At 45.1% G+C, this 144,179-nt stretch overlaps 5 protein-coding genes across 23 annotated transcripts in view; 3 read left to right on the forward strand and 2 right to left on the reverse strand.

Moving 5' to 3' along the window:
• nwd1 (NACHT and WD repeat domain containing 1) overlaps positions 1-2,698 on the forward strand; it is a 16,683-nt gene extending 13,985 nt beyond the window's left edge. The window contains exons 13-19 of the mRNA XM_082524266.1: positions 1-7; positions 425-515; positions 587-735; positions 883-1,156; positions 1,262-1,818; positions 1,923-2,028; positions 2,283-2,698. The exon at positions 1-7 is cut by the window's left edge and continues 260 nt beyond it. Of these exons, the coding sequence (XP_082380392.1) occupies positions 1-7; positions 425-515; positions 587-735; positions 883-1,156; positions 1,262-1,818; positions 1,923-2,028; positions 2,283-2,593 (1,495 nt within the window). The 3' untranslated portion in view covers positions 2,594-2,698. The remainder of the gene's footprint in view (positions 8-424; positions 516-586; positions 736-882; positions 1,157-1,261; positions 1,819-1,922; positions 2,029-2,282) is intronic.
• Positions 2,699-3,638: 940 nt separating this feature from the next.
• pdzk1ip1 (PDZK1 interacting protein 1) lies at positions 3,639-6,409 on the forward strand. Of its 2 annotated transcripts, none has more exons than XM_082523038.1 (5): positions 3,639-3,796; positions 4,859-4,985; positions 5,072-5,149; positions 5,268-5,327; positions 5,832-6,409. In XM_082523038.1, exons 1-5 carry the CDS (start codon positions 3,730-3,732, stop codon positions 5,899-5,901), a joined length of 402 nt encoding a protein of 133 aa, XP_082379164.1. In that variant the 5' UTR covers positions 3,639-3,729; the 3' UTR covers positions 5,902-6,409. The 2 variants fall into 2 exon arrangements, with proteins under 2 accessions (XP_082379164.1, XP_082379165.1); XM_082523039.1 differs by having other exon boundaries at positions 3,640-3,796; positions 5,075-5,149.
• Positions 6,410-10,083: 3,674 nt separating this feature from the next.
• On the reverse strand, positions 10,084-111,966 carry patj (PATJ crumbs cell polarity complex component). 13 transcript variants are annotated; one of them, XM_082524228.1, is made up of 48 exons: positions 97,141-97,223; positions 96,720-96,788; positions 94,894-94,957; positions 94,629-94,807; positions 90,502-90,705; positions 90,211-90,350; positions 89,537-89,717; positions 82,672-82,800; positions 82,157-82,417; positions 81,940-82,042; positions 81,602-81,690; positions 80,453-80,582; positions 78,489-78,614; positions 76,178-76,233; positions 75,900-76,091; positions 75,564-75,764; positions 75,347-75,415; positions 74,350-74,541; positions 68,850-69,059; positions 67,164-67,220; positions 62,154-62,423; positions 61,535-61,619; positions 61,248-61,311; positions 60,656-60,733; positions 60,367-60,438; positions 60,070-60,247; positions 59,670-59,780; positions 59,395-59,454; positions 58,101-58,200; positions 31,619-31,815; positions 31,037-31,128; positions 20,895-20,979; positions 19,923-20,015; positions 19,758-19,844; positions 18,525-18,581; positions 18,272-18,329; positions 18,077-18,183; positions 15,954-16,037; positions 15,469-15,662; positions 15,111-15,258; positions 14,325-14,411; positions 13,625-13,766; positions 13,502-13,539; positions 13,093-13,215; positions 12,726-12,830; positions 11,828-11,931; positions 11,623-11,746; positions 10,084-11,540 (listed from the first exon to the last, which is right to left on the reverse strand). In XM_082524228.1, the coding sequence occupies exons 3-48, from the start codon at positions 94,913-94,915 to the stop codon at positions 11,394-11,396; spliced, it is 5,631 nt and encodes a 1,876-aa protein (XP_082380354.1). In that variant the 5' UTR covers positions 94,916-94,957; positions 96,720-96,788; positions 97,141-97,223; the 3' UTR covers positions 10,084-11,393. The 13 variants fall into 13 exon arrangements, with proteins under 13 accessions (XP_082380354.1, XP_082380355.1, XP_082380347.1 ...); XM_082524229.1 differs by lacking the exon at positions 97,141-97,223 and adding an exon at positions 96,988-97,119; XM_082524221.1 differs by lacking the exons at positions 96,720-96,788; positions 97,141-97,223 and adding an exon at positions 111,845-111,966.
• On the forward strand, positions 97,159-104,458 carry tm2d1 (TM2 domain containing 1). Its single transcript, XM_082524263.1, has 7 exons — positions 97,159-97,342; positions 98,622-98,695; positions 99,032-99,140; positions 99,250-99,341; positions 101,366-101,439; positions 103,886-104,015; positions 104,226-104,458. The coding sequence occupies exons 1-6, from the start codon at positions 97,173-97,175 to the stop codon at positions 103,994-103,996; spliced, it is 630 nt and encodes a 209-aa protein (XP_082380389.1). The 5' UTR covers positions 97,159-97,172; the 3' UTR covers positions 103,997-104,015; positions 104,226-104,458.
• Positions 111,967-131,587: 19,621 nt separating the features above from the next.
• nfia (nuclear factor I/A) overlaps positions 131,588-144,179 on the reverse strand; it is a 150,448-nt gene continuing 137,856 nt past the window's right edge. For all 6 annotated transcript variants that reach the window (XM_082524243.1, XM_082524240.1, XM_082524242.1 and 3 more), the window contains 2 exons: positions 143,789-143,877; positions 131,588-136,575 (listed from right to left, as the gene is read on the reverse strand). In XM_082524243.1, coding sequence (XP_082380369.1) covers positions 136,561-136,575; positions 143,789-143,877 — 104 coding nt within the window. In that variant the 3' untranslated portion in view covers positions 131,588-136,560. The remainder of the gene's footprint in view (positions 136,576-143,788; positions 143,878-144,179) is intronic.

Consider the following 144,179-nt stretch of genomic DNA (forward strand, 5'->3'; position numbering starts at 1 on the left):
CCACCAGGTGTGTGTCTCTCTCTCTCTCTCTCACACACACACACACCTGAAATAATTATAATAGTATGAAATTAAAACATTAAAAATCAAGATTAATGATCAAAAATTATACAATTTTAAGGTTTTTAAAGGTTTAAAAATGTACGCCTATAAATATGTGACTATATTAATACATTTCTGAAAATGCAATTAAACAAGCCACAATAATTATAGTTATCCAATAAAATACATAATATAAAAAGGAAATGTAAATTTAATATATCACAATTAAAAAGGTTGTGTTTGTACAGGTTAGGTAAATGTGGTGTAAGAATTTAAAATATTTTGAGTGGCGCTCTCAGGTCTGCAGCTGAATTCACTCTAAAAAGCTTTTTTTTCCTTTTACTTTCCACAATGACGACGATGATGCCGTTTTATCGTGCAGATTTCCAGGACAGGCAAACAGACTGTTGGCGAGTTTCCTCTGCTTCCTTCCTTCTTCTCAGTCACTGAAGATGAAAAAACCCTGTTAGCAGGTAGGCCTGAGCGCTGAGCGCTGTGCTTCGGACCTGCACAGAAGCATCCTGATTCTTTGTGTCGTCCGCAGCCAGCGAGTGCACTCTGAGCCTCTTCAGCATCCTCGGCGACTCTCTGGACCGATTCCTTGACCTCCAGCACGACGATGACATTTTATCCGCCTGTGTCTCCTCAGACGGCAGGCGGCTCGTGTCTGGAGCTGCAGACCAACTTGTACGAGTAAGAAACCAGCAGGAAGCACGATCCGATTCACTCAGTTCAAAACACTGAAGACATTGGGCATTTTATAAAGATGACTGAAGCCACAGAGTGTCTCTCTGTAATTACAGCTCATTTTATTCTGAAAAGACTGTTATTCTCTCACAGGTGTGGTCGGTGACCACGGGGGCGCTGTTGGACTCTCTGTGTGGGGCGGACGCCCCTGTCACCTGTGTGCTTCTCTTTAATGACTTTGTGGTTTCGGCCTCGACGGCCACCTCTTCCATCCTGCTGTGGAACCTGAAGTACGACGCCAGCACCAAACCTACCATCCGCATTCCTGCAGACTCCGCCCACATTGCCCTCACCAAAGACGGCAATCAGGTTTTCTATGTCCACCAGCAGAGCCATACCGAGGTCATGAGCTGGAACAGCCACACAGGTCAGAGGTGAAAGGTGGCGGCTACTTACAGAACATTAGAAAACATTAGAATAAACATTAGAATGATGTCACGCCCCCTGAGGTCTATGCTGGTTCCCCCTGCAGGTTCTGTGTGCGAGCATTTGCCCGTCTCCTCCGAGGTGTCCTGTCTGGAGTTGGCTCAGAACAAACGTCTCCTCCTCTGCGGCCTGACGAGTGGCACCGTCCTCATCTACCCATTAGCCCTGCCTCAGGAGACGCTTTGCATCCCCCCCCCGGAGAGCCTCTGCAGGGTCCTCTGCCTCACCGCCGGCACCAAGGAGAAGCACCTGGCGGTGGCCTACGAGGACTCGGTGTGCCTGTTCGAGATCACTTCCAGGGACAACTTTCCCACGGTGGAGGGGCCTCTGAAGAAGTTTGCACTGCCCCTTCTCCACGCCCCGCTGTCCGCCATGGCCCTGCTTCCCGACCGCAGGCTGCTGTACGGCACGAGCTGTGGGGAGGTGACGCTGTGGGACTTTGGCAGGGGTGGCGACGTCTCCGACTTGGAGCCTCACCGCAGCGGAGTGACCTGTGTGACGGTCAGTAACCGGGGGGCTCATGCTCTGGTGGGCTCCGAGGACACTGTGCAGAGGCTGTGGGCCCTGAACCCGCTGGCCCTGGACCACACCATGGAGTACAAGGTGAGAGGTCAAAGGAACGCTCTGCGAGTATGAGCATGGATGACTTGTGTCGATGTCACTGTCGGGCCTTTGGTCCGTCTCTTCTTCTGTCATCTCATTTTTAGGGCTTTCTCTTTGAGGGCGTCCTCTCTGCTGCGTTCTCTGAAACCGACCGCTTCATCTTCACCGGGTCTCAGGACCGAACCATCAAAGTCTGGGACGTTGCATCAGGTATGCATGTTTGTGTTCGGCTGCAGAGTTAGATTTTAGGGCTAAAAAAGGCAAAAATCTGGGATACAGACAAGCACTGAAGCGTGCACCAGCAGTTTTGCACCTGGACCACTCCCAGGTCTGAGCCGTCCTGGTTGCAACTCTCTAGAGTTCAGTCAGCTGCAAACAAAAGATTCTCCAACAGTTTGGCCTTTGGGATTTTATAAACAGTTCTATCATTCCAGCCACTGAGCTTTATTCATTTCTCCCGTCAGGAAACCTGCTCTTCGTTCAGTACGTCTACTCCCCCGTTGTCCGAATGGTGACCTTCAGGGACGGCTTTGTGGCCATAACCCGGCAGGGCGCCATCATCAGAGAGCTGTTTCGGTGTCCAGACCACATCGGGCCCGACTACAACCCTGTGAGGAGTTTCAGGGCCCAGTACCGGGTCACCTCTAGGGAGAAGGACCGGGAAGGACCGCAGACCTCCGTATCCAACCTGCAGGACTTTAACCCCACCCAGTTAAACCTGAACCTCGTGGGCATGTTCAAAGCCAAACCCTCCTCTGCATGTGTCATGCTGTAGGACAGCAGGGCCCAAGTCACGGCTCCCGGACCTTCACTGGCCGTTCAAGGAGGGGAAAAAAAATGTTATTTACCAATATTTGATCATTATATTTAATAAACATGTAATCAGTACAGCACACGCTTGTTCTCCTGTGAATTACTGCAAACATTCAGTTTCTCTGAAGCTGATTATAGTGTTGAAAACACAGTGAGTGAATCCTTTCTTTACACATTGAAGATTTAAAAGCTTCATGTTTTTGTGATGCTGAGCCGTCTGCAGCAGGACTGACAGTTTCATATAAAAATTCAACTTTTCTGAAGGATTTTCATTTAAAATGTGCAAATATTGATTATTTGATAATTCAGTTTGGTTCTTTTTGTGCTTTCACTGGTTTAACTGCTTGTACAGTTTCCTCGTAAGAGACCAGAAACTTCCTGCTTCTTTCTAAAGAATCCAAATCAGACACAACCACTGTCATCATTATTATCTTGGTACACAAAGCTGTAAACTAATGCATACAGAGAAAATATCTTTACTGCTCTTTATTTTTATTCCACAGTAGAGCAGCTGTGCATGAGTCACAATTCAAAATAATCTTTGTTTATCTGATACAGGCCGCTCCCATCACTTTAGGGTCCTCCTTTCTAGAAGTCCACTTTCTACCGATTGGTTAACTTTTGGAAGCCTGCCGAGGGGCCTTGACTGGTGTGCTGTTTGTACTTTGACTGCTCAGTCAGCAGCAGGTTATGTGACTGTAAAACAATGAATATTTAGAGCAGTTTGAAGTTTCTCAAGGTGATTTTTGCTTCATGAACTTGTAATAATGTTATTATGAGCGTGCTGTTTGGAGTAAGCAGTCAATGTGTTACTGTTTTAGAGGCTGAAATATGAACGCGTGACTGTGAATGAGACACTACGCTCCCTCGGGTCAAAGTTAAACTGCTGGTTCCTGTTTATTAATCACCTATGAATGAAGGCCGTGGATTGTTCCAGCATGACGTTGAAGACAGGTGATGGGCTGTCTTCATAAAAGCTTGTCTGTGTTGAGGGTTAAACATTGACAGGCCTGCAGGGAGCTGCTGCTCCCAGATCCTTGTCCTCACTCTGTCTTTAACTCGACTGCAGCAGCTCCGGTTTTCCTCACAGACTCAGCCATGGGGACGCTCTACGCACTGACTTCCTGTTTACTGCTCGCCGTCGGAACGGTCACTGCTCAGACAGGTACGAACCTTCTCTAAAAATGTGTTGTCAGAAAACTGAAGAATTCCCATTTGCTGTTGGGAATGTCTCGTTTTCCCTGAAACACTCAGTTCATCAGTGATTCACATTAGAAGCTTTCCTGATTGGTCGCATGTTGAACAGAAACGCTGGTTTGTTGTGAACCTGCACGTCTATTTAGCTATTATCAGCTTAATTTTAGTGAGTTTAAAAGGAAATGTTGATGAAGATAAAGAAAGATAAGGATGCAGCTTTTATGGTTATAAAATGAATTCTCACACCATAAACTCAAAGGTCTGATGTTTTATTAATATCGTGTGTGTGTTTGTCGCTGTGCTTCATTCAAAGCTTTAAATTAATCTCCAATCTACCCCGATCGCAATATCATCCAACACAAAGGCGATTTTTGAATGTTCTGCTAATATCATGTTTAAAAACTGATAACAAACAAGGAAACAACCAAGGACACAAACTAGGAAACAAACAAGGACATATCAGCTGTTAATGACTGTGTAAGGGTCAAGCTATAAAAGCTTAACAGTGTTAATTATCTGACAGCTTCACCAATCACACCATTAAATAATCACTTCACGTACCCAGAGTATACAAGCTCATCGGACACTTTATTAGGTACGCCTCATTAGTAGATTCAACAAGCTGCTGGAAGCAATCCTCAGAGACTTTGGTACATGTTGATGTGACATCATCATGACATTGTTGCACAGCTGCTGCATCCATGGTAAGAATCTCCCGTTTCACCAAATCCCAAAGGTGCTCTGTTGGACTGAGATCTGTGCCTGTGGAAGAAATGACAGGTTTATTTACACTTCTGACAAATCTACTAAAAGTCTGGCTTAAATAACAACGTTTCGTGGATTAAAAAAGTGCTTTTAATTCACTCTAATGACAGTGAAGCGGAACCAGTTTGAAAAAGTGAGGATTGTAGGCGAAGGTTTAGCTCGCGCCTGGAAGTCGACACGATATTTTCTGTGCTGGAAAAGTTCAAAACCATCAGAGCTTCATCTTTTCTCTGACCTTTGACCCCTCTGTGCGTTTGCTTTGCAGAGCCCACTAACACCAACGAGCGGGCACTGCCTCAGTGGCTGACCGGCATCATTGCCGTCTGCGGCTTCCTGTTCCTCGCCTTTGTCGTCATCCTGGCGAAGAAGGCGTGGTGTGAAAACCCCAGCAGGTCAGTTGGCCAAATACCGCCGAAGGACCGTTTGAATGTTTCAGTGCAGAAACGTTACATTCTGTGATTTTTCTGTGTCTGCGCAGCAGGACAAGCATTGAAGATGTGAGAGAACGTGACATTATCAGCAGCAACCTGTATGATATGCGCCTCAGCTCCATCAGGTAGGAACAAGACAGGAAACGCTGAAGACGCTTCTGTAACACCAAAGATCCTTGAGACATAAAACTCTGATTGTGAACACGACCGTTTATTCTACTTCTCGTTTTTGTTCTGCACCAGGAGGAAGAGCACCGAGTCAGGGAACGAAAACACCTACGAGACTAATCTGGACGCCTTCAGGTAGAAACACAAAAACCTCCATCAAAACAACCTGAGGGCCGAAGCTTCTTCCCTTAAACACACTCAGTGCTCAAACACAGCCACACAGTCACAGAGCGTCAGAGTCACCATCAGCGCCCTCTGTGGTTAACTTCAACACAAAAACCAGAAACACACGCCTCCAGTACACTTCCAGCACACCTCCACTCACCCTCACTCACCCTCACTCGCCTCCAGCACACCTCCAGCTCCTGTGATTCCTTCACAGTGCTTTATACCACAGCCTGCCAAGTCCTCACTCCGTGCCGTGGTCAGAAAGATGAAAATAAAAAGTCGCATGGTGAAGGCACAAATCGTTCTTCCAAATTGAGGTACATTACTATCAAATATGAGTAACTGAGTAAAAACAATAGTTCCCAGCTCAGGTATCCTAATGCTGGAGTCCAACCACATTCACAGCTACTGCTAATAAACTCTGAGAAGCTTTAGATGCACTCTTCACTGAATCTGTCGTTTGTCCATCAGGAGCAAAGATGCACCAAACGCCTTCAACAACCTGGCAGCCGACATCAATGGCAAGACAACCTCCATGTGACTGCCCTGCAGAGAGTCTATTGGCTGTCTCAACATGGAGTCTGCAGAGACACAAAATTCTTTTTTCGTGCAAAGTGTAATTATTTGTTTTGTTGTGCGCGTGTCTGTTTTAAGGTGTGAGGAGTTCACCAGGGCGAAGGAATTTATTTACACTTACTGTATGATTGGCTTTATTTTTCCTCCTGATTGTGAATAATTGAATGTGTGGAATTAATATCAATGATCTGTACTCAGAGTAACGCATCAGCTGCTGTGTTTGTTAAAGGTTCATCGACTGTGCTGACTCTGTGCTCATTAATAAGTTATGTTTTCTAACAAACTGCTGTGTCGGGTCTCTGATTAATCATTCAACATGACAGTAAACACTGAAGAGACTAACAACAGCAGAATCCGGCTTTGGGCGGTGGGGGGTTGAATGAAATTAATAAAAGTCACATGCAGTTCCTCTAATGTCCAGCAGAGGCAGCAGTGAGTCAGTCACCATATTAAAACGTCACAGCAGAAATAAAGATTTGTACAGCCTGATGCTGAGGGTGTGGTGTTTTCTTTAATGACACTGAGGATTCCTGTAAAAATGTTGTGTATTGTGTTGTGTTCAAACAAATACTTCCATATTTCTGCTGGTAATTTCTGTGATCTAATTTAATTTTGTCACTACTTTGAACTCATGACCATAGATAAGATTATGAAGATCGATTGACTGGTAAATTGATGCTTCCCAGCTCAGCTCTCTCTTCACCACAGCAGACTGTTACCTCACTGGTAACAGACTGGTGGTCAGTCCTTAAGTGATGGGACTATGGCCCAACTGCCATGTGCCACCACATTTGGGCCTGGCCAGGTCCAATGTGGACCAGGCACCTGATCCCCAGTTACTGAAAGTGGCTTTGAAAACGAAACAATTCAAAAACCAAAAGGTAAACTGAAATGAGCAAAACCAGCCTGAAAAAACTAGCCTGAGATAAAATGAATTGTACTGAGTAGACTCAGTAACTCACTACTCCAGCGAGTAGTGCGGTGCTCTGAACGGATAATTGGAGGTGAGCTTCCCTCCCTCCAAGACATCTACAGGAAGCGGTGCCTGAGGAAAGCGGGGAGGATCATCAAGGACTCCAGTCACCCCAGCCATAAACTGTTCAGACTACTTCCATCAGGAAGGAGGTTCTGCAGCATCCGGTCCCGTACCAGCAGACTGAGAGACAGCTTCTTCCACCAGGCCATCAGACTGCTGAACACGTCATAGACACCTCACCTTCACTACCGGAACTTTAACATTATGCACTCCATACTGTACAGTAATGCCACTGTTTTGCACATGTCTCAACTCTGTATATTTTTATATATTTTATTTATAGTTTACTCTATTTAATTTGTAAAATATGTGTACACACACACACACACGTAGAAAAATATTTAGTATACACGTCCAGAAATGCATATACTATTATATATTGTACATATATTTATTTTTTCAGATGTAGCCATTCTTGTATTTTGCTTGTTTACATTATTGTATTTTGCACAACTCTGTTGCTTGTGAAGCTCGCACACAAGAATTTCACTCACATGTGCTGTACCAATGTACCTGCACATGTGATGTGACAATAAAAGTGATTTGATTTGAATGGCTAGTGAACAGCTAATGAAAAACAAGTATATTGTACATACTAGTACAAACCTCATTCGGTTTCAAACTTCTGGTTGTTCTCTGAGTCATTACCAATATTTCAGCTTCATGAAATAAATCTCGACTGCTGACCTGCCAGCAGTAAAAAACAAAAAACAACGCTTTCTTCTGATTGGCTACAGATCATTTTGAACTGAGAATCATACAGTAAAACAGTCCTTCAAAGTCAGTTTGGATCTATTATCTGTTATTTATTTGAAATCAAACAAATTTTCTCAACAACTTCTGAGAACATGATTAAGAAATGATGCAGAATAACAAGGAAGCGCTAGCAGACCAAAGCTGCAGGTTTCCACTCTGATTTCTGATATTCGGACATATTAGTGCTCATAACAACACAACAGCAACAAAAATACATTGTTAATTCTCAACAAGATCAAAAATAAATTAGATTTCATCTACTCTGGCATTTGCATATGAAGTACCAAAAAATTAAGACAATAATTATGACAAAGTAAAAGTTGAACATAAAGTATTTTGCATTTGATTGATATGTATAAAGTACAGGATGCTGCTGAGGCCGGTGCTCAGCTGCTGCTAAACACTTGAGTCAGACGAAGATGCGCAGCCACAAACAGCTACCTGCACAGTAGGAAACCATTCAAAGCAAAATGCTGACATTCAGTTGGATCGTCGTGTTCTCAGTCTAAAACAAACTGAGTTTCTTAGCACTTCAGGACAGCTGCTCATAAATACTGGGTATTTAATGAAAGGGATTAAACTGAGAGCTCTACTCATATTTGTTGAATGAGAAGATCTGGATTCTGGATGAGAATTAATATTAGAAGTTTATTGGTTGCAATTTGCAACTTGCAGATTTGCAACTTGCAGATAGCTGCAGTTATCTGCCACCAGCAGACCTGAATTTGAAGGCCTGTGGCAGCTCTGGGGAAAGCTCTTGTCCAGTTTCCACACTTTCTCAAGTTAGCTTCTGCTGTTTTACAGAGCTGGTAACACAGGACAGACTCCTCATGGAGAAGAAACCAGAAAAAAAGCTGCTCAGTGTGACTTTTATGCACACCTGAGTGAAAACAGCCGATATTCTTTGCTTATACTCAGAGGTGAGAGGGTTCAGAACGCAAGGCCTAAAGACCGGTCAGGAACGCCACGGTAACCACCGGTTGCAGGAGGTTGCTTGTGGTCGCTAGTTGACACCTCCTCATGACTGCAGAGATCAGTAGCAGATTGCAGCTATGACTGACCGCAGCAAAGAAAAGAACATGACGGAGAACGCAAGGATTTCACTGAATGTCGGCCCGATGCTTTTATTCACGTCTCCTTCAACTACAATGTGGAAGACACTGTATCTGTTGCCAGGGGCGACAGGAGTCTCCATACCCACCAAGTCCTGAGAGTCTCCATGGAGACAGACATGTTTACATGTTCTATAAAGTGTTGCATGAACTCAGTGGAAGATAGCGGGAGTTTCACATCGGTATGCTTGTGTGTGCTCTGTTCAGCAGTTAGCGTACGTGGAAACAGAGGATATATGATGGTATCAAATGATGGCACCGTTTAACATGTTTGGCTAAACAACAGAAATACAGTGGAAGCACTCTAATAAATAAAAAGGAATCAAAAATAAATATACCTCTGTTATGAAGGGATATTTTAAATGAGCTTCACGCCCACTGTTTTCATTTTCCAGATTTTGAGTGAACAGTTTGCAGGTTTTTAGGACACAACATTTTCTATTAGATGGCGATGTTGGCAAGAAACAGTTTCCTCATTTCTAGACAAACTTTGTGTTATTAGTCTCTTCCCATCTTCTACGATTTATGTGGAAACAAGTTTACAGATTTCAGCTCTTACAGGTTTATATTTTTTCATAAGGAGGTTTTTGGCCACTTTTCTTGCTCAATACTTGACAAAATAACAAAACAGTAATTAAAACCCAACGATGACTGTAATTTTCAGATCTAAACACGAACCTTTTCCACAGCAGGAACCAGGGTCTAACTGCCAGGAGACACCCCCACCCCCTTAGAGTTTCCCATCTGTCTGTTGCACACCTTTAAGCTATAAAACTAAAAGTGAAGTTCTTTAAAGATCTTATTAATGAAGCTCAAATATTTGAACTGGCCAGTCACATAACTATGTGTTGTTTATGTTGCAGTCCAAACATAGCAACATGAGTTGCAGGTTGTCGTGGATGAAACCATCAAACAGGAAGTGGAATTATTTTCAGACTTGGTGTTTACAGTTAGTTATTTTAAAATATATGTCCAGCTACAGTTTGATTAGGTTTAGGGAAACATTGTGCTTTCTGGCTCGGCTTCCTTGCATGCTGATTGGTTAAAGTCTGAAAGGACCACTGGAGCCTGCTCTTGTAAATGTTTGCTCCAGATTGTGCATTGTTTGAGTTCCTGCGGTGAAAAGGTGCTTTTAGACCCAAATGAAAGTTCTTAAAAATGAAAAAAAAGGTTTGGAGTGGAAAATCACAGGTATAGAGCCAATATGAGGATGAAACTAAAGGCTAGCAGCTGTTTCTTTCATGTTTGGCTGGTTGTGATGGCAGAAAAAAAAAAAAAAAAAAGGGAAGCTGACAGTCAGCGGCGTTACGCTCCACATCGGTCTTCACTTTTACAATAACGGCTACTACACGGCTAACAGTGGACCACAGAAGAGATGCTAGGCTAACATCAGCCACATCTTTCCCTTTTTGTTCCTCTGGTTCCATTCGTGAAAGGTTTCCCATCAGTCCGTGTCTCAGTTAGTATCAGTTAGTGCAGGCTGATTTGGCCATGCCTCCGCCAGTACGGAGCGTTGTGTCGATCAAAGGATAAATAACAGCAGAGCTTCTCAACCTGGTTCTGGGTTATGACATCAGATTTTGTAGTTGGGTTGGGTCGGTTCCACGATTACGGGACAGAATTGATGCTACAGGATATCAGCTGACTCGTTTTTATCTCTACCTGAGAACAACGTGGTGCGAGATCAGTTTATTAGCAATCAATTAATTCCTTCTCGTTCTCATTCTCTCGAACTAGGCAGGCTGACCAGGTTCAGCTACCCTTGGGCAGACTCCACTTACACATCCTTGGTGATGGTCGTCCCGGTTCTGGAAAAATGCTTTAACTGCAAAATCAGTCAATCAGCACCCAGTGAGAAACAAATGAGCCACTCGTGTTGCTGCACAGTCGAGGACAGCTTGAGCTGGGTGGTGTCAGACCGACCTGCTCGTTATTGTAGTAAAGATGAAAGGGGGGGCAGAACATTGATCTGGCGGTATTTTGGATTGAGCTGCTACGCTGCTCACAGCCATTATTCTGTGAGCAGGTTTGTGACCGCTGATTCTGCAGATGCAAAATAACTCACCAGCAGCGCTTCAAAGATGAGTTACTGCTCCCGAAGGCGCATCTGGAAGGACCACCAACTGCAGTCCAAGAGGGTGGACAAGAGCAAGGTAACTACACTTTATTATCTGTTTAGGAGCTTTGATTTGTGGTATTTTAGAAAGCGTGGGCATGCCTGTTTAAGGATTAAATATTACAGCGTGAAAACTACAGCGCGGGAAGTTTACTTTAGATCCAAACAGCGAGCACGAACACATCAGCTGAGACCCAATGTGGCGCCCTGACCCAGAGGTTGAGAAGCTCTGTTTAACATGTAAAGAAGGCCAAAACCCACCAACCCGTGCACAGGAAGTGTGCGCGCGCGCGTGTGTGTGTCTGACACCGTTTCTTTTGTCAATTTTTTGCGTGTTGGGGTTCAGAGTGACTATCAGAGTTGTTGTCCAGGAGTCTGAGCGTGTGCGTCGCAGCAGGAGCTCCGTGTGTGTGTGCAGGTGTGTGAGCAGACGTGTGTTATGACAGGACATCCAGCGTGACCGTTCCTCTCTGTTTTTTCAGGATGGCAACGGCCTGTTCGTGCGTCGCTCCCTGCAGACTCTCTCCGTTCACCGCCAGGATCTGATCGCCTCGTTTCAGACGCCCGTCCGCCGCTGCCGCGCCCTGAAATCAGCCGACACGCAGCACGTTTACATTCCCAGTGCCTCGCAGCACGTGACATCATCAGACAGAGACGGGTCCTGACCTTGCTGAAGACTGTCTTCACGTAGATCGGCAGGTCTCCGTGCGGACTGCCGAAGCCACCGACGATGCTGAAGCCGAGCCCCTCTGAACCTTTTTCTAGGCTGATGCTGCGAGGCCGTGGACCGCTGACGAGGAGGGGGAGGAGAGACTCTGGGTCAGATCAGTACTTCCTGTCATTACTCCTGAGTGTGTGTGTGTGTACTCACTCAGGCTCTGCTGTGTGTGTGTCAGTGTTGTCCGAGGGAATGGAGCTGCTGGTCAGACTTTCCACCTGTGAGACGATGGCGCTGATGTTGGTGTCCGCCACCACCTGAGAAGCGCACACACACAAACACACACACACACACCCAAAGAGAAATCAGAATAGTTCATGTGTGCTCTGAATGCAAACACGTGACAGACCTCTCTCTTTACTGAACATTTTTATCCCCCGAGTGACGAACGTGACAGTAAAAGGGCGTTTTATGAACAAATCCCAAAGCAGCACAAACACTGGGGAACGCAGGCAGTATTTACTTCATGTCATTTGGGTGCACACACACTGATTAATGATGATGCTGTCGAGAAGCTAATCATGAGCTCCGGAGGCTCTGGTGTTGTAGAGAGACTTTCCCATCGAGTGATCCAGAACGTCTCACCCGGGCTTCCATGTTCTTCCTGTGATGCTCACAAATAAAACAAACTTCTGATAACACACGGAGAGTAAAATCTCTCTGTGTGTTATCAGCTCATTGCTGCGTCTTAGGTTTGTCGGGCAAAGATCAGGCAGTGGATGAACTTCCACCCTCTGGCTTCAGGGGGCATTAACAAGCTCACTGTGGGTCACAAGTGCTCACAAGTGTTTTTGAACCAAAAGGCGTTCCACAGTGGTTCTTCTTTTTATTGTTTTACTTTCTCCTCCAATCAGAGGAAGAATGCACAGTGTGTGTAGTCCAGACTCCAGTGCAGCCCCCCAACAGTTGCAGACATTACTTGGCCTGACCCTGTTGCCCGCCTCAGTTTTCCAGTAAATCTGCTGTAATAGTGGGTCACATGCTGGAGTATTGCTCACCACCTGCATTCTCACAGTCCTCCCCGTGTACAGGTGTGCCAGGCATGTTTTACCTGCAGGCTGATGTTTCCGTAGCTGTTCTTCAGCATGGCCACAACCTCGCTGTGAGACAGGCCGTCCACAGACTGCCCGTTAACACTGACGATCCTGTCTCCCACCTGAAAACACAGAGAGACACGTTTCCATCACTTCCTGGAGACGGCCTCATCTGTCCAGCCTCCTCCTACCCTTAAACCAAGCCTTTATACTTAGAACTGATCCAACTTTTGCTTTAGGGGGGCATCGTGGCCCTGTGACGAAGTCTGCTCCCCGCCTGCACACCCACACAGCTACAGTGAGACTAAAGTTTGGTTTCAGCCTGTTTTTTTCACATGGTTGGTGGGTGCAGCTTTCAGGTGGAAAAGGCGTGGTCTCAGTCACCTTGAGCTGGTGGGTTTTAGCAGCAACTCCGCTGGCCTGAATCATGGCGATGAAGATGGGGATGTCACCCAGAGGACTGCCCTTCCCTCCTGCTACACTCACCCCAAGGGAGTCGCCGAGACCCTGAGATACACGGGTGGAAGAATAAAAGGAGAGCAGAATGACATCTAGCTTTAACCATGAAATCACAGCTACGGGTCTTTCTTATCCAGGACTCACTGTTTTTGTTTTTTCTTGTGGTTTGATGGAAATAAAAATATAAAATAAAAGGTGGACGCAGACCTTCTCACTGTGCGGTGACAGTGACATCTGGTCTGCACTATTCATGTGAGTTTTTATTTTACAGCAATCCAGGGATCAGAGGTCAGGTGACCTACAGTGTGTTTGTATGTGCATGTGAGGTCATTACCCTGGTGATCTCCACTGTTCGGATGCCTTCGTCGAGCCCTGCACACACAGCAGAGAAAACGCGATCAGTGCTCTCTCTGTAATCAACACATTTGCATCACTCTGACCAATCACATGTGTCTACCTGAGGTGGAGGAAGTGATTTCACCAGTGGGCTCGGCGTTGTTATTGAGGGGCAGGCTTGAAGTTGGGGGGTCAGATGGCTCAGGTGACTGTGTGAGGGACGGAGCTGGAACGCCTGAGCTGTTTGTGCTGGCGTGACTCATCTGAAACAGGAAGTGTCATATCAGCTCACGCTGCTCGCCATGTCAGAGAAAGAAAATCTAGTTCAGGTGCTCCCAGGTGAGGAGGCATGTCCATCATCGCTTTACAGTTTACACAGGAAGCAGGTTTATTTTGTTAAAGCTGAGATCAGGACAATCCTGGCGCTCTGTTCCAGAATGAACTCAGACCCGGGGTGGGTCATTGTGGGTGAGAGGAGCAGAAGGAAAAGCTGGTGAGCCATCCAAGCCTGCTGGTTTGAATCCCTGCTCAGGTGTCCTGACTAACATAAGCACAAACAAAAAAACAGAAAGGGCTAAACTCTGATTTAATGAACCCGTCTCTCTGTGCTCTTCTTCTCTCCTCTTTCCCTACTGACGGTCGCCCCTCCCCGAGCCTGGTTCTGCTGGAGGTTTCTTCCTGTTAAAAGGGAGTTTTTCCTTCCCACTACCACCAAGATCTTGCTCATGGCGATCTGATTGTTGGGATTTTGTATCTTTGGGCTTGTAGTATTGCTTATCTTACAGTGTTAGGGACCATCATAAATCTGAACTCTCTCACACCTGGCTCCCATGTGAGTTACGTCTGGATGTGATCCAGGAGGCAGCTTTGAGTCGGCCGAGCTCCAACAGGACAGGACCCCGAGCACACTGCAGGATGGACACACACACACAAACACACACACACGTTAAACCAGACCACCTCAGAGCTGCAGTAAAGACTTTTATGGTAAACTAGCGCTGAAGTTTGCATCAATTTGAGATCATCTCAAAAAAAGTGTGACGCTGACTTTGAGCGAAGTCGTGGAAAGCTTTAACAGCGGGAGGAATTTACTGTTGTGTTACAGGGCTGCAAATAAGTGAAACATCCACATCCATGCGGGGAAACAGGAAGTGAGGGATGCTAACGCATTCCTGCAGCTCTGTGTTAACTCTGAAATGATTTCAGCAGCAGAAGCACACAATAAAAAGTCTGCTTTCAGAGTTGGATTCAGGTAGCGTGGTAAAGACCGAGCAGCAGTGTTGGAAGAGAAAGTGCTGGAACATGTTCCCTGAATTCCTCGTGCACTCTTTGTGTCCTCGAAATTTTACTTTTTCTACGTGAAGAAACACGTTCATGCACCGCCTCTTTAGTGTTTGTGGAACAATCTGAATCCAGTAAACTGATTTTTTTTAGGTCTGTCAGTGAAACACAGAAATCTCTCACTTCTAGTGACCGACCAATGAAAATGATCTGTTAGTGCGTGAAATAAAAAGCTCCGCCTCAGCATGTGCTTCTGATTAAATGTAGTATCAGTACTTCTACAGATCAGTGTTACTGCAGTAAACGCTCACAGTACTGTTCAGCACCTTCAGGATGGCAGCCACAGCTTCCTGGGAAGCATGTCTCGCGTCATCACCATTCACTGACAGAATCTGATCTCCCTGCATCAGCCGGCCGTCCAGCTCAGCGGCGCCCCCTCTGACCACCTCTGAGATAAACACACCGCTGCCACTCCTGGGACGGACAGACAGACAGACAGACAGACGACATTTTCTCATCTGTAATCAAAAAAACGTTCCAAGACAAACTTTAAGCAGAAACAGATTTAACTCTGATGTTTTCCTGTCGTTATAATCAAAAATGAGACGTAATCCTCCTAAAATCAGATCTCATGACTTCCTTAATTTTCCTGACAGGTTTTTTTTTTTTTTTTTTAATGCGGACCTCTTCCCGACGATGCTGAGCCCCAGCCCTCTGCCGCTCTTCTTCTGCAGCTCCACCTTAAAGACGTCCAGGTTCTCCTCATCTCTGTACTGAGCCTCGTCCCTCAGGACTGTCAGACGGACCTTAGCCGGTGTCTGACGCAGGGCGGCGATCGCCTCCTCGTGGGACGCCCCGCGGAGATCCACTTCATTCACCTACACACACACACACACACACACACAGACGGTGGATGTATGAGCTGTGTTTGAGCAGGGGGAGCTGAAGCAGGTTAGTTTCTGAGCAGACAACATTAGATTCAACTTTCAAATCTAAATATCTTTTTGATCCAACTGAGTTTTTGACGACTCTGCAGAAGGTCGGACCTCCTACTGTGAGCAGTAACTACATTCGCCAGCTAACGTTATGGCTCGTATACATCCTGTTAATGATGTAATGACAGGTAGATGGGCGCCTCCTCCCGTGGGTGGTGCTGTGTCTGTGAATACCTCCAGTATCTGGTCTCCGGCCCACAGACGCCCATCTCTGGCTGCAGCTCCTTCTTCGTACACCTCGTGGATCATGATGGCATCCTAGTGGAGAAACAAGAAGAGAGGGTGAGGCCTGGCTAGAGTCTGTTCATGAACTGAAGATGAAGAAGACTGATCTTCATCATCAGAGTGGAACGCTGTCCTGGCTTCATGTTAAACAGTAAGGATGGGTATCGTCACTGATTTCTAGAATTGATTTGATTCCAATTCACAAGGTCCTGATCCGATTCGATTCAATTTTGACTCCGACATTTAGAAATATTATAATCTCTCTCTCTCTCTCTTCAAATATTTTTACAGTGAAGCACAAGTAACGATTACAAAAATGCCCCATGGGCCCTCATTGCTTAATTTTTATATTTTTATCACCAAGAAAGGGGGAAAACAACAACAACAAAAAATGAAACAGACAACCAAGACGGTAGAAAAAGCCAAACAACAACAACAACAACAACAACAAAAAAATCTCCCTCCCCACACCCTTCCCTGATCCCAGAGTGCTATCACTTTGTTATAACCTAGGGTAAAGCCCACATAGTAGTTTCTTGTTTGTCCATAGTTTCCAGATACTCAGTGAGTGACCTCCAGATTTGATCATAGTCCTCCAGTTTGTCATTTATAGAAATGTTATAATTCTGATCATTTATGACTGGTGGGTATTAACCCTAGAACACTATTGCTATAAATAAACTATAAATAAACACAATCACTAATACCGGGTGATTTTTACGTGATATAATATGACCAACAAAACGTACTTGTCATCAAAATATATCAAAATATGACAACACATGACAAATCAGAGTGGTCTGCTTTTACTTTCAACTGTGCCATGTCTAACAAAATGAAAAAAAGTGTCATGGGGTGACCCTAAAATAATGCTCCAAAATGTAAATGTATTTGCTCGGGTGAAAATCACCCAGCGATAGTGTTCTAGGGTTAACCAAGCAAATAATTCAGAAAACAGAGATTTGAGATGGGAAACTGTTCTTGAAGTACACTGACAGAGAGAGAAAGAGCTGTGCAGGAAGTGTGATTTTATCGTGGTGGAAGCAAAATAGCAAAACTAAGAGGGAATTCATGTCGATGTTTATGTGAAGCGAAATGTGAAGCGTAGTTTGGATCTTCTTTTGCTGCTGGTTCAGTCAACTTTCATTGGAGAGTGACTAAACCTGCAGCTTCAGAATCTGTGAGCTGTCGGCTTTCAGCTCCACCTGTACGTACACGTCTGGGTACGTGCCATCGGGTGAGAAAGACGACATTTCACTGATTATGATGCATCGGGTCCGCACTTTGTGTTTACGTCTTTTTGTGGAATCCTGCTCTCATTTACTGCTTTAGCTGTTTGGTGGTTGTTGAAATAATTTTGTGAGGTTTAACCTTAGATTCTGGCATTTCTGGCAAAATACATTTATATTTAAAAATTGATTTGGGATTTAATGAATCGATATGACTTTATTCAAGCCGAAATCGATTTTAATCAGAAAATCGATTATCGAAAAAGGCTGAGCATTCTCAGCACCGTCCTCGATGCTGAGGAGAGTGTGAGACTCTCACTCAAGTCTGTCTCACACCAAATACTAAACACAGATTCTACAGGTAAAGTGTGAACGTCAGGCTTTCTGTCACAGAACGGTGTGTCCAGCACTCTTTCCTGATTGCCTGTCAGTCAGCCGGTTATTTTCTGTAAAAACCTTATTTAAACGGAGAAACAATTTAGCTGCACACGGGAACATCTAGCGTGTTTGGTGCCAGTTTAGCTCAGTGGGATGAGCTGGCAACCACGTGCCATGGGCCCGGGTTGGAGTCTGACCCGTGGACCTTTGCTGTCTTCCCCTCCCTCTCTCTCCCTGCTTTCCTGTCTCTCTACACTGTTACTATCAAATAAAGGCAAAAACAATAATTAAAAATCTGACACTTTTTAAGGAGTTTCCAGCATTTGTGATCCTTAATAACTTTAAAAGGACGGACAGTAACAGCTGTTAGATCATCACTGATGCTCACAGCTGGTTACAAAAGCAGGTATAGCACTGGACTGTAAAGTTACACACGGTGTGTGTGTGTGTGTGTGTGTGTGTTACCAGCTGTGTGTCTCTTCCTCCCACTATACTGAGTCCCAGTCCAGATCGACCTTTGCAGATCTCGAGCAGTGTCTCCTGACCAGGAACCACAGCACAGCAGGTTGGGTCTGAGGAGGACGAGGATCAGTTTACTCTTAGAAACATGAAGTCTGCATGTCGATCTGATTTTTCACAGTTAAATGTCTGTGTTTGTACCTCTGTGCTGATCGGGGCTGATCAGAGGAGGAGAAGCTGCCATCCGTTTACTGTGTGACTGGACACACACACACACACACACACACACACACACACACACACACACACACACACACACAGATCAGATGTATTGATAGAGGCTTTTGTGTGACTGATAAGAACAAACTGAGCGAAGTGAAATAAGTCCATAATAACAGCAACCACATGATCTCATCTTTAACTTAAAGGATATGGGCGCTTCCTGTGAGGTTACCTGCTGCTCCAGTGTAGCCTGCAGCTCATTTTCTGGAGACTCTGTAGCTTTCAGCCTCTGCAGAGGAAACAGAGCACAGCGGGTCAAGGAGACACATTCATGTCCTCATTCAGTCACATTTCTGGGACATCTGGAACAAAACCCTGAGGACAAAGTTTGTAATATGAAATATGTCGTCTTGATGCATTCTCAATCATCCAGGTAAGTAAATCTCCAAAGGTTGATTCTGTTCATCTGGACGTAGCGTTTTCAGTGGGAGAAACGTTTCGTCACTCATCCAAGTGACCTGTCCAGGATGTGGACATCCTCATCATTGAAAGAGTGTCCACTGGCCTGTAGGTGTGAATAGATTGCAGAGTCCTGGCCTGAAGAGGTGGCTCTTCTGTGTTGTGCCATCCGCTTTGCCAGAGTTTGTTTGGTTTCCCTGATGTCCTGGCAATCCTCCTGGCACTTAACTGCGTACACTATGTTACTCTGTTTGTTTCGGGGGACCGGATCCTTGGGGTGGAACAATTTTTGGCACATCAATGATGAGGATGTACACATCCTTGACAGGGAGGAACGCTGGTTTGAGCGCGGAGTCAAGGAGGCCATTTACGTGAAAAGGGAAAGACCATCTCTGAATCGAGGAGGGGGCCTAAGGGTACATCTTTCGCCATCGTACAATGCTGTGATTGCAGCCATTCCCCAACTCTCTGTGAATGGTACTCACGGCCATGGTTGTTGGTCAATGGTTATGAGAATTTGCATAATCATGATGAAGGAACTGACCTCCCAGCCTACTGTTCCTCCAGTGGGCTGGTTTCAGTTATTATGCAAATGTACTGTTTATAAGATTTGGGAAACCTGCAGTCAGCTGAGACTGAAGAAGTCTCCCACTGAAAACGTTACATCCAGAGGAACAGAATCAACTTTTGGAGATATGAAATATGTCCCAATAAAATCACTCTTCTGGCTGTTTTCACTTTCTTGGATTTTGGAGACCTGCAGATCTAAGGGTATGTTTTACACCTTATCTCATCCGTCACTCATAATTGTTGATGAGATTCATACACAGGAAAAGTTGACGATGGTCAGGAGTAAACAGAAGACAACAGTTCCAAAATTGGAAAAGTTCACATGAAGTCTGGTCTGTTTGATCAGAGAATGTCAGTATTAAGGTTCCCAAGGGTGAACATTACCATAATAATCTGAACAATTACACCCTGGGGGCGGAGTCTGATGGCTGTGTACCTTTCTGAAAGTGTTGGCCTCTCTCAGACTCTCGGGGACGCTGTTCCTGCTCCTGCTGTTCTGCTCGGCTTCGTCGCTTGGCTCGTCCTGTTAAGCAGACCTCAGATCAGCTCACACTTACAACTCGTTCCCACGTTTCCGTTTCAGATTCAGCTTCACACTCACCGGCGCATCCGACAGCGGGTGGAGCGTCAAGCCGTCGGGGGGGCAGGGCCCGTCAGAGGGGGTGGATCCACTGAGCAGGGTGGGCGAGATACACTGACATACAAACACAAAGAATGAACTTCGGTGCTCGTCTCAAACAAGCAGACGCCACTTTCTTCTCTGTGGAGGTCAAAGCTGAACGTTGTTGTGTTCTGAGCGCGGTCACACAGCTGATGGACTTCCACATAAACAATCAATAACCGACTGTTTCGCGACCCTAAACTTTAAATATGAATAGTTTCTCTTCTTTGTGCAAACACTGAAGGCTCATCCGTCTGTGAAACACTAACATCTTCACAAAGGACAGGAAACATTACCTGAAAACTTTTACCTACACCTCCTGCAAATTCTCACAGGTGAACTTTTTCATCAAGACGACCAAATAAATCAGATCAAAACATTTTACACACAGCAGTCTGAACATTTTGAGGATTAAACCACGGTCATTAAAGAGAACTCCATCCTGCCATTACTCACACTTACATGGACGTTTGGCTAAATGATCTCACGGTGACCTTCACCTGCTTCCTCTGGTCTGTTTCAACTTTGACGACAAACCTTTTTATTCTTTTCACACTATCTGGCTGGCATCATATAGGTTTACACCACAAAATGTCAGCTGTATTGCGGCTTGATGATGACGTGAAGACGTCATGAAAGTGACCAAGCACTGACAAGGTAGCAGTGTATATATATTTTTCTCAAAAAGGCGACATTAACGAGTCTGTAATCACTCAGCCTGACACAGTGACATTACAACAGACAAAAATACTGCTTCATTCAACAAAAGGATTTTAAATGCAGCACCTGATATTTATACCAGGACAAGTGTCACTGCTCAAAACTGGAGAGCACATATCCAAAGGTATGGGGACAGAGAAGCTGTATCCCGTGTGTGTGTGTGTGTGTGTGTGTGTGTGTGTGTTCGTTTACCTCAGGGCTGGCTGGGCTGAGAGAGGGTGGTGGAGGGGGAGAGGGGAAGGGAGGGACGGCCATCTGGTTTATTGCATCGTCGTTTCTGCAGAGACACAGAGAATAACGAGTTTTTCACTTCAGTTTGAACAGACTGCTACACACACGCCCACACCTGTACTGTATTTGATCTCTCCTTTATCTGTGACACTCTGCCCTTTGTTCATGTGAAGCATTCATGTCTAATTACTGACTCTGTGGTAGAAGAATTTGTGGAATTGTTTTATAATATCGTGTAAATATAATCCCTTAGAGATAGGATAGGGTGAGAAGTTCAGCCATTCGGGAGGGGCTCAGAGTAAAGCTGCTGCTCCTCCACATCGAAAGGACCCAGTTGAGGTGGTTCAAGCATCTGACGAGGACGCCTCCTGGGCAAGGTTTTCCGGCCATGTCCCACTGGGAGGAGGCCCCGGGGCAGACCCAGGGCATGCTGGAGAGATATCTCTCAGCTGGCCTGGGAACGCCTTGGTGTTCCCCCGGATAAACTGGAGGAGGTGGCTGGGGAGAGGGAGGTCTGGGCTTCTCTGCTTGGGCTGCTGCCCCCACGACCCCGGCCCCGGATAAGCCGAAGAAATGGATGGATGGATGGATGGATGGAGGGTTTTATAATAATCTACCTGAAACTGATGATGCATGTGGCATCCTTCAATTTGCAATGTCTAAAAATTCTAGATAAAGTGGATCCTCTCAAAATCAGAAAGGCAGCACTGTAAAATCCCCGCCCTGGATCACAGAAGCTATCCGCAGCTTTAGGCAAATCTGCCGTTAAACTGAGCGCCTGTGGAAAGCCACAAAACTTGAGGTTCATAAGCTCCACTTAAAAGAGCTATTATCCACCTTTAACAACATAGTGAAAGATGTGAGAGCCACTTATTTCTCTAAACTACTTGCAGTAAGAAAAAGAAATCCTAAGGTTCTTTCGATACAGTCAATAGCATCATCTCTCCTCCAACTCCATGTATACCAGTCTTCTCAGATATGGATTGCAATGCCTTTTTAAGATTTTTCCAAGATAAGATTAGTGGCCTAAGAGGAAATATAACTCCCTTAGATAGCCCCTTCAACTGTGATCTCCCACATCCCATAATTATGGAGTCTTTTCACTCAGTTTCTTTAAAAGATCCATCGGAAATACTAAGTCAAATGAAACCCTCAACGAGTCCAGCCGATGTCTTACCTACTTCTCTGTTTTTGACACCATTGGGCCCTCTGTGGTCACATTGATAAACTTTTCCCTGCTGTCCGGCTCTGTCCCCAGGTGTTTTAAACAGGGGGTTATTCAACCTCTGCTGAAAAAGCCTAACCTGGATCCAACACTTCAGACAAGCTACAGACACATCTCAAAACTTCCTTTCATTTCTAAAATATTAGAAAAAGTCTCGATAACTTTCAGTCAGGTTTTTGAAAGTTACACTCCACAGAGACAGCTCTCTTTAAAGTCACAAATGACCTTTTGATGGCCACAGACAGAGGTGTTTGCTCAGTCCTTGTTCTACTGGACCTTAGCTCAACCTTTGATCATCAGATCTTAATCCACCACTTAAATCACATGGTAGGGATATCTGGATCTGTCCTAAAATGCATCACATCATTTCTGGCAGTTAGATCACTTTTGGTTTCAGTAGGAAACCTTTGGTCAGATATAGCTGAATTTTCATGCGGGGTTCCACAAGGATTGGTTTTAAGCCCCTTGTTATTTTCATTATATATTCTGCCTTTAGGCCTTATCATTAGCAGTTTCAAAATGATTTCCTACCATCTGTATGCAGATGATATCCAATTGTATATCTCGTTTAAACCTTGGGAATTAGACAAATTATCCATCCTAATGGACTGTCTTAAGTAAATTAATGGTTGGATGGCAAACAATTTTCTGCAGCTGAACGCAGACAAGACTGAGTGTTTAGTTCTTGCTCCAGAGAGTATCAAGCCTAAAATCAGACAACATGTCTGACAAAGGCATCTTTAAATCACATTCAAGCAGTGCAAAATGCCGCAACAAGGCTGTTAACCCACAGTCATGAATTCACTCATATCACTCCCTTGTTAAAGTCCTTGCACTGGCTTCTGGTTGGGTATAGATATCAGTTTAAAATCCTCACTCTAACTTTTATGTCTTTACGAGGAGAGGCCCCCACTTATATCATCGAGCTTCTTCACCCTTACTCTCCAAAACAGATCTATAGATCCACTGATAGTGGTCTTCTGACTATTCCACGGACCCGTTTGAAAACAAAGGATCACGCTTTCCAAACCCTAACACCAATACTCTGGAACAGTTTACACCCCCTCTACGCACCACAGACTCTGTGACTTCTTTTGAAAAACAGCTGAAAACACATCTTTAAGACAGGCATTTGGGTAACGTTCTTGTGTAATATGTTGTTTTGTCTGATATGTTTTTGTATTCCTTGTAAAGTACTTTGTAACACATTCCTGTCTTAAAAAGTGCTATACAAATACATTTTACTTACTTACATCATGCAGGATGATGTAGAGCTGTGATTGGCCTGAGGAATAACATGCAGTGTGTCACATGTGACGCGATATTACAGTGACATGATAATGGAAACAGCCTGAATCCATGTGCCTCCCCTCTGACTCAGCATTGAGCAACAAAGATGGATTTACTTGAGCAGGACAGACTGAATCTGCTCTGGAACTATGCAAAGCTTTGTGACTGTGCCATCAGATTCACCAGTCTCTCTGGCTTAAACTCATTATGTCTGTTGGTTTGGAATTTCCAGAGTGCGTCGTGGAGGTGCAGCAGAGCTGTAACAGCTGCAGAGTAGCTGCAGCTCACCTACAACTTGGACAGAGCAGTGCAGCTCTTTAAACTGCAGCATGACGGTGATGCTTCACATAGCTGAGTGTCAGGGCTCAACAACAGGCTAAAGAAATCTGTGATCCCGGGAGAATCCACAGAGGAGGACAACCGGAAACAAAGCTCCACAGTCCGAGGTCCTCCTCAGCAGCTGCAGGTTTCATCTTTTTAATCTTTTTTAAGTAAAAAAGAAATAAAAACAGACAGATGCTTCAGTTTTACTGTGAAGGCGTCTCCTTGTGTGCTCTTTCGAGTCTCACACTGCAGCATCAGCAACGGTTTCCTCTACGTTGTCATCCATCTGTCACTTTGTGCTGCTGTAGTGAACACTCCTCACTGATGACTCACTCATGTTTCCTCAGCGTAGTCTGTGCAGCTCCTGGTTTCCTCACACCTCTGGGCAATCCCCACCTGATTTCCCCCTCCAGGTGGGAGAGCCCAGTTTTGTTTTGTTTTGTTTTTTTATCCCTCCCCGGATCTTAGTTTGATCAATACATTTAGAAAAAAGGAAACACAGATTTACACAAAAATAGAAAAACACAAAACCGTGAGAACAAACTTCAGCTTCACAAACAGTAAGTTCAAACCTCATCACCCCTGCACTGCAGGGACAGCTAAGCCAGGACTTTCTCATAAAACACTGCCACCTAGTGGTGAAATCTTAAATATTGATTCATCCATTTTCTTCCACGGATCTGAAATTTGATACATTCGGATCACAGCTCTGCCACACCTGCAGAATTTGTGTGTTTATGCCTTACGCAGCAGGTATCCTCTGGCTGTCAGCATGACTGATTGTAAAATGATGTCTGATTGGATAGAAGTCAGGAAATGGGTCGCCTGCTCATTCGATCACTGAGGTCACTAAAAAGTTTGCAAAGGAGTTTCTTGTCTTGGTTGCTGGTTTCAGCTCTGATTGAATAGAACGTAGTGTTTGCTTTGGAACTGAAGGACCTGTTACAGTCAGAAAGGAGGCCAGAGAAAGCAAACGATCCAGGCCGTATTCATCTGACCCCAAAAAGGCAAAATTGTGATGATGGAAATGTTCAACTTCATGCCAGGACATCACAAACCTAAGATGATATTCAACCTTTATGTACAGTCTCGGCATACATCAACACACTGCAAAGTTCTCATGTCTCAGCTGACTCACGAATGAGAGGAACAGCAGGCTGGAACAAAGCAGAATTAAGTTTTAAACACTGACGTGTAAACAGAAAATGTAACGCTGTAATGGCAGACAGTGTGACACCATCTCTCCTCCTCCTCTTCCTCTCCTGATAGGGCCATAGCTGTAATCCAAACTTAGGCTCAGTCCACCGGGCCCGGCTGAAGCCGCATTTATTATATCTACAACTGCAGCAACAGCTTGGCGGGTAACAGAGCAGAAAACAGCAGCAACGCCCCCCCAGAGAGCCGGCAGACATGAAGGAGGGCGTAGTGCCATGTGGAACAACTCCGCCGTCACTTCAAACCCTCAGAGGAGGTGTCTGAAGCTCGTTGGATTTGAGGCATCGCCATTAAATGGAGCCATCTGCATCACGGGAGCCGCTAAGGTCCTCGTCCTGTTCTTATGTTCATTCTCAGAGCTCATTACTGCAGCACTCAGTCCGAGGATGCTGAACACGGCGAGAGCGCCAACGTCCTGCAGCTCTGACACGATTTAATCAGAGCCGCAGGAGGAAGGAAGAAAAAGAGAGAGAGAGCGTGAGAGAGAGAGAGCGAGAGAGAGGACCATCATAAGAGTCAAAACAGAACACTGATATGATCAGGGAATCATGGGAGGAGTCCCTTCATCTCTTCCAAACACACCACCTCCTCATCCTCTCCCTCCTCCGCCATACTGATTCATTCTAAAGACCACGTTTACCCTGAGAGGCGGACGTCATTCACGCTGCAGGAAGAATAAAAGTCCTGAATGCAGCACAGAGATACAAACTCAACTGCAGGAAACAGCTTCCTTCATTTATTCAGCCAAAGAAAAATATTCACAAGGAAACATTACATTTAGTATGATGATCATAAAAACATAAAAAAGTTGCTGCGTTTTAATATTTCAAATTCAAAAAACAAAGGACGTTAAGAAACAGGAGACATAACATCATGGCCAGAATATCTGCATAGTGTTCAGAGATGAGCAATAACGCGTTACAAGTAACACGGTTACTTTTTTCAAGTAACGAGTAAAGTAAGGGATTACTATTGCAAAAAAGTAATTAGATTACTGTTACTTTCCTGTAAGCACGCTGCGTTAATGCGTTACTAAACCATGATTTTGTTTGTGAGAGTGTCTCATGACACTGACGTAAGTACGTGCAACGTTCGTGGTAACAGACATGTGCAGATCAACAATGGATAATATGGATTGCGAATATGACTATACAGCGTTTAAAGCATGGAAGTACTGACCTTACTTTGAGTATAAATCCGTAAAAAGTGAAAAAAAACATCTGCATGTGCTGTACTCTCCGTGGGAAGAAAACTTATTTCTAGAGCGTAAAAAACCCTAAACTTCTGAGCAAGTACCTCGCATGCTGCCACGGGAATGTGAAATTCACAGAGAAACCCCCCACTGACAAGACTGCTGCAGCAACGGGCAAACCGCCGCCTGCTCCACTTCTGCTAAACAGGTGAAAATAGATTTAAGAGTGACAGGACATTCATGAACTATCATGAGTACATGATAGTTCAGTGTAGACCCTTCTACTTGCTGAGAGAGCTCACACCGGTCACAATAATAGCAGTTTATGTTAGAGATGGCACGATACCACTTTTTTATGTCCGATACCGATACCGATATCATAAATTTGGATATCTGCCGATACCGATATGAATCCGATATAGTGTTTTTTAATCAACAAAACTGTTTTTTAAATATCTTGCTGCATTTTGCAAGTCTGCAAGTTCATACTCAAGTTTAAAACAACAACTACACTAAAGCTATTCTGTTATACCTGTATACAAAAAAAATATTTCATAGTTCAGCAATACTGATCAATCTAATAAACTTAGACCTACACCATCCTCCCTATTCTGGTATTTTAAAGAGTACTTAGCGTAAATATTAAGCAACCTAACTAATAGGGTTCCAACTCCCAGCAACAACAAAAAGAAATAAATAAAAAATAGGGAACCACCCCTCACGCGCCACCTCATGATGCTTAATCGACGTAATCAACCTTAATTTGATGCAGTGTGAAAAAAAATGCACAGAAATCAATTATTTTTCAAGAAATATTAAATAGATTCAACATCTTTCTTCAACAAAATTGCAGACTGCACAGATGGTACCTTCCCAAAGTAAAAAGTACTACAGCTTACTAGGGTATATATTAGACTTAATAGTCACTATATACAGTAATTGACTTCTATTCATTTTACATCAAATTAAAACTTTGGGTGTCAGATAATTATTTATTAAAAGCTCGACATTTTAAATGAGAATAAGAAAGAAAAGTATGTCTTTGTGCCCCCTTTTCCCTGTTCATGCCCTATCGGCCCCCCTGGCTAAACTTTGCTAGATCCGCCCCTGCACAGTTACCAGCCGTCAGCTACATAGAAAAAGATCCTGGTGTAGAAAGAAATATTAAATAAATTCTAACAACAGCTTATCAAGCTTAAACGTTCTGCTGTTGTTCAGCCGCTGGTTTCCTCTTTCTGGTGCAAAGTGGGCCAAAAACAAAGACGGACTCGCGACAGAAAAGCCGATCAGCTGATCATTTAAGCAGTTTCACGATTGAAGTAGCAGCCGGAGAGCGAGAGGCAGTCGCTTGTTAAGCTTAACGTGGGAATGCTTTACAAACATTCAGAGATGGACTTACACACTTGCTTTACTTCTCTCGGGGATAACTTTGTCGGAGATGAAATGCCAGGTTGCTAGCGAAGCTCCACATGCTATCCAGACCACCGACAGGTCCCGCATGCCACAGCCGCTCTATCACGTGATGCATACTGCTCCGACGTGCTAACGTTCTGAGGTGAGTTACGGCGTGTTGCAAGTTTTGTGAGGTGCTTTCGTGATATTTAATGGATCGGATTACATTTTTTATTTTTCTCCGATATCCGATCCAGTAATTTAGGTCAGTATCGGACCGATACCGATACGTAATATCGGATCGGTCCATCTCTAGTAAATACTTACTTACACTATTGTGTATTTCACACGGAGAGATGCCAAACTGCCTTTCATTGTTCTTGTAACAGTGACAATAAAGAGCTATTCTATTCTATTCTATTCCTTATTGGAGAAGTAATCAGTAATTAGTTACTAATTACTTTTTTGAAGTAACTTGACCAACACTGGTAGTGTTACAGATATCTGTGAGTCAGCGCAGACCAGCATTTGTTACAGCTTCAGTCAGGTTTATCTGTTATGCTGCATTCGTCTTACACCAGCAGAAGAGAAGACTAACACTGACACAAACACTAAGTTGGAAACATCATCAGACTTCCTCTCAACAGTTTTGTGAATAATTACAAAAATAAAACAATGCAATGCTGCTAAATCAGGTGAAACGTATCAGTCAGGTTTCTGACGTCAGACGTCTCTGATGTCAGAAATCAATGATTCGATCAGGTCTCGTTAAACCTGTGAAGTCTGCGGGTTTTGATTGACCATCAGTCACACGTTTCCATCACTGTCTCAGGCCAACACTACAGCTGTCAGGAAGTGACAGACACCGGCGCCGGTGGATTGATGAGGACATCACAGACACATCAAAGTCAGCTGATTGTTGGTTGCTGCTTCCCTGGCTCAGTGAGCACTGATCTCCTGTTTTCCCTGTGATTTACTTGTTTCCATGCCAACACTGGGGTGCAGTGAACGACCAATCAGATGGGGTAAAGGAGATCTTTAGCAGTCTCACACTTCAGACTGACACCTTCATCCACCTCATATTGACCTGCTTTCTTTAATAAAAAGAAAATCAATTAAATAACTTTGAGATGCTCAGCAGTGAAATCTTAACTAAACATCAACCTGGTGGTTTGACCCCATCTAAATGATCAGTATGAGCAGCTTAATATTTCCTGTTTTTCTGCTACAGTTTCATGCAGAATTAGCCCCGTTATTAAAGTATGTTGCAGGGTGAGGCCCCATGAGACGCTTGCTTAACTCCGATGTTTGTCTTGTGAGTCTGTGTGATAAATCTGCCAATCATATAACAGTCAGGAAGTCTTAAAAGCAACATGATGTAGAAACCATGTAAACGTGATCTCATACAGAGAAAAACATCCGGAAGAGAAAATCCGCTGATCTACTGCAGCTCCCTCTCAGGAGGTCAGAGCTGCTTTGACCTGGTGGGCTGGTATGAGGCTATGGTGGTGTTGAAAGTGGGTTGGGATGAAGCTGCAGGGACACTGGGAGTGGGTTAGGATAATTCTGTGAGGATGTGAGACCAGGTTGGGATGAAGCTGTGGGGATGCTGGGAGTGGGCTGGGAAGAAGCTGTGTGGACATGGCAGTGAGCTGGGATGCTGGGAGTGGTTGGAAGGAAGCTATGGGGGATGCTGGGAGTGGGCTGAGGTGTTGCTGTGGGGACGCTGGGTGTGGGCTGGGATTAAGCTGTGGGGATGCTGGGAGTGGGCTGAGGTGTAGCTGTGGGGACGCTGGGTTTGGGGCTGGTATGAAGCAGTGGGAACAATGAGAGTGGGTTGGGATGTGAGCAGTCAATGATCTGCGACTTTTGTCGTTCTGCGAATATCAAATCAAAGAGTGCATGAGAGCCTTACTCACAGATATACCCGCTAATCAGTAACCTCCAATCAAAATCTTCAAATTTCTCTCACCAAACCTGGAGAGAGGTACGGCCTGAAGCTCAGAGAAGGATTTCAACTTAAGTGTCTCTCATTCTGCTGTTTCTCTGATGGCTGAATTTAACTGATGAGTTAAATTAGAAGAGAACAGTGAGGACTTCATTCTTCACCTCTGCCTCTGACATCCTGTCGAAATGAGGGCTGCAGACAAAAAGTTGAATCCTATTTTTCCTTTTATCAAAGCTAACGTCTGCTTTTCACACTTCAAACATGAACAATCTGTGCTGATTAAAGTCTGAGCACATTCACCTGAAACCATCTCCTCCCTTTCATCTCTCCTGTGCTGATAATTTGATCCACTTACAGCTCCGTCACGTCCCATATCAGGTGAAACTGAGTGACAATGTGGATAAACTCTCCTCAGAAAGAGGAGGATAAGCGCGATGGTCTTCATCCTGTCAGGCTGAGGGTTTAAATCTGCGTGACGGAGTGCTAACCCGGCCCCATGAGCCAGGCTTTGGACTTAAACACACCCGCTTGCTTCAAAGCTGCTAATCACAAAAGATCATTTATGGATCTGCAGAGGAAGGAGGAGGAGGAACGAGGAGTATAATCTGCCCATCTCCTCCCTGGATCGTAAATGACTCCTCAGTGAGTGTGAAGGAGGCGTTTCACCGTCCCTGCTGTGGTAAAGCCTGAGCTCTGGGATGCTTTGAGCTTCATCTCCACAGCCTGGGAGTCATCCTCCACATCAGGAAGCAGCTTTTATTTTGAAGGGAATGCAGCTGTGTTTTCCTCAGACTCAGCTGAGCATGCTCAGTATGCATCAGCTGATGATGTGCTGCAGAGAATGCAGTGACAGGAAACAGAAACAGCTTGTTCTTCATGAGTTTCCTGCACAGACCTTCTCACTGACGCACAAGGTTATATTTTTGTGGATGAACGACAGCATCAGAGAATAACTATGATATTATTCACAATCAAGACACACAGCAATAGAACACGCTATACAGGATAAAAAAGGGGGCGGAGTCAGGAAGTGTTTAGGTCAGGAAACCGGGCAAAGGGTCTGATGCAGCTCACCAGACGGCTTTGCAAAGAAGTCTTTATTAATAATAATAATTCTTTAATAATTTTTAACAACTTAATGCACAAATATTGCTTTAATTATTTTAAAATGAAATATTATTACTGATATTTATTATTACTGTTTGTTTCAGCTGCTGTGAGATCAAATATTATTTAACTTAATTATATGAAATTTTAATTTTTTGTTTTTTGTTTTTTTATTGCTGTAACAGGAGGAAGAGACCACAGCTTGCTGAATCAGACACTGAAAGGTTTATTTGTAAAATGATTTTTTTTGTTGACTGAATAAAAATGTTACTTATTAGTGTTATTAAACTAACACTGGTAGCAGCACCAGTGTTAGTTTAATAACCAAAAGGTTCCATAACGCAGCAGGCCACTGTGTATGGAACCTTTTTTAAATGCTCAGACTTTCCCACCATGCACTGCAGTCCTACCTGAGCAGGATGAGCTTCACCTTGGAGGTGGCACTCTTAATGATGGCTGAGGCGTTCTGGTGGCTCCGCCCATAAAGAATCTGGTTGTTAATCTGAAATGCAGACAGAGGGGTGGAGACGAGTTACCTGATGTCCACAGGTGCTGAAAGTGAGGGAGGGTTATTACTTCCTGAATACAAACAGACAGACAACAACAGTAGTAAATGTGTCCTCAGAGCGGCAGACCGCTGAAAGGTCCCCGAGAACTACAAGAAACAAAATGTTATATCAATACACACACACACACACACACACACACACACACACACACACCAGATCGACCTGAGAGCTGCACTCAAGTGTTTTCTCTTCAGTCTGATGCATCTGCTCGTCTGCAGGTAGAAGAGCCACCTGCATGAGGCTTTGACATAATTGACAAAAACAAATTTATAAAAAAAAAAAAAAAAAAGGATGGCCCAGATGTTGCAGATGTTGCACCAAATTCCTCACACATGATTAAAGTCATCTCTCATGAACGCCATGCTTTCACTCTCACTGTGGTTGATGTAATTTATGTAAAATGATAATCTGGACTCTTCTCACCTCCAGAAGCTCATCTCCAATCTGAATGCGCCCATCGCGGGCAGCCGGCCCCCCGGGATGGAGCCCGACCACGAAGATGCTGACGCGGGAGCGATCCCTGTTCCCCGCCAGGCTGAGGCCCAAACCCTGCCGTTCCTTCTCCAGCTCCACGCATAGCAGCTCCCCTCGCAGGTCTCCATAACGCTCACACCACCGCTCTGCAGCCCAGGGAAGAGGAGGAGAACCAGGAGAGGAGAACAACCAACATGAGAAATTATACACCTCTCACAAAAACACTTTTTAATCAGAGCACATCATCAAGTCACTTAAATTCCTGGATATTGATCTGATCAGGTAAGGATCAGAGGGGGGTGCAATAGAGGGGCAACAATGAGACAACCCCAAACCAGGAATGTTTTTAATTTTCCCCTCCTCGTCTTTTATGACTGCATTTGGCTAAGATCAGTGTCACTGCTGGTAGCATGAGGTAATACCAGGACCCTACAGAGGTTGCACAGGTAGTTCAACTCCTCCAGCGTGGAACATCAATACGTGCCACTGCCAGAAGGTTTGCTGTCTCCCAGCACAGTCTCAGGAACATGGAAGAGATTCCAGGAGAGCCGGACAGGGCCGTAGAAGGCCTTAACCCATCAGCAATACCGGAATCTGATCCTCTGTGCAAGGAGGGAGAGGACGAGCACTGGAAGGGCTACAAAAGGATCTCCAGCAGGTCGCTGGAGTGAACGTCTCTGAACAAGCAACCAGACACAGGCTTCATGAGGGTGGCCTGGGGGCCCGATGCCTTCTAGTGCGCTCACTGCACGGCACCGTGGACCTGACTGACATTTGTCATAGAATGCCCTGTGCTGTTCACAGATGAGAGCAGGTTCACCCTGAGCACATGTGATAGACGTGAAAGGGTCTGTAGAAGCTGTGGAGAACGTTATGCTGGTCTGGGGAGGCTTATCCATGGAGAGACACATAGACCTCTGCAGGTGAGGCAACAGCACCCTGACTGTCATCAGGTATGAGGATGAAATCCTTGGATGCACTCTCAGACCCTACGCTGGTGCATAATCTTTTTGAGCAGTTATATAAATGTGCCAAGTTAAAAGACAAAGAGTCCGAGCACTGATAGAGGTTTATGGCTGTATTTGTTGGGATTCCCAGGAAGCCACTTACATGTGAAAAATAATGCCTCAAATTCACTCAGTGATCAGGAGCCCGGTTTTCGGATTGGCTCATAGACAGGGAGGAGGAGATAAAATTAAAAGCATGAAGGGGGAGGTGAAGAGGAGAAAAATGTGAAAGAAAGTGAGTAAGAAATCCAAAACACAAGAGCAGAAGGGGAGGAGAGAAGAAAGAAGAACAAAGAGGAGCATTTAAGATGTGAAGGAGAAGAGTAACGAGGTGAGGAGGTAATTATGAAACAGAGAGGAGGGAGGATGAGACGAGGAGAAAAGCAGAGACAAATCTGGTGTCAAACAAAAATCAGTTTAATGATCTGTGAAAGAAACAACAAACGGCGAGGGTGAGGAAACCTGCAGCTGAGACTAAACTCCTCCACTGTCAGCAAACGTGCCTTTAATTATTGCTCTTCGTACTTACTGACCTTTCCAGAATCAGTGGCCGCTTTGAAGATGTGAAGGGTTTTGTGTTTTTGGATTTAAAGGTCACTGCAGTTATCAGAGATAAACTGAAAACCAGTAAATCACTTCAAACTGGAGAATAACTGAAACCAGACTTGATTTCCAGGAGACATTCGACAAATTTTACATTTCAAATGTCACGTTCACCGAGTCTGCTGAGACAGCAAACCATCAGCGGCTTCCTGTGACACCAAAGAAAACGTAAAACATCTGCAGTTAAAACGTGACGTTTTTCTTTAGTTTTTACATGGAAGCACAAAACTGAAGACATTAAAACTAATTGTACAAGCTGCAAAGGGAGGTGACACTGAAGGAGAGACTGTCCAGGTTCAAATCATCAGAAAAGTTCATTCTAATTAGCTTCAGCGCAAAGAAGAGGAGGGAGGTGAGGATGAGGAGCCATGAGATGATGACGATGACAGCATTAAAGAGTGCAGACCGATGCCGTCTGCTCACAGGATCATTCAAAGAACATGACCGTCAGCTGTGCTGATGATCAGGCACTTTAGCTGAACCAGAGTCTGAAGAAACTGGTACGATCATTCACAAAATGCATTTTGGGTAAACTTTCAGAACTGGTTAAAGCAGGTGAAAGGTCATGCTTTACCTCAGCATTGACCTGAGAACAGTTTAACGTGCCGGGCTGCAGCCTGCTCCTGTTATAACACACGACAGGTGAGTTTAGTTGGTGTTTTGGTTCAGCCTGCCTCAGTTTGCTGCGAGCAGCCAGAGACACTGCGTATAAAGTTTGATTCACAGCCGAGCAAACCCGGTGAGGTCACGACCGCGTTGGTACTTACCGAAGCCACGCTGCCATGCCACGAAGGCAGAGAGTGCAGTATTTGTAATTTAATACATTTAAAATGATGATGTAAATGGGCCTCTGTCAGCATCAGAACCATGATCAGTGTCAGACTCGGAGATCAGTCCTGCAGCACTTTTTGTTTCCTTTTGTTTGCTCAGGTTCAAGCACCAAAACCTGCTTGTTGAGGGGGCAGGAGGTCAGACCCGTCCTGTGTTTGTGGCTCTGGGGCCCGAGGCAGCAGAAATTCTCTGAGACATGCCTGGAAACAAGTTGAGCGCTTGTTTTTAATCATCATGTTGCTGTCAGAGCACTTTCTGAGGAAAACAAGCTGCCACAAACGCCTCCTTTCCTCTGTGGCATCGACTCAAACGACCAGGTCAGATAAGATCTGATCGGAAGAAGCTGTCACATACTCAGCTACAAACGACTTAACACAACGCCATGAAGCTAAGCACGTCGAGAATCATAGGAAATATCTGAGATGGCAAACAGCCACCCCAAAATATCGTCCACAGCTGAATTACATTCATACATGGACCCGAGAAGAGCCCGCTCTCATCACTAGCTCCTCACACGCCACCTCAGGTACCTGAGGTCACTGCAGCTCCTCTGACATCCAGCAGAGGCAACAGTGAGTCAGGCTCCACAGACCTGATGTTAAAATGTCACAGCAGAAACAAACATGTTTACAGCCTGATACACAAATTGTGTGGTTTGGTATTAGGGGCGTGGCCTTTGCGAGTGACGGGTGGATGGTGACACAGGTAACTGTAGCTGCTACCTGTCTGCTAGCTTCACCTGAACGGGACCTCTGCACTGTGTTTGTGATTTTGGAGCTTTGTGAGCACCCCATCCTCTCACACAAATATGGTCACAGCCAAAATGCTAAAGCAGAGCGTCTGAATGTCCATCTTCTATTTACAGTCTATAGTTGCACACAGACTTTCCCTGCAGCGTTTCCATAAAACACTAAATATAAAAATAACTTTGCATTTGTCTGTGTGAAGCTGGAAAACAAAAATATCTACAGAAAACACACTACCATGCTATTAAAATCTCACACATACACACGCAAACACAGTTTAATCAAAGGCTAACAGTTTTCAGACGGGAGGCAGGTGTGTGTGTGTATTTAATGAGCTATTAATAGCTTTAATGTGACAGGTAACTGCAGGTGTTAATGCCTCTCGGGGTGAGGAGAGGTGGCTGAAGGACGGAGCGCCTCCATCACCGGCTGCTGCTCTGATGATGGAGGCGTGTCAGGAAGAGGAGCAGGCGCACCTTTTATTGTGTGTTTAATGTGAATTAAATTGTTGGGAGTGCTTCTCTTTGTCAGGATGACAGGATGTCTTGTTAAGCTCTCCTTCAGGAGGCTCAATGTGTTCAGCTGCCAGAAATCTATTAAAAATACATAAGAAGCTAAACTGCTGCCCTACGCCCGCAGCACAGAAACCACCAAATTAATTAACCACTTCCACTCCGCTGCTCTGGCCACTCATTTGAAATGGTTTATCAAAGCAGCAGAATGCAGCTCAGAGTTTGGTGTTCAGACTCAGTTCATGGACTGCAGGTGCGTGGTGGTGGACGATGGGACAGCAGCTACGTGTCACAGACAGGACATTATCCAGATGATTAAATAGACTCAGAACCCTGACGGTGAGTTTGGGCTCCGCTTCATTTATGGTGGAAAGATTTTGCAGCAAAAATTGTCCAAAAGGTATAAAAGATTGAATCAAGTTCAGAAACCCAGCAGGTCAGCCTACTTAGCTGCTGCACATCTCCATTCCACTTTGCAACCCACCTTCACCCAGTGCCTCCTCTCATCACTGTCATATCTGTTATGGATGAGGCTCCACCCTCCTGCTGAGGTCACAGAAAAGTCAGTCTGCAGCTTTTAAACAACCAGCAAGAGAAAAATATCAGTTTTTAGTCTTTTCTTCATTATAAATTAAAGTAAAACAGTTTCTCACACTTCAGTGTTTTTAAAGAAGCTAGTTTTAGGCAGATGGAGTGGTTACCCAACATTTCAAAATATATCACACAGGTATTCAGATCTCCTTCTTCGGGTTTGGGAAAGAGTCGTCCATGAATAATTGGGAGGAGCAGAGGCAGAATGCGGTGCTGCCCTCACCCATGGTTATTCGCTTTGGGTAAGGAAAGAAAGAACGAGGCATGGACTACAAGAAGCTCAGCTGCTTCTTCGTACTGAGCAGAGCCAGCAGAGGTGGTGCAGCGTCTAATCATGGCACCCTTCGGGGAGGAGGACTGGGAGGAGATAGACTGCGAAGTCATTGGAGAGATTTTATATCTCATCTGGGCTGAAAGCAGCTGAGGATCCCTCAGGAGGAGGCCAAGCACACTTTCAGGAAAAATCCATGTGGAATATGACACCATTCCCACCTCAGCTTCGGATAAAAACAAGAGGATGGGCAGGTGGGTGAATGTGACCTGCCGAAGTGGTCATCATTACTTCTACTGGAAAGTGAGCAGGAAGTTTATGCAGACCCTGAACTGCAGGTCATAAAAGCTTAAATGTAGATTTAAGGGTTTGTGTGCATACACACACACACACACACTCCAAGCCAAAAAACACACTGTGACTACAGGGGGCGCTGCAAATACGGCGCACATGCATATCAATATATCAATGCAGCACACAGGCTGCCTTCAGCGTGATGGCACCAAGCACCGACTGTCACATAGGGCTGCTCGATTATGGCAAAAATGATAATCACGATTATTTTCACTGAAATTGAGATCTCGATTATTTGGCGATTTTTATTTAACAATAACAATGTATTGAATAATGACTTTAAAGATTGTCAAAAAATAATATAAAATAGTGTGCAAATACTGATAACAGTGCAAATGTTTGCAATATAAAAAAATAAATGAAAAATGTAAACATCTATGTTTAGTAAACTTTGCTACGGTGTTGCTCTGTGGTGCAGCTACAACACCGTAGCAAAGTTTACACACTATGTCTACTTGATCCACGTCTGACTCCGTGAACCATAATGTTTCCACACCACTGAAGTTTTTTTTTTTACCTCTCTTTTCAACCAACAGCAGTCACTCTCCTCTCCAAATAACTTCTGCTTAGCTTTCCGAGCTTCCCTCGGGTCCTCTTAATCAGCGGTCCCCAACCCCCGGGCCTCGGACCGGTACCGGTCCGTTAGTCGTTTGGTACCGGGCCGCGAGAGTTGAGGCTCAGGTGTGAAATGTATAGTTTTCAGGGTTTTTATCGGTTTTCAGCGTTATTTTGTTATCGTTTTTATCGTTTACTCGGTTTTCCTTGGTCTTTTCACGTGTGTTATGAATAAATTTTATTTTTTTCGGTACCGGTACTAGTTTTATTTTGTTGTATTTATCCGCGACACCTTAAAGGCCGGTCCATGAAAATATTGTCGGGCATAAACCGGTCCGTGGAGCAAAAAAGGTTGGAGACCGCTGCTCTTAATTGTTGTGACACATGTTCGAAATGCAGAGAGGTGCGCTCGATTTGCCACACGGAGCAGCGCGAGAGTAAAGCACAAGGGAGGGGCTAATAATCGGCTTAGTCATTTTTAATGATCGTTGAAAGCCCAGATCGTAATCGAGATTAAAATTCGATTAATTGAGCAGCCCTACTGTCACACACTGATGAACACTGTCGCTCTAGCCTGCAGCAGGTTCTCTCTCTCTCTCTCTCTCTCACACACAGCAGGATGGTGGCGTTCCCCTCAGTGTGGTATTCCACTTCATGAATGTTGCTCCAGTTTGTCTCTATCACTTTTCTTCAGAGCCTGCAACCTGGTTTTATTGGGTCCATGAGACCTGATTTTTGCCCCATTTTTTTAAACTTTTCATTCCGCCCTTCCTCTAACACTCTGTAGTCCTCAAGGACAGTTTAGTCCAGTTTAACGGCAGCAGTGGCTCAGGGACCGCCCCCCGATGCGTTCATCAGAGTGTGAGGGCTGCACAAGGCGTAAAAAAGCAAATACAAGCTCAACATGATCCACATTACCATTCCTCTACAGCACTGTGGTCCAGTTTGTCTGCAGTGACCCCACACACACACACACACACACACACACACACACACACACACACAGCAGTGACAACCTGTCACACAAAATCCTGCGTGACGGGGTGTCAGATTCAAAATCTGAATCTGTGTGTGCTTCTAGCAAGGTGACATGTCACAGTAAATCAGTGCACACACACATTCTGAATTTGGTATCCCTTTACTGTGTGTGTGTGTGTGTCTGCTGTTTGGTTCAAATATTTCACATCATCCGTAAAACTAAAACCCAGCAGGCACACGACAGGACCTGACGCTGCTGAACAGACACGTGAGCCGAAGTAACAGGAAGACTTTGGTGTGATGACACAAGCCAACATTCGTGATACAGAAAAAACAGGCGTGCAGCAGCTGGATGATGAGAATGGAAATGCAGATGTGTGTGTGACCTTTGACTGAAAGAACAGTGGCTACTCTCAGCGCTGGAACAGTAGGAGATAGAGCTGGGCGATATATCGAGTTTTTAAAACATATCGATATATTTTTATACGAGATATAAGATGTGACAATATCCTTTATATCGATATAGTCTATGTTACGTTATAATTATAGTTGTGGAGCCGCAAGTTTGCCTCTCTTTCGTCCACTTTTGTCTCTACGCAACGTTACTCCGCCTCGCCTTCACTGAAGACAACTCCCCCTCCTACCCCATCGCTTCACGTGCAGGCAGCGACAAGACGGACACGGCAAATCTCCGTTAACGAGTTACTGCGCATCGCCCCATGCGTGGGGCTGGACGGCGTCAACGTGCTAACGAGCTAAACATGCTAACGAGCTAACCGCGCTAACGAGCTAACAGCGCTAACCCTAAAATCCTTTCATTCTCTCAAAAGTTGATAGCGCGCCTTATGTATGAATTCTGGTTGTGCTTGGTGGCCGCGAACCGATTTTATGTGGTACACGGCGCTCAGCAATCTGTCAAAAATGTTTGAGTACGACTTTGGTAAGCTACGGAGCTGCACCGCTTGATAGATTGTCGGCGCATTACGGCTACCGAGGAGCTTCGCGGAGTGATACGTACTGTGCATCAACGTAATATTACCGTATTGTGTGTGTATAAGGACCATAAATGGCACCTGTAAGAGACGTGGTTATGAAGCGGATTTCAAACTCCAGGCTGTCAGTCACGCAGTAAAACTTGGGAACAGAGCAGCTGTGAAATCTGTCTGTCTTTGTTATTACGCTCAGCGTCTTTTAGTTTACATTTTGACTGCACAATTGTGAGCTCTTTGTTTAGCACAAAAACAACCTTGTTTTCTTTTATTTATGGAGCATTATTATTTAATGAATGCTCATAATTTAATTTTGAGTAATTTTTCATGTACATCTGTGCTGTATGTTAATAAAAGTGCCTGTGTGACATCTGGGACACAGCTTTGACTAAGAACTCTTTTTGTTCTTACTTTATGGCTTAAAAAAAATATCGAGATATATATCTTATATCGCCATCCAGCTAAAAAATATCGAGATATGAATTTTGGGTCATATCGCCCAGCCCTAGTAGGAGAACATGTTGTCATACCGGCACGAGATAAATGCCTGAAAGATTTCAGCCCTATCCTGTAATCAAAAGCGGTCATGTGACCATTTCAGTCCAGCCCAGTCTTAAAAGGAGTTTCCAACAATAAGATAAAATGCTGAGGAATATCAGGAAAAGGCAGAAGTGAGTGTGTCTGCTGCTGCATATCACACAGTAAAGGCTCATGTGGATACATTTGTAATGTGTTACCTTGGCTCGCTCAAAGGTAAGTCAGTGTGGCACTGTGCCCATGCACACCACTCTCAGCCCACACGCTTCAATCAGGGGAGAATAACAAGACATGCACAACATTTATCCATCTTTACTTTAGTGCACAAACGTGAGTCCATAATAAAACCTGCAGGGAGGACAGCAAAGTGAACAGTGAAGCTCTACCACGTCAGAAATCCACTTCCTTCGGGTATTGGTTCGTTAATATCACAGATAGAAATGTGTCCGAAAACAGATCAAATGTAAATTATGCACATCTGAAGGTGTTACTGATGTCTGCATTTCACAGTAATCATGCCCAGGTGTTACAGGCACCCAAAGGAGCCCATCAAGACCCTGAGCTCCAATCCTCACAGCATCGCAGGTCGGCCACACCTTATTCCTCTCATTAGATTACTGTAACGCTTTGTATTTGTGCCTAAATGATGCAGCATTTTCCCGCCTACAGTAACAGTGCTCACAGTCTCAGAGTCACACCAGCCTGTTGCAGCACCAACTCAGTGCTGCACCCTGAGAGCCATCACAGCTCCATCCACACCTGAAAGCCTTTTAGAGCCAACCTGTACAACATTACGTCCTGTCAGTGTGTGTGTGTCTCCGTTTTCTTCTTCACTTATTTTTATTTTTTCCTTTCCTGTCATTTTAGGTTTTTTACAACTTCTGCGATGTCGATCGCAGCTGCAGAGATCAACTTTATTTTCTGGATGTCCGCATCTCACAGCCGGCTGCGAGTCGGATCTGCACACACACTACAGTAAATGAATTAACGTGTATCTGAGGGTGGAAACACTCCTCTTCTCCTTCAACACATACAACAGGTCAGCTAAATTAGACAAAGCGTGCGGGTCATGTGGAGGAGGTGTGTGCTGTATTGTGAAACGCTGCCTTCATTATTAGAACCTTTTTACAGCTGTCGAATCACTTTTATCCTCAAAGATGTCAGCAGCTGATCCGGAAGATGAACAATTAAATCGGAATCTCGTTAACTAATAATAACGTGTTAACGTTCAGCACTTTACCCCTCGGTGTCTACAAAGAGGTACTCAGCCAATCACATCTCAGTGTTCACTCCACAACAGCTGTTTGGACACGTAACAGCATCCGACCAATAACAGACTGATAGTGGTACCTGAACCTGCACCATTGTGCAGGAACAAGGTGACAGCAAGGTGAGACACAGTTACTGAACACACACACACACACACACACACACAGACCACGTATATACACACACACAGACACACACACACAGCCACACAGACCCACATATACACACAGCACTTCTGAAATATGACTTCCTGTTTCTGGGGATTATTTTAACTGAACCCAGTGATGGGGCTGATGAAGTGTGATGTGCTGCACTCTGGTTCGGCACCCACGCCCAGATCTGGCAAAACGTCACTGGTAAGCTTCTTTAGCCTTTACGTGTTCGCCTAACCCAGTTTAATGTGCAAGAGTTTCTCAAGGCTGACAAACAGAAAATAAAGAAATTCAAATAAAGAACGAAATGAAAAACTGTGCGTTTTATTTCTGCACGTTAGAATCGTGTCTGTCTAACATATGAGCTGAAGTACAGCTTCTGTAGCTGAGCGACACTTAACACACCAATCAAACTAATGCCACCCAACCACACACACATCATTCACGTAGATTTCAGGTGAATCACCACCTGAATCCGTGAATGACACAAAGGAAATGATGTAGAGGTTTCCACCAAAGACAGAAACGTCAACATTCAGTCACATGCTCTATTTAACCTCACTGAGCTGTCTGAGTCTCTTGTGACTGCAGAGATCATAAAATCCAGCTGGGCTATAAGCAAACAAAGGACTGATAACTCTGTGCCAAACGCCATGATTAACTGGCACCACTTTAAAACGATGCACCTGAATTACCGATGCCCATCTGGTTAAAAGGCCTTTGCCTTGGCTTCATCACTTCCTCTGCTGACGTTGCAGGAAAGGACTCCATGTTAAATATGTTTCTGTGATCATTTATCATCGTTTTCTGTCCAAGCAGAAAATAAGTATCGTCTTAAACAGGGCTGTAGACTAATCTTTGCCATGGTTGTACTGGTGCGCCTAACTTAAGCACACCAGCACAAAAGTTAGGCGCACCCAAATTGTTCAACCGTATCACTTAACACCGCAGTTTTACATGTGCACTTTTTTGGGGGAAAATTGATGTCCATACAGACAATATTGATTTGTAAATGATTAACTAACAATTTTGTGCTTGTGCTTAAAATGCGTTGGCACTCTTTGGCAATATTGTAGACAATATTAAACTTAATCATCACATCGGCCTCCTCTGACGACCTGTTTGCTGCTGCCTGCCGCTGTGGGGAGAGGGGACACTTGGGCAGTGCATTTATCACGACATATAATGTGTTTTCTGGATACATTGTGCTTTTTCAGCGTTCAGTGATTGATGGCTCCGTGTCAGAGCACTGGCTATGAATTTCAAATGGATCAGGCCTTAACTTTAAAAAAAAAAAAAAAAAAAAAGAGGTTATCAATCGTTCTTATCTTTTCTCATTACCCACAGCTACATCCACTTCTGTCGGGCCTAGGCTATTCACTAGGGCTGGGTATCATCACTGATTTCTATAATCCATTTGATTCCGATTCACAAGGTCCCGATTCGATTCAACTTTGCCTCAGACAGTCAGAAATATTATAACTCTGATCATTTATCAGTACTGACACTTATGAGACTTTTTAGAAATGTGAGCATCACAGCAGATGCCTTTGTGTCAAAGTAACTGAGAATAAAACACAGAAAACATGAAGGAGATTTTGCTGGCCTGGCTTTTCATAGCAGATAACCTTAAAAATATTCTGCATTTTTGCATATTTTTAAAAATTTTGAATTTCTTCAGTATTGAACAGCAGAAATTAGGCTTTCTTGTCCGAGGTCATTTAAGTAAAAAGAAAAAAAAGAAAGACAGCGGCCGACAGCGCTGTAAACAACGGTGGACTGGTGGGTAATAAGTGAATGAATAATGCTGAAAACAGAGATTTGAGAAGGGAAACTGTTCTTGAAGTACAGAGAGAGAGAGCTGTGCATGAAGTGTGATTTTATCGTGGTGGAAGCAAAATAGCAAAAGTAAGAGGGAATTCATGACGATGTTTATCAAATGTGAAGCGTAGTATGCTGCTTCTTTTGCTACTGGCTCGGTGAATTTTGGTTGGAGACAGACGAAACCTGCAGCTCAGAATCTAGCGCAAAAAAGACGTAAAGACAGCGCGGACCCGACGCATCAGAATCAGTGAGCTGTCGGCTTTCAGCCCCGACGGTGTGTCCGTGTACGGGCCGTCGGGTGAGAAAGCCGAGAAAGAGAAAGCTGATCTGATGCGTCGGGTCCGCACTCTGTGTTTACGTCTTTGTGTGGAATCAGTTTACCTGACCTTATTTGCTGTTTGGTGGTTGTTGAAATAGTTTTGTGAGCTTTAACCTGAGATTCTGGCGTTTCTGGCAAAATACATTTATATTTAAAAGTCGATTCAGGATTTAATGAATCGATATCGCTTTATTCAAGCTACTCACCTGCACTTTCAACTGGACCACGGTTAATCAGAGAGGTCCCGCCCCTGGCTATCTCTGATTGGTTTAGACCATGATAGGGGCATAATGTGTGTCTTGACCACACAAAGAGTTTTGGTTGTTTTTTTTTTACTCAAAGTTTTTTTAGTCGCACTATTGAACATTTTGGTCGCACTCTAGAGCCCTGGTCTTAAATCTGTGCTGAGGATGTTCAAACTGTTCACTGTTTTTACACGTCACAGACCTCTCCTGTCCCTGTCCATGATCAGCCAGCTGTCAATAAAGATAAAAAACCCAATAATACAAACTGCTGAGGCTCAGCTCCACCTGAACACTTCAAAGGTCTGGCATTAAAAGCAGGAAACGCCATCAGCTGATTTATTCCAGCGCCCTCTGGGACAGACAGACAGACAGGCGGCTGCTGCAGCTTCTCCTGGCTTTGATGCGTCACGCACGAGCAGGAGTGTGTTTGTGCTGATAATGGGCCAGTAACGGGATGTGTGCTGGAAACAGAGATACCTGCGTGAGGCTGAACTCAGGTGGAAAAGCTGCTGGAAACGAAGATGCACAAAGCCCGACTCCCTGCCAAGCTCCCGCGTTGTTCCTGAATCCACCTGACTGTGGACATGACAACATCCACAAAGAAAATGCTCTGCAGGCGCAGTGAGCTGCAGGAAGGACGCCACATTCATTAAAGTGCCTCCAGCAGTGGAATGAATGAAGGCTTTTAATGATTCTTCTCTCTGAGGTCTGCCTGACAGCATTACTATTCATTTTTCTCACCCTTAAGCCAAGCACTTCAAGCTTTTCAGGATTCACAGACTTTAAATCTAAGTGGACGTTTTACAGTTTGGAGCTCGTATAAACAAAACTAAAAATGAATAATGCAGCTTCACGGATGGATAGCAACACACTGTTCTGACCAATTATCAAAGTCCAAACCTTAAACAGGAAGCCAAACCCTCTAGTGTCTAGCAGAGGCAGCAGTGAGTCAGTCCAAATCCCATGTTAAAACTTTAACATATCTAACCAGCTGTGTAGCTCTGCAGTTCTTAACGGTTTCATTCAATTCAATTTTATTTATATAGCACTTAATATCATGTGAGGTAAAGAACCTACAATCATACAGAGGAACCCCAACAATCAGACGCCCCTAAGCACTTGGCGACAGTGGGGAGGAAGAAACCTCCGGCAGAACCGGGCTCAGGGATGGATGGCCATCTCAGAGACAGGCTGGTATTTCCAGCTCCAACTACCAACCAGGCCCGACCCTGCTCAGCTTCTGAGACGAGATCAAGCGTGCACAGCCACACCAGCCTGAGCTAAAGTATCTGCTACCATTAACCGATTTTTTACACACAGAAAAAAGCAGTCTGATCAGGTTTGTGGTCTGTTCAGTCTAAATCAGAGTCCAGACCTGAGTTTGGCTTTTCTGAGAACAGCACAGCTTTAACGATGCACTCACAGTCTGCTTTTATTACATATAGTGAGCTTTATGCTGCCAGCTGTTCAAAAGCAGCCATGGGAGCCGTTGGCAACCATCAATTTGGCCGTCTTCTTTGAAACTTGCTGGCATTTGATGGCCTCTGGTTGGTGCTCTGCTGCTGGCCTCTGCCTGTGTGGACAGCTCTTTAACACTTTCCCTCAAACACCCTAACGACCTGTAAGAGTAAACGGGTCACATTTACATCAGATGTAGCTTTGAATCCTGTATATGACTTCCTCTATTGTCTGTTCGTGCTCATTAGAGACGGCTATCGAGTGGCTCTTTCCTAACAGCCATAGCCCGTCTGAATAAAACCATTAGGGACAATAATGCTGTGTCTTAAAACCAGCGGCCCTTTTAATGGCTTATAAAGCAGCACTGTCACCTCTAATGTCTGAAAGCAGTTTAAGAAAGACACTAAAGCTGCAGAGAGCATCCTCCTTCAAGCTGTGTGCATCAGTGCTGCAGTAGCTCCTGGAGGTCACTGCAATGCAACAGCTCAGCCTGCTGCACACACACCGTCCCATTTTCATCACTTCAGGGGACATCACATCGACTTGCGTTCATTTCCTGCAGAATTACTCAACCTTTAAACCAGCTCATCCCCACAAAACGTAATGATTTAAAGTACAGCGACCAGTTTGTCTCTAAAAGGAAGTCCAGTCCCTACAGCATGAGCAATACAAGGGTGCATTAATCTGCCTGGACCAGTCCAGTTAGCAACAACACATCTCTGCTCAAAGACGATGATTTAAGGACAACACACAATCGAGGACGCATCCACACTGACACACAATTAAATATCACACACAGATCAGTGTGTGTGTCCGAGATGAGGCTGTGCACCGCTGCACGGCTCACATCGTCTTCTAACCTAAGCAGCACGGAGTGACTCAGTACCTCACATTCCAGCTAGCAGGACCCTGAAAAACAGGTAAAGCTAAATGGGACGCAGCCAACATTAACCTCATAAATTACAGCGACGCTGACAGCCCGGTTGCTCTGCTGAGAAAAAGGTCGATGGAGCACACGCTGTGAATGCGATTGGCTGCTCTGGAGCGCCTCTGTAAGCAAGACTGATGGTGGATTAAAGTTGGGTTGGTTTCTATTTTCCGTTAGTCTGTGTTATTGATTAACATCTCCTTTAACACCTGAGGTAGCTCCTTTCAGTAAATGAAGACATGCAGTTCAAAGACGATACCCCACAAAGCTTAGACTGCTTTCCCAGAGTTCTGAAAGCTCTCATTTCTATATTTTAGTTTATTTTTTTCTGTCACAGATAATATTATAATATTTTACAGCCCACTGGCTCATATGGTGTAAAAGCAGACTCAGACCACTTTGGGGATGTGGCCGAGGGCCGGGAACAAAACACGAACCCCCGGCCGAGACCAGTTTCTCAGCAGAATGAGCCTCCTAAGATCCAGACGTGTGCATGTTATGTTAATCTGATGATTACATGTGGTACTGTGGTAGCCCTGAGATGGACTGGCACAAACCCAACCAGGTACTTTTGAGTCCCTAAACAAAACCAGCAAGACGAAGTCAAAGGGGGAAACAGAAGAGAAAACAACCATATACAGGACACAAACTGCAGTCTACGCCGACGCTACACTCCAGCCTCCTAACGTGGACGGACTGGTCGGTTATCTCAGCGGCTGGTGTTTCCACAGTTGGTGCATCAAGGTACTGATGCCAGCATGTGTGTAAAGCAGATCTGACAAAACGTCATTAAATTATATTCTTGCTGTCTTGACCGAGAACTGGATAAGCTATAAGTAGGAAGGTGGGTGGCTGGATGGATGGAACTATACTTTTCTAAGAGTCTTGTAGGAACACTACAGTGTTTTTATATTTGAATTAATTTCAGTTAAATTTCTACAGCGCCATTTGACATCAACAGTCGCCCCAACATGCTGTAAAATAAAAACAAAATAATATTAGAGGGAGTGCCCCATGAACAGCACCTGGTGATGGTGGGAAGGAAGAACTCCCTTTAACAAAACATGACTTCCACTAAAACCAGGATCGGGGAGCGGCAGCTATCTGGCACAACTGGTTGGGATGGTAGCGGATATATATATAATTTTTACTGGTGGTTTTGATAACAGCTAATAAAAAATAGAATAGATGCAATGAGATGGATAAAATGTAGGACACGTGATGAGATTAGATGAAACATCCAAAGCCAAAGTCATTCACAGCGCAAAATCTTATAAGGACCTCTTTTAGCCCTCTGAGGTCTGAAGCAGGGACGATACTTTCTGCTTCCATGCGCCCGGAAGCAGAAAGTGACGTAGACTTCGTTATTGCACAGTTAGCGCTAAGATCTGGACGTTCATGTGCCTGTTGTTTGTCTCCAGCTGCTCGCTTCTACAGCAGCGTATAACTGAGGCTTAAGGAATCATCGAGGGATGACCTGATCTCCAAGCTCTGTGCTGATATTCACTCTTACACAAAACTAAAGTCCTTTCTGTTTTTCTTCACAAAATCAAGGCCAGGGTTGACACCAGTGATGACTTACACCTATCAGGGTCAAACAAATATTAGGTCCACTGTAAACACTGCCAGGTAAAGCTACTGTGGCATAAACGTCTAAAATGCCCAATGTCTTAGTTTGATTGGAAACAGCTGCCAAGTTAAGGAACATCTGGACGAAATACACTATATTGCCAAAAGTATTCACTCGCCCATCCAAATCCCTCATTCCAGGTGCTCCATCAGTTTCATGTCCACAGGTGTATAAAATCAGCATCTGAGCATGCAGACTGCTTCTACACACATTTGTAAAGAATAGCTCGCTCTCAGGAGCTCAGTGAGCTCTAGTGTGGTGCCGTGATAGGATGCTAGGAATGTCCTCGCAACCAAATACTCCACAGTCAGCTGTTAATGGGATTATAACCAAGCGGAAGTGACTGGGAACGACACCATCTCAGCCACGAAGTGGTCGGCAACGTAAATCAGAGAGCGGGCTCAGTGGAAGCTGAGGATCATGGTGCACAGAGTTCACAGACTTTCTGCAGAGTCAACCGTTAAAGACATCCAAACTTCACGTGACTTCAGATTAGCTTAAGAACAATGCGTGGAATGGGTTTCCATGACAAATGCATCCAAGCCTTACATCACCAAACAAACAGCAAAGCATTGGACGCAGTAAAGCAAAGCACATGCCACTGGACTCTAGAGCCGTGGAGACATGTTCTCCGGAGTGACCAATCACACGTCTCCAATGGTAAAATGGTAAATGGCCTGTATTTATATAGCGCTTTACTAGTCCCTAAGGACCCCAAAGCGCTTTACATATCCAGTCATCCACCCATTCACACACAGGTGATGGCAAGCTACATTGTAGCCACAGCCACCCTGGGGTGCACTGACAGAGGCGAGGCTGCCGGACACTGGCGCCACCGGGCCCTCTGACCACCACCAGTAGGCAACGGGTGAAGTGTCTTGCCCAAGGACACAACAACCGAGACTGTCCAAGCCGGGACTCGAACCGGCAACCTTCCGATTACAAGGTAAACTCCCGACTCTTGAGCCACAATCGCCCACGATGGACGAGTCTGGGTTTGTGGTTGCCAGGACAACGGTACTTGTCTGACTGCACTGTGCCAAGCGTAAAGTTTGGTGAAGGGGGACTATGGTGTGGGGTGTTTTCCAGGAGTTGGGCTCCACCCATTAGTTCCAGTGAAAGGAACGCTTCATGCTTCAGCATACTTTGGACACTTTCGTGTTCCCAACTTTTTGGGAACAGTTTGGGGATGCCCCCTTCCTGGTGTGAAGAACTTGACTGACCTGCAGCAAAAATCCTCATAAACATTCTTAAATCTGCATGAAGGCTTGTCTGAAGAGCTGAAACTGTTACAGCTGCAAAGGGCCGACATCCTATTAAACTGTGTGGATTAAGAATGGGAGGTCAGTCAGTTTTGCACACTCTGAAGGCAGACAAGTGAACACTTTTGGCAGGATGGTGTACGCTGCCCTCTGCCTCCAGACCGAGCTCCACGCAGCAGAAACAGAATGCTTGCCGGGACAATCATGTGACCTGACATATGTGATGGATGCATTTATTATCATCGGTCATGGTGCAGCTCAGAGCCCCAATCTGTGGTCCTGATACTGATGCAGCACCACATGGGGAACCTGAGAGCGAGCCCATGCCCGTCACACATACACAGCAAAATACATCATAGGTAAAAGTGCTGCTGTCTCTCTCCCCTCTCTCTCACACACACACACCAAAATAATGCAGCACACACATGATTTGTCTTTCCCCACCTGATTGTGTGCAGACACATGCACACAGGTTAAAGGTGACCCCTACTCGATATGTTGACGGGGATCAGGTAGGAAAGCAAACACACACACACACACACACACACACACACACACACACACACGTAATGAGCCGTCTCATAACTCAGCTCTGACAGACGCTTGATAATCCACTAGAACACACACACACACACACACACACACACACACACACACACACACAGAGTGAGAGCGCATACTAACCTGGAGGCAACATAGTCCATACTTCAGTCTTCACACGCAGAGATAAATCCACATGTACGGCAGAGAGTGTGTGTGTGTGTGTGTGTGTGTGTGTGTGTGTGCTGTCTCAGTTTCAGCTCTGCTGTGGCGCTCTGATCTCCAGAAAATGTGATGTGTGAGAGAGAGAGCTGGCTGCTGTGATGCTGAGGCTGAGAGCGACGTACAGCTCTGTTATACACTCAACCTCGATTACTCCCTTTCCTCATCCCCGGCTCTCCCTCTCCCTTCACCCTCCTCCTGCTGCTGCTCTACCTTTCCTTACCCCTCTCCCTCCCCCTCTCCTGTGCATTTTTCTCTCTGTCCCAATCCTTTTCTCCTCTTCGTTCTCCATTAGCACTCCTCCTGGTAAAGATGTTCATTGGTGCCTCGCACACATTTACGGTCACAGCCCTTCATTTACACTTGCTTCAGAAAGTAATCAGCCCAGTTCTATTTTTCATTTTTAATGATCGTTTCTACACAAACTGATCCCTGAGTAACTGGGATGGAAAACTGAACATTTTTTTAGAATGTTTTCATATTTCTTGAAACGCTGGCGTGGAGAAAGCAGCAGTCAGTAATAACCAGTCAGAACTATGAAGGACGGGCATCGGACCTTTTAATTGATGGTGTGAAGTGGACAGAGGCTGGACAGTGAAGTCAGCAGCTCATAGGCTGACACGCTGGTGGACCCTACAGCAAGAACCTGCCGCTGTCTCTCTTTGCTGCGATGAGAAGAGTTCAGCTGGTGCCTCAGATCAGTCCAGCTACTGCACCATGAAGATGTGGTTGATGAAGAGTGCCAGAGATGGTCCTTCCAGCAGGTTCTCACAGATTCACCAGCTCTGTTCTGATTGGGATCAACAGCCAAAGACTCATCACTGTTTTATAGCTGATGGATGGATATTCAGTAATTCATTCGTAGTCTTGTCCTGTGTCCATGCTCTTTCTTCTCAGGTAGGAACCCCACCCTTCCCTGTACCAGGTTCGTCTGTGAGGTCTACACAGCCCTTAAAGACTATGGTTTGGACATTCTTGGTCTTTCTTAAGAACCTTCAGCATCTTTAATCATCTCTGGAGCTGTTCAATGACACATGACTCAACAATGCCTGGAGAATTTTTAACCTCCATAATAACCTAAAGAAGTAGCTACCTCATCATCCTGCTTTATTACCAAAAGCATTAAACATGGTCAATGGTGCCCAGAATGACCTATTTTGAACCTACTGGAACCACATCATGAATCACAAAGGGCTCTAGTGGGATTTCTGGACTCCCCTTTAGTTAACTCTCAATTCTGGACAAGTAAATTCTTTTTAAAGTTGACTTTGAACTTTCTAACAGCTCCCTTCAAACCACAATCTAAACCTTCATAAAGGCTCAAAGGACCACCTTAAATGTTCCCAGCCCAGCTCCAGGACTCCTGGAATTCCTGCAAGGCCTTAAAACCATGCCTGAGAAACTACAGCTTTGAAGATATGCATAATTAACACAAGCAGGCTCTAAATGATGCACTTGATACCAACAAGATGATAAATGATGTTTATGAATGTCGAGGCAATCAAAGAGGCTGGGGGTGGAGGCTATATAAGGACAGGAAGCTGGGACACACACACACACACACACACACACACACACACACACACACACACACACACACACACACACACACACACACACACACACACACACACACACACACACACACACACACACACACACAAATTCAGAGCAGTGTGTTGTTACAGTCTGCAGGGAGTAGATGTATGCAGCCAACTCTTCTATTATGGTAGCTCATTGATCCAACACACACCCACAAACAGACACACACACACCCACACACACAGAGTTCAGGCAGCCCCTTTATCACCATTCATGCTAGCACCTCCCCTCCAAGTTGACATGACTCACAAATAAAATGCAACCACGTCATCAAACTGTCTGAGGCAAGGAAGCTGCCCAAATTAAGACCCCCCCGGGCTTTTTTAACTCCGGACTCTCTCCGAGTCGCTATGCATGCTTCACAGTTCTTTCTCTCATACTGGGTATCATGCTGCTTTAGCTACTCCCCTTTAAGACTTTCATAAACTGATGGTCTGAACAAATGAGGTTGGAGTTTTTGGACACTACACACCACTGCAGAAAGCCTCAACAGTAAACTGCAGATAAGATCTTATTGTCACATCCCTCATCCCCCATACTTTCACAGCAGTTTTAAATCAGAGTGTACGATGCTTGTTTCGGCTCAGTTTCTATTTATACTCTGTTGGTCCTGTTACTGTCTGCTGCTGCAATGACCCACTTTCCCCACAGACTCAATCAACTTTCAACTGATTTAATTACCTTTGGAGTGGTTGTGAATACAGATTGACATCCACAGAACAGCTTATACCAAATGCTGCTGACAGACCCTCAGTACTCACACCACACATGAAGGATAGCCTCTCCATGCTTCGTCTGCTGATGAAGTGATGATGTGCAAAATTTGTCCTGTGAGTTCATCCTCTGAGGAACAGATAAAATCAGGGCATGTCAGACAGATTTCTGCGAACGTTTCAGCGATGGCTGCAGCTCTGACATGCTGATTTTCACAGAGGCTGGTGGTTTTAGAACAAAGGTCACCCTGGCCACTGTAATGTTTAGGACCAGGCCTGCTGTTCAGTATGATGTTACCAACTTCATTGCCCAAAAATTTTAAAAAACTGGTGCAATCAGCTCAAACAACACGATGAGTGCGGCTGTTCTCACAGCTGTTACCGTAAAGTTTGATGTCAGCATTCACTGAAAGCTGTGGTTAGGTCATACAAACATATTAGCAGAACCAAGATGGAGGATCAGGATTAAACTGTTTGTGTTAAGGGGCCCTGATGGGCAGAGTCAAACACTCTCTGGAGGAGGACTAAACTTCAGCTGAGAGAACATCTGAAGTGATCCGTCCACAGTTGGAGGTCAGTCATTGCTTTGCTGCAGGTATGGATTACTTTCATTTTTATTTATACAGCGCCAAATCACAACAACAGTCACCTCTAGACACTTTATATTGTAAGGTAGACCCTAAAATAATACATTCAGAGAAAACCCAACAATCATATGACCCCCTATGAGCAAGCACTTTGGCGACAGTGGGAAGGAAAAACTCCCTTTTAACAGGAAGAAACCTCTGGCAGAACCAGGCTCAGATTCTGGTTCATTCTGAGATATGAAGTGAAATCTCACCCCGTATCAGCAAGAATAGAATAAAACAAAATAACTATATTATCCACATGAATGTAAAATTGTCTTTGGTTCACAAAGTCATAAACAAATCAATCAAATCACTTCATATCAACCCAAAAAAATCCTACATACACATATACAAAACTTCAATACAACAACAAGAGAAACACATCCCAGCATCTTAAACCATAAAACTAAACTTGTCATCAAGTAAACTTGTTCCCAAATACTTAAAGCCATCAACAACTTCCACAGACTGACCAGGAAATGAAAGACGTTTTATGAGGCCTGTGTAATTCAAGACAAGCTTGTTGGTTTAATCAAAAACTGATGAGATTTACACTGTTCTTCCTGTTCCTCTGAAAGAGACCAACAATAGCCATCAGCATATTTTAACATTCTCGCATCCCTATCCTGTAGCTACAATATGCTAAATGCAAAAACAGTAGCATATTGTTGTAAGTAATAACAACATGGGGGCATAAGCTTAGAGTCTATTGTGAGGACTGATCTCCTTACATCCCCGTGATGTTAACCAGCACATTTTGTGGTGAAGCCTTGGTGAAACATTACAGTCGAGAGAGTTTTTGTCACTGACTGAGAAACGGAGGACGACATGTCTGTCTGACTTTAACAGGACGGCGATTTATAAAACAAACATGTTTCATTTAAAAGGACGAGAAACTGTTTACTCTGGTTATAGAGCAGGATAGCCAATGGCCACTTTCTGACAGACCTCCCTACGGCCACGCAAAACACAGTCGCCCTCTGTTGGAGATGAGAAAGAATGGCTTGGGGCACTTCAGCACAAGCTACGTCCATCTCTTCTATTGTCCATCAGGTGCTCTCAGACTGGGGGTGGGTCCATGTAGAATCACAGAACAGGTGGGGATAATCTTACTAATCCACGTTATTTCAATAAGATTATAGAATGGCTCTTTTTTTCATACCTGTAATCAGCACTTCCTCCCAGACTGTAAGTATCTGAGTTAAAACCGGACCCAGCCTGCGGAAAAGCGCTGCATTAAGCACAAATTTGGGGAACAACATGTCATCGTTTTGCTGTGTAACCTGTAAGAACCACAGCAGAGAGCTTTGAAACTGATGACGACGGTCAGCTGGATAGGGACGAATCTGCAGGAGGAGACGCAACGCCAGACACATCATGGACACGGCCGCTGAGCATCCCTCCCGTTATTACTCCTGGGTGGAGGAAAACTGGATTTTCAGGAGGAGTTTTTAACCGATCAAACTGCCACAGCGCTGATCAGACCACAGATCAATGATTTAAATCTGACCTGTTAATTCTCTGTTAAATCACCTCGATCACCAGGTGTGTGACTTTTAATCCTGCATTTACCCCCTTCATCCCCGTTTAACCTTTAAATCCTCCTCACAGAGCTGTCAATCATCCATCAGAGAGCTCCTCTTCACAACATACTGCAGTTTCTTTACAAGATTAAACGGCACACACACCTGACTGTGTTCTACCTGCAGAATAATGTGCTATGATGCAGCACAGGCGGAAGCTGCAGATATCTCCTGTTTTCTTTATTCAGCCTCTCATGCACAAGCTAAAAGCTGAGGACACAGGTTACAACATTCACACAAAACTGATTTCAGCCAAGCATAACATTACTAAAATGTTTGATGCCATTTTTTTAGATAATAAAATTATGCGTTTAAATGCTTTTCATTAATTAGGTTGCTAAATGCATTCTCTTGAATTGAATTAACATGTTCACAGCCCGATACACAAACTGTGTGTTTTACTAGGGGCGTGGCCTCTAACTGACAGGTGGATGGTGATACAGGTGGATGCTAGCTTCACCTTTACTAGACCTCTGCACCATGTTTGTGCTGTTGGAGCCTTTTGGAGCATTTTAATGGTGTTATCTAACCAATGACAAAGCTGCTGGGAGGTTACTGTACTAACACACCTTCAAAGAAGGCGACGTTTGGGTGCACAATAAGATTTAAGGATTTTGATTGGATGTTAACGAGCGCTGATTAGCAGGTATCTGAGTCTGTGAATGCAACTTCAACACATAAAAATGGGATCTTACAAACCAATGAATCAACAACGTCATTTATACAGTGTTTAGCTAATTTTGTACACAAGTCTGTGTGCACACACGAACTGTTCACGATTAACCAAATGTCAAGTCTGTTCTCCATCCCGACCAGTCACCAAGATTTAAAGGCTTATATAGACAACTGTGCTTTTCCTGTTGATGGAGTAAGCTTTCATTTAAAGCAGGCCCGTAAGTAAGATGCAAACAGGAGCTGGTTTTGGTAACAGTGGTGATTTATTTTCGTCTGCATCGACACAATCAGTCTACCATCAGATATCGCAGCAGACACATGATTCATGGAGTTTTTTAGCTCCACGATGACGTGCTTTGACCCTGACGCTGTACAGTAAAACCAATCTACTCAGAGGCTGCAGAGATGAAGGCTATTTGCTCGGCTGCTCGTTTTGCTGCGAGACAAACAACCTGAAACAGCATGTGGAATTGATCTGAATCATTCATTACTGTTGCAGCAGCCAATATAATGTTTCACCAAGAATATAAATAAGACAAGCCGAGAGAGAAGAGCAGGCAGCGGCGTGGCCCGAGAGAAAAGCACCACCAATTCATCATTCCTTCCATCCCTGCTCATGTAAGCTTTATTGTATTTGTGTCTGACTCTTATGAGACTGCAGTGAAAAAGCTCAGATTCACCAGAAACCCAGTGCTCTGCCCAAACTTTGCCCTCGCACTCGAGTGTTTCAGACATTTCTGTTTGCCACAACTAATATACAAATCAGACAGCTGGCACAAAGCTTGACAACAGGCCGTAAAATTTGCACTTGGCACAAACCTCTGGACAGACGTTGTCTCCCAAGCCAAACATGAAACATTTGGCAGTTTCATTCTGTCAGATTATCACCATCAAACTGAAAACACATGTCATTGGAGGCTGATGCTGTTTCCCCATTAACAGGACCGGTCTGTCCATCCTGAAAAACAAAGTGGTACCAGGCACTGGCTATCCCAGGTCCAAGCTAAAGTAAGCCTCAGCTGTCCTACACAGGCAAGGGTAAAATCTGGAGACACCTAGCCTGACTAGTCCCAAAGATAAGGCTCAGGCCTAGGAGAACAGGTTAAAGGTCAGAAAGACTGAACCAAACCGTCCTAGATTCCAGGATAGAGACCAATGGGATACAGCTGCACCAAGAATTTATACCAGTGACCAAGAGAAGTGCGCCTAAAGAGGAAAGGGGTGAATGTTTATTACCCTAAGACTGAGCTTTAGTGACCACAGAGGCCTGGATAAAGACCATGAGCTTCTTTCAAGTTCACGCTAAAAGAAAGTTACTCGACCCAGGATGAAAGTCAGACATGGAGAACTGGACCAGCATCCAGGCTAAAGATCAGCAAAGACCGAACTTCCGGTCCCAGAGTCCCAGACCAAGATCCAGGACTCATGCCAGACCATCCAACATTTTTGACTTCAGATGAGAGGAACTGAGTTATTTTGTTTAACAGTCAGCAGACTGAGCTCTTCCTCAGCTTTACCAGTTAAGGAAGGTTAAGGAACATAACGTTCTCCAGGTTCAAACCAGTTCATCATTCCACAGACAAGAAACGCACGAGTCTGAGGACACGCTAAAAGTATGAGCTTTGCTTTGGTTCACGCCAAAGACCCTGAAGATGAAGCTGATGGAAACTTTGGTTTGTGTTTGTTTTTAAAGGTAATTTTATTGAGTCTATTCAGTCCAATTACAGAAACTTTATTAATATATAAAACTTAACCTGCATTTAACCTCTGACACAAACAACATCAATTCATTTATACATCATTTTTCTTTAAACAAGACGTTCTGTGTCATTCATTGAAAGATTTTACTTGCAGAATTTTAGTGTCCAGTTTAGTGTTTCAAGATAAAGATATACTCAGACTTCCAAAATGAAGACAGGCTTTAAAAGGACAGTTGAAGTCTAGAGGAAACAGCTTTGACCAAAAAAGCTAATCCACCCTAATCCCAGATGAGATGCCAGCTCAGAAAACCCAAATGCCATTAAAACCAGAGGTCAGAATGAAAAAGCCGACAGCCCCGTCCGCCCGCCTGCTTCAGACGTAGCAAACCAAACGTACCCAAACCAAAGCGAGGCAAAGACAGCAGAAACCCAGAGAGAGAAAGACCGAGAGGAACTGAGAGCAACAAAAATCACAACAAAAGCATCCAGCGTGTGCTGAAATACGTCACGAACGGGACTGAGGGCCTGCCGGTTCATACATGGCCTGCAAAAACAGAAACACAAACACACACACACACACACACACAAACAGTGAGATACTGATGTACGTTTACTGAGACAAAAATGAAAACAGACTCAAAAACAGGCTTTCAAATAATTAGTGCCGCAGATCACAGGAAGTAAATTAACATGATCCAAAATGAGACCCAATGCGGTTCAGCAAGAAAAACTACACAATGTGAAATATTCTGTGAGTTAACGTGAGATAAAACAAGTCCAGATTAACTGAGATGTTCAGATATTTGCTGTAATCTCAGTTTTGTTGGAACACATGACACAGACATTCAGACACAGATCCTTGAAAGGAAATCGAGGAGATGATCTGAGATGAAATGAAGCCCGTCAGATATTCAGTGACAGCTGCAGAAACAGATTCTCTGGTAATCGTTCTTCAGACAGACGTGACCTGATTGAGATGAAGCTAAGAGCGTGATGAGTTCCTGCTTCAGCTTTTACCTGAACCTGTTCAGACGCGTGCACGCAGCTAAATCCTCTGCTTCATTGCACTGCTGCTGAAGTGCCTTTGAGCAAACAAGTGGCAGGCAGGACGTAAGCGATCAAACCTTTCTCTGGCTGTGACACTCTGACGATAGAGGGAAGTTACCAGGCCTGACCATGCCCCAGCAGTTCCTCTGAGACCCAAGTCACAGAGTTCACCCCTTACCTCCCCCTCCCCCCAGCCATAGCTCTGTGGTCACATGCTGCCGCTGGCTGATTGGCTGATCTGAGACTGCAAAAGCTCAAAAAATATGACAAATTCGGTGAGAACACAGATGATTGGGCTTTGACCGGCCACCCAAGGTCAGGTAGTGTGAGCCCTCCAGCACAGGCTGCAGGTGTGCTTGTGTATACAGAGGGTTACCTGTGTGTGTTCAGTGTTATGAAGGCAGTACAACTGCAGACCTAACCTGCTACAGAGGACAGACATGAAATAACTGCCTGCTGACCAATCAGAAGTCTGAAAGATCCCAGTGAGCATTAATGAGAAATATAGCTCATGATAAACATCCATCTTTAGGAGTGGTTGTAGTTTCCACCCAGTCTTCCCATAATGCCGACAGGAACTACGTATTTCTCCAAAGCATAGAAAATAAAGACGACTTTTAACCACATCACTGTAACAGATTCTGCTGTGTGTTACTGACCTTTGGCCTCCTCCAAGTCAGAGTTTAGCTCCTTGTCTGAGTAGCTGGGAGGCCTGTAGGGTGGGGGCTGTCTCGGGGGGGGCAGCACTACCTCTGATTTCTGCAAACAAACACATTTATTCATAAAAACATGGACTTTGTTGACTTCCAGTCAGACTATAGACCATAAGTGTGCAGACGGTTGTGCACGAGCCTCGGGCTGTGTGAGATAGGAGCCTGGAACACACTGAAACCTGGTAAAACTAAATGGCAGCTGTGAGCAAGAAACAATCAGCACCACCACCAATATGACCTCCAACCTTTAGGCTCCGTGCTGCACGGCTCAGTTTAAACTCTGATCTAAGCCCTGCTTGGTCATCTGTAGTAACTGTAGAGGTCGCCTGCAGCGTGTAAAGTCAAACTACTACCACAGCAGACTTTGTGTTGTATAATTCAGTTTTTGTTTTTTCCAGTTTGTCTTTCTCGTGCAGTTTCTGCTGTCGTTTCCTGTATCAGACTTTTGGAGGCTACACTGCCATTAACAAAGAAACACCGGAAGCTCTGAGGACTCGCGTGACTGCATAGCACAATCCTGCGTCGATCACTCCATCATGACGTCTGTCTCAGAGCTCTGTCTTATTTCATTCTTTTTATATTTATTAATCAGGCTGCCAGCTTTATTATGGATTCTTTATACTGTCCATCTGTCTCAAAGGCGTTAGATAAAGACTGGAGTATGATGGTGAGTGTGGTTTAAGCATGGCTGAAGCTGAGACTTTGACGTCCTCTCACACTGATCCTCAGACCAGGACCGTGCCCTGTGTGGACGCAGCGCCCGGCTGCAGCTTGAGGACAAACACCATCAAACATCAGATCTTGTTTCACACTGAAAGAGCCGATCATTTTGTTTCGTTAGCCCACGTCAGTAAGATGTTTTTATTTTGTCCCATTCTAAGCTGTTTTATGGGATCATATTCAGCTGCTCTCACAGTGTTTTGTTGCATTTCTTACTTATTAAACTCGTCTCTGTTGTTTCTGTCATGTTGTAAATGATTATGTTACAGCTCATGTCGTCTTCAGCTGCTCTAAGATGGATTTTCCAAATCCTGGGAAAAATAAATTCAGTCTCATCTTATCTGAGTCTCCACAGGCAGCAGATCTAATCTGTTAAATGTGATTTCTGAGCTCCGGAATGACATGCCGCTGTTTGTGCAGAGGCTGTGTCGCCCTCTGCTGGTCTCTGTTGAGCTGTGCAGGCATCTCACAGACATACATTTCTGTGTGTCCTCGTTAATACAGAGTGTGGAGCTCTTACCGGAGACTCCATCCTCTTTGTTTGGGATCTGCTGATGGTTGAAGCTGTCAGAGACATGGGCTGAAACACACATACACACACAATTAAACACACAGAAACTCGAAGAATCAAACAGTTTGGACTGTTTGACGTGTATGAGACAGAAACCTCTGTCTATGCTCAGTTAGCAAAAGTTGATAGCTTAGAACTTCATACAGATTTGTGTGTGTGTGTGTGTGTGTGTGTGTGTGTGTGTGTGTGTGTGTGTGTGTGTGTGTGTGTGTGTGTGTGTGTACCCGTGGAGTCGCTGTCAGGCTCTGGACGATGAAGACAACGGGGCTCGGGGCAGATTTGATCGTGTTGACCGCCTCCTCGTGACTGGCAGCTCGCAAGTCAACACCTGACACCTTTATACACGCACGCACGCACGCACACACACGGAGTTGAAGGTCAGACATTATGAAAATGTTAATCATAAAACTGTTTTTACTTATAAAGTCTTTTCCTTCATAAAGGGGTCGCTCTGAAAGATTCAGTCTCAGGCTGTGTGTAAACTATGGATGTAGCGCACGTGTGTGTGTGTGTGTGTGTGTGTGTGTGTGTGTGTGTGTGTGTGTGTGTGTGTGTGTGTGTGTGTGTGTGTGTGCGCGCGCGCTTGTGTGTGTATAGAGACCCAGGAATTAGACAAGGCCCTACCTCCAGGATCTTGTCCCCGGTCTTCAGACAGTGGGTGTTGGCGGCGGGGCTGTTGGGTAAAACCTGCTTGATGAAGATTCCCTTCAGTTCCTCTCCATTCCTCAGTCGCTTGATGACATGGCGACCTCCAACAATGCTCAGACCCAGAGACTGACCCTCCTCAGGCCACACCTCCACCCTGCACAACAGCGAGGGTGGAAGTTTGAATAATGTACCAGTCTCTCTGGGTCACCTGACCTGTACACAGTCTCCTGGGATATCATAATGTACCTGTGTGTGTGTGGGTGTGTGTGTTACCTGCGGGGCGGTCCCCAGTGGCTGAAGGCAGGTGTTTCCTGTCCTTCCCCCTCCTCTCTTTCAGGCAAGTCACTGTGAACACAGACCCACAGTCAAACACTACTTTTTGAAAGAAAGAAAACCTGAGCCTGAAAATCAGGAACAGGTGAGATGCTGGGCCACAGACACACAGACACAACTTTAACCACATAAAGCAGCGTTGATTCTAAACAGAAATGCACCCACACTTGAGGCATCTACCCGTTTACATCTGTGTTCAAACCAGCAGAACGTGAAGCAGCTGTCCTACCTGTGGCCACTGATTGGCAGAGAGGATCCCCCCTGGCTCCGCCTCTTCCTCTTCGCAGTATCAATCCTCCTGACAGACCTCCAGGGGAAGAAAAACACAGACAGGAAGTTTCTGTGATTAAACTCTGAGGCTGGTTTGTGACCACAATGATCCAGATTAATCTAACGAGGCTGAGAGTGAGCGCCGGGTGCCCGCTGACCATATGTTATTAAAAACAGCAGGAAACAGTTGACTCATGGAGAAATCAGACTGCAGTTAGAGTGTGAGAGCAGCAGAGGGTGCCACAGCACTGTGACGGGACGTAAGAGGAGCTGATGGAGGAGGAAATTAGTGTGTGTGAGGTCTAAGCTTGTGAGCTGCGAACAGTTAGCAGGTTTCAGCACTGTGGGCAACTTTAACCTGGCAGGGAAGAGGACACCAGACGTTACTTGGGGCATGATTGAAGCTTCTGTTTCCAGAAAATTCGGCCTCTCTTAGCAGATACGGCTGTTTAAACACGACATACAGCATGATAGCAGACCTCTGACTCTCTGAGCGAGTGTGTATGAGGAGGAAGAGTGACGGCGAGCGTGAAGGTGCAGCAGGAACTCACTCTGTGTCAGTGTCCGTGAGAGTCAGCTCAGAGTCTGCTTCGCTGTCTCTGGAGTCCGGAAGACCTGAAACACACACAAACATCTGTACTGCTATCACTGTGAGGACCTCATCCTCATCCTTCACCATGAACTGCAGAACCGCTGACCCTGATCTAGGTGGATTTTCTTTAAATGACATCCTGTTCCTATTCACCAGGTCATGAGATGGGAAAAAAAAAAGAGAGATCATGGATCTCGAGTCTAAATTATCTTAAACATGATTTAGACTCGTGCGCTCTCCTCTCACCCAGAATCAGCTTTCCCACAGACACAATGCTTTCATGGTCCGATCTCTGCAGGTCTTCCTCCTCCTGCATCTCTCTGCTCCAGGCCTGAGGACAAAAATCACCAAATAACTACAAATACATACAGAAGCAGAATGTCACGACTTTTGTTCTGACCTTCATCCGGTCACGCAGAAATCAGCCTTTAGAAAACACACGAATGTTAAACTGCTGAACTTTTCCCATTAAAAACATGCTGGAAATATTAATACCCAAAAATGAACAGTATGAAAGAAAATGGAGATAAGTTGTGTCTGAGCCTAAAACCACCTGAGTGCAGGTGGAGTCAGGAGAGCGTATGGTTCTCCAGCTCTTTCCCCTGTAAAAACAGTGCTTCTCAACCCGCCGTACCGCCAACGGGCAGTTCGGACACGTCAGCTCAATCGAGTTGTGCTTTAGAACAGTTTCTGGGGGTTTTGGGGCGTCGCTGCAGAGGCAGCACCACCCCCGGTCACGGAAACATGGGGGACCGTAGGCAGGGTAATGAGTTCTCGCCAATACCTCGCCACTCGCAGCCGTTCACTTCATGTTTTGTGTGAGCGAGTCAACGTCAATGAAACTTCCCCTTGCTCGTCAACTCACCTCATCTGCCCCCCCAGCTCGGGTAAGGGAGGCCAACTTCCACTCTTCCCAAGATGGTGGGGGTTTCCTGGGGGCGGGGCTCACGCTGTCCTCCGGCTCTACCTCCTCTTCATCAACACCCATCTCCCTGAATTCCTCCTCTGGCCGGAGGTCAGAGGTCAGAGAGGAGGTGGCGTAGCGAGGGAGAGCATCCAGGATCAGCTCTGGCTCCTCCTCCTCTTCCTCCTCCAGATGAAGGCTCTGTGGAAGGATGGCGGCCTCGCTGAAACCCTAAAACACAGACGGCAGCATTCAGAGACGAAGCTCCAGAGGAGCGACCGCGTAATTAAGACAGAAATGACGACAGGAAATCCAGCAGCTTCAAACTTCACCAGTGAGCTCAGGTTCACCATGTCTGAAGAATGTTCAGCCTCCAACGTGTCATGAGATGCATCGATAAACACACAGAGACATTTTTCACCTGGCAGCAGTGCAGAGACGTAATCAAATGCAATTGACTAAACAGTGTCATTAGCCATTTGCTCTGATTGGCTGTATTTCTGTCTGCTTGCGTTAGACGTGATTTTTATCATTCCTGTAAGCACTCAGCTTTGTTGGCCATTTGCCTTTAAAAACATAGATTTGAATCTGAAAGGACTTTCTGGTTTCTCAGCTCGTTTCTGCTCTTTAATGGTTTCTTGTTTCTCACACCTGCTCAGAGGACAGGTGTGAGAAATAATGAAACACTCACAGCCGAGATGACTCCCGTGTCTGTGGAAAACAAACAAGATGACTCAATTTGGATTTCTGGAGGTCGTGAAGGACAAAAGGAGGCAGAAATCAGAATCCATCATGGTTCCCAGTGTTTCATGTGAAAGTGTGAGAGTGTCTCTGCAGCTCGCACTAAATCTAAAACTCGCCTGACTTTGGACATTAGCCTTCATCTCCAACTCCCCAAAGAGCCTCCTCAGCAGATACTGAGAGGAAATCCTGTTCTTAACATTACGATGCAGACATTAGCCCGCGCCGGGAAATATTAATGACAACACTTAGGCTAATTTCCATCGACGAAGCCTCATCGTCAAGGACTCTGCTCCTCTTCTTTTAATTTGGGCCCGGGAAGCCGGCCCATCACGGCGTATAATGGAGGTGAGGAGTAGACGGCGGCAGCGGCAGAGAGCTCATAATGCTAACAGGATGTTCTGCAGACTGATGTGTATTGGCCGTGACTGCCTGGCCTCATATTCATAAGATTTAAAGACGCTGTCATTTAATGTCTCTGCCATTAGACGATGAGGACGGAGCATCGGAGCATCGCTGCAGCGCTGCGGTTCACGTGAGGATCCTCAACGACTGTCTTCACCGCCTCGCTGCAGCGACTGCAGAGTCACATGACTACATGACAATCCTCACAGGAAAGAAAAAAAAACAAAAAAACAAAAAACAAAAAAAAACAAACTGCATCACTCCCACAGGAAACTCCACCAACAGCCATGTTTCTGCTGTGTGACAGAAACAAAGGTCAGAGGTCGCACCTAGGCTTACAGTCTTTAATGATCCTCCTTCTGCAGCTGAAACAACCACAGCTGCAGTTCCCCTGACGTCCAGCAGAGGCAGTAGTGAGTCACTCCACAGACTCCCACCTCTTCATAACTGTGCAGGGGACGTTTTAGCTTTCTTGGGGCGTGGCCTCTGTGACTGACAGGTGGATGGAGACACAGGTGGCTGTAGCTGCTAGCTGTCTGCTAGCGTCACGTGAACTGGACCTCTGGACTGTCAAAATGACATAATCTGACCAATAACATGGCCGCTGTAAGGTTACTGTACTAACAGACCTTCAAACCTCACACAGCAGAGGAATTTAACCGGAAGTCCTGTAGACAAATCAAAGACTGACAGGCTTCAGTTTTAAACCCAGAGCTTCTGAAGCTACTGCTGAAACGTTCAGAAATCCATTTGGCCAAAGTGGGCAGTAATCAGATTACTGCAGTGGAGACACTAAGCAGCGTGGTTTTACAGCCTTCTCAGTAAAATAAAGTGAAGCAGCAGTAAACTGGGTCTTGAGCGTCCTCTGGGTTCCTCCGGCTCGCTTTCTGTCGTACGCAGGCTTCAGCCAGCTGAACGCGCCGTGGCAGCTCTTTATCTGCACAAACAGGAGCAGAATGAAGTGAAACGACGGCAGTAGCTCGTTCTTGCACACCTGACCTCTAAAAGTTAACGAGGCGTGGGCGTGTAACGGGGTCTCTCTCTGGTCAGTGTGACAGAGAAGGATCCGGCAGCAAAGTGTAAGTGCCGACCCGGCCGTCTTTATGGAAACCCATCAGAGACCTGTGGGCTGTGAAAAAACCTCTTCAGCCAAATGGGCTGCATATAAAAGAGGAAATAAAACAGCGGCGCAGAGGACGGCGACGGCACAGGACACGAAGAAGAGCAGAACTCAGCAGAAATGGCAGAACAAAGACGAGCTCAGCGGGCTGATGCTTCACAGACACGTGTGCAGATATCAGAGGCTTCTGCTTTTCTTCAGCAAATCACAACCACCTGCTCAGGTACAGAGCAGTGACACGACAAATGCTCCGAAAATGAATCCACATGTTGCTAAACACACAAATCAGCAACTATAATTGGACGCCTACCCGCAAAGGTCAGCAGTTCGATTCCCGGCTCCCCCATCATACTGCACGTGCGTGTGTGGATGCGTGCACGTGTGTGTGTGTATGCATGTGTGTGTGTGTGTGTGTGTGTGTGTGTGACTGAATGAGGTTTGCAGTAAAAAGCGTGATACATGTATTAGTCCGTTTGACATGCATTAAAATGTATTTGATGGTGCTTCTGTAATTATTTATTTAAAGGTTGAACTCAGTCATCAATTTCTGTGTTTACTCATGAACACAGTCCCCTCTGTTTATTTTCTTAATCCTTTTCTCAAGTTTTACATTAATTTTTGGAAGATTTTTCCCAAGCTTTTTTCTGTGCTTCTACTCAGCAAAGACTGACTGAAAAAGAAATTCACACTTTTGTTTTTAATATTTCACGTGTGTGAGGGTTCATTCATTTATTCACTGGATTATTTATTACTTTATTTGATTTTGACAGCTGCGATCATAATGATGTCACACTGTGATGTCACAAACTGCAGACAAAAAAACGTAACAACGTCTCAGTTTCTGTAAAAATTTCTGTCCATAAGTATCTGTGCAAAGACAAACAGCTTGTATTCTTCTCTGTCTGCAGTATTAGTGAGTCGTAATACTGCAGTACTACGTGTACAGATGCTGGAGGACCAGAGTGTCCTCAGAGTACCCCCCTCCACCCCTCCACTTAAGAGAGATGCTGCTGCTGGTTGAGCTGATGGAGCACTTTATACCATTCAACCATCCCGCTGAGTCAGCAGCTTCACAGAGACAGAGAGGAGGGAGAGGAGGGTGAAGGAAGGTGAAAGAGAGGAGAGGAGGAGGAGATGAAAGAGCAGCAAGAGAGAGAGCGAAAGAGAGAGAGAGAAAGATGTGGAGGAGATGATAGAGGAGAGGGGAGCATGGAGGTGAAGGCACAAGAGTGAAGAGCAGTGAGATGGAAGAAAGCAGGAAGAGGGAAGATGACGTCATGGCGGGTTATCAGCGCTGATGTCGAGCTCTCGGCTCGTTTCATGGACAGCTGAGCTCATGTACAAGGAGGAAGGTGCAGAAACATGACGGCCATTAAACATCCAAATGAAATCTGAGGAAAGAGAATCTCACTTTCTGTTGGCCCGACTCACTGCTCCCAGCATGCACTGGGCTGATGACACGCTCATTTTTATAAGTGTAAGGACCAAAGTCCTGTACTCTTCGCTCCCAGTTTCAGAGATGTTTTCAGCACATTTCACCACAGGAACGACCTCATAGCAGATTTTCCATCTTATTTGGATCCGATATGGAACCAGCCTCCGCACGTTCTGCTCACTGCAGAACGTCTGCACCTGTTTCTGATATTTAATAAAACTGCTTCATGGCTGAATGTTTCTGCTTTACAGACTTTATTATTTATCTGAGCAGCGCCTGTTAAATCTGCAGATTTCTGACTGTGATCAGAACATGCCAGTAAAATCTCATGATTTTTGAATGGAGTTTGGTGTAAAGTCCTGCAGCTGCTGCATCAGTGGCTGGTTTCAGGTGAGGTTCCTGCCCCCACCTTACACTTCATCTCAGAATATACTACTTTAAAGAAGTGAGCGTCCTGCGCACTCTGGTAACCAAATTTAAAAGCTCCTGATCAGAAATAATCAAAAAAAGGATCTTTTAAATTCAAACTCACTCCACTCAGTCTGAACAGAGCAGCCATTTCTCTTCATCCCCGTCACGCTCTACATATTTATTTACATTCATTCGGCCCTCGATTCATCTTTCTTTATGGTCAGATGCTCTGGCAGCGCCGTTCATCTGGTATCCAGACTAATAAAGCAAACTGAAGTGAAAGGAGAGCAGGAAGAAGAGATTAAGACAGAAAGATTTCCATTTGGAAGATGAACACAGATGGAGGGAGCAGAGCAGCGAGGGAGGAGGTGAGCGATGCGACGGGGGACAAAATCTTAATGTCTAATTAGTCTGGACAGATTAACGTTTCTAACAGAGACAGTCAGAGCCCACTTTATTAGGTACACCTGTAAAATCCATCACAGATCAAACTGTACAACCTTTATACTGAAACTATCTGCACTTTTCTTGTTCCCACAGCGTGCGTTCACGTGAAACGCGTTTCTAATTCAATACACACACACACACACACACACACACACACACACACCTGTTTAATGCCTTCATTCAGAGCAGGAAACTCAGTGAGGTCACAAAGGCAGCAAGGGTTCAAGTAAAAAGGAAGCAAGTGAGGAGTCCAACTGTGTGCTTCACCATCATCAGAATCCAAACCATGAGAGCAAGATAAAGGACAGAACAGCCTTAGAGAGAGCTCAACAGCAACAATATCCTCGCATCACTGAGGATATGAATGCCCTCCATCGCTATTAGCATCGTGTGTGTGTGTCTGTGTGTGTACCTTTGCCACAGGTAGTGATGTGCTGCTGTCCTCTCTCCTCCTCTCTGGTGCCTCCACCTACACAAACATGCAGATCAGAGTGAAGTCAGGTCCATCCACAGAGGAAGACTACAGAAGAGTGTGGAGGCATGAAGGTTCACCACAACTGCACGGTGCTCTCCCAGCGGGAGGCCGAGGTAAGATTTCAGCAGGTAAGAGTCCACTGCAGTTCATTCATGTGATGCAGACAGAAGGGGTTCTTTTCATTTACTCTCGCAGCTCTGACATCGCTGCAGAATCACTTTCCCAGTGATGGGATTATATTTGCTGGTGGATGAACAAACACTGGAAGCGGTTGATTTATGCGTTCAGGCATAAAACACCTTCAAACCTCGGACCTACCAGTCTGAACCAAAAACCAGGAAATCTGGGTCCACCACCATCATCAAGTTTGCTGACGACACCGTCGTGGTCGGCCTGATCTCTGATAACAACGAGACGGCCTACCTGAAGGAGATTAGGAATCTGGAGAACTGGTGCCAGAGGAACAACCTCCTTCTAAACGTCAGTAAGACAAAGGAGCTGATAGTGGACTTCAGCACTAAGCAGGAGAGGAACTACCAGACCCCCGTCATCAACGAGTGCCCAGTGGAGAGAGTGGACAGCTTCAAATACCTCGGAGTTCACATCACGCAGGACCTGTCATGGTCCTGTCACATCAACACCGTGGTGAAAAAGGCCCAACAGCGTCTCTACCACCTCAGACGCTTGAGAGACTTCCAACTGCCCTCCAAGGTGCTCAGGAACTTTTACTCGTGCACCATAGAGAGCATCCTGGCGGGAAACATCTTAACCTGGTTCGGGAACAGCACCATGCAGGACAGACGAGCTCTACAGAGGGTTGTGCGGTCAGCTGAGCGCACCATCCGCTCCGAGCTCCCTGACCTGCACTCAATCTACAGCAGGCGGTGCCGGACCAAGGCCAGGAAGATCGTGAAGGACCTCAGCCATCCCAACAACAGACTGTTCTCTCTGCTGAGGTCAGGAAAGCGATTCCGCTCCCTGAAGACCAACACAGAGAGACTGAGGAGGAGCTTCTTCCCGCAGGCGATACGGTCTCTCAATCACACCACCACACAGTACTGACCCACACATATGGTTCTTACACACACACACACTGGACTTTCTGGACTTTGGTTTTGCACAACACTGGTCACTATATTCTTCATTTCCGGTTAATACTTGTACAGCTGCTGTTATTGTGTATATATTTAGATTTCTTCATACATTCTTATATAGTTCTATATTGTGTATTTTGTTGTACAGTTATTTTATTTTCAACTTTAATTTATATATTTATCTTTATCTTATTCTTCCCAGTTAAATTTACCCTTCATTCTAATTTGTGTTGTACAGTTATTTCATTTTTAACCTTAATTTATATTCTATTCCTTCCTAGTTAAATTTACCCTTTTTAATTTTTCATATTTATTTCCTATCTTATTCATAGCCTTTTCCTTTTTTGTTTTCTTTAGGTCACGAGCAGTTGTCCAAGCATTTCACTACATATCGTACTGTGTATGACTGTGTACGTGACAAATAAAATTTGAATTTGAATTTCCATGTTAGTCACCTGCTCAGCCAGGTGAGCAGGTGACTAACCTGCCAAAGGTTAGTTCAGGGGTCAGGGTTACGTTTTGGACTTACCACCAGAGGCTTCCGGATTCCTAGGCAGACCGTACCAGGCGGAGCACACTTGAGAACCTCGACAGCCTCGGCCAGACTGAGCATGTCCAGCTGGGTGCGGTTGACTGACACAAGCTGGTCTCCAGGGAGCAAACCACCGTGGAGCTCCGCTGAACCGCCAGGTACCAGAGACCGGATCACCATCACACATCTGCCGGGGTCCAGCGGGTCCTGCGAGCCAGAGAGGAAAAACGTTAAAGCAGAACACCAAATTTTACCTCCTGTAGTCTGATGCTACAGTCAGGACTGGGCGGATGCCATTGCCCCCAACGAGGGTCGATCTGTCGTTTTAATCACATAAAATGGAAATATTAGCCCCTCCCCTGGAATAATTACACTTGAAATGACCTTGTGTTTGAGTGATCTACAACTGCTCGCCAATTTTACAAAAAAGGTTTAAAAACAACACAATTTTATCTTTTTTAACATTAACATTAAAAAGATACTTTCCTTGGTGGTCTACGCCCCATAGTTTGAGAACCACTGTGAATGAACAGGTGGGGATAACATTAATAATTAGTAATAATAATCAATGATCAGGAGGAACCGCCTGAAACACGTGCAGGTGGACCAACAAACTTTTGTCCGGCAGAAATGCCAACTTTAAGGAACCTGGGAGATCGGAACATTGTGGTTTGGAAAGTTGAAAACATCCATCTTTCCAAACCGAAAACAGCAAAAAGACAGAAATGCTCAAATCTTCAAAGCTTCAAAAGAAAACCACAAAAGGTGGCGAGTCCACTCACCTCCTCCTCACCTCCTAAGACTACCCGACCTGTATGAGAACCTTCACGGACTCTTTTGTGTCTATGTTTGGTATACCGAGGCCATTAGAGCGGCTCCCAGTTTTAGTTTCAGCAAGTTTAAAACCAAGAGCCTCATCCACTGAGTTGGAAATCTTTAACCAACTCTCAGCCCAGCATGACCGACCCCAGATCAGCCGAGCTCATATTTCACACAGAGTCGAGGGAAGTGGGACAACGACCATTACAGATCATCCTGTCTGTTTCATCACTCTCACAGGGAAGAGCGAAGAAGACAGACCGCCATCATCATCACCACCATCACCACAGAGGACAGGCAGGGGGAGCCAGAGACCAGAGAAATAACAGCAAACACATTCACACAAACACACAGACGTGAGGAAGACGAGGCTAAGGACGTTCAGCGACTGATGAAGACGAGACCACAAGAGTCTGCGGACGTTAAAACCAGACTGAACTCATTCAAAGACCCTGAGGAGCAGTTCGTCTTCTCAGAACAGCTGACCTGCTTCCTGTTTCACACCAATACAGAAAGAAAAAGCAAAGATGAGGCAAAGAAAATAACCAAGAAATTAAAACTCAGGGTGGGGGGGGTCAAAAGTTTAAGAGGTAGGGTACACATAGACACGTCGGCAGTCTGTCCAAGCACGCAGACGTGACAAATATCTGCCACGACGCTGAAAATCTGTTTTTCTTTCTCTGAATCTAAATTTCATGTAAAATATCCATCCATCCCTGTTTGGGCCGAGTGTCAGCACTCTGAGAGAATTAATCTGAGCATTTGGTTTGTGATGGTCGCTGCTGAGGGCAGCAGTAAATAAGCAGCTTTTATTCTGCTCATGTTATTAGTCATGTGCTGTAAAAAAAAAAAAAGATTTTCCTTTTCTAAAATTAACCCTCGAACCTTAAACGAAGCCGCATGCTCTACAGCTATCTAAGAAATTAAGGCTTTGCTGCATGTTTACTGACACGACTCTGAGGTTATTGTTGTCTTTAAATTCTTTCATCTTATAATCAGATAAAAACTTCTGGTGCACAGTGTGCTGTACATCTCCACAGGTCAGCCAGGAAGAAATAAGAAGCACGTTATACATTTTCTTTATTTGACCTGTTATTTGTCTCAGGACACTCATTTTCTCCTCAGCCTTGTAAACACTTCACCCACAGCGAGTGACGCGACTAATTAATACCATCGTTGCCCATCTGAAGTGTGACAGAACATGTGGTCTGCAGGCGATTACCTCCTCCTCCGCCGGCGCTGCTCTCTGCTCAGAGTTTTAACCAGAGTGACTATAAGGCCGGCCAAACCCACGCTCCCCCCAGAGCCTCCCGCGCCACTCTCAAACCCTCTCCTGGTGCGAGCGGATGTGCGCGGCGTGAATTCCCCGGCGTCGAACCCCGGGCATCGCCCGCGCTGCAGTACGAGCTGCCGTGCCAAGTTTGAGGCTGCCAGAACAAAGCCAGCTATATTTTTAGACTGAACAACATGGCTACAGGTGGTGAGGAGTCAGAACTCACGTCCTCCACTCCTACAAGATCCTCCGGAAAAAGAAAGGCCGCCGCAGTCAAGAAGTGGAGGAATCAGAAAAACGTAGGAGGGGCTGGAAAAAAGAAATTAGAAGCGTTTCTGCCAGGAGTAGTGAAATGTTTCACACACAGAACAACGAGCAGGGTTTGGGTGTTTTTGGATATGTAGGTTGCAGGGCGTCTGCACAAAGTTAGACTTTTGAAGACCTTCGCGATGCCACAGAGAATCAAACTCGGGAGGTTTATTCACCAAAATAAACACGAGCCCAAATATTTTAGGAGCTCTCACTCAACTTTACATTTGTTGATTTAAAGAACATATTTCAAGACCTTTCAGCGCCTCTCATGTTTTATCATATTTCTGACTTTTAAGAACTTAATCGATACTTGCCCGAAACATTTGGACGCTCCACGTTCTCTTACTTTAACGTGGGCTTCGTTGGAAAACTGGCAGAAACCTGAACGCAGCTTTCGGCCACTCGCCCATCAGCGCTTCACGGGCATGTACAGACTCATCTTCTATCAGGCAGAAAAATTCATTTTAATTAGAAAAGATTCATCTTTGGATTCTTCAAAACAAAACGCCCTTTTGGAAACTTGAGCGTGGCAACCTCAGAAATAAAAGAGAACACAGACGTGGAGTCATCTCACAAATCAGAAGAACCACGTCCTGCACAGACTATATGAGGTTATCACCCAAACAAAGATGGGTCTTGTCATGTTTAAGAGAACATGATGAGACCCATGTTCTGTCTTATATGTTAAGAATACTGACATTAGAAAGCTGTGTGAGCACTGCAGCTGTGAAAGTGTTTCTGTTCACTGGGCGAAAACACCGGGTCTCAGCACTTCACTGCCCTCCAGCTCGCGCTGCAGCGGTTTGTGTGTGAAGGCTAGACGTGAAGTGGGACTGGCGCGAGCCGTCACAGCGCTTGTGCTGTGCTCTGGTGGGAGGAGCCTGAGGACTTAATGACAGCAGGAAGGGTGATTTTAAAACCTGTTATTAGAGGAAATTCGAACTCTGTCAGCTTGTTTTAAAGCTCGGGCGTGCCAAGTGCTTCCATACGTGTCTGGCTACAAACAGGTGAGACTCGCTTTGAGATGATGAGATGAGTTGTTTTTCTAAAAGCTGACAATAGAGCAAAGGCAGAGTTTGTCTTCGTGTGATGAACACTGTGGCGGCTTTGATTCTTCTCGTATCCTGTGACCACCAGTGCATCTGTGATCCGGCCGTGGCGCAAGGATAAAGAATCGTACCACCCTCACGCCGATGGTTTCGGACCCGAACTGAGCTCCTTCAGTCTTTGGAGAACACGTTCGTATTTGTGCCACGAAGCTGCTCGCTCTGTTTCAGAGGAAACTATGAGCCAGAATCCAGACAGACAGCAGCTCTCCTCTTATTGCCTGCAGCCATCTTTCACTCAGCTCTGACAGGCGAGAGTCGGTAACAGGAAACAGTTTGGCAGGAACACTGGGCCGACGTGCCCTTGGGCGAGAGATACAGAGAGCGGAGAGGATAGAGAGGGTGAAGGTTTGTGAGGAAGTTGATTTGTTTTATTTTGTTAAATATGATGCAGGTCAGATTGACTCTAAGGCAGAGGCTTCGCTCTTACTGCCGATGATTTTAAATCATATTAAAGTCAAACAGGAGAGAAACCGAAGTAACACGATGAGTCTGAGACTTCGTCATCAGGTCCTGAAAGCCCTGGCTGGACTCCGTCCTATGGACCTACAAGCTTTGTGACCCTGAGGAGAACCAGAGGCAGCCCAGAGCACAACGAGGACACGTAACAGAGATGTGATCAGGCATGAACAAAAGGACCTCTTAGGCCATCATTTTGCTTTTAAACCATCAGACTGTTTTACAGGCACGTCATTACAGTTTGTGCTCTACAACAAATTCACTGGAGAAATCCTTGGTGATGCACAAAAACATTTTCCTCCACGACTTCAAGCACTTTCACAATTTTGGGACCACAAAGCATGCTCAGCAGCCTCCTGCTCAGCCTGTAGAGCTGCTGGAATCCAGACCAAATTCTAATCTCAGTTTTCCAACAGCGAAGCGGTTACGTTCATCGTTTTACAGCAAAGACAGTGTGGAAGTTTCACTCTGCACAAACGCTGCAGCAGGAATAACGGCAACGAAACGTTGCAAACATCTGCAGGACAAGGGCCAACAAGAGCCAGAAACACGAGCGGATCACACTGTGTAGCACACACACACACACACACACACACACACACACACACACACACACACACACCTCTCTCTCTCCTAGGCAGATCCTGTGTCTGCAGGCTGACATGATGTGGACCAACTGGGAGTTATGCTGGAGCTCGCTCCACCACCTCAGCTGGGTCTGACAGAGGAGGAGGAGGAGGGGGCTGAGGTCTTAGAGGTGAAGCTGCGCCTAAAGATAAAGCACTGAAGCAGGTTTGGAGAAGATAAAGACAGCAGACACACCAGAGTTTCCCAAATTTACTCCAGAGACAGCGATGAATCTAAAACCTCTGAGATGAGATTCACTTTAAAACATTTCAGCTTCGCTCCGTTTACGCTGTCCTGTGAGGAGATGGGAAACACATGAGTACCAGTGGCACCTTCCTGTAAGACAGCTGTTTGTCTGGACTCGGAGCTGCCTGAGCTCTGGGGTTTTCCTTCCATCCTAGAATTTTTGGAGTGTCAAGGTACCCTTGTCCACCTGAGGCTCTGAGATTCCGCAGGTGTACCTCACCCGACCTGTCCGACCTCAGTCCAGCATGTGTCCAGATACTTCGGAGGTGTTATCAAAATTCCTTTAAATTGGTCACATGCCCCTTAAACAACGTTTTCAGTGAGACGTTGACATGGTTCACAGCCACAGAGCAAAATTAAAGATGGAAGCTGGTTCTGGACACCACTTTCAGAAATGCTAACGTTACCGCCGGCTTCACACAAACAGCTGCAGTCATCGACCTGCAGTCTACCAGTGCAACGTGAAACTAGAAACGAGCAGAGCAAAACGTGAGGAAATGCTAGCAGCTGGACGGTAGCAAAACCTGCCGTCCAGCTAAAGAAAGTCGGATGTGCACACAGACACCTGTTAGGTGAAACCTTTTCAGACTTTGGGAAGCCAGTCTGACGTGGTCTCCTGGGCCGTACGATCGGCCGTCAGAGCTGCCACTCTTACCTGGTAGTCAAGGATGCTGAAGCCGAGGCCTTTGTCTCGCTCTTTCTGCAGCTCCAACACCTGAATGTCCGAAGACCACAGAGCAAGCTCTCCGTCCTCATCCTCCTCATCTCCCTCCTCTTCTTCTTCCTCATCCTGGGTGTAGTGGGTCTGCTCCTCCCTCAGCACCACCTCTACAGGTGAGACCTGCTCCTGACACAGAAACATTTAAACGGCAGTTAAAGCGCGCTCAGCGAGGACATGTTTCAGGACATTCACACGTAATAAGTGATAAATGGGCTGGTCCTTAAAGACCTCCAACTCTACCCGAGCACTCAAAGTGCTTTGTGCAACACTCTCCGTTCACCAGTTCACATTCACACACATGGATGCGCCCAAGGACACGTTAGACCTGCTCTGCCTCCTGACCCATAAACCTGAGCAGGAAAGGTCAACGAGCCCGGCACTGAGGAGGTCTGTCCTAAAGTAAACTTCATATTCTCCGAGCGATCGCTCTGCGTGATCAGCAGTTTAGGAAGCTAACGCTGCTAGCTCAGGTATTAGAGGCCGGGTGCTTGATTGTTTCATTGAACACTTCCTGTCATGGAGAAGTGTTTTAAGAAATGTTCAGGAATGAACTCAGGATGGAGCTGTCTGGGTTTAATTCATACTCTACAGAGTGACAGCAGGAAGTGAACCTGTCCATATAACAAATACACTGCACCAGGGTTCGTGATCCTTCTTGCAACCCTCCTCTTCAGGAGGTAGAGAAGGAAGGTTGGCAATTCGATCCCTGGCTGCTTTGCTCTGCATGCCAGACATCCTTGGACAAGATATCAACTCCAAGTTGCTCTCTGATGCATCCATCACTTAAGCACTTAAGCATACAAAAAGTGTGTGTGTGCGTGGACGGTAGAATGAATCATTTTGAGTGCTTAAGCAGAGTAGAAAAGCGCTGTAAGAACAACCAGTCCATTTATCATTTGTGTGTGTGCGTGTGTGTGGTTGCAGAGGTTACCTGTCTGCCACTGCTATCATCTCTCAGGAGCGTCTGACTGCAGAGCATCGATGACAGCTTCATCTCGATCTGACAGACAGCACACGGTTATTCTCAGAGCTCCAGCAGCATTTCAAACCAAACAATGATGCTTTTCATCTTTACGATCATAACTGCTTATAAAGTAGTTGTTACTACAAATGCCATCCCACGGCACCATAAACAGCCCTGTTCTCACCTCCTCCACACCCCGCTGCGACTGTCTGGCTGGTCCTGCTTTCGGTTGTAGTCGTAGTACTGGTTCTGGTTCAGATTCGGATTCTGGTTCCAGGTCGGCGATCGGGTGTCGGCAGCAGACCAGAGTGAACGGAGGAGGCACCTCTTTGAGGAACGACACCACTTCTCTGCGAGACTTTCCGTACAGCTGAACGTCGTTCACCTACACAAGAACAAAACATGATTACATCTCACAGTCACACAGCTGCAGTTTGTCTGATGTCCAGCAGAGGGCGACTTTGATGGTACGGTCTGAGAGACAATGAAGCTGACGATGACTTTCAGCTTGTAATCTTACCTCCAGCAGCTCGTCTTCAGGTCTCAGGACTCCGTGTCTGTCGACGGGGCCTCCGGGCGCCACCGACGAGATGTAGTGATGACCATCAAAGGAGTCCAACTCGACCCCAAGACGCAGAGTGTGGACAGGCAGCAGCTTCGATGACTTCTGCAGCTCTTCATCATCTTCGATCACGGGATCCAAATTCACCATCTGATAAAACACACACACACACTGACTGAGTCCTGGATCTCAGCAACACTGTGAAGCTTTTAATAATTTTGAATGTCTTGTCTCACCAGGACTTGATAATTCGGTCCAAGAGCCTGCTCCCACTTAGCCCTTAGTTCTGCCTCTGTTGTCACACACACACACACACACACACACACACACACACACACACACACACACACACACACACACTTAAAACAACAGTTTTCTCATCAGCTTCAAAAAGTGTTAAAGTGCTGCAAACAAATAGTATAGTGTGAGAGTACTGTAGCACTTGGGCAGAAGAACACTGTGATAGTTTCACTGAGATGGTCAGAGCTCAGTGGACCACTGAGAGAGAATCGCTCTGTTCGAACAGACTGTTTAGACTCCTCTATCAGCTGATGCAGAGGTCGTCCAGTGACGACCTGGGGCAAATGGATGTGGGTGGCTATTGACTCCAGACCACCTTCTGACACAGGAAGTCTTTACCACATCATAGCACAGTAGCTCTGATCATTTAAGTCATATGGATGGATGGCTGGATGAATGAGGGATGGATGGAAGAATGGGCAGAAGAAGGGATGAATGGATGGATGGCTGGATTAACAGGGGATAGATGGATTGATGTGTTGATGGGCTGATGGATGGATGGGTGTGTGGATGGATGGAAGAATGGGCAGATGAAGGGACGAATGGACAGATTGAGAGATGGCTGGATGAATTGGAAGATAGGTGGATGGATGGGTGGACGGACAGATGAGTAAATGGGCGAATGAATGGGCAGGTGACCTGACATGAGCGTGACCCTTGCACTGACCATGTGCGAGCCGGTCATGTGTGACTGTTCATGGATACGCTGAGCCGGCTTGTCGTGCAGCTCATTGGAATTCAACGCGTAAATAAAGTGTAAAGTAAGCAGCTGAGCGTCATACAGCGGTGACAGTCGCAGCAGATTACAGAGTGCCGGCACCTAATTTCTGGGAGGACGGTGCCGCTGCTGAGCTGCACAAAAACACCTCCATGTTCCCACCAATCCGTTCGCATGTCAAAGCGCTCTGAGGCAGCTCTGGCAGCCCTACAACAACAGCCTCTGATTAAATTAGCATTGCTAACCCCGGCCTTCACACAGCAATTAATCTGCAGCGTTTGGCTGAATAAACGGGGCAATACATCGCTGCGAGGCTGTCAGACAGCTTGGACACTTTACATCTGTCGGCCGGGAGCAGCCAAGCGGCGTGCTAAGTGTTAGCGTGGCGTTTTGGCCACTTAGCAAAGCTAATGAGGAATAAAAAGAGAGGAAATAATTCAGTGTGGAGAGCCGTTAGAGGCCTGCATCACACATCTTTAGAGGCTTTCAGAGAGAAGGCTTTTAACTGCCTGATCAGCATCATTAAACACACTTACCTCTTATTTATTCATAATAAATATCAAGTATTAAAGACGTCATCTGTCTGCGATAATGAAGAAAGGAGCTGATCTGAGGTTTTCAGTTACACAGATAACAATTCCAACACAATCCTGTTTTTTACAGCGTTTCAGTGACTTTGCCTGAAGCAGAAGTAGACTCTAAACACACCTGTATGCTGTGCTTAGAGTTTAAAGAAACGTGGACTGATGCCTGCATCTGTGTACGAGAGAAGAAGAAGAACAGCAGTGGGCTTTCTTGTGACACCACAGAGGAGGAGGAACTTGTGGATGACGTATGTGGGCAGCTGACGATGAATGAACCTTTATTTATAAGAGTGTGATCCAAAGAGGAGGGTAGCGCCCAGAGAAAAATCAGAGAAATCTAGACTTCCTGTAACTCCTGAAACGAGAATCTGTTATCAGGTTTAAGATAGCAGGTGTGGTTTGGAGGGAGGAAGTGTTCCCGTCGGCTGCTACGGGCGTATATTTCTTGAGGTAGGCGCTATATAGCAGGAGATGAAGCTTTGTCCGAGTGTGCACCATCAGAACCTTTCACACGCAGGTCTCAGATTTGAGCAGATAATAAGTCCATCCTGAGGCGCCTCAGTTCAGATCGAACTGAACCACACTGCCATTCCTTTCTGGATCTTTGATCCACCCAAAGCCACGGAACATGCAAACAGACGTGAAGTGTTAATAAAATCAATCTCCACCTGGAGGAAGGTGATGATGATGTAGGTCTGTCAGGCAAAGGTCGTCTAACATTAAATCTGTTTTTCTGCACTTTCACCTCCATCATTCCTTTCTTCAGCTTTCATTATCAATTTCTTGCACTTTCATCAAGAAACCCCTAGGGTCTTCAAGCCCCCCGGTTTTTTTGGGTCTTTAGTCCTGACAGACCGGAGACATTTGTCCCTGAAGACCACATAGATCTGCTGCTTCATGATTGAATGACAAGCACAACCGTGTGTATGTGTGTGTGTCTCTCACCCCTGTTTAGCTGTGCTGAGTTTAGGTCTGTTGATTCCTGCTTCAACATCGTGGATCCAAACCCAGACAAGTGAGCTTTGACCTCCGATGACCTCCTGAGAGAAACTCGAGAAGGCTCTCTCTCCACTGACAGACACACACGCACACGCACACACACACGCACGCACGCACGCACACACACACACACGCACGCACGCACACACACACGAAGTAAGAATTTGTTATTTTAGGACAAAGATGTGACTGATGTCACTGATAAACATGAGATTTTAGGAGCACTGACAGCACTGAGCTGGTACCAGCGTGGCTGAGAGAGGCCTCAATAAGGACTGTGGATCAGGTCTGGGGGTGGGTGTCTATTGACGGCACAGAAGCATCAACCAATCACAGAACTGAAGCTGAGGCCCCAGCAGTGAGTCAGTCCCCATAGATCCCCATTTTTAAACATCACAGCACAAATAAACATGTTTACAGTGTGATAAAAAAAACTGTTTGATCATTGTGGATAATTTAAGGTTTAAGGTCGTGGCCTCTCTGATAGGTGGATGGAGTAAATGAATAAATCCATCCATCCATTTGCTTCCACTTATCCTTTTCAGGGTTGCGGGGGGTGCTGGAGCCTATCCCAACTGTCATAGGGCAAGGGGCGGGGTACACCCTGGACAGATCACCAGTCTGTCAAAGGGCTAACACATAGAGACAGACAACCATTCGCACTCACATTCACACCTATGGGCAATTTGGATTAATCAATTAACCTATCTCCACAAGCTGCATGTCTTTGGACGGTGGGAGGAAGCCGGAGTACCCGGAGGGAACCCATGCAAACATGGGGAGAACATGCAAACTCCACACAGAAAGACGCCAGCCGGATGGTGGAATTGAATTCAGGACCTTTTTGCTGTGCAGCAACAGTGCTAACCACCGTGCTGCCCCTAAATGAATAAATGTGCCGTTTAATAGAATTTTGTATTTATCTGAAAGTCTTTCAGAGTTTTGTTGTCTGTAATTTATTCATCGAATCTCTGTGGGATGCTGACAGTGGTCCTGTAAGTCCATCTATCTAAACACAGAGCAGATCACCCAGGAGCCCTCAGCTCACTCTGACCTTTGACCTCCTGACTGATGAGTATTTATTTAAGCTCACTTTCCCGTCGGACTCTCTTCATAACTCAGAGCAGATAAGAGAGCCATAGAAACAACCAGATTATAACGAGTTAAAACCTGAGCCGATTTCCTCCTCTGTGCTTCCTCGGTAATGAAATGAAAAGACGTCTGGAGGAGATAAGAGCCTCGCACTCCTCCTCTTTTTTAAAAAATCACCTGCTTCTCTCCGACCTGGAGGCTGACCAGTGCGGGCCGCTGGCCGACCGCAAGACAAAAAAATGACCCAGAAGCGGGCAAATTAATCTCTGTGGACGGCGTGAAGGACAAATCGCAGCCTCCTGCAGCAGAGTTTGGGGAAATTACACCGAGTTGTAAACAAATTTGTCATCTTAATCTGGGTGAGAGGATAGAGGCATAGGAGGGAGGAAGAAAAGCTGCGATAAGTTTAGCACAGAGTTAACTTCTCCCGCTGGAGCACATTACTGTTTCAGCACCATGCAGTCAGAGCTGTGTCCAGCCCCGCACACATCCCGGTGACGTCAAAAGTCAGTTTATCGTTCTCACAGAAGCGTACTCGGGCTTCAATTTCCGCCTCCTCGTTGTGTGCCGAGTCAGCGTGATCTGCAGGCCGGTGTCTAACGGGACGCTGTCGCCGGCTCTGTGCACAGTCAAGGTGCTCATTTAAGGACTCTGTGGGTCCCCTGACCTACACCCTCCCACAGAATCAGACAACCACTGTGACGCACACAGACTTAACCAGAGTGCGGTCAAAGTACTGACGCCATCATTTAATCGCACAGGACAGTACTCAGGAAACACAGACTGGCAGACAAAACTGGATTAAAACATTTATCTACCTTTATCCAACGATCTCTCCAGAGCTCTGACTTTCTTCCTGACCAGAGTGAGAATGACAGTCTGACCCGTCTGCTTCATCACCTCCTGAACCTCCTGGTTGGTCAGACCGTGCAGACTGACGCCGTCCAGCTGTGACAGACAGACAGAGGAGGAGAAAGAACAAGATAACATGAGTGCAACCGACCAAACCGAAGCCGATCCAGACCACATTCAAGAATCAGCTGAAATGATGGGGAACCAGGGAAGTGGCAGACGGCTCAAACAATGAAAGATTTTTGATTTTTATTAGCCTGAATGTGCCTCAGTTTTTCTGCAGAAGCCTCCAGAACCACTTTCCTCAGAGGAGCTGTGCAACTTCAACAATTACAACCTTTTATAGCATCACATAACTAATCAATAACCAGCCACCATATGCGGCATGGCAGGAAACTTATCCGGCAAACATTTACTCAAGGTCATGTTTTACTTTGGCTCACGCTTCATCCGTGCAAGAATCCATCCATGCACACCTGCCCCCTGAAGCCCAAACAAGAAGGAGCTCATTCCTGCTGCTCGTATCCTCAGCTTCATTCTTTCCGTGTGGATGCGGCGCTCACAGCCGTGGATGAGTGCACGAATGTAGACCACCCAGTAAATCAACAGCTTCACCTATACGCCCAGCATTCATCTCCACAACATCACCATCACTGCTGACACCACCAGTCTGTCATTCTCCTCCCCCACCTCCCCTCATTCTTCAACAAGACCCAGTGACCCTTCAGTTTTCTATGTACTTACCAAAAACATTCATGTCTGACGAGAACAGACGCTCGTTGAGTGCTAAATCTAAGCACTCGTCTTTTTCAAACTCTTCTTAGAACTAAGCGTGCAATCTAAATACTTAAACTCCCCGACCCACAGCAAGTTGGGAGTCACAAACAGAGACCCCAAGCTGAGACCGCCAAACCCGATACCTCCCACAAACTCTGTCTTTAAAGATCAAGAACAGAAATGGTTCAAAATCCAACACGTGCCCAACATGAATAACTGACTGCTGGCAAAGCAAACCAAGCGCTCACTGTGGTCAGAAACCCATCCTCCTGAAGCACCCCCACAGCACAGCAGAACACAAACCGGGTTCACTTATAATAAAACAGTAGCTTTCTTACAGCGATCAGTCGGTCTTGGACTTGGATGTTCCCACTCTGATCCGCTGCGCTGCCGGGAACCACGTGTTTGACAAACACACCGACTGCATCTGAATGGAGTGAGAGACAAACAGAGAGAGAGAGTTAGTGCTATTACCTCACAGCAGGAAAGTCCTGGATTCAAATCCACCACAAATATTCACACACAAACAACTGAAAGAAGATTTCATAGTAAAAGTTTTGAAAGTTTCAGTTGGTCTAGACTTGGACTGAAGGCTGACGGTCAGAGAGCCTCATGTGACAGAGCTCCGTGTGATGTGTGACGTCCTTCTGGGACAGCACAGTGATTTCTCTCTCACCTTGGCTGGTCAGAGGGTTGTAGCCAACGATGGAGATGCCGAGGCTCTGTCCTTCCATCTTGGAGAGAGTAACCTCATGGATCTCGTATCCTTCCAGATTGGGCTGAAACCAAACACACACACACACACACACACACACACACACACACACACACACAGTGAGCTTACATGTTTTGGCTCAGAGTCACCATGTGCTTGTAAGTTCGTATGAACTCACCGCCTTGCTGAAACGGCGCTGGGGCGGGTTCTGGGGAGGCAGCTTGGGGGTTTGGGGTGGTAAAGAGGAAACGGGGGCAGAGACAGGAGGTGGTGGGGGAGGAGGTGCTGCTGCTTGTTGACCTTGGGGGTCTCTGGCGATGAGCATGTTCACGCGGCTCCCGCACCCCTGCAGCACCTGGACTACCTGGTCGCTGGTGAGGCCGCTGGTAGGTGTTGCCCCGATTCGAAGGATGTGGTCACCTGTGCGGAGGCGCCCATCCTGATTGGTGGAAAGCACACAGATGAGATCAACACACCCCAGTATTCGGTCTACTCTGGGGTAAAACTGGTCGTAAACATAAGCTTCAGCGCTCTGACATTTCTCGCCGTTGGGATTTAACGCTCATGAGAGCACGCAGTGTGATTACACACAGACTCCCAGAACATGAGGCTGAAGACCAGCTCTGAGCTTTAACAATCCCAGTGATTCTCTTCACACAGATGTATTTCTTATATTTTAAAGTCTAAACTCACCCTGTCGGCCACACCGTTTCGTATCAGCGTCCTGACCACCACTCCGGACGTCTTCCCGCCCACGATGCCGAAACCAAGACCAGATCCATCATTGACCAGCTCGATCTCCTCCACGTGGTCCCACTGATCCTGCAGCACAGACACGGGGTTACTGAGCGGAGCACAGAAAGTTCATCGAGATCCTCAGAACCAGAACCAGTCAGCAGACAAAGCTAAAGCATCAATATACACGAGTCCTGCTTTAAACTTTATTTAACTAGAAGCTCTAGTGTATCAAAGCTTCTTTTACAAACAAATCAAAAAGACCAGATCAAATTAATAATCAGTGAAAAAAGAGAATGTTTTTACTGTGTTTACTTTCTACTCAAACTACATTTATAAATAAAGATTATTATTTTAGACTGTGCACATTTTTCTTCCGCCCTCTTTGAACTGCAGGTTTTACTTTGCCATCACAAGACTTTTCCACTGGTTCCAGATCTAGAAGAGGTTCCTGGTTCATGATCTAGAAGTGGTTCCCCGCCCTGCCAGAATAAACACTGGTGTTGACATGCACAGCAACATTTTGTCAGTGACAGACTGACTCTGTGGCAATGTGGGTGGATCCCGTCGGGCACAGAGGACCCACATCACACGCTGATGTTAACATTTATGTGTTCTGCCTAAAGAGAGGACAGCCATATTTCTGTTCAAGTTTAATGTTACAGTAAAAAGAAAACCATGTTCTCATTGCAGCTTGTTGATCAAAGTTATACCATGAGTGCTGTGCTCCTCCAGCTCGTCCACACCAAACGTCTACGGTTCATCTTTTGCTCGTCGTCCATCAGCTGGTAGTTTTTCAGGAATTTCAGTGACAGCTGAAAATAAAACTGCAGCCCTGAGTTAACAGATGTCATTCTTCTGAAGCTGCAGTGCGGGCAGAGTGATTTGACCCGATCAGCCCTCTCAAAGCTGCAGCTGCATCTTTTAAAAGCAGCTCCGTGAGTTTATCTTCATGTTTCTCAGTCTGCAGCCAAGCCGCCGCCTGGTTATCTGTCCCAAGGTGAAAGGTCATTAGAGTGAAGCAGGTAATTACCAGCTGAGAGCACTTCCTCCTGCCTGATAGCAGCTACTGATCAATGAGAGGCTGCAGAGGCTGCTGCTAACACGCACGGGCAGCATTTATGAAGTGGCTGCACTCTTATTACAGTTTCCATCTGATAGACGAGGCCTTCCTCAGTATAATGAAACCGACCTCCTCCTCCTCAGCTGGTCCCAGGACGCTGGAGATAAAGCTCGATGTGTTGGACGCTCTGTGTTCAGGAGACGATGTGGTTTTAATGAAGCTCTCTTATGTTCCTCACAGCATTCCTCCACCCTTAGACCTTTTTCTGCACCTTTTAGTTATAATGAGACATCCTGATGCTTTGAGGTACCTCAGTGTTTCAACCCCATCTGATGAGACGTGACAGCCGGCATCAGACTGAGCTTCTCAGGTTCCCACTGACTGTCAAACATCTCCAACCTTTCTGGACCCCTGATGCCGCCTCCTCCTGGGCACTGAGCAGGGTGTGGTAAAGTTAGTTTAATCCTGATGCAGAGGACCTGCTGCACACTCTGAGAGGAGCAGAAACACCTTCACTTTTACCTGAGAGCCTGAGGGTTTCAGGGCCTCTGTGCTCACAGCAAACACTGATCTGATTTAAGCGTCTCTTTCATCTCTGCTGCACTCTGGCTGAAGTTAAGTGATAAATAAAAACTATTAAAAGCCTCCTCCTCACTCTGCTCTCACACGGTTACTGAGCTGAGTACAGGAGGACGTTAAAACGTGTGCGAACTCTGACATTTAAATAAGCCGAGAAGATTTCAGGAAGAAAAACGAGGTGTCGGACCGAGTGGGGCCGGACTGTTAATGCGAGGCGCGGAGCACAGGTTAGCCCGAGCTGTAATCACTCTGCTCCGCTCTATTGTCGGGTCATTATCACGCAGAATTACACTGTCCCCCTTGTTTGGTACCCTCCTCCTCACGCTTTGCTGGATCCGAGCCATGCTGAGGGCCTCGGATGCCCGCTTTTGTTTTATTCATGTGCTGCTTCTATTGAGGTCACGTTTAATGGAGCTGTGGGCATAAAAACACAGCGCTGCACTGGGCTTTAAGGCCGTTCTCCTGGCCCGGCTAACCATCAGTTAGTGAGCTCTGCTGGGCAGCTTCAGGTGTCTCTGACCTGCCATCACAGGCGACGTGCTGCACTGGCGTCAAAACTCATTTCTGCTGGAATCCGTCCGCCACCGCCAGGAAATTCTGCACTATAAAGCCTGCCATAAAGAACGCCATAAATCAGCCAGTCACGCAGCTTTTACTGCTTCTGTCTATTTAGTGAGTATTATCCCACCATCGATTAGGACACCGTGACGGCGAACGCACTCAGGAGTTCAGTGGTAATTTATGGCTGTGCTAAAACTGTTGAAAAGCAGAAAGCACAGGGATAAAAAAAAAAAATAACAGATTGTGCAGTTAAAGAAACCTGGAAGGGCCTTTAAGACTGGCCGAGCCTAACTTCAGCAGAAGTTACCCACAGGAAGTTGCTAAACTTCTCTGGGAACTCTCTGGGCTTCACCATCAAAAGAGAGAAAAACTGATCTGTGGAGCAGTGAGGCGTTGGCTGCCGGCAAAATACAACAATCACCATGACCCTCCGTCACATCCACACACCGGGTTTTGCTGGCAGGTGAGACTCACACCTTAAGACCAGACCTGGGTGATCTCGTGGAAAAAAACACAACTGCTCTCAGGTGCTAGTTATCCTGGTTTGTTCCCGAATGAATGAATCTGAGCCAGCTCTCACTTCATGTTTCTAATGCACAGCTGCTCCTCCGGCAACACAATAATCCCTGAACACACTCACTGATCATTATCGAAGCCACTCCTCTGTCCTGTGTCTAGCACGGATGGACAGATGAGGAGTTCTGATTCTGGACAAACGGATGACTCTCTCCATTCCTGCAGCTGAACCTATTCCAGGGAACTTTATGAGCTCTTCTGGCTCCAGGAGCAGATCAGTGCGTAGCTTTGAGCCTGAGCTAACGTTCAGTCTGCTGTACTGGAGCAGATCACACAGAGAAATCCTGACAGGCGAGGACACTGCAGCCAGAGGTGCTCTAGTGCAGCGGTCCCCAACCTTTTTTGCACCACAGACCAGTTTATGCCCGACAATATTTTCATGGACCGGCCTTTAAGGTGTCGCGGATAAATACAACAAAATAAAACTAGTACCGGTACCGAAAAAAGAAGATTTATTCATAACACACGTGAAAAGACCCAGGAAAACCGAGTTAACGATAAAAACTATAACAAAATAACGCTGAAAACTAGGGCTGAACGATATATCGCATTTGCGATAATATCGCGACATGATCAAGTGCAATTTTCTAAGGCTGCGATTATACTCTGGACATGTCCAAATTCATGGGCTGCATCCTCCTGAGGCCGCATTTGTAGACCGATTACGTCACAGCGACGTGCCGAAGGCTGTCCAAATTACTACCATATCCCAGAATTCATAGCGCGGCCCAGCCAAACTCCCGTTTCCAGCAATGGCGGCCGCTACTAAGTTTTAAAATTACTCATACTAATCTTTCTGGGTCACAAAATAAACTTTTAACATATTTTCAGGCGAGAAAGTAGTTGTGTAAACATCAAATATCTGCTCGGTTTATCAAGATATCCCATATTTGCAAAAGTGCTTCGACGTTTTCAGAGGCGTCTGCTACCCACCAGCTCGACAGCTAGCCGGGAGCTCGAGGGTTACTGATGCGGCCGAGAACGGCACAACTCCCGGCACATCATTTTCAGATCACCGCGGAGTTTCGCTGCTCGCGTTAAACGTAATATATAAGTCACTTAGACAACCTAAAAATGTTATTGTTGGGCTTTTTTCAGTGTTTTGTTTGTTCGTGAGTAAATCGGTTTGGCTGAGATTAAAGTTATTAGATTAGATAAAATAAAACTTTATTAATCCCCCGGGTGGGTTCCTCCTTGGTTTTCACACAGCTGACTAAACGTCAAACAGAAAACTTATTAAACAGAAGTATGAGACAGTCGAGAATTTACACCAGTGTCTGGTTATATTTTAGATAGCAAGAAGCAGACGGCCGAGTTTATTAAACTCCACCGAGACAGCGGTGACGCTAATCAGAACTAGACCGTCCAATTTCACGCCTTTAAATTTTAAAGGCGTGTGTGTGTGTGTTTATACAATTGCTATTATGTTTGCACTTTATGTGTAATGTTACTGACTGCAGAGATCAGTAAGATGTGTGTATTTTTTATTTATTAGTTTTATTTATTTAATATTATTTTTTAATTGAATGACTGTCTAGTAGTTCACAGATGTCGAAAAACTGAGTGTGGTAAAGCCACTGATTTTTTTTATGTATATTTCTGCAATCTGCACATTGTACTGACTTTCATTTTAATGTTTACACCAGGGTTCCTTGTCAGCACTTTATGCTCAGATGTTTGTAAGCTAAAAATAAACTATTGTGTATGTTCAAATATACTGTTGTGATTGAAGAAGTTAAATAAAAATGTCAGTCATCAATTCATGCATCACCTCATGTCATCATAACAGAGGTCTGTCTTCCAGGAAAGAACAGTTTAAAATTAATGTAATATAGTATTGGCCATACTATATGATGTATTGCTTGTCTTTGTTTAATAATACAGAAGACAAAGACCTTAAAAAATAATCGCATATCGCAATCGCAATATTGGGGCAAAAAAATCGCAATTAGATTATTTTCCATAATCGTTCAGCCCTACTGAAAACTGATAAAAACCCTGAAAGCCACACATTTCACACCTGAGCCTCAACTCTCGCGGCCCGGTACCAAACGACTCACGGACCGGTACCGGTCCGAGGCCCGGGGGTTGGGGACCGCTGCTCTAGTGGACCCTAACTTCTTACAGATGGCAGACTGAGAACAACCTGAAAGGGTCATGTGATGACCCCAGATCACCCAGGTACCTGCAGGTACTGATCTGAGGCCAATTAGCTGAACATCCTAGAAAATGAATATAAAGTCTGAACAGCAACGCCTCCGCTATAGGAAGCCAGCAGTTTGAACCCTAACCCCTGCCCCCCAGTCTTCAGGAGAAGATGCAGTAAGTCGAGGGCACCTGAAGCTCCAGGTAAACGTGTGAGCTGCTCCATCACGTGACTGTGACGAAGACCTTTAAAAGACAATAAATAACAAATGAGATGTTTCTGACACTCAGACACAAAGTGCGAGGAGCCGCGAGCTTCACCCATGAAATAAATCCATCTGCAAGTGCAACGTCACCTACAGTTTGATCTCTGACCTTTTATCATGGTCCAGAGAGTAAAAAGGCAGGCATTCATAGCTGCGTCATCATCTCATTTTTCTCTGGCCCCTCCCTCCCACCTCACTGCCAATCTTCACCTCCCGCCATGTCGACATTCATCGATCGCGCCTCCACTCAGACTTAAACACATATTGTCAGGAGCGAAGCTGCAGGTGGAGCACTAACTCGATTTCCTTTCAGCTTTAAGGTCAAAAAATCAACCGAGTCAAAGTCAGCTTGCCACAGACAGGAAGTGTCACTCCGATCCACAGGCATGGTCCCAAAGTGACCTCCAGTTATGAGTGACAGCTCGCTGTTTGTGCACACCTGTTTGTGTGTGTCTCTTTGTGTCTGTGTATGCGTGTTTCATATGGAGCGATAAAAATCAAAAACGCTGACGTCTGGTTTTGTGTCGCCCTGATGTTGGAACATCCTCTGAGTTCGGGTTTTTTAAAGCTGCTGACATCGTTTTGGAGTAAACTCTTGATTTCACGACTTGTTTTGGAGTTTGCTTCAAACAGCTGACAGTAAAGTTTTACTGTGTGCGCAGTTCCATCTGTGCTCGTTTTACTGGATCTTATTTAAAGCGCACACCTGGATCAGAAATGCCGTCCCTTCCAGGTTTGTGGTCTCAGAATTCTGTCTGTATTGCTGCTCTGGATCGTTTAGCCAGAGAGCTTCATGGAGCAGCTTTCAGACGTCAGGATGCGAGAAACGGCGAGTCTGCAGACTCGCACATGAACAGGAGGTGTTTATATTCCTGCAGACCATGAGGTCGCGCAGTTTGCTGGTGACTTTTCCAGCTTCCATACAACAGCTCAGCCTCTGTTCTGGAGTTACACAAACAACAGGAACTCCTCTTTACACTGATGACAACATCAGGCTCCATTTAAACTCTGCACACACCTGATATGATAAAAAATACATCCAAGCTTTGAAAGCCGCAGGTGGTATAATTATAATCCATATATCAATACATTTTTTGTCTCCTTTAGCTCAATGTGAGAGTCTTTCCTGTAATCATTCACTCTCGTGTTATTTTCTCCTGTTAATTATTAAAAGCTTCCAAACAAGTCTGACCCTGGACAAGTGCAGAAGCGAGACATGTGAGTTTTCCATCCTGAGCGTAGTTTGTGTTTAAATGAGAAACTCCTTTGATGTGTGAGCCCATCCTGCTCCCTGTGAGGGAACGAAAATGCAGACGCCAATCCGTCCAATTGGTGCATCCCTATTTTCTGAAGCATTTAAACATCATGGGAAAATCCTTGAGTTGTCGTCAGGAGTCAGCTATAGTTTACGATAATTCGACTGAAGTCATTTCTACAGAGCATTAGATCTGCGTGTCCACAAATAAATCAGAGTACGGGAAACAACAATGTCTGCATTTGTGATTCAGTCTGTGCTGCTCACAATCAGCCAAAACATGAAAACCACCTCTGTAACATCGTCAGAGCCCCAGACACAGAACGTCAGAAGTCCAGTCTCTTTTAAACCTTTGAATAAATGCCACAGTTTCCTTACCGGGTTGATTGGTGTTGTGGGCGGCAACGATGCGTCAGGTGGGCGGCCTCTGGCCACCACCAGCTCCACCGTCTCTCCAGGCTGCTGCAGGAGGGAGAGCGCGTGCTGTTGGCTGATGCCCGGCTCCAGAGGACTGCCGTTTATCACTAGGATCTGGTCCCGCTCCTGCAGACGCCCATCCCTGCAGACACAGCACCACATCCGTTGGAGCGGTGCATACTTACTTTAAAGGCAAACTTCACTGCCTTTGCCTTTAAAGTCTGCACCCAATCACTTCTAACTACCAAAACATGTCAGCCACACATGATGGTCGCATGACATCATCTGAGCAATGCTGGCAGGCTCATGTTGGACAGCCAGACGCTGTGTCAGGTAACACCAGCTGATTCAGCCACACATCACACACATGTAAATTTAATGTTTCAAACATTTTTTCTATTAATTTTCGTCATGTTTGTCGTACACAGGCCGACTCCGATCACACAAAACCAGATGAAAGCTCCCCTTGCTGTATGATGGGAATAACAGGAAGTGGAATGGCACATAGCAGTTCTGCTCCAATATTTTCAAAATAAAAGTTTAACATGACGCTTTATTGCTGCATTAATGGGTGTAGCGTGGTGTGGTGACCTGCTGCTCACTGATAGGAACAAACTAAACACGCGTCACTGAACCTGTGAGCGATTCCTCCGGGCTGGACGTGTTTGATGAAGACGCCGCGGCTACTGCTTCCTGTTGGATTCAGACCGACCACACTGAAGCCCAGACCACCAGTCAGAGGACGAGTCAATCTGACCACGTCAGTGAGACGTCCCTGCACGCAAGTGTGTGCGTGCACACACACACACACACACACACACACACACACACACAACCAGAGACACAGACACACAATCAGTTGAGCGGTTTGATATCATGTTGAGTTCATTTGTGAGATTGTGTGTGAGCGTCTTGGCTCCACCCACCTTGGCAGCATCAAGAATCCACTTCTGGAGGTCAGGTGTGGGCGGAGTCTGATGTTTGGGCGGAAACGAGCCATTGGTGAGGATGGAGGAGGTCGCGGATAGCGTGGGTGAGGCCGGGCCACCGACTGGATCGACGCTCATGATCAGTTGACCTTTTTTGGAGAAACTGAAATCGCTGCTGGTGTTTGGAGGCATGGCGCTTAGCTACAGGGAGAGGAGAGGTTAATCAATACATCAGATCTTCCAATCATAGCTGAGTGCTGATAGAGAAGTGAGAGACTTTTCTGTCCTGTCAAAGACGTCGCACGTCCTGCGAGTCCACAGAGACTGAAGGCAGAGGTTACTGCACAGTGATCATTCTAGATTATATCACCTGATTATTTTCACTATCAGAGTAAAAATTGAATCTCTAACAGGGCCGCCACATTTCCAAAGCTCAAACCACAGAAAATAAAATCAAATTTCATCAGAGCTACAAGACAGGTCGCCATCGTCACATCTGAGGCGAGAACATCCTCACATATTTGTAGAGTCAGACTTGCTGAAATGTACATATATGAGGTTTGGTACACGTGTGTAGCATCCCAAGAAATACACAAACATTCTTTTGAAGCCCCAACCTAAACCTGTCACCCTAAACCCTTCAAGAGATGCAGAATTTAAGACGCAACTTTGGTGCATTTTTTCCCATTTTTAGATCCATACGATGACATAAGCGCGTTTGATCCAAAGACCTGACGGATGCTAAACTGCAAAGATGGTGAAGAAGTTGTTAAAACTCAAACGTTTCTAGTGGATCTGCTCCAGATGTCACAGGTTTGAGTCCAGACCTGGAGACATCCCAGAGCGGGCGCCCTGATTGTCACTGCTAACGGCTTTACTTGTCTTCATCAGCAACGGCACGCTGGTCTCACTGTACGTGAGGACTGGATGCTGTCACAAATAACTAACTACTGGTTTTTGTTTCGATCAGTAGTCTGAGAAGCCAGTCAGTTCTACTGACAATAAAAACCAGGTTTTTTCTTTTGGCCTCTGATAAATACTTTTTTTTTAAGCAGAGATTAGAAATAAATAAATAAAAACTTGTATTCATCAAACTTAAACAGGCTTCTGTTAATGCAGTGAGCCTGCACAAGTGCAGGAAAACCCTGAACAGCTTCAATCTGTGGCCCAATTAATACATCCGTTCTCCAAACGAGCCAATCAGCTAATGTCAGACTGACGCATGTCAAGTCTGAACTAAACACCTGCTGCTTTCCTGTTTGTCTCAGGTGTGAACAGAAGTGACATCAGGGATCGTGCTGGACACAGATGTCCAGTGTTTAGACTCAAACATATGAATGTGAACCAGGCTCCGCTGACTGACTGTGTGCGCGGGCATAAAGAAACCGTCCACATACTTTTGAACTTTGGCCACAAACTTCACTGTGATGAAGAGGCAGACTGGGAGAGAGATGGGAGGCGCCCTTATGTGCAAGGACGCAGAAAAAAAAAGAAAAAAAGAAAAAGACGCGGCGAGGCCGGGGGTAAGTGGGGAGGAGAGAGGAAAAAACTAAAATCAATAGATTCCTCTGCAGGCGCTCTCTCTGAACAGGTAATGTATTAATGACCTTTACACTCACATTGTGGAAACTTATCAGTCTGCGGCTTATTTAGACCGGGCTGACAGAGCAGGATCCCGAGCCATTTCATCAATACCACCTCGACAAGGCCGTTACTCAAACCGAGACACCAGATATTAAAGCCTGATAGATCTGCAGCACGCTGGGGAGGGAGGGCCAGAAATAAAGGGAGAAGTCCCCGCTTCATATACCCTCCGCCGGCTTCCATCGGTGCATTCATAGACTCGCTCTGACCTTCGCAGCACTTAGAATATGAAGCCCGCCGCGGGTTATTGCCATTATCTTAATTTGGCCTGCAGATTGTTTATTGTAAAGCTCACGTCAGCGCAGGCGCGAGCTGAATACAGATGGCGATGCAGAGAGGATTCGACGGCCCGGGTCACAGCGGTGGGCGGGAGGCAGCACAGGACTGATACCCATAGGCTGTCAACACCTGGGCGGGGCTACACTTGTCAGATCTGATGGGAAACACTCACACAGATAGATGGAGAACATGTGATGAGAAACACCCACTGAAGTAAACCTAACTGAAAGCTTTTTGTTCCATTTCTGACGTTTTACTTGAACTCAGGTTCTTTTCTGGTTTAATCAGGACCGTTCATGTGTTTCTGGACATCTTCTGCTCATCTCCAGCTCTATAGCAGCTCTCAGGACCGATTTATCTCGCAGTGCATCATCTGCCTGACATACCTGACTGAAAAATTCGGGGAGTCTGCTCACTCATTAAGAGGTGACTTTTCAATCACAGTATAGCCCCGCCCTTGTCTACTTCCTGCTCCTGCTGTGACTCTGAGAGCACAAAAATCTCCAAAATGACCTCATGTTTGATTCAGTCAGCCCTGAAATTCATCATGGACTCATTCTTATATACGTAGTGCTTTTTTTGTACAACCCGAGAAGTCGCCCCCTGCTGGACATGAGAATGTGCATGTGGCGGCGGTGTGGTCCCTGGCTCAGCTGCAGGGGAGGCGCAGCGAGCTCAAGTGGGTGGTGCCTGGGGAGGCCACAGGTGGTGGCGACTGGACTAATCACAGTCTCTTCTTTTTATAGTGAGAGGCCAGTGCATGCGTGCCGAGACCAACTCTGAGCAGAGACTGTGTAGCTGTACATGTGAAACTTGGCAATAAAAGCTGAACTGTGAGCACAAACATTGTGTGTATTTTGGGTCTGTCTTACAGTCTGCTTTTCAGACTGAAACCAGTCAAAACATACATTTAAAAAATAGGCTATGATTTAAAAAATAAAATGGCGATCACAGTAGATGATAGTTAGTCATAAAAAAAACCTGTACAAATGAAAAACCTGTATGTTCGTGTTTGCAGCCCTGTGTCAGGCTCAGTGGAGTAAAGGCATGAAGTAGGGCTGCACGATTTTGCATAAAATGAGAATCACGATTTTTTGGCTTAGAATTGAGATCACGATTCTCTCACGATTTTCTTTTCCAATATAAATATTTATTGCACATATTAACTGCACATCAACTTCGTAACAATTGAAACTGAACATAAAAACAACAAATGTCTCACGTTTTGTTGTTGCCGCAAAATGTTGTACTGCTTGAAATTCCGTCTCCACCGTTGCTCGACGCTGCGTGTATAGAGCAGGTAGTGCAACAATAGAAAAATAGTTGCGGGACGGCACTGTGTAGCGTTTGTCTAGGGTGTTGATCATTTTCCTAAATCCCTCGTTTTGCACAGTGTTGATGGGAGCCATATCTTTGGTCAGGTGATAAGTAATAGCCTCCGTAATTTCTTTGTGCCTGCGGGAGTTCGACGTGTATAGGGAAGCGCTGTATAAGGTTCCCGTTATTGATGTTTGGGTGGTTGACCGGGACGGATTTTCTCCTGTCACTTTCTCGTCATCCCTGACGTGCTCGCCGTTGTTTTTTCCCTGCTAACTTTAGCATCACACGGCACAGCTTCTGTATCACATGGTATAAGGCTCCGCCCTTGTCATTTGTTGAGCAGGAAGAGTGAACGCTTGTTTTCATGCAGATTACGTCCCGGATCAAAATGCGGTACAATCGTCGCCGTCTTTTTTTCTTTTCTTTTTTAAGTCGTCATTTGGAAATGAGATCGCACATAAGTATGAATCGAGATCGCGATTTTCTAACGATTAATCGTGCAGCCCTAGCATGAAGACAAACAACAAACAAAGTGTGTCGCTGCAGCTAGCTCCCTGTTGCTAGCTAACCTCTTTCTTCTTCTTGTTACGAGGTTGTTTCTTTCATACAGTGCACAGCTTCCATATCACGAGAAAGGAGGTGAGGGAAACATGGTTGTGGATAAAAACAATAAAATTCTTGTGAATGAAATATTCCATAAACTAGCTGTTAATATAAAACGTCATCATTTAAGGCTCTTTTGTTTTGTGTGAACTCCTTCACCTGAGCTATGGCTCCTGCAGTCCAGGTGAAGTACCGGTAAGCCTTAAACATCTGTGCCAGGATCAGAGTGATCCTATCCACTCTATTTTGTATGACGGAGCATGCTCAGTGAGGCTCACCTGGCTGCGGAGCTGCTTGATCGAGTGTTGAAGGGTCAGGATGTGGTTAAAGAGCGGGCTCTGCAGCGTCTCCCGCAGGTTTCCCAGGGTTTCGCTGTGGGTCCACTCCTCCCGCTGCACCAGTTTGGCCTGCAGACGCTCCAGAGCTGCCAGCACCTGCTGACGCTCCGTCGAGGACACTGAGGACAAAAACAGCTTGTGAAGCGTGGTCTCGGATAAACGCGAATCATTGGATGGTTTCTCTTGAGTTATAGTCAGGACTTACCTGTCGGGACATTTTCAAACATCTCTGCTGTGCTCTCACCGTCCTCTGTTCTGGAGGACCTAACCTAAACCAGGAAGAACCGAGAACAACTTTATTTCCTTCAGCTCTGGACCAAGTCTGATAAACGCCTACTAAAATACGAGCAAGTGTGGAGATACTTGTGCTCTGACACCTCACAGCACGACTCATACTGACCGCTCTTTCTGTCATCAACAACACTGCATGAAGTCACAGGAAAACATGCATGTCAGCACCCGTGCACTGTCTGTCTCAGGTGAGTCACACTCACCTTTTCTCCCACCAAAATTGGCCAAAATATGACCCAACACAGAACACCAAAAACATAATATCAGAAACACCATCAAACACCTTGCTCATTTCTTTCTGCTTATCCAAATCAGGGTCACAGGGGGTGGAGCCTATCCCAGCTGCCATAGGGCAACATGCGAGTACAGCTGGCCAGATTGTCCAGGGCAAACACAGAGAGACAACCAACTGGTATTAATGAGCCTAACCTAACCTTAACTAACCGTAACTAACCCCATCAACCTCAAAAAGACAAAAACCAAAGTGATGCTGAAAATCCCTGAAAACGATAAAGTAAAGATGGTAAAGATAACAAACTACGAACTCCAAACACAAAAGGCAAATACCACAAACAGCAAATACTACAAACTGAAGTACCACAAAAACCAGCCCTGCGTGAAGAAAATACTACACAGAGCAGATTTATGAAACAGGCCTGTAAACACTGAAATTTGACACCAAACAGGAAAAAACAAGATGAAAACTATGACAGGGAACCGGAAACCGAGAACGTACCATCAACACCAAAACCGTCACGAGCACCGGAGAATCGTGTGACACAGCACCACACCCTGAACCTACCACCGACATCCCAGCAGGTGCCCGCAATCACGTGACCGCAACTTTAACACAGTCCCTTTGAGTCACCATGGTAACGGTAGCCCTGACCTGACGGTGTTTACTGGTTTCCATTTCGCAAAGTGACGTTTCTGACCTTACCTGCGCGTTCTCGCCCTGCCGTGCACTGTGCCCTCCGAGCCACCGTACTTTTCACCATTCTACTTTCTAAAAACTTGTACCTAATACCTAAGGAGTTACTTCACACCTTCTTTCACTGTGGTACTGAAAGCACTCAGGTACTTCCCACCTGTGGCTAACACGGCCGTCCTCGGAGTGTCCAGGTGTGGCAGGTGAGCCTCGATATCAGCACGGAATATTTTCTCAGTCAGAGCCGAGCCGAGCTATTGTCTAGCTCTCTCTCTCTCACACTCACACACGGTCCACACACCCCCAACACCGAAACCAAACAGCATGACGCAGAGGGGGTCTGAGGCACTCACCTGTCAGCTCACCTGAGAAATCAGGAAGTGAAACTGAGCAGCGGAGTCGGAGGGGGAGGGGGCGGACAGACGGTATTTTCACCTGTACATATTTTAACCTGCATGTTTGGCCCTTGGTTCACCTCATAGCGTCACAGAGCGCGCGAGCAGGTGCGTCAAAGTTTACAACAGGTGAAAGCCGCACTTTAACCGCCTCTCTCTCTCTCTCACTCACACGCACACACACACAGGTACAAAGTCTGAGTTCAGATCATGAGAATAAAGTAAAGAGTTAAAGGAGCTTCTCCTCCTCTTCTTTCTCCTCACCGAGAACTCAACTCCGCTAGCCTTAGCCGCTAACTGCGGCAGAAACTGCGCTTCCGGTCCGCACTCTAACAGAGAAACAGTCCGCACAAGAAGCGACACTTTCCCCAGAAAAAGACGTAGATTCTCAGAGTTTCAAACTGGTAAGAAACTCACATAAACTGGATCCAGTCTGCCACCAGCGTCACTTTAATGCCGCATTCATGGCGGTAGGAAATCTGATGTCTAAGGATGCAAAAGCATAATGTAAGGATCATTTTGTTTTCTTATCATTAGTTTAACTGTTTTTTATTCCGTATTCTGTTTAAAAGCACATTCATTATTTTAGCACAATAAGGAAGAGAAATTATTTCTACATCTGAGATAAAATATCCATACTAAAACGAGAAAATAACACACATGAAGCAGGTTGAAACTGTTTTACCTGCCAGCATTTTAAGCTTATTTAAAGAGCTGATTTTATAACAAGAACAAAGGTTATATATGTCTTATGGTTAAAAATGATTAGATTTGAAAACGATACAAATAAAACCAAAATAATAAATATAAATGGTTTGCCGAGCCTTCCTGGTCCTACATCGCTCTGAGTTCCCAGCATGCTGCAAGTCCATGAAGGTACCGCCCTGTCACGTGATTGAGGGAATCATGGCGTCCTCCCGGAGGCGGCTGCTGTATGTTCGCTCCGGGGCGCTCAGCCTCTTATTTTACTGCGTTTATTCGCACCTGCAGCTGGTCCTGAGCGAGGAGGTGGAGAACTGCCAGAACCTGAGACTCGGACAATATCCTTCCGTCCGTGTTTACCGCGCTTTAACGCCTCATTACCGGGGTCACGGGACGGCTAACGTTAGCCTAGCTTCTCTGTGACATTCAGATCAAAACGTTACATTTGGACGTTTTTTGGGGGTCCGTGGCTTAACGCGGGTTTCTCCTCTCATAGAATAGCACTGCGTGTTTGCATGTTTGGGACCTGAAGGGTTTTTCAGTCTGATCGATATTTTCAGTGTGGTCAGATTAAAGTTTCAAAGGAAGACAAGCTTCCCGTTGTCTTTGCAGTTACGAACGGATATTTAACTTCAGTCTGAAGACCGAACAGTTCACTTGTGTCAGGAGAGCTCAGAGACCCGAATCAGGAGAATAAGCTTGTTTCATAAACACAGAATGTTTACTCAGTGCAGCACTCTGCTGTTTTCATCAGTCAGTCTACCTAATGATACGATATTACTGTGATTTTTAACCTTCGTGTCCTTCATCAGTGTCTGTTTTACCCAGTAAGATAAAGTTCAGTTATTGTCAACCAAGCCAAGACTGTCACTAAAACCTGCCGTAAATGTTGCCATAAGATGAAGTTAGTCTGCAACTGAATGCAGTCCGTCTCTGATAATTCACCAAAGTTTATTACAAGTATGATTTGTGACAATTTGAAAATCATGCATCTGTTGCTGTCTCCATAGACAGAAATTCACATTTAATTATCACATCTGCACTCAGCAGCCTTCCTGTGCTAGAGGATTATAACCAGGGTACAGCCCAGAGTCGATCTGTGCTCCGTGATAACTGATGGGAACATGATGGCAATCAATCTGCATTTATAAAGCAGTTATTTGCAAACCTTCAGCAGTCTCGGCGAGTGGCCGCAGTAAGACAGAGTGTTTGCAGAAATGTTGCTTTCCGTCAGATGACCTGTGATCATTGTGAGTGAACCACCTACGAACTGTGGGCACCTGCACAGGGTGAGAGAAAACAGCCGCACAGTCAGCACCAGGTACGGAGAAAACAGCTGTACAGTCGGCAAGAGGTTGCTGATTTAATTGTACATGTGAGGAAGCTAATGTTATCTCAGGATGGTGTGCATGAGATTGTTTGTAGGATTCCAGAGTATTTTCATTTATTTAATGAAGTATCGATATTTGGGGTCCTTGTATCCATACAGTATCTTGACACGATGCTGTATCGACTTCTTTTCCCCGCCCCTAAACCACGGCCTACGCCATGTCACGTAGAAACAGGCTGCAGATGTTTTCCGACTGAAGTGTGTTTGCCTTCCTTTACTCTGCTCACGTATAAATGCAACGATCCAAAGATCGATGAATCCACTCAGGAGCCAGAGAACTGCAGGGACATGACGGCGTGGGGTGAGTCTCACTTCAGATTAGATTTTTTTCTGTTTGTGGGCGGTGGCTTAAAAAACAGACAGACTCTAAAACTGAAGATGTTGCAGAGCTCCTCTTCTGCAGGCTTCCACAGGTCAGCCAATCAAGAGAAACTGTACTTTATTTTGGGGGCGGGGTATAAAGTGAGCAGAGTTTTTCAGACAGGATGAACTGAGGGGTTGCACTGAAGCTGGGATCAGGCAAAGAAGGATTATTATGAATCGTGAATCATGCGGAGCTGCTCAATGGCACGAATACGATCATAACTGCATCTAAACAAGTGTGTGTGTGTGTGTGTGTGCTCGCGTGTGCACACAGTGGAATGCCTCCCAGCTCCAAACATCAGCTGTCGGCTCTCCAACGGGACGGTGTTCAGGTTTAGCGGGGACGAGGTCGGCTTCAACAAATCCATCCCCTGCAGAAATGTGTGAGTATTCACAGTGCAAGCACAAACACACACACACTCCTCTATAGATTTTGGTGTGTGTGTGTGTGTGAGCTTCAGGTGGTTTGATGCTCTCTGTGTTTCCTGTCAGGAGTGGTTATTCCTACAAAGTGGCCGTGGCATTGTCTCTGTTTCTGGGCTGGCTCGGAGCAGATCGCTTCTACCTGGGATATCCTGCTCTGGGTACTCTCTCTCTCACACACACACACACACACACACACACACACACACACACACACACACACACAGACACCTGCAGCTTTTATTTTGATGCCTGTAGTTTGGGTGGCCAGCTCTCTCACTTCATCTAGTTTTAGTAAAGCAGGTGTGTGTGGTGGGTGGGGGTGCAGTCAGGTGACACCTGTCGCTGAGCAGGTGTACTGTCAGGCGTCAGTATTTGGACAGTGATTCCTCAGGTTCAGCCTTTCAGGTTTAATTTAAAGAATTGAATAAAAGGAAAAACCACCTTAGAGTCACGCTTTAGATTTACAGCTTTCTCATGTCTGCAGGTATTTATTAAAGTGAATACTATGTACTAGGGCTGGGCCATATCATACAGTTCACGGTAATACCGGTATAATGTTGGGCAACGATAAGAAAATGAAATATCGTGGTAGAATATGGGTAAAACGCGCATGCGTAGTGCCTTTGTTTTCATATGCACATGGTGGAAAAAGCTTGGCGGCAACGGAGAATGAGAAGGGGGAAAGCGGATCGTTGAATGAAATGGATGAACCAGAATTGGTTTGTAAAAATGCTGCAGCTTCAGTGGTGTGGAACTGGTTTAGCTTTCATCCGTCACATACACAACAAAGCACTACTTTTGGTAGAGCATGCTAGCGGGCCGTTGTTATTACCGTGTTTTTTGGAAAATACACTTAAAATCAATCCTTTGATTTTTCTGAAAATCGACAGTGCCCCTTATAATCCCGTGTGCCTTATGTATGAATTCTGGTTGTGTTTACTGACCTCGAAACGATTTTATGTACACGGCGCTCGAAAATCTGTCAAATGTTTCAGTACGACTTTACTAAGCTACGAAGCCGCACCGCTTGATGGATTGTCGGAGCATTACGGCTATCGTAGGCAGGAGCCTCGCGGAGTGATACGTACGGTGCTTCAACATAATATTACCGTATTGTGTGTGTAAAACCTCTTTTTACGTTTTGTGGATATTATACATGGTTATACTGAGGATATGTCGGCCAATTTCCACTGGAAATGCTTTTTGGTTAAACTGTCAGCAAAGAATTTGCATTTGCACTGTAAAATTTTTCTATAACTTTAATGCACATAAAAAAACAGCTGCTTGTTTAAGCGAAAATACATTGATGGGTTGGGTTTTTTTGCACTAATAAAGTTGTGGAGTTGTAAAGTATTTTGTCTGGTGTCAATTATATCGTCAGTTATATCGTTATCACAAAATTTCAAATGTATATTGTGATAAATATTTTTGGTCATATTGCCCTGCTCTACTATGTACTGTAACATTCAGACAATGATCTCAGACACTGACTCAGCGCAGGAAGACCAGATACAAGAGGAGGAGTTGAGAAGTTTGAGAAAGCACACGCAGACATGTTTTCATTGCGTTTCATCTGAGCGAAACCAACACCAGAGCAGGAGGCTGCAGGCTGATGAGTCTCAGCTCCTTCATGTAAATAATGCATCCTCACTCCTTTGCACTCTGAAGACTTTCTGCTGTAAAATTAGCAGCAGAGTCCCTGTGCCCCCACAGGACACTTCAGCACACAGGCTTACGTACAGTGACAGCTGGAGGGTTTTTGCACCCGGCGTGTCCGGCGTCCTCAGGTGTGGCTTTACACCCCAGCTGATCTCTGACACAAACTGTACAATAAAATCTGAATTAAAATTTAAAAAACTGTTTCAGCGGGCTGTGTTGCTGCTGCATGTGATCTGAGAGAGTCATGTGACCTGAGAGTTGCTGCGTCCTCCTGATTACAAACCTGGAATGTTTCGCCTGTTTAAACAGGAATGAGATCCATTCACACAACACAAAATAAAACCCAGACGGACAGGAAAAGATTCAAACATGATCCAAAAACACAAAATAATTTTTAAAAAGAATTATCAGAAAACATCAAGTGTCCATTTAAAACAGACTAAATGTTTAAAACAAGATGAACATGTTTCAGTCATGGGAATATTTTATATTTGTTATTTAATGAAGACTGTCTCTCTCTCAGGACTGTTGAAGTTCTGCACTGTTGGTTTCTGTGGGATTGGCACACTCATCGACTTCATATTGATCGCCATGCAGGTGAGTCATAAATCCTGCACCGGCACCAGCTAGCTGATCACCATTATCATCATCATCGCCATGGCTGAAAATGTCCCCTTTACGTTGAATCTGGTTGGTCTCATGTGTTTGTTTCCTGGGGTCAGAGGTCAGCAGGCTGAAGATCAAACTCACCCAAACTGTAGCAAAAGATCAGATGGACCTGAGCAGCGATTTAGAGCCCGCTGTCACTTCTTCTCTGTTGTTAACAGTGACGCCTGTGATGAAGCATTCCTCTGTTCCATTTCACTGTGTGTGTGTCTGTGTGGGGTGGTGGTGGGGGCCTTATGAATAAGCAGGCAGCAGCTTTCTGGGTATTATTTACGTCCATCCATTGGTGGCTCGGCGAGGCCCCTTTAATGAATGAATCTTCCGGAAGGTCCTAATGGACTCTGAGAGCACGGAGACAGATGGATGAAGCAGAAGGTGAAGGGACAGATCTCCCTGTCCTGCTGAACCGTTTTAGATAATATAGACTGGAAATCCATCGGGGGGGGCTGAACGGGCTGTGGCTATTAACCCCGCCCACACCCAACTAAGACACAGGAAGAGCGAACGGCCCTTTAGGAGTTTTAGGCATTGGGAGGTATCCGCCCCCATTCAGACCACAACTGTGATTAATATTCAAGGCTCATTACATTTGGTGGATGATAAAATATGCTGTTAGTAGAATTCAGTGATGATGAACGTCATTTAGCGCTTTAGCTGCTTCAAGCTGCTGCTAAAACATCCTGCTGGCTCCTGCTTACACCCCAGTCATCAAGAGGACAGAGGAAAGTATCCTCACCCTACAAGGATGTTTCGAAGCCACTGACTGGGACAGCCTTCTTTCTCCTTCTGACATTGACAAATAAGTCAACACGGTGACATCATACAACTCCTTCTGTGTTGACAACATTATCCCCTCAAAACAGTCTCCATCTACCTCAACAACAAACCCTGGATTACCAAGGAACTCAAGGAAATCCTTAATAAAAAAATTTCTTCACCGGCTCTGCACTGGACAAAAAGGAGGTCAAGAGGGCCATAAAAACTGCTAAACGGAAGTATTAAAAACACAGTTGAAAACAAATTCACCACAGGGGACCTCCACTCAGCCTGGCAGGCCCCCAAAACCATGGCCTCTGTGAATACTGCGGTCACCACCCCCAGAACCATCCAGGTGGAGGGCAGCAACCCCTCCTTCCCTCCCTGACGACCTCAACACTTTCTACAGGTTTGAGACGGACAACATGGCCCAGCTTGAGGAGACCAGATCCTCACTCAAACCTGGCAGCTCTCCACTCACCTTCAGGACTGAGGACGTGGTGTGAGCCCTAAGGAGGACCAGGGAGAGGAGCTCCCTGACAACATTGCAGTCGAGTTCTGAGGCACTGTGCAGGGCAACTAGGAAGTGTGTTCCGGACTCTATTTCTGAAATTCTCTGCCAACACAGAGGAGATTCTTAGGAGGTGCCACCAACGGCTATACCTCCTTAGGAAACTCAACTCCTTTGGAGTCAGCACACCCATCATGATGACTTTTTACTATGCCTTCCTGGAAAGCATCATGACCTTCTCCATCACCTGCTGGTTCCATTCCCTCAGCCTTCAGAACAAGAACAGACTGCAGCACACTGCATCAGTGTGCTCTAAAATCATTGGCCTGCCTGTCAGAACACAGGTTTTCAGCCAACAGGCCCTCAGACAGGCATCCAAAATCATCAACGACCCCTCTCACATTCTTCACCCCGCATTTCAATGGCTCCCCTCTGGGCGACGCCTCCGCTGCATTTCCTGCAGGACTGAGACGAGGAGAGCCACCTTTGTCCCCAAAGCCACTCTGCTTTTTAACTCCAGCCGATAAGACCATTTCCCACACCCATAAGAATAACCTACACTCTTCTTATACTACAGACACTATTCACTTTTAGTCACTTACAGCTATTTATTCACCTTTCAGTCACTTTAATTTTAAGACTGTGTCATTTTAAAACTGTATATTCTGTGTATTTATTATTTCACCCTTATTGCCTGTTCTTATTGTCCTTATCTTCAACGTTATGCTGCTCTGTTGTTTGTTAATTGCCCCTTGGGAATAAATAACATCTTCTGATTCTGATGTGACAGGTTTTCCAGACATTCTTCGAGCGTGGAAATGAAATTCCCTTTTACGTTTATCCTCACTGAATATGACAATGAATAAAAACAGAAGAGGACCCAGAGTCAAACTCCAAACCTGATTCTGGCTGATGGAGGCTCAAACCATCCTCACAAACGCACAAATATTAATCTTGTCCTCCTGCTGAGCATCTTTGTTAAAGCGTCAGCCTTCAGCTGCTTTGAGCACGATCACCTCCACCTCTGCTTTAGAAGCTCACAGAAACAACAACTCCGCTTTCTGAAAACCTGGCTCTAATTTCCCTCCCTCTCTCTGGTTTCTCCTGCAGATCGTGGGTCCAGCAGACGGATCGAACTACATTGTGGATTATTACGGCGCCCGTCTGACCCGTCTGTCCATCACCAACGAGACTTTCAGGAAGCCACATCACTCTCTGTGAGCTCACCTGGACGCTGCCTGTAAGTTTTTAGGTCTTAAACGTCAGTAAATGACTGATGTTCCGCAGTGTGTAGGGTTTCTTGATGCTTCATTTAGTCAGCCTCCGAGGTTGATGGTTGGAAGATGAACTGTTCCCAAATCTTTGTTTTTATCTGATCAGTGTTGTCCCTGATCGAGGGGCTTCTATGAATGACCAAATATTAAAGGATATTTTCTCCCTCTCTGTTTAGGCATCTCCATCAGTGCAATAAATTCAGACCTGCTGTGAAGAAATCCCTCCTCATCTTCAGTCACAGTCTGTTTGAATCTATTCAATGGTCGCTCCGAGTCATCCTTAAAAAAAACACTTAATTGCACTTTTGTTTTTTGGTGTGCTGACATGTTGCTCCACCCATTCCTGTCTCTAACTTATTCTGTTTGTCATAAAGACTTTGTAAATAAAGTTTCTTTTTGTTAATCTACACACCAGCATCTCTGTTATTACTGTAGATGTATTTCAGGCCTGTTTGACAGTCACCAGCAGTCTGCCTTTAGTTTAAACCTACGTTTAAATCCATCTTCTTGTCAGGGGGTTAGAATCACCAGTTAACCTAACCACACAGAAACCCCGGCCAAGAGGCCAGGAGCTTCTCCTGCTGTGAGGCAGCAGTGCTAACCACTGTGCCACCCACTGCTGGGGAAACTAAAAGGAAAACATATTTTCCTACTTTTCAGATAAGGGTGTGAAAACTTTTCTGAAGTCACAGAATTTCCAGCAGATTTCAAAGCTTCTCTTCCAACCTCGGCTACTTTAGTCACATTTGAGGTTTAATGTAAGCTTTTACTTCCTGTTTGTGGTTGAAGTTTACGGAGGTAATGATGCATTAAGACTTCTTAAAAACCAGACAGTGGAAAAACCTTCAAAATGAGCTGGATCTTTTTCCACTGCTGGGTTTTCCAGTTTTCAGGGCTCAAAGACACATTTCAGTGTTGCCACACAGCGATACGGCCAAGAGCACAGACAGGAAATGATATCACACTACCATCAGTCTGGAAATGTTTGGACGGTGAAAAAAATGTGGTTAAAAGTCTAGTGACTCCTGCAACTGTACATGGTAACTGAAGCAATAAACAAACCTGTGCAATTACAGCAACTGTTAGAGAAAACGCAACGCTCTGAGAACACGTGCAACAATACCGGACATCATACTAACATCTGCAACAACAGCAACCTGTGACATAACACCGTCATGTGCAGCTACAGCATCCGGTGACATTTGTACATTTTTGTGGTTTTTCTAATGTTATCTTTCTGGTTTTGAACTTTCTGGTGCTGGACCATGCATTCATGTGTAACAGCTGGATTCAAATAACTTTGAGTAGAGCATATTCGTTTCTGCAATTGCTGTCTGTGTATGAACAGAAAATGTGATAATGGAGTCAAATTGAGCTGCTGAAGTAAAACATGAAGGCCAGTTTATTTTCTAATTTACACACAGAAACAGGAGTTCCTGTTAGCGCTGAGCAGCGAGCGTTTCCTCTGGTTAATTATTACTGTGTACACAGAGCGAGTGAGCATGTGTGTGTGTGTTGGGGGTACTCCTTGTATTTCCATGTAGAGTTAGCCTCCATGTGGCTTTCATCAAAATTCAATTATCATCCTGAAGCACGCTTCACAAGATTCACAGTTCAGACCGGGAGGAAGCAGAAAGAGTGGGAGCTCTTTTTTGTGTGTGTGTGTGTGTGTGTGTGTGTGTGTGTGTGTGAGAGAGAGAGAGAGAGAGATGACAGAGAGGGATGATCCCAGGATCCTTCCTTTCATCTCAACATCCACCCTAGCGAAGAAAGGTGGATGTCTGATTGTCCGAGTGCATCAGGAGAAAGCTGACGTGCCAACATCTGTCGGCCTCAGCAGCAGACAGGATGTTAAAAAGCTGTAAGCAGACCCAAGCAGCTGTGGAACCTGCAGCAGGATCACAGAAGAAGAAAGGATGGAGAAGACTCTGAGCAGCAGAAACCTTAGGGTCACCCACAGTTTGGTTCAGTCTTAAAAAGAGGAATGCTAGAAGATTTGAGTGGATGATCTCAGGATTCTTTCCATGGAGAAGAAAACATCTTCATAAAACTGTAGATTTACACAGAGTGGATTTTACTAGCAATGCCTTCATAAATGTAAGTCCAGCCATCTGAAAGGTGAGATTAAAAAGCTGTAAAAGCTAAAGTCTCGTGGACTTCCACCTGAAGACATCACAGACATGGAAACTCGGTCTTCAACACCTTCCATCCAGGCCAAAATATGGCACATCACACATGCCAGGAGAATGATGGTTTCACTTCAAAGCTATTGTGGCTGTGTCAGAATCAGCATCAACATATACGTTACATTTTAAACACATCTGTCTGACCTCTTCTGATGTCTGGACGTTTTGATTCAAGTAATAATTCACATTGAAGAAGTTACAGCAGCACGATTTTACACAAATGTGTTATTTATCTTAAATCTTAACTTTATCATAAATGTTTTAAGGGATAATTTCTCACAGCAGCACCGTGAGGACTTGGGTCAGTCTGGGTTTGATCACAGCAGCATCTAGTGGGCATCAAGGGAACTGCAGATGGTCACATGTCAACAGAGGAGGCTACTGATTGGTTCGTAGAAAATTCCCCTCTAGCCCCTGCAAGCTTGGGTCCTCCTCTGTGACTTGAGGGTCCTGCACAGTATCTTAGCTGCTCCTGGGACTGCGCTCTTCTAGACAGATGTCTCAGATGTTGTTCCAGGAATCTGCTGGAGCCACTCGCCTAGTTTGGAAGTCACTGCACTAAGTGCTCCGATTACCCCTGGGACCCCTGCTGTCATTTTTTATTGTTACATCTATCACTATGGCTGTCTTCCTCTGCTTGTCCACCACTACTATGTCCAGTTGGTTAGCCATTACCAGTTTGTCTGTATCTGGAATTCCCACGGGATCTTAGCTCGGTCATTCTACACCACCCTAGAGGGCGTCTCCCATTTTGACCTTGGGACTTCCAGGCCATGCTCAGCAAAAATGTTTCTGTATACTATGCTGGCTGCTTGGTTGTGGCGTTCCATGTATGCCCTGCTTGCTAGCATCTTGCACCCTGCTGTCATGTGCTAGATTGTCTCAGGGGCATTTGTCCTGTGCTGCCATGATTAGTCCCTCTGTGCTGTCTTTCAGTCCAGCTTTGCCAGCCACTGGTAGGACTTTTGGATGTCAGCCACTTCCTCTATCTGCCAGTGGTGCATACCGTGCAGGGGCCTAGCCTTCCATGGTGCCTCAGGTATAGACTAAGCACACGGTCAGTTGTGGCTATCTTCCTGATGTACTTGTGGATGTTCATCATCTCATCTTGGTGGACCATGTCCAACATATATTTATATATACACACAAGTCCGTCGTCACAAAATACTGTGATTGGGAGGTAAAACACACACACACACACACACACACACACACACACACACACACACACACACACAAAGAGTGTGCTGTGTGGGAAACAGAGGCCATGAAATTACAGTTGTGTCGGTTGGAACGAAGTAGGAGGAAAGTTTGCAGATAAGGTGGAAGCTTCATGCAAACCTTCACCCAGCTGAGTGTGTGCCCTCCTGCACTTCTGTCTTTGTGAGGACCAGGAACGAGGAAACTGGTGGGGCCTGCAGGTCTGAGAGGAGGAGGGTCTGAGGGTTCAAACCAGGATTCAGGGTCAGAAGTCCTCACGAAGACGGATGTCCAAATGTGTTTGTTGATGGAAGTTCACAAAATAAATGCCAGACCGCTATAATCCCTGTGTGTGTGTGTGACCAGATAAGTCATTTCAATATTCACACTCGGTCGGTCACTGTGTGACACGGGCACTGTGTGAAGCTCAGCTGCACCGGTGTGTGTGTGTGTTTAATTTTTACACATTAATATCAGAAAGCAGAAATGGATTTTCCATTAAAGAGTGTTTGGTTTGAAAAATCGTTCCAGGATTTGAACCTCTGGCCTGATGTTTGAGACTGGACAGATCTGATCACTAATGTGTTCAATTCAGAAAATCATGATATTGGTGCTGCAGCTGCCTGTGTCTTTATGAATCTGCTTCAAATAAAGATTCATTTGTAGGATAATTAAAAATAGGTTACTTTATTTTACTTTTGTCCTTTGGTTCAAATGTAAAATTAGAACAAGCGTTGTATCAAACAAGAAGGCAGCTCACTCTGTGGTGCTTCCTTCACATATAATTTATTTTTCTCTCTCTTTAAATATAATTTAGCGCAAAGTTGTTTTTATTTGCCCTGTTGAAACCCATACCTGGCATCATTTTGAGTGTCATTATTGTTTATTTTATTGTATTACTTTTATTTATGTGAACATGTGTCACATTCATTTCATTGTTTAATAAAATTTGGTTAGATGTTTCGTCATAAATATCAAGAGAAAAAACGTTTCTTTAAAAGCATAAAGTATTCAGGAGCACAGTCCATGTATTTAAATTCTTATGTATGTAAACAGTTATAACCTGTTATTGTGATGCACAAAAAGTCACAATAATGTAATGTGGTGTTTAGAATCCCCATATATCATTCCCTATATGCCGATATACTGTCAGTACAAACAATGGCAATGGCAAACAGCTTTAGGAGAGGTCAGAGGTCAAACATGATGCGATATTTTTAATCTATATGCTGACAATACACAGCATGCTTGTTTCTAAGTTATTAGCTGTTGCTCAATTTTCCACCAATAATTATTCAATAAGCTGCATTGACCCCTAACACTTGGGCTTGGCCGAATCCTTCACAGCTCATTTACGGCAGAGTCTCAGTTTCAGCAACCGTGTTCATGCTTCAGAAACAAAGTCTTTAAATCAGGTACACATCTGTATCTCCAGGTCATCACAGGTAAATGATGGCCTGTCAGCTTGGGGTCAACTGCAGCAGTGTCTTCACGTTATTCCAAATTTTAAATCCCGTCAGAGAAAATATTAATGATATATTTATTAATTTACCAAACAAAGGGTACTGAGCCATCTGAGGTGCAACGAGCAGCTAACCCCCCCTCTTCTAATGAAGAGCTAATAATTCCTCCTCCTCTTTTTCTCCTCGTGTCCTTCAAGGTTCTTCAAACAGAGCTGGTCACGATTTAAAGCATCTGATCTTTAAATATGATTTTATGTCCCTGCAGACGAGACATTTACTCTGACAGGTCAACGTCTCCCCTGAGGAGGAAGCCCAGCCCACCACCGCCTCCTCATGTCATCGTGACTCTGTCCTCCACATCCTTTCCTCGCTGCTGTGATTCACAGACTGATCTTCTCCTCACGTCTCTGCTGTGGAACACTTCAGACTGACGTAAACATACACACGTTTAAAGCCTGATACAGAATCTGTTTGGCTACTGCGATTTCCTTGTTTCTATAACTCACCTGTTTAAATTGTATTAAAGCTGAACATTATATAAAAGTAAGAGTGCAACAAATCCGAGCTCAGGATTTTTCCACAGACTGTAAAACATGGACATACCGTATTTTCACGACCATAAGGCGCACTTAAAAGTCTTAGATTTTCTTCAAAAAGTACGGCGCGCCCTATAGCGCAGTGCGCCCTGTGTGTTGTAAGGAGGACGTAGTAGAGAACACCATGAGAACGCTAAAGGGTGAAGTGTGGGCGTTGATCGTATATACCGGACAATCGCACATACCTGTATAAAAGGACAGGTATGTGCATTATGTGGAACATCGTTGTTTTAACAACCCTGAAAATGGCAAAGAGACACGCTTATGAAGCACAGTTTAAACTGAAGGCCATCAGCTATGCGGAGGAACATGGAAATCGAGCAGCGGCGAGAGAATTTAAGATTAACGAATCGATGGTTCGCAAATGGAGGAAGCTAGAAAACAAGCTCCGGCAGGTCAAGAAAACGCAGCTGAGTTTCCGCAGACATAAGGCGAGGTGGCCCGAGCTGGAGGAAAGACTCGAGCGGTGGATCATCGAGCAAAGAACAAGCGGGAGAAGCGTTTCGACGGTCACCATTCGGCTAAAAGCAGTTTCACTAGCTGAAGAGATGAACATTGAACATTTCCAAGGAGGTCCGTCTTGGTGCTTTCGTTTTATGAAACGGTGCCATTTTTCCATCCGGACCAGGACTACGGTAGCGCAGCAACTTCCAGCGGATTATAAGGAAAAGCTGGCCATCTTCCGGTCCTACTGCAGCAAACACATCGGCGACAAAAACATCCAGCTCAGCCACATCACGAACATGGACGAGGTCCCGCTCACTTTTGACATCCCGGTGAGTCACACTGTGGAGAAGAAGGGGACCAGCACGGTAGCGATACGCACAACGGGGTATGAAAAGTCTTCTTTTACTGTTGTGCTTGGCTGCCATGCTAATGGACAGAAACTCAAACTATGGTGATTTTTAAGCGAAAGACTTTGCCTAAAGAGAAGTTTCCAGCAGGAATCATCATTAAGGCAAATGAAAAGGGCTGGATGGATGAGGAAATGATGAAAGAGTGGCTGAGGGAGGTGTATGTAAGGAGACCAGGTGGTTTTTTCCACGCATCACCATCGCTCTTAATCTGTGACTCTATGCGTGCCCATCTCACAGCCGATGTGAAAAAACTAGTGAAACAAATGAACCGTGAGCTTGCTGTCATTCCGGGAGGCCTGACAAAGGAACTCCAACCGCTGGACATCGGTGTGAACCGCCCGTTCAAAGTAAGGCTGCGAGCGGCCTGGGAGCGATGGATGACCGATGGAGACCACAGTTTCACTAAGAGTGGAAGGCAGCGCCGGGCGAGTTACGCCACAATTTGCCAATGGATTGTAGATGCTTGGGCTAACATGTCTGCTGGCACTGTTGTTCGAGCTTTCGCAAAAGCCGGCATCATTTCCGAGGAGCCGCACGGCACGGAAAGTGACTCTGACAGTGAAGAAAGTGAACTTGGCATGTTTGATGGAGATTTAGCGCAGCTGTTCAATTCAGACACAGAGGATGAGGACTTCGATGGGTTTGATTGATGATAAAAATGTGAGTACCAAACTTTGTTTTGCTCCTGCTTTATTTTTAAATATGCACACTTGTATGCTTGTGTGTTGTTGATGATGACGATTACTGGTAATAAAAATGTGAGTACCAAACTCAGTTTTGCTCCTGCTTTATTTTTAAATATGCACACTTGTATGCTTGTGTGTTGTTGATGATGACGATTACCAGTAATAGAAATGTGAGTAAGGTACCGAACTCAGGTTTGCTCCCGCTTTATTTTTAAATACGCATACGGTACTTGTATGCGCCCTATAATCCAGTGCGCCTTATGTGTGTGTTAAATACAGTAATGGCACACATAACTGAGACTGCGACTTTTAGTACAGTGCGTCTTATGGTCGTGAAAATACGGTAGCTTAAATTTACATGATGCTAACGTGAAAATGCCTTAAACTTGCATGAACAGCAGGGGGCGACACCTTTGGTTTCCAGTCTGACTCTATCAATCAAAAGGTCCTGGCTGATCCAGGATCTGCTCATTGCCTCTCAAAAGCTGTTAGCCAATCGCCATTAGGTGATCGCCCACTTATATAGCGCTTTTCTACTGTGAGCACTGTGGAAGAAAGCCAGAGATTAATAATAACTAACAATTAAATGCAGAGAGGTGAAAACACATCGTGAGAGAAGAAGAAAGGCTGATCGTATTTAAGAATGAAGCATTAATTAATGGCAGGACTTCTTTGAGCAGTTTTGTAGGAGTGGGGTCTGCAGCAGCAACGCTAGGCTAACACTAACTAGCTAGCAAGATTATAAACCCGGTGCTAAACTAAGAGAAGCCACAAAATCAGTTTGAATAAGAGTAAACATTTACTCACCAAGTCAGTGTATCAGGTAAAGATCCACAGCAATGACAACAATAATATTTTGAGCTGACGCTTTTCCAGGTTTGCTCAACATATTCCATAACAAATGCTGGCACCATGAACATGCGGACTGATCCGAGAGGGAGGAGGACGGTAGTGACGGGGCATTTTCAAAACACATCTTTCATCCTTCCGCACTTAGAAGCAAAACTTCCATCTTACTTAGTTTTTCTAAGTTAAGACAACTCAAATAAATTGAGTTGATCAGCGGTTTTGCATAAAAAGTACTGGTAACTTATTTAAATCGAGTTCTAATAACAAATTGATAAAAACTGAGTTCAGCCTATTTAATATTTTTTAATTAAACACAATATTACATTTTACAGTGTACATCTGTGAGATGATTATGAGTAATTTTTTCTCTAATGGTTAAAATCTTATTTGTGAAGAAATTCATGAAGTCATTACTAGTTAATGGGAATGGTTGGGAGGGAATGGTTGGCTCAACGGTGCTCTGACTTTTGTCAGCCTGGCTACGGTGCTGAAGAGAAACCTAGGGTTGTTCATATTTTCTTCAATCAATGATGATGTCACAGTCCTGGGTCGGTGACCCAGGGTTTTATATTATCATTAATCCTCGATTTCATTATGATTTGTCACTAGTAGTCTCTTGGTTTTTGTTTCTTGATTTCTAGTTCCCTAAGTTCTTTAGTATCTCCTGATTTCTAGTCTTTAGGTTTTGGTTATGTGCCTTCTGTGTTTTGTCTACTCGGTGCCTTTTTCGTGTCCCACAGTTCATGTCTCTGTGTCTCAGTGTCAAGTCCGCGTCTTTGTGACTGTCTCTTGCTTCCTCTTTATTTTGATAGTCTCGGTCCTGTGTGCAGTGTGTCTGGTTGTGCTTGTCCCAGCTGTGTTACCTCCTGTTCCCCATCCTTTCGTTGTCCTGCTTGTGTATTTAAGCCCTGTGTTTCTCTCTGTTAGTTGTTGCGTCGTACCCTCACCATGCTGTGTTTTTCTTCTGTCCTTCTGGTAATGTTCTGGTTCTCTGTTTCCCGGTTTTGTTTTCTAGTTTCCCATTTTTCTAGTTTGAGCTTCGTGTCTTGTGTTTATCTCCAGGAATAAAGCTGCTGCTCTTAGTTAATCATCGTGTCTCTGAGTCCTGCGTTTGGGTCCTACATCCTTGCCTGCCACAGCACACATCATGACAGATGAATAGTAAGATGTTCTACCTTTACGGTAGGCATTTTTATAAAGCAGCAAACTATTTCTCCAGGCTAAATGACGATCTTCTAAATTTGTGATACAGAGCAGGCAGTCCTTCTGATTTGAGGCTCTCTTTTTCACAGGCGCTACAGTATCCAGAGTCATAATGAACTAAAAACAGAAGCTCATGTTAAAGTAAAGACAGGAAACAGCATATCTGGTCATTATAAAAGGAGAAATAATCTTCAGATCAACAAATGGCGTTCAGCAAGCCGCTCGTGTCCTGTTCTAGTTTTAATATTACCATCCATCTAAGGAATAAAATCTGTCTGATACTGATCAGCCACACACACACACTTGCTGGAAGCCTGCTGCCATTGGCTACACTCGGCGGTGGATGTGGTATCGATCACAAACACCAAGAGCAATTATACGAGTTCACGCTGAGTCTGGAGCTCATCACTATTCACCCCAAAACACACACACACCCTTTGATTAATGCTAATTTGCGTGTGGACGCGGAACGCCTTAATCCTCTTCTGTAATTGGTCTTTCAGGATGTCTGAGGGGAAATTGGAGGGGCGTGTCCGTGGCCCTTTGTTACAGCAATGTCACCGTGGTTACCGTGGCTGGGTGTGAATGGATGACCGGGAACAGAGAGAGAAACTTTAATTGTGGATGGAGAAGTTTGACCATAAAAGTGGAGCTGCTGCTCGCGTCGTCGTCAGGAGCTGAGAACATTGGCAGAATCCACCTGTGGAGAGATTTATGGCCTCACAGCATCCACACAGTCAGAGACGACTTCAGGTCTGCATTCTGCGCTCGCCTCACACTGTCACACACTAATATACACAGTAAAATAATCCTGTTTTATCTCAGTGGTCCAACAAGAGCTCAGACTGCCCCACTGACATCCTGAAACATGGACGAAAGCTTCAAGTCCAGGATCAAACCAGGAAGCCTTGCTGCTGCTTCCTGCTGACAATCGGATGAACCCACAATCTGTTTCTTTCTTTTCTTGTTCAGAAACATCAGGATCGGTTCATCATCGCTTCATGTTCACTCAGTTTTTTCCACAGTAAGTCTTTTAAAGACAAAAAAAACAGCAAGTTCGGAGTGTACATATGGTACACTACAAGTTCAGTAGTCAGTCATTTTTTAGCGAAACGCTTGGAGTGTAAAGGCCTTAAAGCAAGGGTGGAACTCTTTAAAAATCTATGAAAAAAAGAAAAGCTGTGAGCCACCGTTTTCCAGATTGTTTTCCTCTTTTTGTCTCCATACGGAGCATTTACCTGCATGCAGAGCTGAATGCTCTAACCTGACTGGATACCAGAGCTCAAAACTGCAGAAAGCAGAAAGCTTCTGGTAACAAAGGTTTGTAGTCTCGGAGGATCAGAGCGCTCACACCTGTTTCACCTGCATGTTTCTGCCTGAATGTCTGGGTCTGTAGTTTCCACGCTTCACAGCACCGCCTGCAGCCATGACTCCACCAGCCGTGTCTTCACCCGGGGCCAGTCGCCCTCATTAACGCTCTAAATTCCACCCTCGCTGGCCCACTGCAATCTGTCCATGAGACAGCCTGGAAACAAATATAGTGAACAAACAACGAGCGACGTTTCACACTATTAAAACTGCTCTGCTTGATCATGTGACTCTCTCAATGTCACATTTGCAATAAGCGGCTGAAATCTGTGGAAAAAATGATGCCGTCCGCCATCTCACTGGGTTTGTCCTGAACCACAGTCAGTTTAGGCACAGCTGATCACAGCTTCATGTCCAAAACTCTAACATCTGAACTCCCACAGACGGCAGAACCACAGAATCAGCCCTGATGTCAGATCAGCGTCATTCAATCCACTGAACAGCGCTTCAGCGTTCAGACGACTCCGGGATCTGTTTGACTCATCAGAGGCTCGTTCTGCTAGATCCACCTGCAGCTGTCACGCACCTCTAACAAACACTGCTGCCTGCAACAGAGCTCTCTGAGGGTCAGAGGTCACACGGAACAAAGAAGGTTCCCCAGGGTCACATCACAGCTGAACAGGAACAGTCAGCTGAGACTCCACCCTGAACGAGGAGAAAAAGCTCTTCACCCTCAGACACACTCCAGGCTCAAACACCTCAGAGTTTTGGCCAGAAGACCAAACAACGTGAATGTCACCTGAACCCATCCCAGCTGACGGGACAGGAACACAGGGATGCTTCGTGAGCTTGGCTCCAATCACACACCTGAGCCTTATAATCATCGGTGAACACCAGGTTAAAACAGTCTCTATGTGGTCCAGTATCAGCTACCCGGTTTTCCCACAGCAGGTCAGGCTTCAGGTCTGTGTCATCCAAACTGTCATGGTACCACCAGGGACAGAAGCCTGGATAGAGAAACAGAGCGCTGAAGTGCTGCTGCTGCACGTCTGCGGCATGGACCAGGATTAATATCTGACAACATGCCATCAGTGTCAGATCCTCAGCTGCTCTGCTAAAATGAAGGATATCTGCTTCAGCTGATATCTGCTCAGTGTGCCTCTCTCAGACTTCCAGGGAACCTTTTAGACTTTCAGTCCAGTTCCTTCTAGTCCCAGTTCTCCCAGAAAGCAGGACAGCAACGATGGTAGACCAGCGGACCCCAACCTTCGGGCCACGGACCGGTACCAGTTTATGGTTTTCAAGGTTTTTATTATTATTTTTTAATTGTTTTCGCTGGGTCTTTTCCCGTGTATTATGAATAAATCTTCCTTTTTTTTGGTACCAGTAATGGTTTTATTTGTTGTATTTATACACGGCACCTTAAAAGCCGGTCCGTGAAAATATTGTTGGACATAAACTGGTCCGTGGCGCAAAAAAGGATGGGGACCACTGCTGTAGATGAGTTTTTGTGTCCATCCTTTTTTCACAGCACCATCGTCATGATTGATACACGTGTGTGTGTGTGTGTGTGTGTGTGTGTGTGTGCGTGTGTGTGTGTGTGTAAATAAGGGAAAAATAGCCAGCTTTTTTATCCTGATTTCAGACCACTTGACATCCTTTACAGAGTCCCCACTTCCTGTCTGGGGGTCCATTTCCTGTGGTCCAAACCTTTTCTGTTGATGCTCGTTCTGGAAGCCCAGTGTAGGTGTTCGTCTGTGTTTCAGGGTGTGAGCCTCTTCCAAGTTCACAGCCCGACCTCTGGACTGTTGGTTTCTGTGTTGTGGGGGCATATCAGGTCATGGCCATGTGTGTGTTTTTGTGTGTGTGTGTGTGTGTTGTGGAAAGGCGATGCCTGGTGTTGGCGGCTGGCTGAATTATTCACGCTCCTCTGCGGTTGTCTCCCTCCCTGAAACCTGAGTAGAGAAGGTGAGGCTGCTCCCACCCCTCCTCCATCCACCAGGCACCCGGGGGGGAAACTGAGCTCAGCCGACAACAACACAACACACATCTGAGGAGGAGGAAGAGGAGGAGGAGATGAACCAAGAAGGATTTCTGAGATTAACTGAATAGCTGACTTTAGATCACAAACACTTAAAAACACGTCCTGGGAAGAGATGCTCACATGCTCATGCTGTGAAACACTGTTAGAGATGTTCATACCACACACACACACACACACACACACACACACACACACACACACACACACACACACACACACACACACACACACACACAAACTCTGCTGACATCAGCAGATCTGATAGGCAGCAGAAGCAGAGGTCTCGCTCTGCCTGGATTTCACAGCCTGTGGTCTGCAGAGACGAGTGCTTCACGGACGGATTACTGAGCGTGCTCAGAGGGGTGAGGATGTAAGTTTATCCAACAGTACAAAGTTAAAACAAAGAGATAACAGCGCCGGTTAACGGGGAATGCAAATGTGCACAATGTGTTGTTAGCATTTATGAACTGGTGTCCTGGTGTTTCAGCAGAGCTGAAAACAATATTTATGTCGGGACTTTTTACTATCCTGGGTCCTGACTCTTTGTTGGGGTCAGTGTTTTTTGGGGATGCCAACATTTGTAAGTTTGTTCACGTTTGGTTTGCCTCATTTAACACTCATCATTTACATTCAACATTGTCACCCATTCACATTGACATGACTGATTTTTCTGACTTCATACACCAGCTTGTTATTAGTTTTTCACTATTTAATACCTGCTGCAAGTGCTGCATGAAGACTAGAGAGGAGATTATTTAGGGGGAGCTGATATTAGATAAAAGGGAGACTTCACATCTGTGGTCATATCCATATCCATATGAAAATCTGTTGTGAGCCGTGTAACCAAAAAGAATGGCCGAACTTGGAACATTTGTTGTTTCTCCATCAGAGGAGTCATTGGAAAAGTGCACAAAGGAACAGCTGTTGAGACTTGCTGAGCATTATCCTTTTCTTGTTACAGATAAATGCCTCAAAGAACCAATCAAAGTCTCTGAAATTAAAGTTGTTGGAGATGGGTCTTATTAAGGTTGACCAGGAAGGGTTTCCTTCTGTGTTAAATCCAATTCCAGAGGAATCGCTTCCCTCAGTTCGTGTGACGCCGGCTGAGTTTTCTGGTCTTACTTTTGAGCAGCAAAAAGAGCTTCTTTTAATTCAGCTGGAATTTGGAAAAAATAAACGTAAATGAAGTTAAAAAGCAAATCGAAGTGGAAATGATTTGTAGGCAAACAGAAAAAAGGCTGGACATTTCTCATCTGTCCTTGGACAAACAGTTGGATGATGATGGGACATTGCATCCTTTTGACATTAATAATTTGCGTTAAGTCTCTCAATTTAATGAAAAGGGCCCAGATTCATTTTTTGTTTTCCTTGATTGCGTTTCCAAAGCTAGAGGCTGGTCAGATGCAGAGTGCGCGCTGTTGCTTAAAGGTAAGGCACGGGAGGCGTCTTTGAACTCTATTGATTTCTGTGATTAAGCCAAAATTAAGTTTGCTGTGCTTAAAGCTTATGAGCTTGTATAAAGGCAGAGGTTCAGAACATCAGAAAAGAGAAATGGACAAACATATGTTGAGTTTGCCCAATAAACTCCTTAATTTAAAATAAAAAAATTATTTTCAATTAACTTAACAAGTTATTTTAAATGCTGGCTGGGTGCACTTGAAATTTCCACATTTGATGACTTGTGTGAGTTAAAGATTTTGGAGCAGTTTAAAAACATGCTTTCGGCTGAAGTAGCAATTTAATTCACTGAGAAAAAAGACCCAACTGCTGCTGAAGCTGCTGTGCCAGCAGATGAGTTTGTGCTGCTCTATGAGAGAGATTCTTGTGATTGTGAGCTTCTTCAAGGGGAAGCTTCTGCAGGAGTACATCCAGCATTGCCTGGATGCATGGTGTTTGCTTTATTTTGGGCAGTGGTTTGGCTGGTAGTGGGGTTTGGGCTGATGTTCCTCCTGTACCAATTGTGACATATTTTCCAAAGCAATCTGTCATGACGGTGTTGGTCAGTTCCCAGAGGATTTTTCTGCTTGTGTGGTTACACGTGCCGGAGTTGCAGGTTCCATCTTTAAATAAGTTTTCTCTGACAGTTTCACAGAATGTGCTGTTCCATGAGCAGCAGAATGATCAGAGTCTGAAAGATCTATTCAATCGAGTGTTGCCTGAAGCTGAAATACACAGTGAAGTTTGTGGTTATATGTTGCATAATGGTCTGTTGTTTCGAAGGTGCTTCACTCTGGTTGATGATGTCACGGGAGATACCATTTGTCAGTTTTCAGTTCAGTGTTTGGTATTCCTAAAACAATACAGAGTGACCAAGGTTCGAATTTTTCATCCTACGTGTTTGGAGAAGTTTTAGAAACTCTGCACATAAACCGTAATCTATGCATACCTATTGCTTGGTAAAGACTGGAAAGAGGGTCTTCCGTGGCTGATTCTGGCTGCAAGAGACCAGGAAACCACAGGCTTCAGCCCCAGTGAGCTTGTGTTTGGACATAGTGTGCGTGGACTCTTGGCTGTATTAAAGGATAACTGGGTTGATTCAGAGCCACCTAAAACCTTGGTTGACTTTGCAAAGACTAGAATAAAGGACACAAAACATTGTGAGTTTAGTTTTAAGGGACCATGTTTAGGCGCTGTTGCCAATTGTGCAATCTCCTTTTCAGGCCCGATATACAGGTCCTCATATGGTTAAAGAGAAACTTTCTGATCTTCAAACCCAAAACAGAAAAAGTCAGTTAAGCTCTGTCATGTAAACATACTCAAACCGTATTATGCAAGTGACCAAAATTCTAGTCAGTGTTAAGAACTAGTTTTGTCTGTTTCTTTGATGAAATACCAGAACCCGATGACAGTTTGCTCTATGGTTCAAAAATTCAGAGTCTCTTGTAACTTGGATAAGTTGCTGTCTCATTTTCCAGAAGATGAATGCAGTGAGTTGTCAGAACTGATTTTGAAGTATCTGTTTGTTTGGTGATGTTTCATCTTGCTGGATGAACATAAGCATGAGCTTGATGTTGGAGATGTAGGCTACAGCCAATCAAGCAGCGGTTCGATCGCATGGCACCAGACAAACTGAAACATTTGACTGCTGAAGCTTCTTTTATACTCCAAAATAACATTGCGTCTCCTTCTTCCTCTAGCTGGGCTTCCCCATGTATCCTGTTGCCAAAGCCAGAGAAAACATCAAGATTTTGTATGGATTTTAGAAAAGTCAATTCTGTATAAAAACCAGAGTCTTTACCATTGGCACGGATGGATGACTGTATTGGCCAGGTTGGATCGACCAAGTTTGTAAGCAAATTTGATCTGATTAAAGGTTATCTGCAGGTGCCATTGTCAGAACAAGCACAGGAAATATCAGCTTTCGTTACCCCTTCTGCTCTTTATAAAGTTTTACCACTTGGCTTAAGAAACACTCCAACTCCGGTTAATGAATAAAGCTGTGGCCAGCTTAGAGGGCTGTTCAGTTGTTTTTGGATGATTTGGTAATATACAGTGAAATGTGGTATGCTCATCTTCATCGCATATGAGTATTGTTTCATCGACTGGCTAATGCCAATCTTACACTTACTACAATCACAAATTTAGAAGATCATCATTTAGCCTGGAGAAATAGTTTGTTGCTTTATAAGAAAGACCTCCACAAAGCTAGAACATCTTATTATTCGTCACTGATTATAGAAAATAAGAACAACCCCAGGTTTCTCTTCAGCACTGCAGCCAGGCTGACAAAAAGTCAGAGCACTGTTGAGCCAACTATTCCTTTAACATTAACTACTAATGAATTATTGAACTTCTTCACAAATAAAAACGTTAATCATTAGAGAAAAAATTACCCATAACCATCTCAGAGATGTAAGATTATCTACAGCTACCTTTAGTGCCATTGATGTTAAGTTAGACTCTTTTTCTCCAATTGATCTTTCTGAGTTAACTTCAATAATTACTTCCTCCAAACCATCAACGTGTCTTTTAGACCCCATTCCTACAAGACTCATCAATGAAGTCCAGCCATTAACTAATGCTTCAATCTTAAATATTATCAACCTATCGCTAATAATCGGCTATGTACCACAGGCCTTCAAGCTGGCAGTAGTTAAACCTTTACTCAAAAAGCCATCTCTAGACCCAGCAGTCTTAGCTAATTATAGGCCAATCTCCAACCTTCCTTTAATATCAAAAACTCTTGAAAGAGTAGTTGTCAAACAGCTAACAGATCATCTGCAGCAGAATGGCTTATTTGAAGAGTTTCAGTCAGGTTTCAGAGCTCATCACAGCACAGAAACAGCTTTAGTGAAGGTTACAAATTGTCTTCTTATGGCCTCTGACAGTGGACTCAACTCTGTGCTTGTCCTGCTAGACCTCAGTTCAGTGTTCGATACTGTTGACCATAATATTCTATTAGAGCGTTTAGAACACACTGTAGGTATTACAGGTACTGCACTGCAGTGGTTTAAATCGTGTCTATCTAATATGTTCCAATATGTTCATGTAAATGGAGAGTCCTCTGACGTTAATTATGGTATTCCACAGGGTTCAGTGCTAGGACCAATTCTGTTTACATTATAAATGCTTGCCTTAGGCAGTATCATCAGAAGACATACAGTGGGGCAAAAAAGTATTTAGTCAGCCACCGATTGTGCAAGTTCCCCCACTTAAAATGATGACAGAGGTCAGTAATTTGCACCAGATGTACACTTCAACTGTGAGAGACAGAATGTGAAAAAAAAATATCCATGAATTCACATGGTAGGATTTGTAAAGAATTTATTCGTAAATTAGGGTGGAAAATAAGTATTTGGTCACCTCAAACAAGGAAAATCTCTGGCTCTCACAGACCTGTAACGTCTTCTGTAAGAAGCTTTTCTGTCCCCCACTCGTTACCTGTATGAATGGCACCTGTTTGAACTCATCATCTGTATAAAAGACACCTGTCCACAGCCTCAAACAGTCAGACTCCAAACTCCGCCATGGCCAAGACCAAAGAGCTTTCGAAGGACACCAGGAAAAGTATTGTAGACCTGCACCAGACTGGGAAGAGTGAATCTACAATAGGCAAGCAGCTTGGTGTGAAAAAATGGAAGACATACAAGACCACTGATAATCTCCCTCGATCTGGGGCTCCACGCAAGATCTCATCCCGTGGGGTCAAAATGATCATGAGAACGGTGAGCAAAGATCCCAGAACCACACGGGGGGACCTGGTGAATGACCTGCAGAGAGCTGGGACCAAAGTAACAAAGGTCACCATCAGTAACACACTACAACGGCAGGGAATCAAATCCCGCAGTGCCAGACGTGTTCCGCTGCTGAAGCCAGTGCATGTCCAGGCCCGTCTGAAGTTTGCCAGAGAGCACATGGATGATACAGCAGAGGATTGGGAGAATGTCATGTGGTCAGATGAAACCAAAGTAGAACTTTTTGGTATAAACTCAACTCGTCGTGTTTGGAGGACGAAGAATACTGAGTTGCATCCCAAGAACACCATACCTACTGTGAAGCATGGGGGTGGAAACATCATGCTATGGGGCTGTTTTTCTGCCAAGGGGACAGGACGACTGATCCGTGTTAAGGACAGAATGAATGGGGCCATGTATCGTGAGATTTTGAGCCAAAACCTCCTTCCATCAGTGAGAACTTTGAAGATGAAACGAGGCTGGGTCTTCCAACATGACAACGATCCAAAACACACCGCCCGGGCAACAAAGGAGTGGCTCCGTAAGAAGCATTTGAAAGTCCTGGAGTGGCCTAGCCAGTCTCCAGACCTCAACCCCATAGAAAATCTGTGGCGGGAGTTGAAAGTCCGTGTTGCTCGGCGACAGCCCCAAAACATCACTGCTCTCGAGAAGATCTGCATGGAGGAATGGGCCAAAATACCAGCTACTGTGTGTGCAAACCTGGTAAAGACCTATAGTAAACGTTTGACCTCTGTTATTGCCAACAAAGGTTATGTTACAAAGTATTGAGTTGTATTTTTGTTATTGACCAAATACTTATTTTCCACCCTGATTTACGAATAAATTCTTTACAAATCCTACCATGTGGATTCATGGATTTTTTTTTTCACATTCTGTCTCTCACAGTTGAAGTGTACCTCTGGTGCAAATTACTGACCTCTGTCATCATTTTAGGTGGGGGAACTTGCACAATCGGTGGCTGACTAAATACTTTTTTGCCCCACTGTAGTATACATTTTCACTGCTAAGCTGATGACACCCAGCTCTATCTATCCATGAAGTAGTGGTGTGCGGATCGATACTGAAATATCGATTCCTCCGATACCAGTCATTTATGTTCTAGAATCGATTCTCACATTAAAATATCAATATTTTAGTAATTTAGGGTAAATTTGTAGTTTATCATTAACCGGAACACAGTGGAAAGAAAATATATCATTCGGATTGTCTACATTGGAAGGAACTACTTCCTCTTCCACCTTTCATAGTCATGTGCGAAATACGGCTGTATAAATGTGTCGTAGACCCTTGGCATGCGCACTCACAACAATGGCTGAGCGTAATTGGAGTCATGTGCGGACATATTTTACATCCACAAACAGCCGAGACGTGGTTTGCGATACATGTGGCAAGAAAGTGAGGTGTTGTGGCAACACCACAAATTTGTCAAACACCTCAGAGTAAATCATATCAGAGAATATGACGAGCGTATGTTGAAGCGAACTGAAGAGGAGGAGTGGACATGGACAGGTGCTGCTAGGGCGAGACAGACGTCTCTCATGGAGTCCTTTAGTGCTGCAGGGAGGCAAGGTGTTCAAATAGCGCACAACTTCAGGTTTTTTTTATTTCTATATGATGAATTCTGCATTATTAAGTGATAATAACAAGTAATCTGATGTCCTGTAATCATTATGATGCTGTAATTAGATATACAATAAAAGATACAATAAATAAAATACGTTTTTGTACAAAGTATTGGTATCGGATCAGTATCGTCAATACCACCCTGAATTCTACTTGGTATCGGATCGGAAAGGAAATCAGTGGTATCGCACATCACTACCATGAAGCCAGGTAACACACGCCAATTAGTTAAACTGCAGGAATGTCTTAAAGACATAAAGACCTGGATGACCACTAACTTTCTGCTTCTTAATTCAGATCAAACTGAGGTTATTGTACTCGGCCCTGAAAATCTTAGAAATATGGTATCTAACCAGATTCTTACTCTGGATGGCATTACTTTGGCCTCCAGTAACACCTTGAGGAACCTTGGAGTAATTTTTGACCAGGACATGTCCTTCAATGTACATATTAAACAAATATGTAGGACTGCTTTCTTCCATTTGCTCAACATCTCTAAAATTAGAACTATCCTGTCTCAGAGTGACGCTGAAAAGCTAGTCCATGCATTTATTACTTCCAGGCTGGACTACTGTAATTCATTATTATCAGGATGTCCTAAAAACTCCCTGAAAAGCCTTCAGCTAATCCAAAATGCTGCAGCAAGAGTACTGACAGGGACTAGAAAGAGAGAGCAGATTTCTCCTGTTTTGGCTTCCCTACATTGGCTCCCTGATGAAGGGAGAATTGAATTCAAAATCCTGCTCCTTACATACAAGGTCTTAAATAATCAGGCCCCATCTTATCTTAATGACCTTGTAGTACCATATCACCCTATTAGAGCACTTTGCTCTCGCTCTGCAGGCCTACTTGTTGTTCCTAGCGTATTTAAAAGTAGAATGGGAGGCAGAGCCTTCAGTTTTCTTCTATGGAACCAGCTTCCAGTTTGATTTCGGGAGACAGACACTACCTCTACTTCTAAGATTAGGCTTAAAACTTTCCTTTTTGCTGAAGCATATAGTTAGGGCTGGATCAGGTGACCCTGAATCCTCCCTTAGTTATGCTGCAATAGGCATAGGCTGCTGGGGGACTCCCATGATGCATTGAGTTTTTCCTTTTCAGTCACCTTTTTAACTCACTATGTGTTAATAGACCTCTCTGCATTGAATCGTACTTGTTATTAATCTCTGTCTCTCTCCGCAGCATGTCTTTTATCCTGTCTTCCTTCTCTCACCCCAACAGGTCGCAGCAGATGGCCGCCCCTTCCTGAGCCTGGTTTTGCCGGAGGTTTCTTCCTATTAAAAGGGAGTTTTTCCTTCCCACTGTCCCCAAAGTGCTTGCTCATAGGGGGTCATATGATTGTTGGGTTTTCTCTGTATGTATTATTGTAGGGTCTACCTTACAATATAAAGTGCCTTGAGGCGACTGTTGTTGTGATTTGGCGCTATATAAATAAATAAAATTTAATTGAATATTAACTTGGCAAAATGTGAGTTGCAGGAGGTTGCAGGAATCGAGCAGTATCCTCTACCAACAACAAAGAAGGAACTGCAAAGATTTTGGGGTTTGGTGGACGTCAGCCAAGTGGGTGCAGGGGCAGTCTTGATGTAAGAGGATGATCCTACATTGGTGAGACCAGTCAGTCAAGTTTAACTGTTATCAAGTTAGCTAGTCTGTAATTGAGGAGGCGCCATTAGGACTTATTTTGGCTTTGCAACACGTTGACCTATATGTGGGAGAAGGTTAAATTCCCTTAGTTGTTGAGACTGATCACAACTCTGACATTTCTACAGTTGCTCTGATGTCACAACCGACGCCTAATTCACTGTTTTTCCAGACATTTAATCTTGACGTCAGACACATTAAAGAAAGTAACAACATTATTGCAGATGCTTTGTCATGTGCTACTTTATTATAAAGTTATTTTCATTTATGACATTGTGGTGTTCCTCACCAGTTTTTACTATCTGTTTTTTATGTGCTTCTCAGGTTGGTGAAAACAGTGTAGAATGGATTGGTTAAGTGCAATCTTAATGTCAAATGTTGTTTTGATCCTTTTAGGGTCACTCTCTTTATGGTTGGGATGTGACGGCCCTGGTGGGTAGTTAATTGTTTGAGCCACTGCAGGAACGGATCCAATGGTTTCACCTTTATATTAGCCAAAGTTTCAGGAGCATGCATGATAGCTTGTGTGATATGTTCTTATTTTTTCCAGTGTGTTCAGATAAATGCACAAAGAGGAGCAACAGCCTGTTTATAAAACAAACAGCCCCATAGGAAACTACGAAGAGTTTAACATCAATCTATTAGTTCTTTGAAAGTGAGTTGTTTCCCCATTCTACATCACTACTCTAGAACCTGGGATTCCTCCATCTCCAAAATTCCACTCTCATCTCTGTATACACACATAACAAACCCATCCCGGATCAGCCCCCAATTTATTATAACATGAAAGAAAAAGTGAGCACAGCATTTTATCAGTAAAGGTGTAGGATGTGCATGTGCATGCACTGCAAAAATTATCCATCTTAAAATAAGTTAAAAATAATAGATTGTAGTCTAAATCTTCTAAATCTACCAGTGCAGTAAGAGAATTACACTTGATAAGAACTCTATGCACTCACTCATGAGTGTAGAGATGTGTGTGTGACTGTTTTAAAATGCAGAAAACAATATTCAAGTGTTTTCTGCACTATTGTTGTAACCCAGAATTTTCTTATATCAGGTCGGGTTTTTGACACTTCTGATGTAATCTACCTGAATTCTTTCCACCGTCTACTTCAGTTTGTCGTTCTTTCAGCTGTGGTTATATCGAGTATGTATGCAATAAGTTTTAATTGATTGTACACAAGAAGCTTTGAGTTTGCATTAACTCGGTGAGGTCTAAATCATCACTGGTGAGACCCGAATCCTAACCCAAGAACAAAATAAAAAACATTCTGAAAATTCTTGATGGGAGTTAAATTCTTTATTTCATGTCCTCTGACTGACAAGAAAACAGAAAGAATCATGGTGATATGGTCAGGGTTGGGATCATCACGGTCAATGACTCAGACTTCACAGAGTTAATGGTGTGAGCAGATTCAAACAAAACAGACTTCCAGAAGTGAAAAGCAGACTAAAATGACTGACTTGTGAAACAGAAATAAAGTTTCAGATACTGCGGCTGAGGTCACTGTCAGAGGTCAAACCTGGAGGTTTGGTTCAGCTAGCACATAAATATTGTGCAGCAGTTGTTGTCCTGGGAAGGAAAGAAAGCAGTACAGAGAGAAAAAGAAACCGAGGAGGTCGATAGAGCTTTAGCGTCTTTATTTTTTGTCGTTGTTGCATAGGAAATGCACATTTTGCTTCCAGTAAATTGAGTCTTTGTTGGACATGGAGTCACTAATGGGGCTGGGAGGGATGGACCTAAAGTTCACCATTTCAACAGAAACGAGAGAAACCGAAGGACAGACGGAGAAGTCAGTGCAAACTTCAGAACACAGAGGATGGACAGCTAATGGAGACTACACAAACTAAGGTTTGGCGACACCGGGTGGTGGACCAGCGCGGCAGCAGCAGAAAACGCCGCCCTGTTCCATAAAAGAGTTGTAGAGGCACAAGGTTTCAGTCAGTTCTGGGTGAGAATGAAGGTGGAGTTGATGGCTGAATGGTTAAACACAGGGTGGCGGTGTGGGTGAAGATGGTGTCTGGTTTCCATGGTGATTTGGGCAGTGAGAGTGGGATGATGGGATACGGTTATGTGACTCAGACTGCCCCGGGTTGCGGCCCGCCTGCCCAGCAACGCTCAGGGTAAAGATAAAGCTCTCCTTCCTCGAGATTGTCGTGGGTTAGTGACTGTTAGCTTCACCTCCAGCGGACAGGACAAAAGGCAACGACAGAAGCTTCTGAAAGCTGATTGAGCAGATCAATACGTTTGATGACGGCCTCAAACATCAAAATGAGTGAACTAAAAAAAATAATCAAAAAATGAATCCCTGGCTTTATTTGAACAAAAATGTAAATACAGGGCAAAAACTCCTAACGCTGGATTCTATTCTATTTTATTCCACTCTATCCAGCATGGAGTTAATCTCAATCTCAGCAGATCAGCTGATTTCAGAGCCTGTCCACATCAGCTGATTCTCATCTACACATTTAACTGGGAACAGGTTTTATTGTTTAAGCTGATTCTGCCTCTACAAGCCACATTGCAACCAACCCCACCTGATAATGCCCGTCTTTCTGACTTACAGTTTAGAATTTTTCACTGCTTTATATTTCTTTCTTTCTTTTTGTTTCAGTTTCAAATTTGTTTTTATTGTTTAAACATGTTTTTAGTTTTTAAATATTTATGTGTTTTTAATTAATACATAAAAATAATACAATCAGTTTAACCGCCTCAGGTTATTACATTGGTATTACATACGATCATGACACCTCTCAAGCCTCATGGGATGTTTTGCTTGTTAAACTGAAAAATCTTCACTTCGTGCACGTTGATCAGGAGACATTGGAGCACTCTGATGAAAACTCACGTTGGTGTAAGTTTGTGTCGATTTGTAGTTCTGTTTGAGTCGGTGAGATTAAATATTTATTTATTTGATTTTGGTGAATTTTGTCTTCATATTTTATGCCCAAAAAAAATCCAAAAAAATATTCAATAAACTCATCATCATCAGCCGCAGCAGCAGCTTGTCTCTCTGCTGAGGTCATGACCTGTAACCTGATCATGAGCAGTTTCATGCAGTGACCACTTTCTTTTCCCCGTCTACATCCACCAACCGTATTGACCTGCACCGGGAACCATGCATCACCGCGTGACGAAGTTCGTGGTCCTGACAGGACGTTAATGTTGTTTGCTGTTGTGAGTCTTTCTGTGCATCACATTCCTCAGGACAGAAGTACTGAGAGCACAGCGACTGCTCTGGAAGTTGTCTTCATCGTCTCTCCTCTTCTGCTGTGCAGAATAATATCACTGTTCCCTTTGGGACAGAAATTCAAACCACAACCAGCAGCTGAACTCTGGAGGCTCATCAGCCAACAGCCAAGTTTGCAGTTATTTCATTTGTTACTACATGTTTAAATGGATAAGATATTTAGAGCAGATTATTTATTTTGTTTTTATTTTTACAGGAAATGCTGCTTTGATTGTGACTTTAATCTTTAGACTGTACTGTCTGCAGTTCTCAGACAGTCGGGTTGGCTCATTATTATTATCCTTCATTAATGACATGAAAACATTTTAGATCATCCGTCACAGGAAAAGGAAACGGTGAAGAACACAAACAGAGCAGTATGTCGAGGCTGTTTGAGGGTTAAGCTGTGCAGAGCTGTGCACTGAGGAGCTCTCAGAAAGAAAGACGTGAATAAAGAGTTTAAAACAGGAGAGCATGTTTTAGAAAACCGGCTGCAGTGAAGCAGGCGGGAGGCGAATCGAGCGGCGGCGTCCTCTAACAAAAGCGTGTGGTCATCAAGAAAGTTTCCTGCCTGAAAGAGACGCACGAGTCGAAGGAGCTGTTCGGTTTCAAAGAGCCGAGCGGCATCGACAGACGCAGGAGCCACTGGAGGTGAGCTAGACGAGCCGATCGACCCCAGCTGGCCTGGGAGAGGAGGAGGAGAAGGTGGGAGAGGAGGAGGGGGGTCTCCCAGGTGCAGCTACCACCTCCTCCGTCTAAACCCTTCTCATCCTGGAGGAGCAGCAGCTCGTTTGAAGCCCCACTGAGGGAGACGCAGCAGAGGCAGGAGGAGGAAGGAGGGGGTTCGGTCCTGGAGAATGCTGAGCGCTGCAGAAAAAGGCCGAGGCCATCGATTCGGTCTCCTGCAGGAAACTGCCTGAGGAGGAGGAGGGGGATTCACCCAGAGCCACATACAGATTTCTGCTGGTCAATGGATGCACAGGGGGAGGGGAGGAGGTGGGGAGGCCAGGCCAGCCGGGCATTTGCTGATGTAAAAAGTTCACTGGAGATTGTCGGATTGAAACCCGGCGGGGCTGAGGCCGCCGGCGCCGGCCTGGGGCAGTCATCATGGTGGCACGCCCATTAGAAAGAGGTGGATGAGAGAGGATGAGGAGGATGAAGGAGAGGAGGTGAGTCAGTTTGAGGCGTACAGGGAGAGGTCAGAAACAGAAGTTGTCTTTTTTTTCTCATTTGTCGTCTTCGTCACAGCTTACTAGGCGATTATGGAAGAGCATGCAGTTATATCTCATGGTTATTGTACATCAGCTATAATCAGAGGGGCCTGACAGACAGCAAAGGCTACTGGTGTTCAGAAATGTCAACAGTTACAAACAATTATTGGATCAGTATTCAGAAGAGCATTATAATACAGGAGTTCACAGGCACTACATTTGATCTTTTTTGATATATCGTGTAATATGCTGGTTGGTTTCTCTTTTCTTTTCACATGTTTAACTCGCTGGGATCTGGAAATGGAAGGACCGACCGTAGAAGAAGAAGAAGAAGAAGAAGGCAGAGGCTGAAGATTTTAGATCAAACCAGTCCACGTGGGCGAGCAGGCGGGCGCACGCACATGGGCTGCCGTGCCACACCGTGCCACGTGCACGTGTGGGTGTCTGTTTTTAGTCAGTGCATAGTTCTCATGCAGATTAGACTGCTATGCTGTGATACGCTGTCAGGAAGCATGATGGCGAGTTCAAATTGTCCCATTCTGCAGCTTAGCTCAGCTTCACTGGCTCCATTTAACACTTAGCACCTTGTAATGTTTGCAGGATAAATAAATATCTTTGCAAAGGAACAGTGACACCGTGATTCATTACAGCCGAGCGCCGGAGAGCAGCTCCAGTGCTACCTGCCTCGCGTCCAACGACTTTCCTTCATTTCTCTAAACTGAAGCCATTTGTACTGATTTCCTGGCTGGCGCTCCGGCACAGCGACGTGCTGAAAGATGTCTTCCTCCTGCTCCGTGGGAAACGTTTGGACTCGGTTTAGAGCGAAGCGTGGGGGCGGATCCCACCAGAGTGCTCTGCCTTCACCCTTGGGTGGACAAAAAACACCTGGCTCTACCGACTCCCCTTCGGATTGTTTCCGACCCGCAGACTCGCACGGCGCCCGGTCTGATGTGTTTCTCGGGTGGCGGGGGTGGGTGTGTGAGGTGGGAGGGGTTAATCGCTGCCCAGGAGAATTTGGACAAACGTGAAGACAACAAAGGCATTAGCGTAAAAAGCGCGGCCTTCATTCAACCCTGTTTCCTGATGGAGCGGCACGGTTCCTCCAACCCGAGGATCTACGGTTAGCAGCGAGGAGGAGGAGACACGGGCGGCGGCTCTCCTCTGGAGTTTTTCAGTCTGTGACTCCAGCTCTCTGTCTGGTAGCTTTGGATGATTGTGTGGGGGTGAGTGGAGTGGAGGAGGCTGCAGGCGGGTGAGGTGTTTCGAACAAACGCCCCTGCTGGTGGTTCAGCCGGTTGGACACAGCGTGGGGGTGGGGTTTATGTGTCTTTTAATGTAAAGGAGGTGTGGTGGGTGAGAGAGCCGGGTCTCTCCAACGAGTTCCAGCGTGACCACTGCTGCTCCGCTGATTGAGTCTGTCCTGAACTCAAAACACACCGACGCTGAGCACACGAGCTGCGGGCCGGACGTGCAGTCACCGCAGCAGCACCATGCGGGTTTTGGCTCGCTATGCGTTTTCTGTGACGTTGCGCAGCTCAGACTCGTAGATGAAACGACAGGAACCTGCTGCAGTTAGAATCTGAGTCACAAACGAGCGGTAAAACCACTCGGGGCAGCTGTCGGCGTCCTCTCCGAAGACAAAACTGTAAAGGTGACGGAACTACCTGATTGGTCGAGTCAGTTGGTTTACATTAGAGTGAGAAAAAATTTGATACAGGTGGACTCGTGTAAAAATCCTAAACTTCTAAACTTTAACCGTTTCTGCCGATCACGTTCCTTCAATCACCCGACTGAACTTTAGACGTGTGGTGTTAGCAGCAGGATAACGACACATTGACTGACTGACGTTAACGTGCGATTTTTTTCCTGCTTCCTGTCACAGATGGCGGCGCTGCCAGCAAGGGGCTGGCAATGACAATACCGTTGCTGCCACCGTGGCCATCGTGACGCTTTGACCCTTGTAAGCAATCAGAGGCCACAGCGCCAGCTGCAGCTTCGCTGGCGTTCTCGCCTCTCAATGTTTACTCTAAACATCGCGAGCGGGACCTCAGAGCACGCTGGAAGCCGGCCTTCGCCGCTCGCCGGCTGATACCTGCTGACTGTATGTGAGGAGCAGCGGCAGATGTGTGGATGGACGGAGATCAAAGCGGACCTCCAGGCTCGAGGAGGGCTGGGTGAGGAGGAGGAGGTGGTGATCTTGTGGGCCAGTGAAGAAAGAAACAGATGGAAAAGAAAAAGAATCATGTTGCATAATCAAGCTGTTTATTTTCCCGCATGGAATGGTGAACACAAAAAAAGATGCCGAGATGCATTTATAGTAGGGGCATCCTTTGGCTGGCTATGTCATTGTCTCCTGCCTAAAACGAAAATGTTAAAAATGCATAAAAAACTCGCTTTTCTTACCAATTTTCCTCAGAATTACTGGATTTAGCTTCATCGACACTGATGCAACAAAGAACCTTCAAAAACATACAGCATACTGTAACATCCATTTACAAAGGTCTGATCACCACAGCGCCCAAACGTGTAAGTGCAGGAATATGCTAAACCATCAACAGAGGAAATGTCCTTAAATACACAAAAAAAGGAAAACAAATAAAGGAAAAACTAAGAAATCAAATCAGGAAACAGGAAAGTTTTCAACTCAAGTCCAGTTCCCAGAAAACAAACCAACCAGTTCTAGTAATGTGGCCTCGATACAAACGATCAGAAAATTCACAACACTACTTTTTCCTCATTTAATCAATGTTACAAAAGTCCTGCATTAGAAAATAGGGCAGCTTTAAAATCAGTGTAATTAATAAAACTATACAACATACAAACAAGTCTTGCAGTCAGCTGCTGCTCTGCCCACCGCCCGTCTCTTCGCCGCTGAACTAAATGACACAACACGAGAACAAAACACGCTGCCCAAACTATTGCTTTATATCATCTTCTGTCTTTAAAAACGGTGCAATTGGGTTGTTATCTTACATGCAGCCGTACGTCGCTGATTAGATGCTAGGCTGCTTTTTTAGTTTTTCTGACACTTTCAAAAAAATGTCCGTGCAATATTTTATTCCCTTCACTCGCTTTAAGCCCTGGAAGCTGTTTTTATTTTTTTTATTTTTTAAATTTCATACTTTTCACTATTTATTTCATATTTAGTGCAGATAATTAATGCCCAACTCATGGCTAAAGGGTAGGCAAGAACAGAGACAGAACAAACACGAGGAAGAAACACGGCACCCGCAAGAGAAACCACTCGACCGTCACAGCCGCGGGCGCCGTCACAGCAGGCGGGCAGTGGCGTCGGAAACGTTTCCGAACGATGGACGAGAAGTTGGACTTGTCGGAGGCAACTAAAGGAATCAAATAAAAAGGATTTGGGAAAGAGAGACCCGGATGTCAGACTGTGGTTGTCTGGAAGGAAGGAAGGAAGAAACGGAGTAAATCACCCTGAGCGGCGCCGCGGGGCTTCACCATTTTCAGGGACTGACCATGGAGCATGACAGAAGTCACATGCACGCTAACTTTGGTTGAAAGAAAAAAACAAACACAAAACAGACGAAACAGAAGACTACGTAAGTCTGAGTGCAAGCAGGTATTGCATATTTTATGTCCTTGTTATTCAAATGTGGGAACAAAAGTAGACGAACTGACGGACTGAAAATGGAAACAGGAAGACGTGAAAGAAACGTTTTTTTGCTGTTCAGAGATCGCAGCAACAGACGCAAGTCATCGCAGGAGAGCAGTCTGCCCCTTCAACACGAGCGTGAAGGTCAGTGCAATGAGCACACCTGCAGTGACAGCCTACTCACACCAGGCGTAGCAGACTCTCAGAGAATCATGTGACCATCTAAACACCTGTAACAAGCTGGTCTGGAATGCATCGGACCAAAAGTGTCCTAACCAGGCTTTAAAATAGGGCCGGTTTCCTGCAGGTTTTAGATGTCTCCTTGATCCAACACAGCTGATTTAAATGGCTAAATTACCACCAGAGGCCTGGTAATGAACTTATCATTTGATTCAGGTGTGGTGACCCAGAGTGATATTTAAAACCTGTCGGTGTGTTAATTCGTTCACATTTTGTTTTGCTCATGGCGAACAAATATGCTGCTCTGTTAACATTTATCATTAAAGCTGCTCGACTTTTTCTGCAGGTTATCTGGGGCCGGGCCCAGACTTCCCTTGCCTCTGCCACCTCCAAGGACAGCGGCGGTGCTGGTTCCCAGGACAGCCGAGATATGTAATCTCTGAGGTGAGCCGTGCCTGACACCCCGGCTGCCTCCTTTTGATGTGGAGGAGCAGGAGGAGTGAACTCCTCATCCTACTTCTAAAGGATACACTTCCTCCATTCTAGAAACAGGGAGTCTCAGGTTGTCACCTTGGAGGAGGTCCTGAGAGAAATACCAGGACTCCACATTAACTTTTAGGATGGAGGAAGCCTCTCAGTGAGGTGAGGAACCTTAAGAAGAAGTCCAGCTGCCTTCAGGTGAAGTGCGTAAGACCACCAAGACCTGGATGACGTTTTGCTCATTAGGTGATGTGGTCGGCTCACTTACTGAAAAGTCTGCCATCATGAAACTGTTGGCTGAACACTTTCAGCTGTAAAACTAAGACCAAACTGCTAAAGCCAGAGACCCTGAACTTTGACCTCTGCACTTCCTGAAACCTACTTTTAGCTGCAGAACTGTTGGCTCAAACCGTGCTGCTCACTTCCTTTTGTTCAAACCAGACATCATCACGTCACATGACCTCGCACTGGGTGCTCATTCCACCAAACTTCAGCGTGCTTTTAGCTGTTAGCACATGGAGCTGATAGTAGCTGGTGTAGATTTCATCTGCTCGGGTCTGCAGGTGTTGGAGGGCGGGGCAGAACGCCACGCAGGCCCGAGAGCTCGTAATACAAAGGGTTCCTCCTCAGCTTCAATGCCTTCTACGACATCTCGGGTATGGAGGAAAAGTAGGAAAACTAAAGGAAAGAAACAACCAATCACGACTCTCCACGCCAGATCTCATGAAACCTCTCAGGACTGAATTGAAGCTCAAGGCACATCGATGAGGAACACGTGTTTCCGTGCAATCTGAGATCAAACGGAAGAATGAACGTCTCGAAACCGAAGCAGAACTGATCTGTTGTGGCAGGAAAAGGAAGGAAGGAGAAATAAAAAGGATGGAGAGATGACGAGAAGCGAAGAGAGCTGGTTGTTTGTGAAGGACAGCAAGAGGAAACTAATAGACGGCTGCTGGCAAGTGCCGGATGTTGGGTTTACAATATAGTGTCTTTTCTCACTAACTACATCATCTATGGAAAAATCTGTCACTAACACTAGAACATGCATTTTTTTGTTCTTTTTTTTTTTTAAATAACTTTTTCACTTAAATTCACTTTTGTTCAACGCTGGATGGTCGTAAGTGTGTGTGTGTGTGTGTGTGTGTGTGTATATATTTATATATATAGTATAGGAAAGGAAAAACAAAACTCAAGATCGATAAAATGCTGAGTTGCACGTGAAGCGCTGTCGGCCGTCTGTTTGTGGACGAAAGCTTCCAGAGAGTTACCCTCTGCTCTACCTCTTCATAGCTAAACCAAAACCCCTGATTACAAACTCACAGCCTATTGGCCAACTGCGGGAATAAGTGCTTTTGGCTGGGCACGACCTCTAGGAGACCCAGCCAATCACAGGGCCGGCCCTTACTGGGCGGCACCCGTTAAAAGATTAAACCACGCGATTATTTTCAGCTTAAACTCACATGGTACTTTTTCTCCAGATTTCATTAAATTCGGATCGAAAGTAAAACGATGTGCTCATTAAAATAAGTTAACCGCTTGGCGTATTTTTCCCTCCTCAAACAAAATGAAGCGCAGACTTCAGCTGCTTTAAAAGACTGATTGTTTAAAATGATATTTGTTAAAGGGATTCTCATTCTACCATCTAACAGCTTCACACGATGAACAAACGACAAAGAAGAAACGATAAAAGTGAATACAGCTCGCCTTATTTCTCACCCGGCTGTGGTTTCGACTTCAGCGTTGTGTGGTTGTCTTTTTTACCCCGCTATTTTAGAGTCCCAGAGGTGTGAGCGGACTAGGAAGAAAAATATATATTTATATATACTTTTCATCAACTGTTTTCAACGAGCTATCTTACAAAGATATTTAACTATCCAACAGCTAGCCAACAAAATTGCACTTTCCTCATGATCAATATTTCACTGGTAAAGTTTGAGTTGCTCTTCTCTCTCCTATCTGCCTGCCTCGATTCAGACACCAGAGTTTTCGGCCCACTCTTAGCATGCTGTAGCTTCACCCCCATGGGTGGATGGTGGAGGACGAGGAGGCTGAAATGGTGGCGAAAAGAGAAAAATCAATGAGCCGTGAAGCCAAAAAGCATCCAAGAGGAACAAACTCGGATCCACCAGCATCTGGTCGCAACACTTCACATAAAGAAAACCTTAAACCCTAAAACCCCACGATTATACCCACCCTCCACCCAGTCGCCCGTCACAGCCCCCCCCCCTCCACATGAAGTTCTTGTTATTTCTGTGAAACAGGTGGGGGCGTCTGTTTGCGCCCGTCACACCTCCACATCCATCCAGGTCCATGTCCTTTCAAAGAGCCTTCCAACTTCCCCCTCCCTGACCTGCCAGCAACCGAGGGGCGTGAAGTCCATCCCAGGAAGTCCGTGAAGGCTCAGGTGGTGGCGATGTTGGTGGCCCCTCGTACCAACTGTGCCACATCCCAACTTCACGAACCCCCAAACCATCGGACTCCAGACGGGGGGGCAGGTGATGAGTGTGGGGAGGGTTTCGTATGACTGTAAGTCCACGGATGCACCCGCTGCAAAGGATGATGGGAGAGCATATGTGTCGTCAGAAGCTCTGTGACTCAGTCTTTCCCAAAGGCTCAGGTCGCCCACGTACTTATCAACCTGGTTGGATTTGGGGGGGGGGGTCTGGCACTGTATATGGACACTGAGGTGTGAACCATACGTTTGCACGGATGTCTGTGATATACAGTTTGCAGGGGGTCACGGTGCGTTTGATCCGCTGTAGCCATGCTGATGCTGCTGAGCCTGTGTGTGGTGCTGGTGGAGGCGGAACAGGAAAGGAATAGGGATAGGGATAGGTTAGACTGGGCTTTCTGTCACAGCTGGCATCAAAGGTGAAAGGTCGGAGAGGAGACTGCAGCGATCTGTCGTACAGGTGGGCGGAGGGGCCTCTGGAGTCCTTATCCCAGGTACCACTGTGGAGAGATAAAAACAGATGTTAACATCTGGACTGCTTTAGCAACCACTTACCGGACGATCCCGACTGCAGGTACTTGTCGTCCAAATTTACCCAGAACCAATCAGCGGGGTTACACATATATCACTAAGGTTTCAAAGATTAGTCTAAGGCTGTATGAAATCTTCCCACCGTGCAGCCTCCAGGACGGCTTGTTGTGTGGTTTGTTATTGGCCACAAACCAATGACACTGTGACTGAAGTTTATGGACTTTTCTATGCAGATGATACATTCAACTCCTGTTGCTATAGAAACAATTCTCCAAACTGTGGTTAAAAACTGAATATGGAAAAACTTACTTAAGGATTCATGATGTTACAGTATAAATCTTAAGGTGGATTAGCTTGTAGCGCCAAACTAAATATGTGTGTTCTCCTGAATTCAGGATAACTCAAGTATGTCTTTGAGGAAACATGAATTATTTCTTTAGATTGAAATAAGTGAGACTGTTATTCAATATATCCTGTTACAACACAAGACCAGAAAAGGTGTGTCCATGAATGATCTTCACTCTGACACTGACAGTAGGCCAAACAAACCCACATTCAACCTCCAGACAGTTGGGACCCAGATGGATTAAAATTAAAGCATTAACTGCCTGTTTTTGTAGGACAGGTGACAAAAATATATGCTGATGGTGTCTGGTGGGCTGCCCCCAACAAAGGGCAAATATGAAGTTTTCCATACTTCCTCTCAGTTATATGGGTGCAAAGTAGGGCTGCCACAAACGATTATTTTGATAGTCGACTAGTCGCCGATTATTTTTGTGATTAGTCGGCTAATCAGATCATGCATCCATTGGACGTAAAACATACAGCTTATTGCATCAGCATGCGTCTGCTCTTATATAGCTATCATTAGCTTACAGTTTGAAGTGTTTAAGTTATGTGCTAACTAAAAATAAAGACAAGATGATAGTTTATTAAACTTTTAATGAAATTTGCAGATTATCTCGGTGGAGTATAATAAACTCAGCCGTCTGCTCCTTGCTATCTAAAATATAACAGGACACTGGAGTAAATTCTCGACCATCTCACACTTCTGTTTAATCAGTTTTCTGTTTGACGTTTATTCAGCTGTGCGAAAATTAGAACTTTAATCTCAGCAAAACCAATTTACTCAGGAACAAATAAAATACTGAAAAAAGTCAAACTATAATTAATTTTAATTATTATTATTTTTAAGTTATCTAAGTGACTTATATATCATGTTTAACCTGAGTAGCGAAAGACTGCGGGGGGTTTGAAAACAATGTGCCGGGAGTCCGGTTTTCTCACTGGCTCTAGTGAGCCTTGAACCCCCCGGCTAGCTATTGAGCTGGTGGGTAACAGACGTCTCAAAAAACATCGGAGCACTTTTACAAATATGTGACGTCTTGATAAACCGAGCAGATATTTGAAGTTTACACAGCTACATTCTCACCTGAAAATATCTTAAAAGTTTATTTTGTGACCCAGAAAGAGTAATACGAGTAATATTAATACTAAGTAGTTGCCGCCATTGTTGGAAACTAGAATTGGCTGGGCCGCGCTATGAATTCTGGGATAGGTTGGGCCACGAAGGACACACCCAACCCATCCTTCAAATCTGGGGAAAAGGAGGACGCATTTGTCGGCCGCATTTGGAGAAGTCTTCGAATTTGGACAGCCTTCGTTGCGTCGCTGTAACATAATCGGATCCGAAGGATGCAGCCCCTAAATTTGGACACAGCTACGATACCGGAGACTGCTTCTTCTTCTTCGGGGTTTAGCGGCAGCTGTAGATGCATTGCTGCCATCTTCTGTTTCAGTCTGTTATTAAACTCTTAAATCCTACCACTTATTCCTGCGTCTTTCAGGATCTTACAAAGCTTCAAACGACGCGTTGAATATTAAATTTGTCGTTGACAATTTTGATAGCCGACGTAATCGTGATTAGTCGACTAATCGTGGCAGCCCTAGTGCAAAGGTGTAAAAAATTTAGTTTTAGAAGTTTATGAGGTCAGTGTATGTACAGTGATCACTGTGAGCTAAAAGCTTAGGCTACAGAGTGCTCTAAACACCCAGTCACGTCTTGATGGATGCTCAATCTCCCGGGTAAGGAAATCTCAGAAACTTGGAAACGCTTTGTCCAGATGAACAGAGTCAACTTTCTGAGACCAATTTATCCATTTTTTTCTTCTATTGGGTCTGTGTGACATAGAGATATGATATGATTAAATAGTCTCCAACAGAGATCACCATATAAGCATGTTCAACCCTTCCATTTACGAGTAGCAGCAAATCAGAAGAAAGTCTTTCCCAGGGGCAGGAGCTAAAACAGCATGTTCATAAACTGAGGTGGTGCACTAAAGCATAGTGTAAAGAGATAGAAGAAGATAATTTTGAACCCTGTATCATGCCGAGCTACTCTGCTGCTGTCCAATAATACAGATACACTGTGGGAATTAAAAGACTTTGCCTCCTTTAAGTACACCTCAAACAGTCCCTCCAGGCTGGATTTCTGTTATTTGCTATTTGATGCTATCCTCAGGATATTCTCTTTCCAGCACGATAATCCTGTGGTTGTAATGAACACTGCTGCCTCTAGGGGATGCCAGTGGGGCTTGATTTAGTCGAACCCACAACAGGCTGATGTCAGACTGTCAGGTTCTCGGACTACAAACACAGAACGCTGCTTCTCCTCTCTGGGTATGAGTTTATGACACAGGAGCACAAAACTCTGTGTGTGTGTGTGTGTGTGTGTAATCCATCTCTGATAGGCTCGTATCGATTGCCAAAGGTGCATCGTTCATGAATCTCTCCCTCCTCTTCCTCACTGGCCCGTCCAGTTCAAGTTCATCTCTGCGTTACATCATGTCTGGTTGCTAAGGACAACCAGACGGCCCGGGACGTGACTACCATCGCCAAGGCAACCGCATCACCCCCCCACATCCCCGTCCCACTACCCCGCCTCTTTTATCCTCTCCCACCGTTTCTTTCTTTATGTTCATCCTCTCTCGATCACTTTCTCCTCCCCGTCCCACTCGGCACTTCTTCGCACGCACGCACGCACACACACACACACACACACACACACACACACACACACACACACACACACACACACACACACACACACACACACACACACACAAAGGAATAAAAACAAAACACACACTTAAAGAATGTACATTTTTTAGAAAATGTGCTTCTGGATTTTGAATTTAAAGTGAAAGTTAAATGAAACACGCGGGATCAGGCATTCCTTTTTTTCTTTGTGTGCGTGTGTTGCAGGGTTTCTCTGCACTCAGACCTCAGTTGCTCCTGACTCGTTGTAATTCTATTGCTGTGTGTGTGTGTGTGTGTGTGTGTGTGTGTCTGCAGTAGTGATAGAGGAGAAGACTGGAAGGTTAGTTTTTAATCAATACAACTTGCTGACGCTGAGACTTTTCTACCTCGCTCTCTCTCTTCCTGTTTCTATCGGTGTCTCTCGGCCTCTCGCTTGCTCGCTGCACTGCAGCTCCTCCCTCTGTCCTGAGAAGACTCAGAAGATGAAACTCTCACAGGCCAGACAGAGTGTGTTTGTGTGTGTGTGTGTGTGTGTGGAGTAATGTTACCACACAGTGGGTTGATGCTGACAGCTGTGATTCAGACTGTAGAAACTCATCACAGCGAAAGACGGAAGGCGATTTTAAAGGAGCAATCTGATGTTGTTTTTCCATGTTTTTCATATTCTCAGCAATCTCAATGTGTTGTCCACCTTGGTACATCCCACTCTGTCTGTGGCTCTTAGCTTCAAGGAAGTAATTCATTGTGCAGCACAACAACCATCCTGAACATCCAGGGAAGTCTGTAAGACGCTCTAAAAGCTGTTCAAGACAATGTCTAAAACCAATCCAAAGTAACAAGTAAAACCAGTCTAAATCACCGTTCAGCACCAGTCTAAAAGCGGTGAAAAACCAGAGATATCGATAACATATTGATTAAGTATGACGGCTTATCGATCACTCAGAGAGAGAAGATTTCAGTGACAGTCACTCTGTGTCATCTGCCCGTCATTTGCTGCAGAGGAAGGTGTGCCTCAACCAAAGCTAATGCAACAGATCTCTTAGATTTCCCGATATAGAGGTATATAAAACCAGTTATCAACCAGAGCTGTGGAGCAAACAAGTATTAGCTTTGAAAAACTGTGTGAGGTACACGAGGAACTCAAGGGCAGTTTCAAAACAAATTTCCCACGTGTAGGACTAATAAAGGTTATCTTATCTTAAAAGCAAAAGGTGATGAAGACTATTTTCTTCTTTTCTTCCAACAGCGACCTTTCACCGTACGAATGTCCATGTGGAGAAAAAGCCCTGATATCATGACAGTTTAACAAAAAGTCACTTGTGTCTTTGAGAGTCTAAAAAGTTCAAAAGAATCTCATTTCTGAAAAACTGGCACTAAAACATTTACACACACACCGTGATACCACAGCCAGCCATAACCTGATCAATACAAGTGTGTGTGTGTTTGTGTGGTAGGGTTTCATTGGAGGCAGTGAGGGTGCTTTCCCCTTTGTGTGTGTAGTCATCCACCGTCTCCGTGTCCGATTTGCAAGGTGAATCTAAAACACACACACTCGTATTGAACACACACACGTATGCAGTGCAAACACCACACCCACATCATGACTCACTAAGTGAGTGTGTGAGTCTTGGAGAAGTGCTGACTCAGGACAAGACAGAAACAGTAGCAATGATAGATGGAGAGAGATGGATGATAGACAAATATTCATTGAATAAAAAAGACAAGTTCAGAAGCCTGATGTGTGACTCCAGATGTCTAAGTCCTGGTGTCAGAATCTTGGTATCTGAGTCCTGGTATCGGAGTCCTGTGGTCCAAGTCCTAGTGTCCTGATGTTTGAGTCCTGGTGTTTGAGAACTGATGTCTGTCCTTATGTCCGAATCCTGATATCTGAGTCTTGGTGTCCAAACCCTGATGTTTGAGTCCTGGAGTCCTGTTGTGTGATTCCTGGTAATTGAGTCCACGTGATTGAGTCCTGATGTCTGAATTACAGACATGATCAAAGTAGCTAAAATTACAGACTGTGAAATGTACTTGTGTCCCTTATGGCACAAATAAAAGCAGGATTTTCATGTAGGTCTTTGAGTTTTGCAGCTCGCTGTCATTTGCACAGCATCAGGTTTTTGTGAACGCCTCTGACGTCTTAAAGATACAAGCTGTCCTTCAGAACGGGCTCATAAAAGACGTTAAAGAGGACCTGCTTTGCTCATTTACAGCTCCATAATATTTTTCTTGGATCTTTCCAGAGTAGCTTTGCATGATTCACAGCTCAAAATATCTTCCCCATCTTCTTCTGGCTTCAGCCTCTCAAGTTAGCTTTCATCTGATTGGCACCTGCCAAAGTGGGTGGGTGGGGCTTCTCTATGCAACATCATCCTGATGCTACAGTAGAAAAAGCTGTGATAACCTGAGTATGTAGATGTGGCTGAGCTCTGGGCTCGCAGAGATTGCTGTACACTGAGCTCAGTATCAGAAACTCTGATCGTGTTTGATGTGAACATTGACGACTGGAACAGCAGATATCTGACAGGAAATAAAAGAAAAGCAGAAAACGAGCACTTCAGAGTGCGTTTGTGGTTTCTGGGCTGGTTCTGGAGCTCCTGGGAGAGAACATGCTGTGGTTCTTCTGTACTTTTGTGTTTTGTCTCGCCTCCCAGTGATGCTGACAGCATGGCTCAGCACTGACTTTCTGACCCAGTGTCCCACCGCAAGTCCGTGTTCTCCCTGATGTTGTGTGTGTGTATGTGTGTGTTAGTTTCGGCGTCTTCCCTCCATCCTTGTCACCATGGGCAACCACCACTCTGACCTGTGTGGGCATGACGCCCACTCTCACACAAAGACAACGCCAGCTGCCCCCCCTGCCCCCAACACACACACACACACATATAAATGTAAACACACTCACACGTGTTTACATTCATGTGTGAGGACCTAATCCAGCCCAAGTGTGATGTTAAAGATGTTAAATCCTTCCTCATCATGTCCACCTCCACCCTAAAATATCACCACTTTCCTCCAAAACACCATCACATAACCCCCCCAAAAATAATAAATCTCTTATTTAAAAAACATACATGCTGGCTTTAAAAACATGTCTTCTTCTCTACTGTGTTTAAACTCTCCAAACAACGTCCACATTTCCTAAAAAAGCTGTGAGTCGTTTTCCAAACCTGCTGAATCTGAAGCAGAAATAAAACGAAAAAAAAAGACCAAATTTTCTTTATTTTCCAACAAAACACAAAAATTCTCCTGGATATTTTTGTATTTTTCTGATGACTGACGGTTAAATTCATTCCCAGAAAGGAAACCTTTGGAGGAGAAGCTGCTCATCACTCGAGGAGCGCGACATCGTCCCCGAGAGACGGAGAAAGAATAAATAACACAAGTCTGTTTCTGGCAGCGGTGACAAACACCTGGCTCATGTCTTCACGAGAGAGAGAGTGTGTGTGCGCGCACTGGTGTGTGACAGAGTCGATAAATCGACACCCTTGTTCACTGCGGGCCACCACACACACACACACACACACACACACACACACACACACACACACACACACCAAAGCGATCAAGCATGTCTGGATTGTCAACAGAGGACTCCCACCTCACTGTTTGTGTGTGCGTGCAGGATGAGTTAAGTCAAGGCTGCCCAATCGTTACTCTCTTCATAAATCAGCTGGCAAACAGACCCTGACCCCCCCCAAACACACACACACACACACACACACACACACACGCGCGCGCGCGCCTGCACACACACACACACAGTATCCAATGAGGATGCTGTGTTCACTAACCACCCGCCCTGCAGTAAATGATTCAGGCCTGAAGTGAAGCGCTGCTTCTTTCCCTGTTAATGTCTTTGTTTATAAATCCCAAAATCCTGTTCTCCGATTGGCTGATGGGTGTCTGACCTCTTTTTGCTTCCTCTAGTTTCACACTGACCAGCACAGGTACACCATGTGTGCGCAGCACGCTCTCTCATGCTGAAAATGAGGCCAGAAGATGCAGTTCCTCTGACATCCAGCAGAGGCTCCAGCAGTGAATTAGTCCCCATAGACTCCCATGTTAAAACTTTACAGCAGAAATAAACATGTTTATATGTTTGTAAACATGTTTGCAGCTGACAGACCTGTGTTTGTTGGTTACCTGTGGTTGCTGAGGGATGTTAAAGCCGGGGTCCCGAGGTCCGACGCTGACGAACCGCTGAGCTGGAGACGTGGTGGGGGTGGAGTAGGCTGCACAACAAACACACAGGCCCGTTATTAACACGTGATGACCTGACAGAGCTCTGATACACTGTAAATTCAATCTCCTTATCTCCTTAAATTCAGACCCAAATCAAGTTAGATTCAGAGGAACCTGATTTGAAAGTTTATATTTTCTACGCCGTTGTTAATAAAGTTTTGAAAGACTTGACAGAGTTATTTAGAAGAAGTAGGTCAGACAGATGACAAACACATCAAGCAAAAACATCAGTAATAAATACAAAGAAATTTCAGTGTCTCCATGTGTCGTTGATGAGTATTAGGAGGATTAA

The sequence above is a fragment of the Aulonocara stuartgranti genome (assembly GCF_965226115.1).
Source record: "Aulonocara stuartgranti genome assembly, chromosome: 23".
Classification (NCBI taxonomy): Eukaryota; Metazoa; Chordata; class Actinopteri; order Cichliformes; family Cichlidae; genus Aulonocara; species Aulonocara stuartgranti.

What these genes read in the sequence shown, in the direction of transcription:
- patj (XM_082524220.1), bottom strand. Translation starts at nt 95,790, where the DNA reads ATGTCGGTGGTAGGTTCAGGGTGTGGTGCTGTGTCACACGATTCTCCG. An exon ending in GGATTCTTGATGCTGCCAAG is followed by an intron (nt 90,351 to 90,501) that starts GTGGGTGGAGCC and finishes ACTTGCGTGCAG; the next exon opens with GGACGTCTCACTGACGTGGT. An exon ending in CATCACTACCTGTGGCAAAG is followed by an intron (nt 62,424 to 67,163) that starts GTACACACACAG and finishes TCTGTGTTTTAG; the next exon opens with GGTTTCAGCGAGGCCGCCAT.
- pdzk1ip1 (XM_082523038.1), top strand. Translation starts at nt 3,730, where the DNA reads ATGGGGACGCTCTACGCACTGACTTCCTGTTTACTGCTCGCCGTCGGA. An exon ending in AACGGTCACTGCTCAGACAG is followed by an intron (nt 3,797 to 4,858) that starts GTACGAACCTTC and finishes TTTGCTTTGCAG; the next exon opens with AGCCCACTAACACCAACGAG. An exon ending in ATGCGCCTCAGCTCCATCAG is followed by an intron (nt 5,150 to 5,267) that starts GTAGGAACAAGA and finishes GTTCTGCACCAG; the next exon opens with GAGGAAGAGCACCGAGTCAG.
- tm2d1 (XM_082524263.1), top strand. Translation starts at nt 97,173, where the DNA reads ATGAAGGTACCGCCCTGTCACGTGATTGAGGGAATCATGGCGTCCTCC. An exon ending in CAGGGACATGACGGCGTGGG is followed by an intron (nt 98,696 to 99,031) that starts GTGAGTCTCACT and finishes GTGTGCACACAG; the next exon opens with TGGAATGCCTCCCAGCTCCA. An exon ending in TCCATCCCCTGCAGAAATGT is followed by an intron (nt 99,141 to 99,249) that starts GTGAGTATTCAC and finishes GTTTCCTGTCAG; the next exon opens with GAGTGGTTATTCCTACAAAG.